The sequence below is a fragment of the Tasmannia lanceolata genome, unplaced genomic scaffold, assembly GCF_043159265.1.
Source record: "Tasmannia lanceolata isolate RefF3 unplaced genomic scaffold, GAP_Taslan_0.1 ptg000006l, whole genome shotgun sequence".
Taxonomy (NCBI): Eukaryota; Viridiplantae; Streptophyta; class Magnoliopsida; order Canellales; family Winteraceae; genus Tasmannia; species Tasmannia lanceolata.
In genome coordinates, this window is record NW_027518683.1 from 18,961,305 (window position 1) to 19,105,483 (window position 144,179).

At 38.6% G+C, this 144,179-nt stretch overlaps 2 protein-coding genes across 3 annotated transcripts; both read right to left on the reverse strand.

Annotated features, from left to right (window-relative positions):
- Positions 1-12,730: 12,730 nt before the first annotated feature.
- On the reverse strand, positions 12,731-19,784 carry LOC143878460 (subtilisin-like protease SBT4.13). Its single transcript, XM_077380749.1, has 9 exons — positions 19,697-19,784; positions 17,072-17,163; positions 16,736-16,982; positions 15,835-16,321; positions 15,441-15,538; positions 15,129-15,353; positions 14,922-15,030; positions 13,830-14,043; positions 12,731-13,366 (listed from the first exon to the last, which is right to left on the reverse strand). Exons 1-9 carry the CDS (start codon positions 19,771-19,773, stop codon positions 12,843-12,845), a joined length of 2,073 nt encoding a protein of 690 aa, XP_077236864.1. The 5' UTR covers positions 19,774-19,784; the 3' UTR covers positions 12,731-12,842.
- A 6,247-nt stretch (positions 19,785-26,031) lies between these two features.
- LOC143880015 (zinc ion binding protein) lies at positions 26,032-90,012 on the reverse strand. Of its 2 annotated transcripts, none has more exons than XM_077382762.1 (24): positions 89,783-90,012; positions 88,967-89,153; positions 85,463-85,675; positions 85,212-85,351; positions 84,985-85,080; positions 82,620-82,687; positions 80,515-80,616; positions 80,136-80,280; positions 79,680-79,823; positions 79,450-79,569; positions 79,174-79,230; positions 76,066-76,125; positions 73,140-73,247; positions 71,957-72,108; positions 69,931-70,009; positions 59,761-59,823; positions 59,395-59,525; positions 49,179-49,284; positions 46,618-46,806; positions 39,634-39,861; positions 38,368-38,523; positions 33,294-33,455; positions 26,675-26,791; positions 26,032-26,550 (listed from the first exon to the last, which is right to left on the reverse strand). In XM_077382762.1, the coding sequence occupies exons 2-24, from the start codon at positions 89,127-89,129 to the stop codon at positions 26,380-26,382; spliced, it is 2,970 nt and encodes a 989-aa protein (XP_077238877.1). In that variant the 5' UTR covers positions 89,130-89,153; positions 89,783-90,012; the 3' UTR covers positions 26,032-26,379. The 2 variants fall into 2 exon arrangements, with proteins under 2 accessions (XP_077238877.1, XP_077238876.1); XM_077382761.1 differs by having other exon boundaries at positions 85,200-85,351.
- Between the last annotated feature and the right edge of the window lie 54,167 nt (positions 90,013-144,179).

Sequence of the window (144,179 nt, forward strand, 5' to 3'; positions counted from 1 at the left end):
GCACATTACTACTATCAAATATGTATGCTCAAACCCTATTTGATTCTGGTGCATCACACTCACTTGTATTTGTAGCTTCTAAATTTGCTAAAGAACATAAATCGGAATGTGAACCTATGAATATAGAGTTGAGTGTCTGTGGGAGGTGCTTTAGTGGCAGATCGGATCTGCAAGACGGGCATGGTAAAGATCAAAGATAGAGAGTTGCCAGTTGATCTGATTGTTATAGACATGAAAGACTTGATATTTTATTAGAGATGGATTGGTTGTCCACGAACTTTGCAAACCTAGACTGTCATAAAAAGTTAGTAAAGTTTTGAATTCCCAAGCAGAAAAAATTATGTTTCGTGGGCAGCACAAACCAAACACCGCCGTGTGTGATATCATCCTTGAAGGTTGGTCGATTGTTGAGAAGCAGGCATCAAGGATATTTAGCTATGGTGGAAGATACAAGTAGAGGGGAACCAAGTTTGGAAGATATCATACTGTGAAAGAGTTTCCTGATGTGTTACCCGATGAGTTGCCTGGTTTACCTCCAAATAGAGACATAGAATTTACCACCGACCTTGTACCAGGTACGAGTCCTATCTCTAAGGCTCCCTACAGGATGGCTCCAGCAGAATTAAAAGAACTAAGTGGACAGTTGCTGGGATTGTTGGATAAAGAATTCATCAAACCGAGTGTCTCGCCTTGTTTCTTGTTCGTAAAGAAGGATGGGAGCATGCGATTATGCATAGATTACCATGAATTAAATAAAGTGACAGTACGAAATAAGTTTGCTTTTTGCACAGGATTGACAATCTTTTTTATCAACTTCAGGCAGCACAAGTATTTTCAAAACTCGATCTCTGCTCAGTTTATCACCAGTTGAACATAAAAGTCGAGGATGTGCCTAAGACAACCTTTAGAACCCGTTATGGACATTATGAATTTCTAGTATTACCATTCGGGTTGACAAGGGCACATGCGGCCTTAATGGATTTAATGAACCGAGTGTTCAAACTTTTCATGTATGTATTTGTAGTGGTATTTATTGATGAAATTTTGGTTTACTAAAAAGGGGAGGGAGAACAGGATGAGCACTTGAGGAACTTCCTTCAAACCTTGAGAGAGTAGAAACTGTATGTAGAATTCAAGAAGTGTGAATCTTGGTTAAAGGAAGTTGCCTTTTAGGGGCATGTAATCTATGAGAAAGGTGTGCCGGTTGACCCGAAAAAAATAAAAGTAGTGGTTGAATGGGGTAGGCCAACAAATGTAACTGAAGTGCGCAGTTTCTTGGGCTTGGCCGGATATTACAGAAAATTTATAGAAGGGTTTGCCAGTCTTGCAGTGCCATTGACGCGGCTGACACATAAACTCAACTCAACTCAACCAAGCCTCTGTCCCAAACTAGTTGGGGTTGGCTACACATAGGGGAACCGAATTCACCTGGACCGATGAATGCGAGCAAAGTTTCCAAGAATTAAAGAATTGATTGTTAATGGTGTCAGTTCTTACTTTACCATCTGAAATTGGAGGATTTGTTATTTATAGTGATGCGTCCAAGAGCGGACTAGGCTGTGTTTTGATGCAGCATGGTAAAGTCATAGTCTGTGCCTCCAGGCAATTCATGCCTTATGAACAGAACTACCCCACCCATGATTTGGAGCTGCTAGCAGCGGTTGTGTTCACACATAAAATTTGGAGACATTACCGTTATGGGGGACAATGCAAAGTATTTAATGACCGCCAGAGTTTAAAGTATCTCTTTACTCATAAGGAATTGAATATGTGACAGAGAAGATGGCTGGAATTGCTAAAGGATTACGATTTAACAATCAACTACCAACCAGGGTAAACAAACATAGTAGTGGATGCGTTGAGCAGAAAGTCGCATTGATCATTGGCAGCAACAATCACAACACAGAAACAGATGCTTGAGGATTTGAGGGCAGATATAGTGGTGAGACAACATGAGCCGGACATATTAATTGTGAACCAAAGGGTTCAACCCACCATAATAGAAAGCAAGGTTTTAAATTTCGGTGTCGGTTGGTTTTGGCCACCACTGAAACCGAAATATTTCGGTTTAGGTTCCGGTCGAAATCATGAAAAAATATGTTAATTGTTTCGTTTTTTTTTTTTTTTAATTTCGACCAAGCATAAAACTTCGGTGATTTCAGTTGAAATTTCGGCTATTTTGGGGGAAATTTCATAAATTTTGGTGGAAATCATAACATATTGATGGACATTTCTAAATTTTCGGTGGAAATTTTGTAAAAAAAAGGCTAAAAAAAATCAACCGAAATTTCGGCTACATTTCATACCAATTTTGGAAATTCGGTGAAATTTCGCCGAAATCCTGTAAAGAAACGACTTCATGTGAATTTCGTTTCGGCCTTGGCCGAAACCAAAATATTTTGGCCTTTTCGTTTCGTTTCGGCTGAAATTTAAAACCATGATAGAAAGGATCAAGACCAGCCAGAGTACCGAAGAGCAATTACAGAAGATCAGAACAAAAGTAGAATCTGGGCCAACAGCAAAACTTTACTTGTTGCAAGTGAAGTTTTTAGAAGAATGGCATTTCCCCTTCCACTTCTTCAAAGGAGGACTGAAACCTTCGTCGTTAAAGCTTTCAGAATCTGGCGAAATTCTTGTGAGAGGCTCGTAAATCTTACTAGGAAACACAGACACTACTCCTTCCATACCTGTAGAAATTATTGTAAATTTATGCTATTGTCACAAGAGTGTTTTTGTGTAAATTTATATTTTTCCACTTTCAGAGAAAAACATTTTTACTGACTAGCAATCTTTATTTGCTATTCTTCTGTTAGCTTGGCTGCGAATCCATTGAAACTCCTATTGTAACTATGTATCAGAGAAGTAGTTGCAGAGATGCACAAACAAAAGATGATTATTTTGTTAATTAAATAGGCTTTGCAGCTGACAGAAAATGTATAAATAGGGTAGATCAAAATAATATTTGGGGTCTCTAAATGTAAATTTTCTATAGATATTAAATATTGTAAATAATAACGAAAAATATTGAGACAAGCAACCAATCTATTTTCTATAGTATACATTACAGGAAAACATGGGTTTCCCCCAGTTTATTCAGAACCTTATAAAATGTGAAGATTTTCATTTCCAATTAAACATGTCACAAATGTAAATTTCTGCATAGATATTAAATATCTTATTCATGTAAGTTTCTATGAGATGTTACAAATGTAAGTTTCTTTATAAATATTTGTACAACAATGACCCATTGGCATCTAAGATGTAAAGATCTCTTGGAACAGAAGTATTATACTGTTAAGCAAATATATTTCTAGTAAAAACATTAAAATTCATAGGAAAGATCAAATCTAGGGCCCACATATTCATTGATCCAAACCATCTATTTACTAGGTCCCACTGCCAGCCCTATCAAAAACATTACCTCTCTTCAAGAAATTCTTTTAGAATATTATGGTGGTGAGATAATGCCATATATTCTCCCTCCAGTAGGGCTCCCATGTACACAGTGTAGACCTGCATTACACATGTGATCCATGGCATGCATACAAATCTTCTAAGTTTAAGAGAAAAAAATAGACTTTTTATGTAGTGTCCAGCATTGCTGGGCATCATCGGGCACCGCCATTGACATTTGATCCAATGGCAGCCGATATTCTCAGAGGCTGTCGTGTTGGAGCAAATATCAAGGGCAGCACGAATGTTGCACCGTCATTACACACAAGAACTCGCAAACACCATGTAATTTCACAAAAAAATATATGATAATGATCCATGTAAAGTACATATATGAGGGAAAAGGAATTTTTTTTTTTTTTTTTTTAGTACATGATTATATATGGTTGCATGTATTTGAGAGAAAGTAGCATGGACAATCATGAAGAACTAAAGTGACTTGTCTTTCGATCTCCATCAAGAGCAACAGAAGGATTGGCAAAGGTGGCTAAGAGACTGATGAAGCTCAGAAGGAATGCAGAATATTTTTTTAAATCTGCCATTGGGTTTAGTTAGAGAAGTCAACAATACAAGCACCAAGGTGAATTGTAATTTATAGGCCAATGGAAATCAACAACAGAAAAATGATTTCAATGAATTTCCATAACGGTTGGGGGATGTATTATCCTTATCTAGATGTGCCAAAACATGTTTCTCGTCCATGTCCATTCCGTAAAACAGGAACCATTTCTAAGAAAGGAAATTGAAGAAAGTACAACCCATTTTCTTTAATGACCATAGCTATCTTTGGTGAAGATGTGATATTGTGATAGATTTTCCAGAATCAAAAAAATTATAGTGTATTGTAAAAAATAGCATTGAATAGTGGGGAGATTAATCTATTTTTTTTCTCTTAAAAAGGTAAGCACTTTTATAGAAGCATTAGATATGTTTTTCAGGCATTTTTTTTTTTCTGAAAGTGAATGACAACCGATGGTGAGGGCCCCAAACGATTATTGGCGCAAATAATCAGTTGGGGCCCTCATCATGGGTTGTCACAATCTGAAATGAACAGGGCATAAGCTATTAGATATTCAACCACTAGTCTTAGCTGGTTGGAAAACCTCCCTAATCATTCCAGACAGAAAAATATAAAATTCAAAGAGATAAATTAGACCCTTCACTCCTTCTAATGGAGTTGAACCCAAACACACATGAAGATGGAGGGCTGGTAAGCTTGCAAATTACAATAAATAATCATGGGTTAGACATCTTAATTCAATTGTAGAAGCCACAAGATTATACATGTAAAATATTCAATCGATGGTGATCTACATGAAATTGGCAGCTAGGGTTCCGGATTAGAGGAGCTTCAAGTACTTGCTGACTGGGGTTTCTTCTTCCGGCCATTTCTTATGCTTAATCATCTCTAATTGTTTGCAGGGTTTTACTGAGATGGAAGTCAGTGGGGTGGAGATTAGAATAAAGAGCTAGGATTTTAGAGAAACGAACGGCTATTTTTCGTTTCATTGTAAGTGTGCGTGGATTGGGACTTTGTGACACATTCAAGGGTAACCGTATGGTATCAAACTCATCAGCTACACCCCTGACTTTTGAATGTGTCCGTCCACAAATCGAAGGGCTACGATGATCCTATGGAGCAGATTTTTCAGGCACGCACCTATCTATGCCGGGGCCCAACAAACGAATGCTCCCGATCATCGAAATAATGTGGACCCACTGTGTTTATGGTCGGCGGACTAGAGAATGTTCTCTAGTCGACCGACTAGAGACGAGATCTTAATTAGCATTGTTAGTGTTTCAAAAGAGAGAGTCTACCTTATATACATTGAAAAGTCGGAGGGTGTAGTTGATGAGTTTGAAACTATAGGGTTATTGTTGAATGTGTCAAAAAGTTTAGGGGGGTGTAACTGTAATTTTCTCTAAAATAAAAAATGATTCTCATAACTTTTGATTTTATGAACTAAACATGTTTTTTTCTGGGGATTTGCTAAGTTCCATCGCAAAAGCGTTTTCGCTGCTGGTCTGTTGCACATCAGACCACTCAACAAACCAGCCGCGAAACCTTTTTGCGATGGATGCTAGCAATTCCCTTTTTTCTTATTCTCATAACTACCTTAGAGACTCGTATACACATAAATAGCTCGTAAATACAGTCTACAAAAATTGTCGTAAATCTTCAACTATTTGCTCAATTTATGATTTCTTGCATTTGTTAGAAAAAAGAAGAAAAAAATCTACAACTTGCTAGTTAACCACTTTTTGAGATTCTTCCAATTTGTTGTCTAAAAATTAGGTTCAAAATCTAGCCATTGCATGAGGTGGGAATGCACACGTATCAAAATTGCATGTTTGTCATCTGCAACTACACAACTTTTGAAGTCCTATAGGTTTAGTATTCATTTGTTACAATTACATCAGATGTTTGTAGGACCCACTAATGAATCAAAAATGCTAGTGTGCATATGTGGTCCCCCTCAACTCAACTAAGCCTTTGTCCCAAACTAGTTGGGGTCGGCTAATGAATCCTTTAGAAAATTTTCATGAAGAAGGTGAAAGAGTCTACCGGGCTCAAATTGACTAAGTTTAATCCTGACACTAGTTGGGTTCGTCTGCATGGATCATTTTCTTCTATTCTCTCCTATCCAAGGTCATGTTCTCTGCTATGTTCCTAGCCATCAAGTCTTTCTTCACTGTTTCTACCCAAGTTATTTTCGGTCTGCCTCTACCTCTTTTACTCTATCAACTTGGCATGAGTCACTTCTTCTCACTGGAGCATCCAAAGGCCTAAGTTGGATATGCCCAAACCATCTTAAGCAGTGTTCTCTTATCTTCTCCTCAATTGGTACCACCCCCACCTTTTTACGGATGTCTTCATTTTTAATTCTATCTAACCTTGTATGGCTGCACATGCATCTGAGCATTCGCATCTCTGCTACACTCATCTTATGCATATGTGGTCCTCTTAATTGATCAAAATACTAGTGTTAATTGTGGCCCCCACTCGCCTTCAAGTTGTTGTATGAATTTGATATTTTTGCTCATTGGTTTTGAAGGCGACGTCAATAAAATAGATTGTGAAGTAAGGGATATTGGTGGATTTGAACCACCAGCTTCTTGAGAAATGTCCGGTTGTACCAAATTTCCCAAGTGCTCTACCATTTCAGCTAAAGATCCACATCTTTACTTCATCTTAAGCATATGAATTTCATGTAAGGAAAAAACATGGGTAAATAAGAAAAACCCAAAAGCAAAAATATCAAATCAAAGAAGTGAAAATGGTTAACAGGAGATTCAAAAGCAAGAGCAAGATTGTACCTCAGGTAAATGTTCCCTACGGCCAACTTCCAAACTAGGCCAATGGGTCCAAAAATGACGTGACAGAAACTTATCAATAAAATGCATCAAAATAGGCCAATAGATCCAAAAAGATGAGAGACTTCCTCCTTAAATCCAAAACAAAAATAAAAACGGCTACATATAGCAAAATCGAGACCAAGTTGATATTGAAGGGAACCTGGTCACGATCACACTTGGCCATCTAGGGAGCTTCTGACTATTAAATTTAAAGTGTATTTTTGGAAATCCATTTGTTTAGGTTACTTTTAATTTTAATTTTATTTTTGAGAGACGTTGTGAGGGTAAAATTGTAATTTTGTGTCTAAGAATATTTTGGTCATTTTGTTGGCCTAGCTTGCACGTGTGAGTCACACATTTTTGTTTTCTCCATTTTTATCCTTTAAACTTTCCTCCTATTTTAAATTCAAGCCCTTTTTTTATACTCTAAACCCCCCGCCACTTTCCTAAGCCATTAAGTCTCCATTTTTTTAATACTCGCTATCACTTACCCAAGCCATTAATTCTCCACTATCTATTGAACAACCTAATCTCCATTTACTCATTTTTGCTATGATTTTTTGTAGGTATTGTCAACTAGGAAGATCTTCATTGAAGCTCTCTATTGTGTGGAAGCTTGTGATGTGAAGAAAAAATGCCAACATTCCTCATTTTCTGTATGTTTTGAATGTTTCTTTTTTATCATTCTCATCCTATAGTGTTGTTCTTCTATTATATATTGGACACATCTTGTTGGTGCTTCTTCTTCTTCTACTTTGGTTGTTTACCATTTGAGAAGCGCATATTTCATCGCCAAATCCGTCTTTCTCAACACTAAAATCCTCGTTCAGTGAAATAAAGGCTTTCATTTGAAAGAAGCCTCTGATTATCTGCTCTAGACTTTCATAGAACTCAATGATCAAGCAATCGAAAGGCAGGTTTGAGCGGTCTTGATTGCCGTAGAATAAGATAAAGGAGCAATGAGAAGAAATCAATGCAAAATGGGGGTAAAATAAATTTTACTCCCATTTTAAGTGGAAATATGGGTGTAGGATTTGTTTTACGCTCATTTTACATATGTTGAAAGAAATATAGCCTTAGGGCAAGTTTTTGGGAAACATGACAATTTATTCCATGAATATTCGTGGGCCCAATGTAAAAGATGACCTGAGGGAAGGAAGAGAATTAACATGCTTGCATATAACAAAACAATAATAATAAAGGTCCCGGAGAGAGTGGGTCGTATGTGTTGAAGTTGCCTTGAATTTTGCAACCGATCACCCAAGTGACGTAAGGTGTTTCTAACACCGTGTGATATAAGCAATTTTAGACTCTTAGGACTCTCATTAAATAAGCCCACCATGCAACGTGTAGAATTCCAATTGAGTTGGGAAAAACTACACCGCAGTTTTGAAAAGTAATCCAAAATCGAAACAGTAGGTTGTGGGTGTTCTTCACAGTTTGGGGAAAAATAAAGACAGCCATATATAGGGCTCTGAGAAGAATGCAAGAATATATCTTCAAGAATTGATTGAAGGGCTTGGGTTTCTTGGATCTCTCTTGGCAAGAAGTAGAAGGAGAAGCACGGATCGATAGGGAGCGAATGCGCTTGGATCCTAGACGGCATAGAGATTATTTCTTTTGTAAATCCAGAGAAAGCTTGGGCTTTTGTAATCCGGTGAGTGCTTCTTGTAACGCACTTATTTTCCACATAGTGAAATCTTTTGAGGTCTTCTCCCGTGGACGTAGCCACACACATCGTGTGATGAACCACGTAAAATCTTGATGTTCTTGTGTGCTTTTGTTTGTGGTTTGGCTTGCACTTTTATTTTTTTGTTCTTTCAAATTTACTTCGAGAGCATTGCGTATTGTTAACACGTAAATCCAGAAATGCTTTTGTGTTCGGATTGTTAACTTGTCACCGCGGAGGGCTGATTTTGAGCCCGAATTCCGCAACAGTATGCTCTTCCAAAAAAGGATTAAAACAAAAGGGTGTGTGATTTTTGAAAAAGCATGTGCCTTGTTATTAAACGTGTGTAGTGTGATTTTAGACATTAAATCACCTTTAACAAGCCTTGTACAATACAGCATACTACCTCTTTTATTTAAAAGATTTTCAAATTTCATGGAGTGGGTTGGGTGGTAATATTGAAATCTCGAACTGTGGTTTTTATTAAAGAACTTATCCTCATCTCCTCCACGTCTACAACGTCACGACGAAGACGGAAAAACCACAATATGATCCCAAAAACTAGTAACCCCAACCGCTTTCAACTCCATAAAATAAACCCATAAATTCTAAACAATATTTTTTGGGCAGCGACCCCCCCTCTTCTAGGATAAAATCCCCCCTTCAACTCAGCAGCCAATACAACACTTCCAAACCTCTCTCTCTCTCTCTCTCTCTCTCTCTCTCTCTCCGTGGGTGGCCCCAACAATTAATTTGTTGAAATATTTGAACAAGTGAGGCCCCACCCATATTTTTCAAAATGAACTGCCCACACCACAGGATGATCCAAACCGTCCATTTGAAGGGTTGCGATCATCCCATGGAAATGATTTTGGGGTGCAACCTATTTGCGTTGTGGCCCATCAAATGGATGGTTTGGATCATCACCAAGCTTAAAAAGTTCACGAGCTTGTCCAAGCAAAACTATACAAAGCTTGAGTTCGTCTCGTTTATTTGACGAGCCTAATTTTTGGGCTCGGGTTTAGCTCGTTTAGTTAACGAACGAGCCCGAGCCGAGCTTTTAATGAGCCGAACCCGAACATGTTTGTGATCCAGCTCAGTTTATTTGCAGCCCTACGTGTAACTAGGTTTATTGGATTCTTTTCGCCACAAGAAGCCCAATAAACCCGACCGCGCGCAATTTGGAGTCCAAACGAAGGAGTTATCAACTTTTAAAGTTTCTGAAAACTCCCGAAACCCTAGAAACTTGATTTCAGGTGCACCGAAGTTATCCACACCACTCCAAAGCACGAAGTTAGGTTCATAGGATCCCTCTTGTCCCGAGAGATCCAACGGATCTGACCAAACATGATTCAGAGTCCAAACGAAGGAGTTACGGCCCATCCAAGCTCCTGAAAATCCCCGAAAATACCCAAAATATCCCCAACCGACCAACAGGTGATACCCAAATTGTGGGGTGTGACCACCAAATCGTAACCTGTGATTTTGTAATCGCACCCTGCGATTCCCACACCAAATCACAACCTGCACTTTTATAATCACAAGTTGCAATTTGGGACCCACTCGAACCTATATATAGGGGGGTAAGTGTAAAAATCATATTTTAACTGAATCAGAAGTTGATTTTCCAGTAAAAAACCTCCGATTCTCTATTTTTCAATCATTTTCAAGCGAACTTTGTCCAAAAATCCTAGTTTCTTTACCCGAGAGAGAAAGTAGAGAAATTCTTAGGGAGCTCACACTGGGCATCGGCATTCTGCCGAATTTCCGAGGACTTGGAGAGACACCATCCAACTAGCACCGTTGTTCTGCCGAATTTGAAACAACTCGGGGCTATCTTATTCAAATAGCGTCGTTGTTCTGCCAAATTTTTGGAGAACCCGAAGCTCCATCATCCGACTAGTGCCATTGTTCTGCCGAATTTTTCGGAGAACTCGAAGTTGCACCATATAACTAGCGCCGTTACGCTACTGAATTTTCGGAAAGCGTCCCAACTCCTTTGGTAAAATTACATTTATTACCCAGCTTTCTGCATTTCAATTATAAAACCAGGTACATGGTAGTTATGGGATCCAAGGCTTTTCTTGCCCCGAGTCATGTAACGTAAATCCCGTACCTCTCTTTGTAAATAGAGTTATGTTCCCTCTTCTTATCCCGCCACTCTGTCTCCCGTCCCACCATAGACAAAAGGGACAAAGACAAGAGCCCTCGTGCTCCAACGGCGTTGGACAAACAGAGGGAATCAGAAACCTATCTTTTTCTTTCCTTTACATCTTGCCATCTCCGTTTATTTTAGTTATCCTGATTGAGGCATTACTGCGAGATCCTCCAGGGACTCAAAATATGCAGTAGATGCCCTCAATCCAGATAACGCCTGAACCGATTCTTCTTTTCTTTTCAAATCCATTTCATTTACGCACAAGAATTAAGCCTAATCGTAATAAAGGATAAAAAGTTAAGCTTTCTGATGAAGTTCTTTAAAACTGGCAAATCAAGTCAAGAGACCGGATTTACCCGGGCATTAGGGGTGCCTAACACCTTCCCCGAATGTAAGCATAACCCTTACTCAGATTTCTGTAAAGACCATTACTTAACAAATAGAGTAAAATTACGGGTTCTAGGCTCCAACCCTAGAGCACAACTTTGGTTACTGCTCTTCAAATGAAACTCGGATCTCTATCCTTGTTTCATCGGAAAAGCAGACACGGATCTTAGGCCCTAACCTAGGTGGTGACTCTAAGACTCTTTTTTGTGAAATTCGGACCCCGATCCTAAGTTCACAGAAAACGCAAACAAACAAACACCCCATTCTCACCCGATGTGGTGATCCCGTGCGCCCTCGAGAAAGTGGCCGGGCGGGAGACAACCGGCTCCCACACCCATCAAATGGACGGTTTGGATCATCCTATGGTGTCGGCCGTATGGTTCATTTTGAAACACATTGGGGGGGGGGGGGGGCACTACGTTGCTCAAAGATTTAAATAAATTAATTGTTGGGTCCACCGGTTTGGAAATGTTGTATCGGCTATACAGTAGGAGGGGGGAGGGGAATATCACCGCCTTATGTTTTTCATGAAAACATGTATAATTTTAATTAGCAAGCATGTGATATCATATGATGAATCATCAAGTATGAAATCGCTCTGATACTAGTTATAAAAATATATAAGGGCGATGATGAATTTGCACCCCCTGTAGGATAATACGCACCCCTTTAAAGGAGGGTATGTGGCAGATTTTAATGCTTTTTGAGGCCAATTCACTTTAAAGGGGTGAATTATCCCATAGGGTGTGCAAATTTATCATCACCCAAATATAATCTTATAAACATCTTGCACACAAGGGTTGAGAGGCTACTAGACTTGCTCCAATCCGATGACGATCTCGAACCGATGCTTGCTTTCATGTACGTCCTTAATCTCATTGTATATCGTAGGAGAGGCTACTAGACTCGCTCCTTTGTCCTTCACGATCACAAGGCCATGAGCCTACGGATGATGGCTCTAGAGAGATTGCTCTTGAGAGAGAAACTAAGGAGATTCAACACTCATTCTGTTATGTATGGAGTGTATATATAGACTACTATCCCATAGAAAATCTAGGAGTCCAGGAATCCAGGACTCACACAGGAATCTAGGAGTCCAAGAGTCGCATGGAGGTAGTCCAAGAGTCTCTCTAGTCAAACATTCTATGTAATCAATGGGGATTAATCCCTTTAGCTGTTGAGGCCAACCAACCGATGTGGGCAGACCTTGGGTTCGAGTCCGGATAACTCAACCCATATTCCAACTCAGATTCATTAAAATAATGGAAGGATAGAGAGAGAGAGAGAGAGAGAGAGAGAGAGAGAGAGAGAGAGAGAGAGAGAGAGAGGATACTGCAAATAAGAAAATCACTGATTGGACTAGAGTGGCACAAGATGATTTTACCATCACTAAGTTGCCTTCTGCTCTTTCAGCTTTCCCTACAATAAGAGAGAGGACGTGTTATTGTTATAGAGCAGCCCTAAACACAGCCATTCTAAATGGCTGTTAAGCCAATTCATTACAATAGTTGGAAAACTGATTTACGGTTACATCTCCAACCCTGCCACTATACGACTGAAGAGTAAAAAAGGCTTTAGAAGAAAGACCAACATAGAGAAAATAGACAATTTTATTGAAGAAGAAAGATAATGAAAGCTATCCAATTATCAACCTACAAAATATCATAGAAAAAAAAGGAATATCAGATCTTTTCAGTAATTTGGAAGGTAATTATGCATTTTTATTGAAACAAAGATGGAAAAAAAAAATGAAAATAAAATGAACCCCAATGAACCAAGATGATTTCACTTCTAGTCCTGATTCGGGGATTTTGTATATTATGTGTACACAACTATAGGGCTTCTCACATTGTGAATACCATCAGACCACTCTAATGAAAGAGAGTACTGGCTTGTTGCCTTTAAACCCTTTCCGGCAACCGTTACGATGAAATGCTGCTTCTCATTCAATGACTTGAAAGATAGAACACTAGGAGTCACAGTGATCGTTAGTTGAGATGGTGCGTAGACTGTTGCTTTGTATGTCGAATTAGCCAAACCAATGTTAGTAACTATCCTCGAGAAATTGGCTTCAAAAGGCCTTCCAGATTCAACTTTAACAGCCATGGAAGGATAATTGAGATCCCTCACGGATAGTGTAGTACCAGAAGGACAACTGCTGTTATCCCCAGAAATGAGCCTAACCTTCTGTGTGGTATAACCTTGGGCACATAGCATTTGAATGTAGTCATCTTTAGAAGCATCATACACCAATCCGGGATCAACAGCCTTAACTGGGTCGATATTGCCGGCACCGTAGCCGAATTCAGCAGTTGCATCATTGCTAGAGTTCATTGGAGAAGCTGGAAAATGAAAAATAAAAGTGGGTGAACATTCGTGTTTATATTTAAGGGTGAGATAAATTTTGTGTTAAGAGTTAAGTACGATGGATAGAGGAAAACATGAGCTATTGTTAAGAAAATATGAAAGTTCTAGATGGTAATATAGTTTAATTATAAGGCTCTCTTTTACTAAAAGTTTCCAAGAAAGATTTCAAGAGTATTAATAATATGCACTGTTGCAATACCTTTCTAAGAACAACGTATGAGTTGTTGAATTATAAATCTCATTATTGAATTAGAGAGATGTGAGAAGGGTAATTTTATATAAAAATTTTAAGAGAAAAATTTTAGATGGAAGTCAACCTTAAGCCACGGAAAGGGGTCAGGAAATGTTTGCACACCAAATTAACAGACGTAACCAAGAGTTTTTCACTTCCATATGATACAGTTTTCATTTCTAGAAGCTGTAGTTAAACAGGATTACCAGTAGTCATTAGAGCAGACTTGATGGCCGAAGGTGACCAATCAGGGTGAAAAGTCATTACATAAGCAGCTGCACCAGTAGCATGGGGGCATGCCATAGAAGTCCCTGCTAGTATGTTGAACTTCACAGATCTCTTATCCACATTGAATTCGGACATTTTTCCTAGAGGCGAAAAGGCAGCTAAGATGTCTACTCCTGGCGCACTTATATCAGGCTGCAAAACATATTGGACAAACGCAACTCATGTGATTTCAAATCAACTGAAGAAGATTAAGATGAAACAGTCGTTGAGTTCTTTTAGAGCATAAGAATCAAAACAAAAGATCGAATGAAAGAGGGAATTGCAGTACATGGATGGAAAGGAACACTCAGACTTTCAAGGAGGAGTCTTCATCTTCACTTATGACAGAGCATGGAAGGTCAAATTCAGCAAGGCAAATTGGGCTGAACAAACTAGTGCCTTTTGGGGTTACTCTATGGATTGCATTTTAAAGAAATGGAAGACGGTTCTGGTGGGTTCTGTAACAAAGGAAATGAGGTTAGCTATTTGGGGACCCTTTACACCTAATGTTTCCAAGCTCAGTATGGATGGTTACTCCCTTGGCAAGCACGGCAAGGTGGGAATCGAAGAGCTGTTTAGAGATAGTGATGGCACCACCATATACGTCTTATCTGGGCTAGCTGGAATAATGGACTCTACTGAAGCAGAGGTTTGTGTTCTTCATTACAGTATGAGATTTCTTAGGGACGAAATGAAAGGCAAGTCGGAGGTAGAAGGGGATTCTTCAAATGTAATTTCTAAGGTTCAAAGCATGAGCATTGGTCCATGGAGATAAGCTAAGTTTTTAGGTGAGATTAGCTCTATGATTAGCGATAGTTTCCTTTCTTTTGCTCATGTCCCTAGGAGTGCCAACGACCTAGCGGATCGACTGGCTAAATCCAGGGCTTTGAGAGATTTAGTTTACTTTGGGTCCTCTCTCCCCATTGATGTGAATCTGTAATCCTTTTTATGCTCTAAATATAGTTAACTTTCGTCAAAAAAAAAAAAAAAAACAGCACAAAAGATCTGTAAGACATGAATCAAATGATCACCTTGAGAATGTCGCTTGTAAAGGAATTGGGTCCTCTAGAAGAGAAAGAAGCAACTTTGGGAGCTTTAGATTTGAATCCCTCACTTTTCAATATGTTTGCTTGAGGATTCCTGTAGAGTTTAGAACAGGTTTGGGTTATATAAGCAGTTGGTTTTGATTTATAACATTTTTTCAAAGACAATAACATTAAATATAATTTAATGATTACTTTGTTTTGTTCATGTATAATTCAACGGCAGCACTACTTTTCGGGCTTAGAAGAGTCGCAGGAATAGGATAAGCGGTAGAATCATCGGAGTAACTCATTTGGCTATCTTCTAAAATCATTCCCAAAGCGCCAGCTGTCAGAGGTCCTTCCCCTTGGGAATGCTGGTCACAGAAAACAATCTTTCCTTTAACTAATTCTTTGTCTAAGCAGCCAAGTTCACAACCCCTGAAACATGATAACAAAAGTTAGTTTATTTTCAATTTTTTCATGAAGAATAAGCAATTCTGAAATCATCTTGATCACGAATTTTACCGGGCAAATTCGATGTCACAACTAGATGATGCAGCATCCCCTCCAGTTATCAAGGGAAACAAAGTCCCGTTCAATTCAAAGGTGTTGATAGCAATTCCCTGACCGTGATACACTAATTAATTAGGCAGCACAATACAAAATTCACTTCAAAACTAAGGCCCTGTTCCTTTCAGATTTTGACAACCGATTGTAAGCTAAAATCCTATTATTGGACTCAAAATTATATTTAAATTTGAGTCCAATAATAGCTTTAGGGCTGACAATTGAAGGAAAATTATAGTCAAAATGGGGAAACATAAGTCTCCAAAGACGAAAGACTTTGGGTTTTCACGGGGCGAATTTGCTTGGATAATGAATTTATGTTAAAAGGAAATTAAAAGATGGTCTTTCTCACCACAAGTGTAACTCCATTTCCAAGCTCAATCTTATTTTCTATGCGGCGATCAGTGCTGGTAGCTGCCACAGTTAACAGCCATGGAGCATTACTACTTAGACTTCCAATGCTCGGGCCACCATTACCTGCGGATTGTGATGTGAGGATTCCTTTGTTCAGGGCATGGAAAGAACCAATGGCAACAGGATCATTTGAGTAGTCTGGTGGAACAGTAGGTCCCAATGAAACAGAAAGGATGTCAACACCATCAGCAATGGCGTCATCAAATGCGGCCAAGATAGTTTCAGAGGTACAGCTAAGCTGATTGCAGACCTGGTACATGGCAATCCTTGAAGAAGGGACTGCTCCCCTTGCATTCCCTTCTGCCAACCCAAAAAGATTTGCCCCCTTCACCTCACGGCCCGCCGCTGTTGAAGAAGTGTGGGTCCCGTGTCCTACGGTGTCAATCGGAGAATCTCCAGTGTAAGATCGAGCTCCAATCAACTTTCTGCCAATTATAAACTTTAATTAGGAGAGACCATAGTCACAAATATCTCGAATTTCTTTTTTATTTGTCATGATATTTTGTGATTTTTTGATAAAACAACGTAACCCCAAAAAACTTCATAAAGTTTGAAAATCATCAAAAAATCTTCACATTTTATTTGTTAAAAATAAAAAACCATGACAAATTCGCGATAAAATCATGTTATTATTCTGTATCCTAATTTTATTCTTAAATTTTTTGTTTCTATATGATTTAGATATTTTATTTCCAGTCTTTCCTTGTATAAATTTGAAACTAACAAAAAAATAATTAAGTATCACAATTAAAACAAATATTTGTGACTATGGTGGAGACCATCTTAGATTTATGGTCAAAGAAAGATTAGGAAAGCAAATGATATAAAGAAAACTTTACTTGTTGCAAGTGAAGTTTTTAGAAGATTGGCACTTCCCCTTCCAATTCTTCGGAGGAGGACTGAAACCTTCGTCGTTAAAGCTTTCGGAGTCTGGCCAGATTCCAGTATCAAGCAACCCAATGATCACATCGCTTTCAACAGTTGGGATTCTTTTCACAGTGTCGGGGAAACCAAGGAAATCCCAAGATCTTGTTGTGAGAGGCTTGTAAATCTTACTAGGAAACACAGATACTATTCCTTCCATACCTGTAGAAATTATTGAAAATTTTTGTCATTGTAACAAGTGTATGATTACATTATTTTCCATTCTTTCAGAGAAGAACATTTTTACTGACTAGCAATCTTTTCTTGCTCTTCTTCTGTTAGCTTGGCCGCGAATCCATTGAAACTCCTATTGTAACTACGTATCAGAGAATCAGCTGCAGAGCTGCACCAACAGAAGATGATTACGTTGTTAATTAAATAGGCTTTGCAACTGACAGAAAATGTATAGATAGGGTAGTTCAAAATAATATTGGGGGTTTCTAAATGTAAATTTTCTATAGATATTAAATATCTTAAATAATAACAAAAAACATTAAAACAAACAAACTATCGATTTTCTACAGGATACATTACAGGAAAACATGCGTATGCCCCAGCTTATTCAAAACCTTATAAAATGTAAAGTTTTTCTTTTACTATTGAACATGTTACAAATGTAAATTCCTTTAGGCCCGTTTGGATACCCCTTGGATTTGGATTTGGATTTGGAGGTGAATTTGGATTTTTAAATCCAAATTAGGAGTTTGGCAAGCCTTTATGACATCTAGATTTGGATTTGAGTGAAATCCACAAGATTTACAAACTCCTCATGCTAGTGTAATTTTTTGGATTTACAAATCCTTTCTCCGAGATTATTTATAAATCTAAATCTGACCTGTAAGGGGTAGGAGTGTCAATGGATCCAGACGGTCCGATGGATCGTCTGAATCCGAATGTTAATGAACGGGATCTAAACATATGAATAGGATCCATGGGCATATTTCAGATCATCAAATCTGGGATCCGAAAAATTTTGGATTGTGTGTGGGCACGCCACCGATGCCCCATTGGATAGTCACGATCCAAAATGGTCTACAAAAATACCCTCCAAATTTTGTTAATGCTAACCATTCTATGAAGGGTATTTTGGTCAAAACCTCTCTTATCACTTAATGAATCGGATGGGAACACGATTTCACTCATTTCAGTCATTTCATTTCATACTTTCACTAAGGAAAAGAGTGAGGGGTTTCGTTCTTTATGCATCATATTCTTTGATAATAGTAATACATTATATTTGTGTATGTAATTTTGATTAGTTTTATTGTTTACAAGAATTATTATACACATAGATTAAACATAGATAAAATTTTAATTTAGTTGAAGAAAATGCATAGAGACACACTAATAGTGAACTCCCATTCTATCTATTTTTTAAAAAATTAATTGTTTACTTAGCTAAATAGGACATAATAGGACACTCCGATAGACGATCCGAATTAAAATGGATCGTGATCATGACGTGGAAAGTAGGATCCGAAGAACAATCTGACTCCGACCCAACCAATAAGGAATTTGAATGGATCGTGACTATGACATAGGTGGATCCGACCCGAAGTGGATCCGTTGACACCCCTAGTGAGGGGTTAAAATGACCAAAATATACCAAAAAGTGGTAAATGACTTAAGTACCAACATGACATTAAAAACTGATCAAAATACATCGTATTAGGTAAAATGACTAGAAAACCCCAAGTCAGGTAAAATGACCGAAATACCCCTATACCAGGTAAAAATGACAAAATACCTTCGAGTCGTGCAAAATGACTAAAATACCCTTATGACATAAAAATGATCAAAATAACCTCATACAGGGTAAAATGACTAGAATACCCCAATATCATGAAAAATTACTAAAATACCCCTAGATCAAGTAAAAATGACCCATGGCTCATAAAAAATGACTAAAATGATTAAAATACCTCATGAGATAAAAATGATAAAAATACGCCATATTAGGTAAAATGACTAGAAATACCCTGTACTGGGTAAAAATGACAAAATACCCCCGAGTCGTGCACAATGATTAAAATACCCTTATAACATAAAAATGATCAAAATAACCTCATATAGGTAAAATGACTAAAATACCCTAAGATCATGAAAAATTATCGAAATACCCCTATATCAAGTAAAAATGACCTATGGCTCATGAAAAATTACTAAAATGACTAAAAATACCCTCATGAGATAAAAATACGCCATATTAGGTAAAATGACTAGAATATCACCGGGTCATGCAAAATGACCAGAATACACCTATACCGGGTGAAAATGACCAAATACCCTGAGTCATGGAAAATCACTAAAACACCCTTACGACATAAAAAATGATCAAAATACCCCCATATAGGGTAAAATGACTTGAATACCCTTGGATCATGGGAAATGGCTGAAATGCCCTTATATCAAGTATTTTAGGGCTTTTTGGTTTTGTTAGATTTCAAATTCAAATCCAAAGAGCATCCAGACAAAAAAAAATTAATTTAGATTTGAAATCCAAATCTATACATGGTCATCCAAACGGCATTATTTATAAATTTGTGAATTTTAAAATTCTTGATTTCAAATCCATGGATTTTGGAATTCCAAATTCACCTCCAAATCCAAATCCAAGGGGTATCCAAACGGGCCCTTTTAGATATTAAATATCTTATTCTGTAAAGCATTGACCCATTGGCATCTAAGATGCATGTAAATATCTTTTGGAACAGAAGTATTAGACTGTTAAGCAAATATTATTATAGTAAAAGAAAAATTAAATATTTTAGGAAAGATCAAATCTAGGGGCTAACATGTTCATCGATCCAAAGTCCAAACTATATATTTACTAGGTCTCACTACCCAAAAAAAATCTCCCCATCAAAAACATTTACCTCTCGGAAAGAACTTCTTGTAGAATACTATGGTGGTGAGATAATGCCATATATTCTCCCTCCGGTAGGGCTCCCATGTACACAATGTAAATCTGCATTAAGTACCACATATGTGATCCATGGCATGCATATAAATCTTTTGTCTAAGTTTTAAAAACAAAAGAGCCTTCCTTGATATTTGATCCAACAGCAGACGACATCTTGATTGGATCAAACATCAAGGACAGCATGTAATTTCATTAAAAATAAATATGATAATGATCCTTGCAAGTACATGTACGAGGAAAAAGAGTTTTTTTTTTTTGAAAGCATGATTATATATGGTTGCAAGTATCTGAGAGAAAGAAGCATGAAAAATCATCAAGAACTAAAGTGACTTGCCCTTCTATCCCCATCAAGAGCAACAGAAGGATTGGCAAAGGTGGCTACGAGACTGAAGAGGGTGAGAAGGAATGCAGAGTAATTTTTCAAATCTGCCATTGGGTTTAGTTTAGAGAAGTTCACAATACAAGCAGCAAGATGAATTGTAATTTATAGGCCTATGGAAATCAACATAAAATGATTTCAATGAATTTCCATAAAAGTAAGGCCTAGATTTCCTTGGATATGTATCTAGCTATGCCTTAACATGTTTCTCGTCCAAGTCCATTCAGTAAAACACAATGCATTTCTAAAAACGGGAAATTGGAGAAAGTACACCCGCTTTTCTTTAATGACCATATCTATATTTGGTGACGATGTAATATTGTGATAGATTTTCCAGAATCAAAAAATGTAATACCCGGCCCCACCCACACACGTTATGAATTTTTCTTTAGAATGGGTGTCTTTGCCAAATTGAACATATGATTAATTTTTTTTGAAATTGGGGTGTCCTAATCAAAATCAGTGTATGATTAATTCTTAGACTGGGGTGTCCTTATAAAGAATCAGATTTTGATTACTTCTAGGAAAAATGGGTGTCCTTGTCAAACTAACCGAGTTAACGATTTATTCCTTGGATGGGTGTCATTAACAAATTTCAATTAGTTTTTAAGTTGCTCTTGAGAGAGAGAGAGAGAGAGAGAGAGAGAGAGAGTGAGAGAGAGTGAGAGTGGGGGAGATCTTTATGCTCTGTTTGGATGCCGGTAATTTGTTGGGGGATCTATATCCCAGCGGTCAAAGGGAGGATTAAAGGGAAGATCTAAAGCAGATCAGTCAACCGGGGGGGGGGGGGTAGGGGTGGAAGAAAGAAACATTGTTTGGTTTGTCTTGCAAATATTGGGGGGATTTGGGATAAGGACAAAAAGATCTCCCCAAGATCATCTCCAAAAATTTCATCGATTTGAAGAAATTTGGAGAGAAGATCTTGAGCATGCCACATCACCCGACCATCGCCCGACAACGCTAGTAGTCCAAGACCTTAAAAGGCAACCAAACAATCTCAAGAAGATCTCAAGAAGATGTTCTCCCCTCAATCTCCTTAAAAATAGGCAACCAAACAAAGCATAAGGGAATCTCCCAACCGAACCCCCACATTCCTCTACATCTATATCCCTTCATAACCATCCCCTCCATCTCACATCTCCATAACCAATCACCCACTTCTTCATCTCCGCCACCCTCTTCCATAAATCCCAACCGAGCACCACAGCCCCTCCTCACCTCTTTCTTCCCTAACAGCAAGGTTTTAAATTTCAGTTTCGGTGTCGGTTTCGGCCACCACCGAAACTGAAATGTTTTGGTTTTGGGCCGAAATTATGTAAAAATATGATTATGATTCCCTTTATTTTTTTAATTTCGACCGAAATGTCAAAAATTTCGGTGTCAATTTCGACAATTTTGGATGAAATTTTGGCTATTTAGGTGGAAATTTCATAAATTTCGGTGTACATTTTTAAAATTTCTTTGGTAATTTTGTAAAAGAAGTCCAAAAATAAAATTTCTGCGAAATTTCGGAATTTCGGTGAAATCTTGTAAAGAAACGACTTCGTGGGAATTTCGTTTCGATTTCTGCCGAAACGAAAATATTTCTAAAACCATGCCTAACAGCACACCTACAAACTCCCTCACCATCTCCATCTCCCTATCCGTCTCCCACAATCCCATAACATCACATCTTCACTTGATCATTTTTTATCCAACTATTTTTTTCATCTTTTTTTTCAAATGACTATAATTTCAGTTAAAGACAAACAAAGAGTGAAAATGCAGTCGTTTAGTCATACAATAACTTTTGCTAAGGAAGAATCTTCAAAATATGGGCTCACATGTCCAATGGGATCCTTAAAGTTAAGAAACCCCAGCACTTAATAGGCTAATACATACCTTCTTTAATGCATACCTTCATTAAAACTTACTAACCAATTCTTCTGGTGTGTCTGTCTTTTGACCACTTTGATTGCATTTTCCAGAAAGGATCAATGCAAATGTCAATTAATTTTCAGCAGTAAGCGAGATTCGTGCAAATGGAACACTAAATTGAGATGATTTTGTGTGATGAAATTGAAATCATTCCTTCCTCTTTCCTTTCACTGTCCTTGTGGAAGGACAATGGAAGGGAAGAAGAAAAAGGGACAACTGTAACTCTAACCAAAACCAAACGTAGGACTTGAAAAAGAAATAGGGAACAACAAAATTAGAAAGACTGAAGGCCAACCATATTAACAAATTCTCAACCCATAAAAAAAAAAAACTTTCCATAAAAGGCAAGAAAATCAATTATGTTACGATAAATAAGTACACCTTAAGCCCAAGTTCCTATGATTATTAGAGCCATCATCCTGAGTGTATTTTCATCTCAAAGGATGGCAAGAGAGGGTGGGAACTAAGAAGTTGCAACTGAAAGAAAAAAGAGAGATAAAAATATCTCTTAGGATACTATAAAAATGATAGGAAGGAATAATATATGAATTTATTTAAATATATGTGTCATGTACCCTACCAAACGTTGTAAGTTCTTGCTATATTTTGGCATGGTAATTTCTTGAGCTTGCATCAAATAAAGCAAGAGAAATCCTAGCACTTGATTGATATGGAAGAGAAATATGGGTCTAACTTTTACTTATGTTAATTAGCAGTTAGCAGTAACATGCAGAACAGAGCAAACTAAACTCAGGAAATTGACTTAAGAAAACAATATGTTTATGATCAATCTTGACCCGAGGAATTATTTCTTAATAACTATCACACTCGAGAACCATTCCCAAGCTGTTTATCAGGAATTTCCAAAGTATAAGAAAGAGAAAAGATTTGGTTGTCTGGACAAGTTTTCCAAGAAAATGGAACCATGCTTCCTTGCAATATGGTAGAGGTGATGTACCTTTTCACAAGAACACTTATTTATGTTAATCAAGCACACTGCTTTTATTGGAGAAGCTAATTGGATTCCACCCAATATGGTGGCCGTGGGGGCTTCAATTTCTGAACTATCAAGAAAAATGATGTGCAAAATAAGCTATCAGAATTATTCCTTATGTGCATAACTTTAAAGAGGACTAAAACCAATCAAGATTGAGCATCAATAGTGATTGTGTGGTATTTCTGAAACTAATAAGAAAGCATCCTGGTGAAATACCCTAAGGGGCAGTTTGGATACGCGGATTTTAGAATCCAGGTTTTAGTTTGAAAATAGTGTAGAAGAGGGTTCATGATCAAGCTGCTCAATGCTGTCCTGACAGCGTTTCTTGGATTTTAAGTAAGAAAATCAGCTTCAAGTGGAGATGAGGGTGAAGGCGCAGCTAAAAATCAAGAAAAAAATCCTGATACTGATACTAGTCTCTTAGATTTGGTAAAAATCCAGAAATAAAAAACTGTACTCAAAATCGGATCCACCTTTTCCAGGTTTTCAGCAACTTCTCACCCGAGGAGACACTAGTTTTGGGATTTTGTTTCTTGATTTTTAGCTGACTTCACCCTCGTCTACACTAAACACGCCGATTTATCTTGAAAAACAATTCCTGGGGGCAAAACATGCACTTAGTTTGAGTGGTGGTAAATTTGCAACCCGAAATTTTCTCCCTTCTACACTCTTTGGCAGTTATTTATGGACCCTTTGTGACTCATGAGATTTTAGTCATAAGAGATTTAAAATGCCGTGTGAACTCTTGTGAAATCTCAATGATTGTTAGGGGACTTGGACTTTGAATACATGACTCTCGATCTACGGGGTCTTCAGCGGGGACTTTTTAGAGTTGCAAGGATAATAAGTCTTCAGCGGTACTTTTTAGAGTTGCAAGATGATGAGATTTGATGCTGTTCGGATCAACGAACTCAATCCTTTGGGTTGTGGAGGAAGAAGAAAAAGTAAAATTCTTGTAAAATAATTAGAAAACCTTTTCTTCTTCAAAATTATCTTTTACATATGGTTGCTACCACTTTAAAGGAGGACTCGTTGAAAAATAATAATTCCAATCTCTTCCACTACAAGCTTAGGGACTCACATACACATAAATAGCTTAGGGACTCATAGGCAAATGACTGACTTAGGAACTCACAAATACAATCTACAAAAATTGTTCTAAACCTACAACTACTTGTCCGATTTATGAGTTCTTACACTAGTTGGAAAATCTGCAACTTCCCAGTTTCCCACTTTTCGATATTCTTCTCAGAGGTTTAGTATTCATTACTTTACTATTACATTAGGTGTTTTAGGACCCACTAGCGAATTAAAAATGCTAGTGTGCATTGTTGGCCCACTAGTTCCTTCTAGTTGTTGTATGGATTTGATATTTTTGCTCTATGATATTGAAGGCGATGTCAATAAAATAGATTGTGAAGTAAGGGATATTGGTGGATTTGAACCACCATCTTCTTGAGAAATTTCCAGTTGTAACCAATTTCCCAAGTGATCTATCATTTTAGCTGAAGATCCACATCTTTCCTTCATCATAAGCAAACGAAATTCAAGAGAGGGAAAATTATGGGTAAAAATAAAACCTCAAAAGCAAAAATATCAAATCCAAGCAGCGAAAATGGTTAACAGGAGATTCAAAAGCAAGATCAGGATTGTATCTTTGGTAAAAGTTCCCTGCACCAAACTTCCAAACTAGGCCAATGGATCCAAAGATGACGTGTAAGAAACTTATCAAGAAAACACATCAAACTAGGCCAATGGATCCATAAAGAGGAGAGACTTCCCCCTTGAATCCAAAACAAAATGCTACATATAGTAAAATCAAGCCCAGACAGGTATTGAAGGTGACCTGGTTATGATAACACCTGGCCATCTAGGGAGCTTATAAATGTTAAATTCCAGGTATATTTTTGGAATCCCATTTTGTTTGGGTTACTTTTAATTTTATTTTTTATTTTTGAGAGATTTAGTGAGGATAAAATTGTAATTTTGTGTCTAATGTTATTTTGGTCATTTTGTTGGCCTAGCTTGCACATGTGTGAGTCACACATTGTTTGCTCCACCTTTTTCCTTTCCACTTCTATTCTATTTTAAATTCAAACTCTTCTTTGAAACTCTAAACCTACCACCACTTCCCTACGCCATTAAGTCTCCATTTTTTAATACCCACTCCCACTTACCCAAGCCATTACTTCTCCATTATTCATCGACCAACCTAATCTCCATTTACTCATTTTTGCTGCGAATTTTTGTAGCTATTGTCAACTTGGAAGACAGACCTCTATCGAAGCTCCATTGTGTGCAAGCTTGTGATATGAAGCAAAGTGCCAACTTCCCCATTTTCTCTTTGTTTTGAATGTTATTTTTATTCTCATTCTTATCTTATAGGGTTGTTCTTGTATCATATATTGGATATGTTTTGTTGGTGTTTCTTCTTCTTCTACTTTGGTTGTGGATCTTGGGCTAGTGGAAACTTTGGTTTTTCCATTTGAGAAACTTTGGTTTTACAGGTAGAGCTCGAGAAATCCCTATAAAACAGTGAAAAATGCTCTTAGCCTCATTCCCATCCTCTCAAGTCTCCCTCTCAGCCCATCTCTCACAATTGGCCTCATCAATATTTTATGGAATATTTTTTCATGGTTAGCCAAAAATGCTCTTAGCCTCCGTCTCTTTTAACGTACAATGAGTTTATAACAAATTTACACCTATTTTAGGTTGTAAGAAAACAGAGCCTTAAGCACGGGTAACTGTTTACTACTTTCTAAAACGGCAAAACAAGGGATCGCATATATACTATTTATGTGACTCATTGGATGGATTTTTGTATGTTCCTCTGCTCATGTGTACTTTCATTTTGTGCATGTTAACTTAGCTTTGGTTGGAGCTATTACCTCGTACTGAGGCCCCTACATACTGCTTCGCTTACTAGCTTTGTCAAGGGCCACTGTCTAGGCTTTGAGCAATGCACCCAAAATTATAGCTATAAGGTCACCTGGTTAAAAAAAAAATTGCCCAGATATTTACAAAATAGTGCAATCTCTTAACATTCTTTGACAGAACAGCATATTCCAATATGTATCTAAAATTTTTGAAAAGTAAACAGGATATCTTCATATTTTCTTTTGGGCGATGATATTTTCAGCACATCTTAAACATTCCAAAATCAACTTTAATAAAGAAAAAAAAAAGATCACTTGAAACCTCTGAAATTTCTGAGCATCTGTACTTTGTCTTTAACCCTCTGTTGCAAGGGAACTCATCCCCAAATCCCTTACCTACACTTTCAAATGGTAATGAAAGTTACCAATGAGAGAAAATAAGACATTGTACATGCTGTAAAACAAACTCAAATAGCTATGGGCAAGCTCCTCTGGTTTCCAAGTTGCTGTTTTATCTCCCATGTGGTAGCCTGCTGTGCTTCCTCAGGGAGGATGAATGGCAAGGAGATCTCCCTTATCATCAGTTCCCCACAAAATGGACATTCACTAGCTATCGCATCGTCCAATTGCGACCGGATCTACCAATCAAATAAATCACAGCCGTCAATATAGCATTTGCTATGAGTTTGCAAATTGATTGATAAACGAGGTACTGTTCAGACATTGAGACAAGTAGCGCAAAGAGATTCATATATTATAAACCTTATCAGCTGGGCTCATGCTGGTAATGGATTCATCCTCTGTATGGACATTCGAATGTGTAGTTGCTCTGTCCCCTAGTAAACTGATCTGCTTCTGTAGATCCAATATGTATTCTGCCTGCAATTATCATATCATCAATTTATAAACTGATGAAAAGCAGTTATTTCTACAACAATGTTTTGGGCAACGAAAAACTAGTTTTAATTTTAATTTGAATGGATGCTGGTTCTATCAGATAATGTAGTCCAAATCTACCCAATTGGTGTCTTGATATGATTGAGGTGGTAGTATCTTAAACCACTCCAGGACATGATGTATAAAGTTCTAGAATCCTTATGTAGCCATTTATTGGTGGTCAGTATTACTGCATTAGTAATCAAAGGAAGCAGTGAAGGTGAAATGTTGCTATTGTTGAATATTTTTATGTGTTTGGTATAATTGAATATGTTTACATCTTCTAGCAAATAAATTTTTGGCAGATGAAGTCTTCTACCAATTCTACAAAATTTAGCTTCAATTTCTCATTAGATGAGTGTGTGTGTGTGTGTGTGTGTGTTTGTGTGTGTGTGAGAGAGAGAGAGAGAGAGAGAGAGAGAGAGAGAGAGAGAGAGAGAGAGAGATGAATAATGCATGCTAATCCAACTTGGAAATAAAAGTGACATTTACAAGGAATGAACTTGATATATTCATTGTTGTAACAGGGGAGGGATCTAGCATGGCACAGGGTAAGACTTTATTCATTATTGATAACAAGAAACTTACATTGAAAAAGATAAGGATCTTAATCAGAAGTTCTAAAGATGCAGCAAAGAGCCTCTTGGGTGGATGATAAGAGTGTAGACTGCCCATTTCAAAAAAAAAAACAAAAAAAGAAAAGAAAAGAAAAGAGTGAAAATATTCCTGAACACTTTCACTAAAGGTCTACATATTATCTACTGTCCATCTCGATTGAAATAGTCCAAACCATAGAAAATAGGTTTGGGACCAAAAGGATTCAAAGTACCAATGTGGCAGCACCAACAGTCCAGCAGCAACTGGTTGGACTGACTTGGGGATGATTTATTGCAAACCAAAAACAGCAAAAATCCAACTCAAAAGTCTGCTTGCGAAGTTGTAGTGAAGACAGTCATGGTTGCAGGTCTCCTCAGCCCGCATGCAAAGAACAAACCTATCAGCTAGGTGAAACTTCTTTCTCAAGTGTTGATTTTTTAATGTGCCACAGTCCAAGATAGACCTTGCCTTTAGGAGGCACACTCTACCTCCAAATCTTCAGCCAACTGAAAGATGGATGGTCTCTTTAACCAAGCAATGAAAAAGGGACCACATCGAAAAGAAACCATTGGGAACCGAACCAAGAATACTCCTATACCCCAATTCGAATAGGAAATGTACACCTCATCGAGGACACCAATAAGGGAGGTGAGTTGTCTAATTTCCTCTTTTGAGGTTATACTTATCTACACCCGGTTTGAAATTCTCTAACGAATGTTTGGAAGCAATTATTTTCATAAAAGATGACGTTTTCAAAGGGGAAGCTACAGGTAGTTATAATCTTTCAAAAAAAGTTACAGGTAGTTATTTTTCAAAGTGAAAGTTACAAGTGGTGGTAGTGGCCTTCACAGGTTACAAGTAGTGGTGTGAAGGTTACAAGTGGTGGGGGTGGCCTTTGGAAGTTACAAGTAGTGGACAAGTGCTCTTCAAATTTCAAAAGTGAAGTTATTGGCGAGAATAACCGCCACAAGAAGTTTGCCATAAGAAGTGAAGGCTGGATCAAGAGAAGGCATCACTCACAACATCAAACAACTATGACTTAATTTACTTTATTTCCTGCTTTATCTTAGTTCGTAATCATGTTAGTTCGTAGTCACTAATTCCAACTGTACAGGGATTTGTAATCGCTCTCTGGTAGCACCAGAATTCTTGTAATCGGTTTTTGGCAGTACCGGAAGCTCGTTTCGGCAGTACCAAGACGTTGAAAGGAACCGAATCATCTTCTAAGGTGAGCTTTTCTTCCAAGTAATGGTGATTGTGTTTGTATTTTTCTGTTATTGTTAAGACCATTCTAATAGTGTATGTAATACCCGGTAAAAATAACAATTATTATGCATAAAAACTATTCACATGTTATTATTCCCCTCAGTTTTTCCTATAAATAGAGCAGCCAGGAAGAGAGAGGAAAAGAAGAAAGAGAAGAGAGGAAAAGGAGAGAAAGAAAATGGAGGAAGAGAGGGAGAAGAAGGAAAAGGCTAGGAGAATCACCTCTCCGTTGTCATCTTCAAGGTCAAGAATCTTCAAATTCTCACTTCTCAGGTTTGTTAAGACAGGTGATAGCTAGACTCGACTGATATCTTTTCTCAATGAAAGTGATGGGGATATGATTATATGTTGTTTTATTCAGATATTTCTTATCTGTTTTACTTCGAATATTCATTGTTTACATTTGGAAAATATCAAATCATATTTGTTTCAAAATGATGAAATGTGTTTCATTCTGGAAAATGAAATGAAATATTGGATTTCATATGCACGAAAAGTTTGAACGAAAATGAGAAATGAAATAAATGGAAGAGGTAAATGTGCGATAGTCTCTCTCGTGTGACGTGTTTGTACCTCTGAGCCGTCGACTTACCCAAAAGCGGAAGCGGGCCAAGTCCAAAGCGGACAATACGAGGGAGAGATGGATCGTTACAGAAAGCTTCAGAAATAGAAACAGTTGGAAACTATTGGGCTTTAAATGGTTTATTTTACTATCTGGTTAAATTGTTTCTATAAAAAATCCTATTAGTATTAGTTTTAAATTCATATTTTGTTCTATACAAAATATTGCATATTGTTATAGAACTGTTTCTTATTATTGATTTCAGCTACTTGTCGAAGCTTCTATATACCTGCTCTCCTAACCCACTTTTTCCCACCAGGATTTGAAAATTTGGATGCGGGAGTATTTGTCAATGAGGAACCTTAGTTATGAGAAGTGTGAAAGCAACTTGAGGAAATACGGAAATGATGAACCTAGACAATCTCCTCAGATGTAAAAAGGTTTTAAATATGTCATACTTGGGATTTTTTGTAAATTCATGATGTACTTTAACCTTCCGTTACGTAATTACAGGAATAAATATGTCTTGTTGCCCGTAGCGATCCGTGCAGTAAAAATCCGAGTCGTTACAGTGTATCAAAGGAATTGGAAGAGCCTAAGGAAGAAGTGTCGTTCCCCTCTACTTCTCAATCGTCAAGTATCCGATCCTAGGGGACGAAAAGGCTCGATTATCCTTTTCTTGACCGAAGCTTGGGAATTACCTTTCCCTAGCATGCCAGAACCGATACCCATTGGATAATCTAAGGCCAAACACAAATTGGCACGCTCGGTGGGACCCCAAAATTTGATACATTATTAGAATGGCTAAAGAGAACCCAAGAAAGGAAATCACCTCTCTGCACAAAAGAGACTTTTCTCCGAAGACAAGATTCTACTCCACAATGGTTCTTAGATATGACCTGATTATCTGACAACGCATTGGCGAACATTCCAATAAGTTGTCGCATATGGTCGCTCAACAAATTTTAGATGTGTCAAGGCCATTTCAATCTTCGATTGATCATTTCTCTAGGCAAGTTGACGAGTTATTCAGTCCTCTCGATGACAGAATAACACCCACGGCACCAGCTCAACCCTTGCCTCGCAGAACACTAGGCCGATCCAGCAGTTCCCCTACGTTGAAATAATAAGTCCCAGTTTTAGTGCTCCCCTAAACAATAATGTAAGATTCGGCCAATTCCAAAGTTTGGCTAGGCCGACATTTTTACGTAGAGGCCAACATATTGACACATCTACTTCAATCCAGAGATAGACAGGCCAAAACCCAGTGCCTAATATAAAACAAACCCAAGACCAACCTCCAATGGCACCATCAAATCCCCATGCCAGTCCTAGTAGTGCGCCATTTAACGAGGCTGGGGGCAACCGATGACTGGGGTGCAACCAGCACAATTCGACCCCAAGATCAGTATTAACGCCGGGGGGCAACCAACGGCATGGTGGCAGTCTCGGCAGCCTCCAAACTTGAGGCGTCAGCCAGGGAGGTAGTGGAGTTTGGCTTTCTCCGTTCTCAGCGCAAAAATTGACAAGAATGGCCCATGAAGGGTAGGCGGCGGTGTATGGAGCCCGGTTAAGCGGAACACCAACACGATCGTCGGCTTAGAATCGAGCATGGGACCCCGAATAGACCATTGAGTAGACCATCCTCTTCTTCTGGTTTAGGACGATCTTTTCTTGCCATTGAAAGTACGCCCTTGGATACATCTGGACATCCACCAGTCAGTAATGCTGGACACCATGACGAATCCACACATCTGGCAATGCTCGCTAATGGATGAGACCGGGAGGGTTGACAAATCAGACACATTTGCTGTTTCCCGTGGATTTGTTTATTGAAACCAAATTTTAGCTCGGAAACAACCTCAAAATCAGACACATTTGCTGTTTCTCGGGATTTTTGATTGAAACCAGATTTTAGATCAGAGAGGACATCCAAAAAGTGGAATGTCACGAAAACCTGTGTTTTTTGTTCAAAGGCCACTTTCACTTTGTAGCGACCGCCCAAAAAGTTGTTTTTTATGACTTTTGGCACTAGGGGAGATGGAAAAATTCAAGTTTGGGAAGTCACTACCAAGTGGAAATGGTCTTGATAGAAAAATCCCAGCTAGAACAAAATCAGGTTGTCAAATCTGGTTGATTAACTTCTATTTGATGCGGCGACCCAATGAATGAATGGTTTCTTGCTCGGCTGCTCCTAGTTAAAGTCCTTTGCCTCCGGCTTTGAATTAAGATCAATAGTCAAGCCTTATAGCTCCTCGTTCGTTACAACAACAACAACAAAAACCCTCAAGAGCACTTAAGTTACTATAAGGAATGGATTGCCACTTAAGTTATGAATTTCATTTCATTCGCCGTTTCATTTCGGACGCCGATTTTTTCGAATTTTGCACTAGAACTGGAAAGTTGACTTTTTATCCTTTTAGAATTGAGTCTTGAAACTCTTTTTAATAAATCCAATTGAGGGATATTCACTAATTTACATGTAAATCTTAAGTAAATGGACATTAAAAATACTAAGAAGAGGAGAGAAAAAAAATTATAATAGGGTATTTTGAACGAAACGGGGCATTTCACCCTGTTTGGGCCGAAACACTAGATTTCATTTGGATTTCATCTGAAAAGGATAAAAGGAAACGTAATCCGGAAAGAACAGTAAATACATCGTTTCCGTTTCAGATTTCAGTACGAAATGTTTTGTTCGCTTCGTGAATTTCATAACTTAGATTGCCACACATTCGAGCTTTAATCAGAACTTGAAGATAATGCTATGAATGAAGAGTTGTTATATGTTGAGAAAATGGATGCTCTTTGCGAAAGCAAGAGGACTTTGATCCAGTAATTAAGGTTTTCTCTGTGGGTACCAGCTTGAGATGCGGATTCATAGCCTAATGCTAGAATTTTGATGAGAATCGGAAAGAAGTCTGCTTGATCATTTCATTGAAATTTATTTGTCCTGTGTTGGTGAGTTGCTATCAATCAAGTCAGATATTGGCCTTGTTTCTTAGTAATAAAATAGCAAAAGTGAATAAAAGTGTAGAGAACTGTGTTTCAAAACATGAATGCGAGCAAAAACGCGCCAACACAAATCCTGGTTGACTCGGTGCAGCTTGACCAAGTACTTGGTCGATGCACTCGAGTACTCAGTCGATGTGATTCCAGCCAAAGCTTCATTCCATTTTCAAAATTGAGCCAGGGCATTGGAAATGAAGTCACCGGTGGCATTGACTTGAATTGGAGCACAAATTTTTCTTGTGGATTTTAGCAATGTTTATAGCATGGGTTATAATAGTTAGGGCATCTAGTTCAAAGCATCCTAAAACAAAATCTAAAAATATCGTAGAATTTAAAAACCCACAATGATGTAGTATTCCATGAAAATATCAAGGCACTCTTATTTACTCTGGACAAGCCTGCAAAAATATTATGTCATTTTCTTGATAAAGGATTGACAAAAGAAAATTTTATCATGGCCATTTCCCACAACACAAGAAGATTTTAAACCATTTCCTAATAATCCAAGTTTTTGGCAAACTTTCTGATACTTCTTTCGAGGTTGATGATACTCTTTCAACCATTTCCTAATGGTGCAAAAACTTCCTTAAAAAGGAAAAAAGGAGAGAGAACACGCCTCGACCGAGGGAGTATCTAGACCGAAGTTGCCACATTTTGGTTTTGGAAAGCTCTCTATGTCTGCAGGAGGGTGTTTTATTTATCTGGCAACTACAACTGAGCTTATTAGAAGTAGGATAAATTTGGGATTTTTGTTGTTGGACATGTTTATGAGCTTTATTGTTTACTTTGGTCATCATAAATTTGGGACTTTTGTTGTTGGACATGTTTATGACCTTTATATTTTACTTTGGTTGCATTGAATGCTTGGTTTACTGCTTCCCATAGATATTCTCCACAGTTGTGTGATCATAAGCAGTTTTTTCGTTATCTAGAAATTTACATTGGCAATCTTTGCAAATGAAGATTGAGAGTAGAAGGTACAAATAAAAGAGGTTACAAGGGACTTACTTGGGTTCGGTTGGTGCACTGTGTAACGTGTGCTATCAGGCATTGTGCATGGAAGGAATGCCCACAAGGAAAGACATAAAAAGGTGCCATTGGTCCAAGTGATGTGTAACCCCTTGCCATCCGACGTGCCCCTTCCACAGTTAAAATTTTGCGTCTACAACCCTGTCAAAACAAAATTGTGGAAAAATCAGATGCTAGTTGTGAAGGCTTCAAATGCAACTCAGCCGACACTCATAGTTCCAGAGAAAAAGCCAACTCATCCACTATACAAAAGTAAATATTACCAAAGAATGCATTTCAAACTACAGAAATTAGAAAAGCATGAGTTTGTACAAGATTTGAGTAGGTTAGCAGAAGTTGTGGATAATCACAACTTCAGTCTTAAGCAAAGTGGCCACAGTTTGAGTTTGAGTCGAGCAAATCAATCTAACTGGAGAACATTACAGTATCTTACAGCACTGATTCTTGAGAATAAACTTTAGAAAATGTGGATAATCACACTTTTTTCTATAAGACAATATCTTCAACCAAGTTGTAAAATATCTAAACGTTGTCTCTCAAGAAAAGTAGTTCTCATCTTTGTCGATTCTTTCTGACGGGGGTATATTTTCTTAAAATGAAATCAGATGCATTTCCTGTTTTTCTTCAATTCAAAGCCTATGTAGAAAAACAGAGTGGTCATAATTTGAAGGTTCCCACTAATAGGGGTCAAATTACCCTAGTACCAACTCAGCCAGATTCTAGAGTATCTGGATTGAGAGTGTCCAGCATACAAAGAAAAATTATATAGAAACAAGTGTGTGACTCGGAAGATTCCAAAGATCAGGGTATGGAATATGGATACATATATAGGTGTTTGCAGGATGGAAATGCCAGTGCTTTTTAATGCTTTGGGGATAAAATAAATTACAAAAGGACAAAAGGTGGGAGGATAAAAAAATTGAAACATTCAAAAAAATAAAAATAATAATAATAATTGAACGCTAAAAAATTGCATGATATTCATCTATTTATTATTTGTACCCATATATCATTATAATATTTTTATGTGCCATATAAATATAAATAAATTGTATTATATGTAGTAAAATATGTAACATGGGATTTCAAACACGACAGTTTATGGCTAAACCATTTCCATGTCATATCAACCTGTTTGTGGCCATATATTCTGGGCACTAGATGTCAGGGCCAATACAAGTATCTGTCATGGTTTTTTACTTCCACCAACATGTGTCGACTTTGGTGGGAACAGAAACCCGAGCTGAAGCCAAAGTCCAGAATGAAGTCCAAACTTTTAATTCCTTGTGGTGCGCCTACATAACGAAAAACTCCCATATATCTAAGAAATATTAATGCCATTCCATTAATAATAAGATGAGTAAGTCGAAAAGTAAAAGAAATTGTGCGATAATCAATTTTAAAAAGCTGTAAAATATCTATGTTTAGAATGAACCATATTGTTCCAGACATGTGCAATGGTGCATGTCATTAAATACTTGATCTTGTTAAACAATTCTAGATGGTTGTCTTGCTTATGTGATGATTTCTCTGTGTATATCTGTGATTTTTCGAGTATTTATGAAGTTTCATTTTAAAATTTCAACACTTTCATGGATATTCATAAAATTTCTGATTTTTACAGTATTTTTATGGACTTCAATAGACTTCCCCAGTTTCATTTTGTTAGAAGTGTGTGTTTGTGTGTAAGATGCATAAGGGCATAGTAGTCGTTGTACTACTCTCTTTTATATAAATACATACGGGGAAGTCTTCCGTAACTCACTCTCTTCTTCCATCATTTCTATCTCAACATGGTATCAGAGCCCTAGGGTTTTGATCCCCTAGGGACCCCATAGAACCTCTCTCCACCCCCACTTCTCTCAGCCCTAACCCTAACCTAACCCTAATCTACCCCACGACGACCACACCCTAATTTACCCCACAACCACCACACCCGCGTGATAAGTTAGCCCCACGGTCAGAGTGCTGTGTCTTTCTGGGATACTCTCGTACCCAGATGGGATATCGTTGCTACAGTCCTCATCTTCAACGATGGTTTGTGTCCGCCAATGTAATCTTCGTTGAGTCCGAGCCATTCTTCGCACAGCCGCATGAGTCTCGACCTCCTGTTCTCGCGCCAACACCTCCCCTTCCCCTTCTGGTTCTACCTGACCCTGTTGTGCAGACTCCTTCGCCTCTGTATGTGTCAGCCGATGCGCCCGTCTCAGCCCCTACATCTACACCCGTTTCTGCGGCAACAAGTCCTGCTACTACACGACACTATCAGCAGCGTCGGCGTGCAGATCCCCTCTCCTCTCGAGGCGTCTTCTCTCCAGCCAGTGATCCCGGCATCTACCTCTCGGGTATCATCTCTTCTTTCTTCTGTCGAGTTATCTGATTCTCATATTGCTTCGCACACCCATTCTCATTCTAATGCGCACCCTATTTCTAACTCTGTCTCTTATGATCATTTAAACCCTCCTTCCGCAGTCTATGGCCTAGGCTCTTGCTCACCCTGGCTGGCGTGCAGCCATGGATCCAGAGATGGGTGCACTTCACACCGATCAGACCTGGGATTTGGTTCCTTCTGATGCTCGTCGTGTGGGATGTCAATGGGTGTTCTCTATTAAGTAGTTGCCATATGGTACTGTTGAGCGTTTGAAGGCACGCTCAGTGGCTAAAGGGTATACTCAGACTTTTGGTGTCGATTACACTGAGACGTTCTCTCCTGTTACGTAGATTCCATCAGTTCGTGTCTTACTCTCTTTGGCCGTTAATCATGGCTGGCCCCTCTATCAATTAGATGTGAAGAATGCATTTCTCCATGGCGACCTCACTGAGGAGGTGTACATGGAGCAACGCCTGGGGTATGTTGCTCAGGAGGAGATGTCCTCCTTTGTGTGTCGCCTGTGGAAATCTCTCTATGGTTTAAAGCAATCTCTGCGAACATGGTTTGGGAGGTTTAGCGAAGCTGTCATGCGTTTTGGCATAAAACAATGCGTCGTGGATCATTCCGTTTTCAGCTATCAGTCTACAGCTGGTCGTATATTGTTGATTGTATATGTTGATGACATTATCATCACTTTCAGCAACTCAGGGGGCATACAAAAATTGAAGAGTTTCTTGCAGAAAGAGTTCTCCACTGAGGAACTAGGTCGCCTAAGGTACTTTCTTGGGATAGAGGTAGCATATTCTTCTCGAGGTCTCTCTATCACAAATAAAGTACATGTTGGATTTATTAGATGGGACAGGGAACTTTGAAGTGAAACCTGCATCTGTACCAATGGGACCTAATGTAAAGCTTATTCCAGAAGAGGCGGAGTTGTTGGATGACCCAGGCAGATATAGGAGACTAGTTGGTTAGCTCATATACCTCACAATCACTCGCCCAGACATCTCAAATACTGTAGGGGTAGTCAGTCAGGACAACGTTACCTGGAACGCGGTTCGTTCCGGTACGTGGTACGGGAACGGGTACGGGGTACGATGGTAGCTCGGTACGCAGTACGATGAGGGTATGCTATGTTGGTTCGCTATTCGGGGTCGCGGTTAGTTTGGAACGCTAATTCGGACTCGCACTCTCTCTCTCTCTCTCTCTACACACATATATATAATTTCATATATTTTTACAAGAATATCATTCCATAGTACACACTACATACATTTAATACACAAAATATAAAAACCTCATTTATGTCATACATTTTTTTTCAAAAAGAAAGTTCCCGTTGGAATATATGAATATCCTTCCATAGTCCATACAACATCCATTTAATAAACAAAATAAAAAAAATCTCATGTATCCCCTACATATTTTTTTCAAAAAGAAAGCTCTAGTTCCAATCCAACCCAAAATATCTAAAATTTGTAGCTCTCTCCATCTCTCCCATAGTCTATTTGCATCTCTCTCTTTCTCTCCCACGGGTCGCTGCGGGTCATTATTTTTGGCGATCCGGGTCGGTAGCAAACCACGTTTGGGATCGTGCGGCCCCAGATCGCGGGTCGGAGGGCGGATGGTGAATCCGGTAACTATGAGTCAGTGTATGAGCTCCTCACGTACCTCTCACTGGGCTACAGTAGTCCAGATTCTCAAGTACTTGAAAGGCGCTTTAGGGAGAGGCCTGTTGTTTAAAAGACATGGTCATATGAAGATTGAAGGTGATTGGGCCAGATTTCCAACAGATAGTAGATCAATCACTGGGTATTGCACCTTTGTAGGAGGTAACTTGGTGTTGGGGAGAAGCAAGAAACAAGATGTCATAGCCAAGTCCAGTGCTGAAGCCGAATATAGGGCCATGGCACACATAAGTACAGAGCTTATCTGGCTGCATTCACTCTTGTTTGAGATTGGTATTGTTCCCTCTTCGCCTTCTCGGTTGTATTGTGATAACAAGGCTGCCATATTGCCACCAATCCGGTCTTCCATGAACGAACGAAACATATTGAGGTATACTGCCATTTTATTCGTCAGAGAATCCAAAAGGGGGAGATATGCAATGTTTTCACTCGATCTGTGGATCAGCTGGCCAATATGTTTACAAAGCCGTTAAGTAAAGCTAAATTAGGCGATATTTGTAACAAGCTAGGAATGTATGATATATACATTCCAGCTTGAGGGGGAGTGCTAGAAGGGTGTGTTTGTGTGTAGATGCTTAAGGGCATATAAATCATTGTACTCTTCTCTCTTTTATATAAATACATAAGTGAGGGGGGGGGTCTTCCCTAACTCACTCTCTTCTTCCATCATTTCTATCTCAACACATTTTAAATTTTGACCGCTTTCATGGATTTTAGACTTTCTGATTTTAACTGGACTTTTATGGACTTCAATAGACTTCCAAGAAGTACTTCCGCTTCCATACCATGGGAACCAAAGTCCACACCGAATCGGACATTGAAACCATGGTATCAGGTAATCAAATTTGTCAACTCCATCTTGCATTTGTCTCTAGTTTCAATAAAAATTACTGTAGTGATCAGAAGCCAAAAGGTGAAAAAGAAAATCCCACAAGTAGAATTATCACTTTATATCTGCCATGCAATGGCAATACACTATTGTGAAAAACAGTACCCCGCATTCTTGGTCACGATCGATAACAGCATATCTATGAGCAAGGGCACTGATATCATTTCTTATGTTGTCTGCACCATGTGTCGCATCATTCATCTCCTGCTTCAATTGCTCAATTTGCTTGTTGTAGTCCTCCAATGATGAGCAGATTGCCTCCTAAACAGCATTACATTAATATGTAATGTCAGAAAAAAAGATTAAATCAAGTACCATATCCATGCCATATATAAACAACTAAGCATCGGCAAGTTGCAAAATGGGACAGGGAGTCATATAATAATATCCAGGAGCGAAAGAGTGAGAACTCGGGCAACTGACAGAATAGACAGCATTTAAACCCGTGTGTGTGTGTGTGTGTGTGACATAAAAATCAAGGATGCTCCAAGTGCAAATGCACTCAGATGAAAGCATAAGCTCTTGGACAACAGCAGAATGCATGCTTGCCTATAAACTGTGATCTACTGCAGAAAGAATAATAGAATCAATAATTCCAATCCAATATTATTACTATATAAGAAAATGGATAAAAGTCGCGCAAAATTCAGAAGGTGCAATATGAAGGAATAGCGTTTGAAAAGTAAATGAAAAGACATTTTGAAGCTCTTCAACATCAGAGAATTGCATAGATGCCCATAAACTATGATCTGCTATACTCCAGAAAGAATTATTGAAACAATAATTGCAACGCTGACATTGTTTTAATAAAATAAAACAGATAAAATCACACACATTCAGAATGTTCCATATGAAGAAATAATGTTTGGCAGCTAAATCAAACTGCATTTCAATAAGAAGAACAAAGTTACCCATGTGAATTCCGTAATTCTAGTTGAACATGACGGTTCTTAATGGTGAAAAGGGATTATATTCCCTATTTGACACTGGGCAATGATTGAGTGTGACTATGTTACCAAGGTACAGCAGGGTACTGCAATATTATGGCATCTACACAAAGGAACCATAGTGTTAAGACATGGGTACAATGCCCATTTTTGAAGTGTTTGGGCAACATACATGTCGGCAAAGAGGATATCAGGGTTCTTAACTTCATGAAAAAAACCAACACATTCAAGTTGTGGGAAAAAAATGATATTTGAGAAGATCATATATTGTTCATGTAATCGAAAGGAAGAAATCGAAATTGTAACAATGTAAATACAGACTAACCCATAAGCTACACCTGCCAGGAATCTGTAATACTGTCAGCAACTGAAATGAGCATGATTATGGTATATTACATTGCTAGAAAAAGCAGTCGAAAATTACTTTGAAATCATCAATGAGGGCAAAGTCGGGGAAGAATGGCAAAATATCCTCAATTTTTAAAAGGCCATCAGTTTCCTTGAGAAACGCAATTGCCTTCCGTATATTCTCCCTTTTAGTGCCCTTCTCTTGTTCAATTACATGCTTTGCAACCATAAGCCATAGCTTCTTCCTCATGTCTTCATCATCTTCAACCTTGTCTGCCTCTGCCATAGCAAGCTCTGGGTCGACCTAGTGCACAGAATGGCTAAGGAATCTTTATATAACCACTATAGAAAGATATCTAGAAGACTAAATTTAGCAGTAGCATTAAAAATAACTGGAATTATCACAATTAAAAATTTGAAACACCTTGATTTTGCTATAAAAGAAGGATTGGTTAGTCTAAAATCTGAAACGCACCAATACTAACAATTATAATTCGATTTGTTATGTGCCTAATCGGCCGTAACGCAAATTAACAAAACAAAAGAGAGAAATAGAGAGAGGCAACCGGACCTCCTAACGGTTCAATTTTCCGTTGCTGTAAATTTTTCTTCCTCCTCCAGTTCATTGAAATACAACTACTTAAATACAAACACAAAGATTTACACATGAGCTACCCATTTTTCCACCTAAAAGACACATAAGCAACAACCAACACCCGCTACCCTAAAACCCACTAAATAAAAACTGCATGCATAACTAAATAAAAACTGCATTCTAACCCACGCCACAAATCAACCTTGTCCTCAAGATTGAATTTGTTGGTGAAAATCTTTATTCCCGTGATCCTAAATCTTAATGGTCACAATCAATTTAACATCACCTTTAAAATTCGCTGCAATCAAACTCAAACAGAAATACGATCTTTCATGACACAGCATCGAAATAATGGAATGATCGAATGGCTGGAAAAAATCATCATTAAGATTCTAGGCAGAATGTTCAACAAAACTATCTCTGTCTCCATCAAATCTTGAACTTTTCTCTACACGAATAATAGCTTTCTCAAGTTTCAACTTTTGATCTTCTTTCCCATTTCCTTAATCTCTTTGCTGATTTCTTCCAAGCCCTCCACAAATCGTTGTTGTCCTTCCATCATTTTCAAAACCAATGCTTTAATTTCCTGCAGATCTTCACGTATTGATTCCCAGACCTCCGAAGGCGCAGCCATGACGCAACATCAAAGGCTCCAATACCACTTGTTACGTGCCTAATCGGCCGTAACACATAAACAAAAAGAAAACAGATAAGAGGGGGAGAGAGGTTTATTCGAGGCAACCGGACCTCCTAGTGGTTCAAATCGAGACGAACCATGACTCTCCTAAACAAAGTTTCCCTTGTTTGATGTAATTTTCTCTTCTTCCCTTTCATTGAAATACATAAACTTAAATACAAGTACAATGAGAATGCCACATCATCAACCCACTTACCACTAACATGATGCATAATAAAAACTAACACCCATGACTCTAAACCACATACCCACCAACCTAAAATGCAAATCCCTACAATAACTACCTTGCAACTACCTCCTATACACCATACATATATGTATCATTCCTCCCCCCTTACAAACGACCTTGTCCTCAAGGTCGAATTATTAAATAAAACACTTAAACCCATGGGGGAAAAATTCAGAATGAAACAAATAGATTCACACATAAGCATGCAAGACACAGCCATACCCACAACCCCTGTAAAGCATAAAATCGCCGTTCAAACATAAATACACAAGGCCAGACATGTAAAACACTGGTTCTACATGAGAATGAAATACAGCCACAAAGAATAATAATACCAATACCAGGTAATCTTACATCATGGTTAACATTCACTAATGTGTATGGAGTTTCTTTGCAAAAATGGACAATGGGGAAATCATCACCACCACAGGATAGCAAATGACCTATATACAAGAAAATGGTGTCATTATTTGCAATCCTTGGGACCAACTAAAATGTCATTTAAATGAAAATATTCAATGATTAGTAGGTTACATGTCGGAAAATATGATTTTGCTTATTTTAATATTCAAATGATCACTTTAATTTTTTTTTATTTAAAACATGCTAGAAAATAGGAAATCATTTACTCCATTCTTCAAAAAAATACTGCAAAAAAAAGGATAACATGATAGATAAATTTGAAAAGAATATTATTTGACATGGTTAAAGATGCTTCAGTGGCAGGTTGAAATCCAATCGCTGTTTATGGTACTAATTCTAATCTAGTGATGTTTTTTTTTTTTTTGGAAAATAGTAGCCAAATATTATAAAGAAAGACAGGGATAGAATAAAAGAGCAACAATAATAGAATACAAATAAAGAGGGTCACAGAGAGAAAATCATAAAAGGCTAGAGAGTCCTTGAAGACTCCTCCTCTAGCTAAGCCATTCGCCATCTGATTAGCGGAACGATGCACGTGAAGAAACACGACCTCCATGGAATCCACCCAGTCGAACAATTCATCGAACCACCTATCAAATCTCCATGGGGGCTTTTGAGATCTTTTGAGCCATCGAATAACATTGGAAGAATCCCCATCAACTACTATATTATTGAGACGGTTTTTCATAAAAAGCTCCAAAACTTGACGCACTGCACACACTTCCGCTTATGTGGAGTCCGACGTCCCGATAGATCCCGTAGAGGCCTAAAGAATCACTCCAAGCTCATTTCTTAGAAAGCCCCTAACTCTAGTGGGACCCGGATTTCCTAAGCTAGAACCATCAAAGTTGAGTTTTAGATAACCTGAAGAAGGGGGCTTCCAATCTTGAACTATTTTCTGATTGATCCTTGCACTATTGCAAACATCTCTCCACCTCTCCCAAAGATCATAGGCTGACACAAAATTGAATAGAGGGAGAGATTTTGCCCATGATATTGATAGAGCAATGACTTTGACATAAGTAGGATGCACTCTTAGATTTACCTTTGAAAACCCTAGCATATCTCTCCTTCCAAATCCCCCACGAAGTAGCTAGGAGGGAGATGTTCCACAAGACTTTTCCTCTTTCTTTCCATGGGTTAACCAACCATCCTTTTAATAGATCTAAAAGAGAAGCTGGAAATACCCTAGAGACTCCAAACCTCCTTAACAATTTACTCCAAACCTCTCTTGCAAACTAACAGTGGATGAACAAATGATTGACTGTTTCCCCCAATACATAGAGAGCAATGGTCTATGATAAGAATCTTCCTTCTTCTGAGAAAATCCACCATCTAGATTCTTTCTCTTAACGCCCGCCCATCCAAGGGTGCAAACTCTAGGAGGAGCATGGATAGTCTATACTCTCGCTACCTTGGAGGACTCTGGGCTAGTCACTAAGTGATGATAAAATGATTTGACGGAGAATTCACCTGATGTATTCCAGATCCAAACTCTTTTATCATCCCCATCATGTTTTATGAACCCCCCTTCAAGCAACTCTAGTAGGCTTACAACTAATGGGAGCTCACGATGAAAGAAGTTTCTTCTGAACTGCAGATTCCAAACTACTTTACCATTCCTCCTTTCCATGTTTTCTTTTACAAAGCAATCCTTGGATAAAACCGTTGAATACAAATTTGTGAACAATTCTTTGAGGGGTCTAGTCGAGCACCAAATATCCTGCCAGAAATGAATTCTCTCCTAGAGTAAACCCTGCATCTTATTCCAGCTACATATAGACTACTAAATTTCATTATATCTCTCCAAATTGATACTCCCGGAGCTTTGAAGGTATCAGCTGATGACCAATTACCTGGAGTGGCACCATATTTACTTTCAATGACTCTAACCCAAAGATGATAGCTTTCCCTAACAAACCTCCACAGCCATTTGCGCAGCAAAGCGATATTAGTATCCTTGATTCTCCTGATCCCCAACCCTCCACCTTTTGTAGTTTTACATACTTCTTCCCACTTTGAATACCCTACTTGGCTTCAGAGCGAACCCCCCCCCCCACAACAAAAAGAAAACGTCTTTGAATTTGCTCAATTCTTTTGACCACACTAACCGGACATTTGAATATCGACATATATTGGAATATTAGCCAACACCGCTTTGATGAGGGGCACTCTTCCTCCCCTAGACACCATATTTCTAAACTAGTGATGTTGTGAGGACTCTTGCTCCAAAATTTCCAAACCCTCTACATCAGTACTTTTAACATTATAATGACAACATTGTGTAAACTTTTAGTCCAGTGACTTTGTCCCAAACTTCTAGAAATTTTGATATCTAGGTTATGCTATAAAGACAATCAACAAAAGTACATAAAACTACGTTGCTATATAAATAATCATCTCATATTTCCTGTTTTCTTTTATGCAGAAATAGTCATAAGGCAATTCAAAAGTAAGGTTTTCTAACCATTTTCAGCAATGGTGTCTAGGCCAATTGATTAAAAATTAGCAACAATTTTTAGAGAGGACGGCACCCATGTTGAAAATCTTTGCGCAGTGTTGAGATAGGAGAGGGACATGAAGGTACATGATCTGAATCTTATATAGCATATGTCCCGCGAAGATTAGGAAGGACGTAATGTCATGGAAAAACCTCAACTAATTCCATCAAGACCAAATTCAGTGAGAGCTCAAGATGCTACAGAGCAATGATTTTAAATTTTCACAGAAATCGACAAAAAACAACCGAGATGTTTTTGTGTCCATCCCTGCCGAAACGCATACCGAAACCAAATTTGTATGCGAATTAGTAGTATACTATACCAATATGTGTTAAATGTTAATATTTATATAAATTGCATGTGAAATATGGTGTATGTATTATATATAAATATTTATTCGAACTACATGTGAAATCTAAAATGTTCTGAATTATTAGACAAGGGCAACAGCGCATGTCACTAAGTTTTAGAGGTTGTTAAATCATTATGGTTTTTTTTTCTCGTGTGGAAACTAGAATGTTCTGAATTATTATTATTATTTTTTAAATAGAGTTCTGAATTATTAGACATGGTGTTTAATGTTCTTAAATCATTAGGGATTTTTTGCTTATGTGATGGTTTTTTATTGTGGATTTGTGTTTATTACAGAACTTCCTGAAGTTTCATCATAAATGTCCATCATTGCGAATTGTCCATCCTTCTTGTTGTAGACCTTTTGTATGTGCCTGCTAGAAATCGTTCTTTGAGCCCAATTGCGCCCAAAAAAAACAAAACAAAACAAAACAAAAAAAAAAAAAAACGTGTTGAGACAGCCTTCCCCAAACTCTTGACATCACTTATGGTTTTCGAATTTACTGTCATATATTGAATAGATAAGCTATGTGTGCACCTGCTTATGTATCTCTCCACCATCTCTTATGCATCATCAGTGATCTTTCCCACAATAGGCAACATTACCATATCAAGAAGATTGCTGGAATTCCACCCATAGACTACCTCGAATGAACTCTTCCCCATTGATCTACAACATGAAAAATTGTATCCGGAGTTCCAGACTGTGTGAGGTACTGCTACATCCCACTATCTTTTCCGACAACCAACAATTCTTCTCAACAGATTTCAAAGGCTATGATTCACAAACGTAGTCTGTTATACCTTTCTTCCACAAAATTATCCAAAAGTGATTGAGAAACTTTGTACCCCTATCTGACGTGATCGTCCACATCACCCATGTAACATTACCACCTCCGTAAAGTAGAGGTTGGCGAGATGTGAACCATATATCGTCTTCTAACATGCAATAAAATGACTCCATCTTAGAGAATCGATAAAAAATAACAAAGACAAAGTTAGTGCTTCATTAAGTTCGTGGAAGACGCAATAAATTGTTGCAAAGCTTGAAACTCCTCTTGATTCACATAATCTAGCTAGTTTGGTAGATTCTATTGTCCTTCCATGGATCGCAAAGGCCACGGCACAAATAGGCACTGATAGCAACCAATTCAAAGTAAGCACCAATCATCAATTCGGTTGAGTGATGCCCTTGGACAAAGGGATACAATCGAATGTGGTTTTACAATTCAAAAGTATGTCACTATATGCGATGTGGTTTTCAGTTTAACCACTAACTCCAAAACGATCCTCTTTCCCAGACAGAATCGAGGTTTTCCATTTAATTCATTTATGTAGCAACTGACATAAGGGAATCCAATCCAAACTCTACTTATCAACCTGAAACAAGATCCAAGAAAAAAATACAACAAACAATGGATCCAAGAAAAAGATCATGTTGTAGGAGAGAGAATAGGATAAACCATAACAATATCAATAGAAGAGAAAACAACACTCAAAAATTTCTTTTTTTATCCCATGTGAATTTTCGCGCATATAAATAACTAAAATTATTGAATTTCCCTGATAAGTTATTTAAAGAAAAATCATAAATTTCAACTATTTGCAGTAAGTTTTGCACCAAATTTTACGCATAAGTAGTTCAATTGATGATTATTTTCCAAAAAAAAATTTCAACTCATATGCTCCAACATGAGGCCAACAGTACTTATCTACAGTTAGGCAATATTTTGGGACTGCAGACATAAATTAACCCCATGTTTCTTCTTTTCCTGGTCATTTTTCTTCTTATTTGATTTCCTTGGCGCATAGGATGTCACATTTGCATCAGTTCCACATGTCTGAATATAAATCTTAGCCTTATAATGCATGTGTAGCGAATTAGAGACATTAATATTGAAAAAGGAAAGTGAAATTAAACAGTGTAATACTGGATATTTCTATTGAAAAAAATTCAGTCACATTTTTTTTTCTTTTTCAGGTTTTGTGAAGGAAATTTTTCATAAGAAGGGTCTTCAATGGAAAATGAAATGGTCTTCTAGAAAAACTTTCCCTACACCCAAATGACCCCTAGGTTTGCATACAGATAATCTATAAAAACCAAAAGATGTGCAAAAGTTAAATTTCCAAGGCTCCAACTGTTTAAAATAAAATTATCTTCAGTATTAGATGGGATCTATGTTATTTTCACTAAAAGCAAGTAAAATGGTAAAAAGGAATGATAAAGATGATGGAGACACAAAAAACAGGTCAATAATTATTACCTGTAATGCAAGAGAGACGGCCTCTTCGTACATGGACATCATGCTGTAGATGTGAACACAAGCACGCATTCGTTTTTCCTTGAGACATAAGCGCAATGCATACTTGGGATCATAAAAGAACTCAGGGCTATTGATACGTCCTTTACCAAACTTGCATTGCAGGAAACGCAGAAGAGCACTATCATCCTCCTGATTAATATTTCACAATACAAGTATTCTAAGATTTTAAGCATCTAATGGCTTTCTGTAGTTGCAACATATTACAAGCATGGTCTTAAATTTTGGCCAAAATACTGAAATTTCGACCAGTCAAAAATATATATATACCGAAATTTCAGATTTCGGCCGGGACCGAAATTTAAAACCGAAACTGGAATTTAAAATTTTTGGTCAAACTATAAGATTTTCACTGAAATTTCCACCGAAACCAAAACTGCCACCGAATTTCCACCGAAATTTTGTTTTCGGCTAAGGCCGAAACCGAAACCAAAATTTCAATCCTTGATTACAAGACAATTCAATGACTAGAAATGCTGTAGGTTAAAAAGAAGTATGGCTGGTGGGGGTCTTTCCCCCAACCCTGATAAGGTACTGTATAAACCTCATTTTTAAGTGACTTGTTTCTCCCATTTTTCCCATGAAGGTGTCCTTGCCTACAGCAAAGTTTTCAGAGTTCACCTAGTCAGTTAAAGCAAATAACTCTCCTCCTTTTTCTTAACTTGATCTCTTCTTTTTCACTGATTTAGAGCCTGAACGTGTTTACTTTTGGCTGGATCCGGATGATGAAAAATTATCAAGTCCACTTTCATTGGGGGAGTATTCTGGAATGGAATGCCTAAACATAACTTCTATGTGAACAAAATGAAATTCCACAAAAAATAGAATCTATGACATACAGTATAATGATTTTATGAGTGCTTAAATTAGGAGCACTAATAAAGACATTTATTATAACCTGCTCACTATATTCTATTATAAGAAATGATATTTCCATCTTTTTTGGCATTTCCAAGCACTTCGTCCATATTTTCAAAAAAATATTGTATCACCATTCTCTTTTGTTTGTCTTTTCCTAAAAAAGTCATTTTCTGGAAACGACAAACAAAAGGTAGGATTGCTAATTGGGGATTGTAGCAGCCAAGTGTAAAATAAAGGAGGATACTAATAACAAAAGGAAGTGTGGATATCGAGTACTTTTATAAGAGATTAAAGAACATTAAAATATTCAACTAGACCATCCAATATCGCATATCTAAATGGAAATGGAATTAGCATGCACTTGTTTCGGTAGCTTTACATATCCACCTCTATATATCTTTATTTAAATGTGTGGATTCCATCTCGTACATAAAAAATATATGTGCTACATAACTACAATTTTGATATAAATTATACCAGTTAATTTGTTGTGTTACCCTTTTGTCCATGTGTTTTCATTCATGTACTTGAAAGGATTAAGTGGAGAATACCATTTTGCATTGCTTTTACGCATATATAAGAGAAAACATGCACTTTATATAAATATCAAGGTATTTTACACATAATATGTATATATATGTATACATATGTATATGTATGTATGTAGATATACATTATTGTATGGGAGTTCTCTTGTTCACTCCCAAATCTGAACAACTTAAATATGACCGTTCCTCCAAAGAGTTGTGTCCTTCCATATGCAAAGATACTCCATTAACCCAATTTGGGTTAGTAGGAAGCTGGTTTAGAGAAGGCACTAATAACTAAATGAAGGGCATGAACAGTACAAGAAGTTTAGGGGGTGAGAATACAATACAATACAACTCAACTCAACTCAACTCAACTAAGCCTTTGTCCCAAACTAGTTGGGGTCGGCTAATGAATCCTTTAGAAAATTTTCATGAAGAAGGGGTGGGAATACAATACAAACAAAATTCAATTATCCCTGATGATTCATTGAACCACGGAGCATCCAATTATCCCTGATGATTGGGATTTTACCAGCAAAATTCAAACATATATCTATAAGGCTAAAAGCACAAGCCTCAAACCCAATACTCGACTAAGATCCCCATCTGACGAGTTTAGTTATTCTTTAAACTCATTTGCGTTTTGAGTGGGACAACACTTGGCACTCAAACTTGAACTAATTTTTTTTTTTTTTTTGCGACCTCAACCAACCTGTACAACTAAATATGAAAATGAATCGGGTGTAATCTTCTAAGATTGAATAACAAAGTCAATGAATGAGGAAATGCATATATCCTGATGAAAAATAAAATAACGTCCTTATGACAGTCCTCGCACCAACCCTCCTTCAATGAGATAAAAGATATTGCTGGCTCTTTGAGTATCTCCTTTCGCCACGGGGATGCGGACAGTATGGCTGGGGCTGTGGCTCAGAAAGAGGATTTTGATATTTCGATTTTCTTCCCCCTTAGTGTGGTCATGCTGTTCCTTTTAGTTTTCTTCTTGTATATTCCCGCTCTCTTTCCTTGTATTGAACCATCTCAGTCTCTTTTAATGAAATTTGATCCTTTTACTATTCAATATATATATATTCTTATGACAGTAACACAAACCTGTTTTGCATAGAGCGAAAGTAGCAAGTTGTGCACACCAGGATCCTCATTAAGTAGACGATGGATACAAAATTCCAAATATTTGATGACTTCGTGTGTTTCATTCCTGCATTCCGTTAATTATATCAGGAAACAATGATCACTACAAAATCACACCAATACATTTCAATAACAAAATAAGTCAAGATTCAAGAATGAAACCAAGAATATGGAGTATTAATCGAAAGAAACTTGTCTATAGTATTAGTTAGATGCTGCAGCTGACGTTGCAAGAAAGTAGATGATCTCAGTTGATAAAAATATGTAACAACTTGCACATGCCATAAAAAAGAGAGGGATGTATACTGAGAAATATAAGACATGGTTTCCACATCCATAGACACAGGGTTAACTACAACCAAAAAGTCAAACAATATGAGTTGGGTAGTATATATCATTCCTTCATTTCATCTTGTTTATCTGATGTAATCATCTCTCTAGACTAGGCAAATGACAATGAATCCAAATGTCCCTTATGGAAACACGGTCACATTTTCAAGGATATTAAAAATAACTCAATATAACATGAGAAACATTTTAGAATTTCTGGGAATGGAGGAATGCAATGGAAGGATAGTATTTTAACTGGAGAAGAGCAACCAACACAGTCCCGTATGATTTCAGCCACTAAGAAGGATAATCAGAAAACCAACAATGTGCAATAGAAACCAAAAAATTCCAACAAAATAGATCCTAACTTTTAACTCCAAGTAATGTGATCCCCATCATGATAATAACTGTATAAGGCATCTAACCTCATATTAACGACAAGATGACAGTAAGGATGCTTGATGCATCGGCACTTCATCTGTTATGAGGCACCTTTGTTGGGTGTACGCCGAATACAATAGTGACAAAGCTGGGTACAGTTTCATATGAATGAATAAGACAGAAGACATGTCTCCAATGTGTCCCTCGTGGATTGAAATAAAGCAATATCCATTACCCTGAGAGATTACATGTACCTAAGTCTGGAGCATGACACACATCAACTTTGTTTATGTATTCTAGTTACTTCTTTTATGTCTTTCACAATTTCCATCATTTTCATATTTTGGGAATAATTATGCGAAGGAAAATTATAACCTCTCTTTTGATAATGACGCCCCACTTTATTATACACTTTTTGACTGAATGTTGATAGCTTTTTGGCAGTTGTAAAAAAGGAGTGTCATTATTAAGACAAATAGTGTGGGTACCATTTCCATTATCTGAATTCCTATCGGAAAATATGGCTTCCCTTTCCTCTAGTGCAATGGATGGACGTACACGATAACTCACTTTTGATAATGACACCCAACTTATTATACACTTTTTAACTGACTGTTGATAGTTTTTAGGGAGTTGTAACAATATGGGTACCATTTCCATTATCTGAATTCCTATCTGGAATTATGGCTGCCCTTTCCTCTGGTGTGATGGATGGACCTACACGATAATATAGGGAGCCGCATCATTCTAAACAATGGGGTAGGAAGATGGTTACGCCCATAGTTGCCAGAAACTCCTTGAGCAGGTGGGAAACCCGTTTCCCCTAAAACGCACTTCTCGCAGGTGAGAAACTCGTTTCCCATAAAACGTGGTAAACGCGTTTCGGAAACGTTTCCGAATTATGATAAAAATAATTGGAGAAATGTTTCCGAAACGCAATAGGAAACATATGAGAAACTTATGTAAATCATGTGTGAAACGTGTGATAAACGTATGCAACACTCGTAGAAAACGCATGTGAAACGTGTAGGAAACATGTGTGTCCTACACGTGTGGAAACGAAAATTATTTTGGAAAAAACAAATCAAAAATTGTGGAAATATATTAAAAGAGAAAATAATAGCATATATTATAATAAAAATAAAAATAAGAAAAATTCAAACATAAATTTGAAATTAACAAAATTTAAATCTACAAAACCACATATTTCGTGTTTTCCTTGTGTTTCATGTGTGTTTTTCTATCGCTTCTGAAACGCTTCTATTGCGTATCGTAAGACAGTTCTCATACGATTTTCTATCGTTTTCTCGTCTCTCGTTTCCCCTATAATTTTTTTCATGCGTTTCCCGTTTCCGTTTCACGTTTCGTTTCTCGAATTCGTTGCCCACCCTGGTAACTATGGCCCATGTACATCACCTGATATCTTGTTCACCTTGACTCTCAACGGCATGAAACACTTGCAGTGTCTAAGACAACAAATGTGAAAGTTGCTAAATACTTTTTTCTTTTAATGGTGTTACTAAATACTCTTCATGCTGAGTACTATGTTATTTTTTTTCAATTTATGAAATATGTGTGATAGTCTGAAGGGAATAATTCTTAGGGTTTGTTTGGTTACACCCCGAAATTATAATCTTACTGAAGTTTCAACTTAGGGTGTGTTTGTTCTCTTATATATGGTTATTCTAGGACATAGCCGGTAGGGGTGGACATGGTTCGGTTCGGTTCGGTTTTGGGGTATACCCAGAACCGAACCATATATAATCGGTTCCCTGAAATTGGAACCAGAACCGAACCATATATGTTTGGAACCGAACCGAACCAGAACCATATATAATCGGTTCGGTTCGGTTCGGTTCTGGGTTTACCCGACCTTCACCAAATCGACGGAATTTATTCACAAGAGTTTCCCTCCTTGTGTTTGAATGTTTGGTTTTTTTTTCTTGAGATAGAATAACTTTCTGTTTCCAGCCTATCATTGATGGGAAAAGCAGAGCACAAAAGTTTGTAATGAGCTGATGAATATGACTTTGTGGAGGCGTTATACATGAGATTTTTAAAACGCGCTTTTGATTGGTAGAATGCTATCTTTCACTTTTTTCTCATTTGTCATCAAGACATGGATTACATGATATTTGACTCTTGATCGAAAGGGGACGACGACTCTCACAATATTTTGCTATTTTTGAAAACCTTTCACTTTCTTCTTACACTTCCAAAAACTTTCAAGTTAATATTAAAAAGAAAAAGGAGATTTCACTTTCCCTTCCCACATCCTCTTTCCTGCCATTAAAATTTTAGGGCTTGTTTGCCAAACATTCTCATTCCCTGCAAGCCACGAACGGTAGAATGAAATTTGCTCAAACGAAATCCTTGTAGCTTTATAAAATCGAGTGAGTGGAATCAGTCCATTCACTTTATTTTTGGGGAAGTGCTGAGATTAAAAAACTTGCTTTTCAGTCTGATTAATCTCATTCCTTCACCAAATCCAAGTAAAAACAGGCATATTTAAGGGTTTTAAGGTGAGGGTCAGTTCTCGGTTCGGTTCTCGGTTCCGGGATCCCAAACCCAGAACCGAACCGAATTTCCATCGGTTCCAGGATATTAGAACCGAAACAACCGAATCGAACCATATGTGCCGGTTCGGTTTCTGTTCCTCGGTTCGAACCGGAACCATGTCCACCCCTAATAGCCGGGTATGGTTTGGGTTAAAGTTGATGGGCTTAAGGGATGGCTAAGTGTGTCTTTTTACCCAACATAAAGTAGGGTTTATTAGTGTTCAAGGCCGACGAATTTTAAGGTTTTTTTTATTTTGGTTTATTTGTGACAAAGACAGAACTTTCTTTTCTTGGTCGTATCTCCCAATTCGTGGATTTCATTGGAGCTTAGGGCTGGATTTCGAGTATTTTTCTTCAAGTGATTTTCCTTTTCTTTTTTCTCTCTTTTTCTGATTAGGGCTCATTTAGAGTTGTTCATGGGCAGCATTTCTTGCTCTGCTCTAAATCTGTCCTTTGGGCTGTTTTGGGATTTTTTTTTTTTTTTTACTGCTTTATTAGTCCCATGTGATTCTAAAGGGTGCTTTGGATTTGTGCGAGTCACCTTGGACTGGTTTCACTGTGTAAAATCCTTCCTGGGACCATCTATTTTCAAGGCCACACTCCTAATAGCCTAGGTCCCATAGTTATAAATTCCGGTCCATTCCGGCATATTTTCTGTTCCGGCCGGAATTCCGGTCCGTTCCGGTCGGAATTCCGGATTCCGGTGGAATTCCGACCGGAATGGGAGGAATTCCTTGTTCCGGCCGGAACGGTCTGGGAATGCGGAAAAAATTCAAAAAAAATACTAAAATGCCATTAAGGCTGTTGGGGAGTGTATTTTACAGATTTGCCCTCGTTTTATGACCGTTTTATAGTTATTGGGAGGGCATTTTTCATCTTTTTCCAAAAAAAATCGAAAAAAAAAAAAAATTCAAAAAATTACATAAATTCATTTATGGCTATTGGGGAGTGTATTTTACACATTTGCCCTCATTTTGTGACCGTTTTATAGTTGTTAGGAGGGCATTTTTTGTCTTTTTGCAAAAAAAATTGAAAAAAATAAAATAAAAATCTCAAAAATTACAGAAATGCCATTATAGCTGTTAGGGACTGTTTTTTACACTTCTACCTTCATTTTATGACCGTTTTATAGCTGTTGGGAGGTCATTTTGCGTTATTTTTCACCCCAAAAGCTATAAATAGCCCTCTAACCATTGTTTTTTCACATTTCTTTTTTCACAACTCATTTCCTCTTCAAATCTTCTCCTACAACTACAACTCTTTTATCTCCTACACTACACTACATACAACTATATCCATTGTTTTGAAAATCTTACGATTTACGGTTCGGTTTACGATTCGATTTACGATTCTTAGGCAAAACGATTTGAATCCCATAATTGAATCATAATTTGTATGAATCTTACGATTCGGTCATAAATCGTACGATTCATACGATTTATGCGATTTATCCAAATTAAGTTTTGTATAAAAGAAAATATATCTTTCTTTCAACAGACCTCATTTCCTTTCTACATTACAAGAAGCCTTTGAGATCCCTCTCATTAGAAGGAAGAAAACAGAGGAGGAATAGGACTTCAAACGAATTGAACCAGTCGAGCACAAAGCATTTGTTGAGGGCATTACTCACATCGAGGTGGTAATCGAGGTGGGAGACTACCATAATAAGTAAAACATCGATTCCCGTCTTTTATGATTGATATTTGTCATTTGATGTTTGAGACTTTGAGAATTGATATGATCTTGTGTCTTTTTTTAAAGATTATTAACCAATATGCATGGGTTTGGATGAGAATTAGATAATTAGTATGTGTCAAGTTTGTCAACAAACAATTCGTATTATGATATTGAATGCTAATCATGGTAGTTTCTATTTGAATTAATGAATTTGGATGAAAATTGAATAATTGGCTATTTTTATTCTTTAATTTATTTATAATTTTTTATTATACATATTTTTTATATTTTGGAATGAATCTTACGATTTACAATCCGATACGATTCGACCCTGATTACCATTTATGATTCGATTCTGATTTTCAAAACATTGAGTATATCTACTTCTCCTACAACAACAAAGATCATCTCAAAGCCTTTTATTATTCCAATTCCACTACAAGCTCAAGAAGATCAAAGGCTTTTTTTATCTCCTACAACAACAAGCTCTACTATACTAAAGACAAGGGCTTCTCTTCTACAACCTAAGGCTTCTTCAACTTATTCTCTCATCCAAAAGGCGTAAGAAAAGTTAAAGCTTTATTTGATTTAATTTCCTTTCATTCCTTATTCTCTTTCTCTCCATTTCAACTTAAAAAATGAGTTCTTCTAGAGGAGCCTCATCTATTGGTTCCGCACCCGCTAGATCGGATGACCCGGCATGGGCTTATGGCCTAGTAATTCCGGGTCAAAAAAACTGTGTTAAATGCACCTTTTGTGAAAAACTCATAAAGGGTGGAGGTATAACCCGGTTTAAAGAACATCTAGCGGGTGTTCCTGGTGATGTAGCGGCATGTAAAAAAGTCAATGCCGATGTAAAATGGAGAATGGCACAAATGTTAGGCGAAATGAGAAAAGAAAGTGCTAGGAAAAGTGTATCAAGGGCAGAGGTGGGTAGTTTTTATGCCGCACCAGAAGAAGAAGATGTGGAGGAGCGGGAGGGGGATGAGGACGACGAACCTATGGGACCTCCTCAGCCTAGGAATAAGGGGAAAGCAGTTGTTGTAAAACCGAGTGGGGCAAAGAGGAAAAAGAAGGGTCTTGTAGGGGGGTTAAGAGATTTCTTTGCACGACGAACAACCCCTGGATCCAGCCAAGCATTAAGAGTGCTTTGGCAACAAAAAGAACACTTGATCGGGCAAATATGGCAGTTGGCATGCTTTGCTATGATGCCAACTTGCCTTTCAATGTTGCTAATTCACCATATTGGCAGCCAATGTTTGATGCCATAAATGCAGTAGGCTTAGGTTATAAGGCGCCTTCTTTTCACGATTTACGGGGGGGGATATTGAAGAAAACTGTAGAATATGTAAACAACTACTTGAGGGAAGTTAAGAATTCATGGAAAACTAGTGGCTGTAGCATTATGGCCGATGGATGGACAGACACCAAATAACGTGCCTTAATTAACTTTTTGGTGTACTATCCTAAAGGAGTAGTTTTCCTTAAATCTGTTAATGCATCTGGCGTAGTGAAGAATGCTGAGGCATTGTTTGCAATTTTTGATGAGATTGTTTTGGAGGTAGGTCCGGAAAATGTGGTGCAGTTTATAACTGATAGTGAGCCAAGTTATAAAGCTGCTGGGAAGAAGTTAGAAATCAAATATGCTACATTCTTCTGGACTCCGTGTGCAGCCCGTTGTTTAGACTTGATTTTAGAGCACTTGGGCAAACCAAATGTGTTTTCTCTCATAGGAAGCACAATTGACAGGGCTCGGAAGATTACGAGGTTTATCTACAACCACCCAGCTCTATTGAACTTGATGAGACATAAATTCACGAGTGGGAGGGACTTGTGGCGTCCTGCGTGGACTAGATTTGCTACCAATTTCATTAGTATACAAAGTCTGGTGATTCATAGGAAAGCCCTAGAACAGATGTTCGTGTCTGATGAGTATGCTGCTAGTAGGTACATTCGACATGGATTGAGTGAAGAGATCGTGAGTACAGTGTTGGATAAACAATTTTGGGACAACTGCAAGCATATTCTAAACATCAGCGAGCCATTGGTGAGGGCGCTGCGTTTGGTAGACCGGCAAGACAAACCAGCAATGGGTTACATATATGAGGCCATGGATAGGACCAAAGAAAACATCGAGGCTAGGCTAAAGAACAAGAAGTCAGATTATGCTCCCATCTGGAGGATTATTGACCAAAGATGGGACAAACAGCTTCACAGTCTCCTCCATGCAGCGGGATACTTTCTTAACCCTGCTCTCTTTTTCAGTCCTACATTCTCCAAGCATCATGAAGTCACCCGAGGTTTGATTGAATGTATTAATCGACTAGTACCTGATGAAGTTACACAGGACACCATCACCAGTCAGATTGAGAACTATCGGGAGTCCATTGGCATGTTTGCAATGAAGATGGCAATCCGCAACCGAGGCAGATTGGGACCAGGTATATTGGTTTGTTCATTTAATTAAGTATATTTCATTTAAATTTTCCACAAGTAAATGCTTAACTATTAATGTTTCCTTTGCAGTTGCATGGTGGAACCAGTTTGGAAATGACGTCCCGGACTTACAGAGTTTCGCCGTCAGAATTCTCAGCCAAACCTGTAGTACTACTGGATTTGAAAGGAACTGGTGCACTTTCAAGCACATCCACTCGGCAGAAAGAAACAGGTTGGAGCACCAGAGGTTGAATGACTTGGTATTTGTCCATTACAACCTCAAGTTTCGAGAAAAGTATGCTACTTAATTGAATTAGAATTAATTTTCTCATATTTCACCACGTGCCTTTAAATTTTAAGTATTACTTATTAATTTATGTTGGACATTCTTTTCAGGGACTTAAACATAAGATCTTCTACCACTAGCGACTCACTGAGTATAGATCACCTAGATGTTATGATGGATTGGATTGCGGAAGATGAAGATGTCATTCTGACACCAAACGACATTGGATGGGAAAATATTGAAGCGCCTTCTAGAGTTGATGCGGCCGACGACGAGGACGCAAACCTTGAGGACACTCCTCCAAGAGGTGGTGGTGACGGCGATGATGAGGGCTACCAGTCGGTTGAGTATGATGATCCTCAACCAGATTCACCACCATTTTGATTTAGATTTAGAGATGATACGAGATGTGGCTGGCACTATGTATTTAGCTTTTGTTCTTCTATGTTCTACTTTTTTATGTCTTAGTTGTATTAAACTTTGGTTTTTAAGTAATAAAGATGTATTTTAGTTCATTTAAGTGTTTCTTATATTTTTCTAACAATTTCTAATTTTTTAGGATTTTTTTCATATTTTTAACTATTTTTTTAGACCGGAACGGAAAGTTTCAACCGGAACGCCGAACGAAACGGCCGAAACACCGGAACGTTCCGTTCCGGTAGCCAAAACGGAACGGCGACCGGAACGGAATTTATAACTAAGCTAGGTCCTAAATTTCTGAATGAAAGGCAACACTTCAATAGATTTTGTTAAATAAAACAGTCCAAACTAGTTAGTCTACTGGGTCATACTCTACTCAGAACATTTTTATTACTATTAAGGCACTAATGCACTGATGATGAATTTAATCAGTACGACTTTCAATATTTCTACAAAACATTAATGCATAAATGTCACACAGGAGTTGGTATCATAAGCCTTTCGAATCACATATGGAAACCAAGGGAGATCTGAAACGATGGAAGTTGTATCAATCACAATAGGGACAGAAATTGAACTATCTTTAACTGAACTGGAGGAAGCAGATTTGGTGCATTTATAGGTTAGAGCCAACCATTTCAACAAATGCTTAGATTTGGCACCACCTAAGAACGAATTCCAAAAATCTAATCTGGACGCTTGATGCCCATTATCATGTGCAGAACTTCTGAGAATCCAATGACCACTCACCTGTATTGATCTTTTAGTGATAGTGCTTTGAAACATTTATTAGTCAAATGCCAATCTTACTGTCAAAGTTGCAGTAAAGTGCTCAGGTCTCCCTACAAGTCATTTCTGTTTTAGGACAAAGAACTCAATAGATCTTTTCAGTATGATGACAAAGAATTCAGTGGATCCATTCAGTATGATGATGATCTCAAACTCCAAATCAAAAGCTCGTACCCATACGGCTTTTAACATATAAGAAAATTTCATCTATAGGGGCCACTTTTGGCTATACCCATCTGAATCAATTTATTATAAACATCGATTTCTAGATTACTCTATAACCAGCTGGGAGATAAAACAATTCAAATACACCAAGAAACAAAAATATGTGCATTTGCACCCCCAGATTTGCAGATACATACTACGCTGTTAACAAAGAACTTATGCCAAGTCAAAGTAGGTTCAATTCAAAAAATCACTAGATCAACAGGGCTGATCAGCAACGAAAATGATACATTTTTGTCAAATTGCATATCTGAAGAACAAAGAAACAGATTTAAGACTCGCAATTAAATTTGTTTGCAATTTAAATGAATTTTTCCAAACAACCCAATAACATAATATTCGAAAATCATTACTTTTTTTTAAATGAAAAATGGATTTTTGCAGTTTTAATAATTGTGTTGTATATAATTTCACACCAATGGAACCCTTCTATATTTCTCTTCTATGTGTTTTGTATTTTATATGAACACTTAATTTGTACCAAGGTTATAGAAATATTAGTATGGTGGTAAGCTTGTCATACACCATATTTTTTTGCAGGACTGATATTCCCATGTAGCAGCCCCATGGAGTACCCATACCAATACCCAACACAAGGAAACATGGAGCTTGTTTATGAGCCAACCGATTACATTCAAGATGTGAACAGAGTTTCTTTTTATACGTCAGCACGAAAGAAAACACATTGAGGCTCTCCGTATACTTTATCAAAACATGAGGCCAACTTGGTCCTCCTTTACCCATATATGGTGTTTTAAGGAATTGAAAATTAATACGTTGGAAGTTTGATCAAGATTGTAGTGCATCCAAAGGGTTTTTTTTTTTTTTTTTTTGAATGTTAAAGTAGTGCATCCAAAGTTGTTAGGTAGTTTAGGAACTTTCAACATAAGTATCTCAATGTGCTGTTGCAATGGCTTTTAAATAGGCACACTGACGAGGTAAGGGGGATATGAAACCTTCCAGGATCACCGAGTTCCATTATATAATGAATTAGTATGAAAACAAAATGGAGATTCGTTAAAAATAGGAACAAATCACTGATTATCTAAGCAATGAAAATGAAAGTATTCATTACTTTGCATGAGGTTCACTTGAATAGCGCATCATTGCAGGAATAAGTCTCCTTGGATTCAGGTTTCTTGAAGCCATCCATGACTCAACAGTCTCATATGCGTCAAGCATGATTAGATCTGGGGCAAATTTGTACTGCAGTAATGCAATATTATCATTTAGTTATACAAAGGGAAGCACAGGAAGAAAATGATAAATCACAAATACATGATCTCTTGTAAAAAGCAATAAATAAATGGAAATGATATTCCCACGCTCTTGTTTCAATGTTCCTACTCTACTCTTTACTTGACACTTTTTAAATTGGTTCTAAGAACCTTTAAAAGCTAATTAGAAATAAAACCCAGATTCAATGAGCATAATTTTGTACCTGAAGATCTATTGGGACGGTAGGCTTCTGAAGCACTTCCAATGCTTTCTTTGCTTCTCCTTGCTAAATCCAGAATGCAGTATTAGATTGGATTCCGAGAAAATATATCTTACACCAATAATTTGCTTTTTTAACTAGAGAATGCTGGACCAATTATCACCAACTGTAATTCATGTTAAATAAAGTCTAATGTAATCAACATGTCATTTGTTAGTTTTTACATCTCACATAAAATGAAAGCAACACATAAGTTTTAAATAAGATATTGCATTCATTATTAGCAACTTCTGTTATGATAAATATTAACAAGGGCCTCTTCCGTAAATTGTAACTTCCAAAAAAATATTAAAACATGGTCATGATCATTATTTAGAACCTGGGACACCAACGAGATTTTGCTAATGTAAAAACGAGGCAATTTGTGCGCTATGTTACATGGATTCTTCTAAATGGGCGACGAATCCATGTCAAACACGTCTCGGATTCCAATACTTCAGGATTCACAGAGACACTTCTAGGTCTCGTTTAATTGTTTTGTTTCTGACTACTGCTACCACAACCATACAAGTACTCCATGTTTTAAGTTGTATCCATCCTAATAGTAAGTTTTTCATATTTTTTATATGAAATAAAATATTATATTTACTAAACCTACTAAAAAACTTTAATATATTTACTAAACCTACTAAAAAACTTTAATATACTATTTATTGTAATTAAAATTTCAGAATTAATTAAAATATTTTGGAGAATCCACTAATCTTTCTTTTTTGAGGTCTGCCGAATCCAACACTCAATACCTGTGTCGGATTCCAACACTCGTGCCCGTACTGATGCAACATAGCTTGTGCGAGTCAATGGTAGACGTGAACAACACAATTAACTCAGGAAAGTTAAAGGAATTTTTTATTAACTCGATAGGGAAAAAACTCAGACTTGGATGAGCTCAGCCAATGTGAAGGTGAGTCGACTTGGCAAGTATGATTGACTCGGAGTTTTCAAACCGTGGTCATGATATTCGTGCTACGAAACATTATAACTACAGCATAGAAGTTGTGGTTTCTGCGCTCCTTTAACGAATCAGAATGTCACAGATGCCAGCCAAATTTTCAATGAAACATTTACACAACAGTAATTTACAGCGTGCGCAGAATCAAAGAAATATGAACATGTTATTGGAAGTAACCAAAGGAGATAATAATCTTTTACACAGGCTTTTAGAATGTGTTTCAATTAGGGAAAAAAAAGATGCTGAAATAGAATACTACGAGAGCTTAACATGTGCTGACAATACTCCCCTTGAGCTTGTTATTGTTGAGTCAGTCAAAGTATACGAAGAATATTATTACTCTCGCTCGTCTCACAGACAGTAAGACTGTAGATACTCTTCTTGATCACATTTGATGCTTAAGCCGATGCAAATTGGGCTTCCTGCCCAGATACTCGTCACTCAACCATTGGGTGGTGTATGTTTTAGGCAATTCTTTTATCTCATGGAAATGTAAGAAGTGGGATGCGGTTTCAAATTCATCTACAAAAGCCGAGTTTTGGTCTTTGACTTCTGCAATGAGCGGCAAGATTGTATGGCCCTGCCACCTTCTAACGGATTTGGGTCTACATCTTATAAATTCCATGCCTCATTATGCCGACAAGTATCATACTAGTTGTTACAAATCCAGTTTTCCATGAGCTGACCAAGGATGTCGAGGTGGACTGTCACTTTATATATTAGTATTTCTCCCATGGACTGATCACCTTGCCTAATCTCCCAACATAGTATCAACTGGTAGATTTGTTCAGTAAAACTATGCCTTGAACAAGCCATGACTTCCTCTCTGGAAAATTGATGCTTTTTATCCTATGCATCAGTTTGAAGGGGAGTGTTGAAGACAAAATAGTATTAACTGTTTTATTATTATTTTTTTGCTTAAATGGTATTCTATATTTATTTAGGATAGGAAGCATCTCATTAATGGCATTTCTTTAGCAATATTGATAAGTGATTTAATATTCTGAAGGAACAACTCGTTTCATGGGCTATACTCATGCTCTCTTTACCCCAAACACCCTCTCCCTTGTCCTACTCCTATCTCCCTTCTGCTCATTCTATATTCTATCTTCTCTCTTCTCTACACCATTCAAGGCACATCCAACGTTACTTTGACACCTACCTCCCCAACCCCCCACTCTCTCTCTCATTTTCTTGAAGAGGTAAATCTTATTAATAAAAGGAGAAATGCAATACATGCAGGGAACCCAAAAAGTGGAGAATATCCAATTTAAAAAGAAGGCATATCTTGCCACACAATTACATCCATACAAGATACTTTGTGATTTGTTAAAATATCAACATTATTATTTCCTTTATGGGGAATATCAGTAAGAAAAACCTTTGAGAATCTAACCAACCACTTCCTAATATTGTTAAATAAACCTCTAAATCTCTAAAAGTGTGGCTCACCTCTTTCATCCACGAGATGGTAACACCAAAATGATGGGGACCATCCTTTGGGTCTTTAAATTCTTTCGAATGCCATTATCATTGAGAAGGTTCCATAATTAGAGGGTGTCGTTATCATGCTAAAGTGTCAATAGACTCATTATCAATTCTGAAGTATTATAAAAAAGGGTGCCAGTATCACTATTAAGTGGGAACCAATAAAGACTTTTATGACAAGGTGACATCATGACACTTGAGCGACAAAGAGGGCACACTTAAAATTTTGTGGGCTTAGAATATAAGTTAAGTTTTATGTTGAGTGTCCAAGTTATGGAGTCCTAGTACTAAAGTGTCCTTCGACCGTGTCCTATATTAGCTACAAGGTTTAGATAAGTGATGCCATGTGGCATGTTCCTCTTGGATTTTATTTTTTTAATAATGCAGAGGGATTAGGAGTCCTACTTCCACCTCAGGATTTTCATCGGGTTACAATGTGTAAAGAAAGAGCCGGCCCCACACGGACCTAGAAAATTAATAACCTTAATTAAATCTGGACCGTAGATCCCTAGACCAAAAATTATAGTGTATTTTCGTTTTTTTTAGTATAACCAATTTTTGGGGCATCAGATCTTGTCCGTTCGACATGATTTTGGTCCCGGTAGATGGGTATTTCGAATACCTATCCAACGGACCCAAGATTTAGCGATTTGAACGTGATTTGAGTAAGTTATGATCTTTTTCTATTAGGGTTAGGCATAGTTACGAGTTTTGTTTTATTAGGCAATTTTTTTTTAGTGCCAATATTAAAATTTAGTATTTTCCTTTTTAATTAAGTTAAGTAATAAGATAAAAAGTAAAGAGACCTAGAGAGACTAGGAAACTTACTAATTATTAGTAATTGATTAGGAAACAACTCTAAACAAAAAGGAAAACTAGGATTTATAAAAAAACCCTTCATGTGGTTCTCCCCTCTCACGCACACCCAAACCGTAGAGAGAGAGTGAGAAAAGCGAGAAAGAGAAAAAAGAGAAGAAGAGATCCTTGAGGGCTTTTCAAACACTTTGCTCCATGTAAGTTTTTGTGATTTTAATGATCTAGGGTTTGTTTTCTTTTAAAGATTAAAACCTAATGAGAAAGGATCTTAAAGATTGATAGAGATAAATGAAACCTTAATCCCTTTCTTTCTAATAAACCATAGAAATAACTATTTTCTTTCGAATCTAAATCTAGAATACGATATATGTTACGAACGTAATTTTTCCTTTCGAATTGAAATTCCTAGATGATCTTTATAATAAAGAGGATGGTTTTCTTTTAGATAATTTATTGAGTGATGTGTAATATGGATAATATCATTTTTTTTAAGACCAACCCACGTGTGTGGAATCTAAAAGCCCTAAGTGGCTGATTTTTTGCATGTTTATACTAGTATCAATTTTATATCTTCCTTATAAAAGAAAATCAGATTTATATGTTTATGATAAGTACTATCAAAGACCTTAATTTTTTTCAAGAAATTCATCACGCATGCTTACTATATATATATATACAATGTTTTGAAAATCGGAATCGAATCGTAATCGAGGTCGAATCGTATATGATCGTAAATCGTATCGTAAATCGTAAGATCCATTCAAAAATATATAAAAAATATGTATAATAAAAAATTATAAATAAATTAAAGAATAAAAATAGCTAATTATTCATTTTTCATCCAAATTCATTGATTCAAACAGAAACTACCATGATTAGTATTCAATATCGTAATACGAATTGTTTGCTGACAAACTTGACACATACTAATCATCTAATTCTCATCCAAACCCATGCATCTTGGTTAATAATCTTTAAAAAATGACACAAGATCATATCAATTCTCAAAGTCTCAAACATCAAATGACAAATATCAATCATAAAAGACGGGAATCGATGTTGTCCTTATTATGGTAGTCTCCCACCTCGATGTGAGTAATGCCCTCAACAAATGCTTTGTGCTCGACTGGTTTGATTCGTTCAAAGTCCTACTCCTCCTCTGTCTTCTTCCTTCTAATGAGAGGGCTTTCAAAGGCTTCTTGTAATGTAGAAAGGAAATGAGGTCTTTTGAAAGAAAGATATATTTTCTTTTCTATGAAACTTAATTTGGATAAATCGCATAAATCGTATGAATCGTACGATTTACGATCGAATTGTAAGATTCAATCATGGGATTCAAATCGTTTTGCCTAAGAATCGTAAATCGAACCGTAAATCGTAAGATTTTCAAAACTATATATATATATATATATATATATATATATATATATATATATTAGATCTATATTCTTAGATAAACAACCATATGTGTAAAACTTATAGGAAATATCAGCTGTTTTGATAAAATATCCCACATGTGTAACTTTTTCCAATGCTTTAAGTATGTGGTTTAAAAAAAACAGCCCTCACGGGTAAACATTGTAAAAATCAGCCCTCAAAGAAAATAATTAAAGAGTTATTAATGGATTTTTTTATTTTACAAAACAGCCCCTAAACTATTGATATCACCCAAAGGTAAATTATAAACAAAGATAATTAAGAATAATAAAAGGATATAGTCTCACATAAGCCTTAGGTGTGTGTGTGTGTCACTAGGAAATATGGATTGCGGAAACTTAGAATTTGGTATATCATTGTGTTTCATATTCGATAGCAATCCCTACTCAGACATAAAGGATTTCTTACTCTCTCACACCACAAGTAATTAAGGTAGGTGACGGTGTCCTAAACTTGTACTCTTAAGCAATGATTGATTTATATGCATGCAATGAAAATTCTTAGTAGACATAGAATTGTTTATGCTAATGAGGTAGTTAAGATGATTGTTTCTTATTAATATGCATCTCGCTCTCGTGGTTGGTTATATTAATAGCATGCAAATGTTGAAAAGTGATGCTATGCCAGTAGCTTGCAAAAGATGAAATGTTATGATTCCTTGTTAAAGGAAAAAGAAAAATATGGGATGCAATAAAATTGCTAAAAATGTCTTTAATATATTGGAAAGAAGAAAAAAAAATGATATGGATGATATGCCAGGAAAATTGATAAGAGACAAAGACATTGGGAAAATAATTTGGTGGATTGGGCGGATGTATGAGTCGTCCAGGAATAATGAAATTCCGAGCCGGCCTTGGGTTTTAAAGCTCCCCCTTGGCGGTAAATGCATCATCTTAGACCATGATGTCAGGAGGCGGTGTGGCTATTAAACACGTCGTAAAAAGTCCCTCATGCCCACTACCTGTAGACGAGCGTAGTGGAACGTATTGATGGTGGGACAACAAGCTAAGGGAGCTTGATTGTCTTGGGTGAGTCGTCTCATGCATTAATAATTATAATAATAAAAATATAAATTTCTCACTTGTAAAACGTTGTTGTGTTGCTAGAATAGTAGTTTTAAATTGATTTATGCCATAGCATGTCCCCTATTACCGTTCATGATTTCTTTAGAAATAAATTATGTTACATGTTCTCCTATAGAATTAAGTTGTATGCCTTTAAATTCAAGAGTTGTTTAATTGTATTTGCTTAGGTACCGAATGAATCTACATAGTTCTTTGAACTAACACCAAAAATCCCCACAGGTTTTGCTAAAATTGATGACATTGAGACAAATGCTAATGAAGAAATTGAGAATAAAAAGGGGTGTGCAAGAGAGAGGATAGAGTAATTGGTGTGGCCATTTGGCCTTGGGGCTATTCGTCTTATTCTTAGTTTGTTTGTGTCTTTGGTAATTATGTCAAATACCCTTTAGTAAGCTTTTAAATGAGTTTTCAAATTTGTAAAAAAATAAAAAAAAATTGTTGCTTTTTGTTAACGGTCTGGGTTTAGAGTTCTCTGAAAATCCGGGTCGTTACACAATGTCTATAAATTGTCAGACATATGGCCTGTTTAGATCACTTGAATGATATTGAATCATGTTATTTTCTAAAGCTTCTGTGATGCCGCTTTGAGGGCGAGCCTTGGCGCAACGGTAAGGCTGCTCCATTGTGACCTGGTGGTCACGGGTTCGAGTCACGGAAACAGCCTCTCTGCAAAGCAGGAGTAAGACTGCGTACATCTAGCTCCCGACCCCACAATGACGGGAGCCTCATGCACTGGGTCGCCCTTTTTAGTGTGATGCCTCTTTCCCCCCAACATACGATGCCATAGAAGCCTGGTGTGACTCCAGGTTAGCTCTCTTCCCTTCTTTTTACTTTCATTACTTCTTGTTGTCCTTCTCCCCTTCTCTTTAGTTTCTTCATTTCCTAAACATTCACCCATTACCAGTATCGACTGCCTAAGCCCACTGCCATTACCTCTACCATTCCCTCCACCCACAGCCCCAACTTTAAACCCTTGTACCCAAATACCCAAACCAGTCAACTCTAGTCCCATTACGTAGCTATGAACTGTTCAGGAACCTCTCCCCTTTCACTCGACAGTCCACCAAAAGTCTTTAAATCCATAAGCTCTCGGTCTGTTATCAATTTCCAGACCAGTCTTATAATTTTCCCTAAAATCCAAAACCTTTACACATCCTTTTCAGCATCGCATCACCTTACACCCAACCATAAACCCTAGAAACACCCAAACTGCCCAGATCTGGCCTCCACTCAATTTTAGGTCCAGAATCGGATCCAATACTCCCCTTTTTCCAAACTGTTACATCTCCAAGCTTTACCTACAACCTTATACGCCTTAATCCTCAACCCAGATCCATTTCTCTACAATTTTACATCAATAAATGACCAAGACTTCAACAAGAACCTGATCCTGTTGAATTTACAGCCCTAAGTTTCCTTTAAAACCCTTCCTGGACTAAACCTTGCGGTCTCCTTAAAACTCCGGTTTTGCACCAAATCTGTAATTGAAACTGGGCACTGACAGTTCACTTCTTGGACAACTAGACCCTTGATAACCTCATCAGTCCAACAATACCCTATCCTAAGTCCATCGTGAGCCTTAAACTGTACCCCAAACCCATTGGCAATTTTTCCTATTGATTGTCATGACCTTTCAGTCCTTTAACTCTGAAAGAGTCCACTTCATAACCTGCGCCAGTCCTATGCCAACATATTCTTAACCTGAGATTCCTATCCTTTGTACTTGTCACTCCGAAGCTCACCCAGAATTAAATTCTGCCCAGATCTACCACTGTCTTTTGACACCTGTCAGTTATCTATTGACACCTGCCAGTTGTCGCTCGGCACCATCAACAGCCATGACACCTGTCACAGGCCTTAACACCTGTTAGCAGATACCCTAGAAATCCATCAACAAATTCTAAAGCAAGCAGTCAACTCTCCGACCAACAGTCCACTCACAGTCAACAATCTTTCACTAGTCCTAACTCCTAATCTACAACCAGTTTATCTCAGATCTGTCACCTCCATTTAACCCTTTCATAACAGTCCTGAATTACTATCCTTCAATTTATCTACGTCCGCCTCCTTAACCCTTACCCATTTCCTTCACCTATTTTATCCAAATCTGAACATAGAGAACCTAGGGAGATTGCTTTCAGTTGGCTGTCCTACATCAATTGGTTCAAAGGTCACAATACCTACTCTCCCTTTTCTGTTATGTATCATAGAATCACCCTCAATTGAATCCAGACAACTTCGGGATACCATTACAAACAGCCTTTACTTCTGAATCTATCACCAGGAAATAATGCGCGAACCTCCATAAGCGAACGATACCATACCAATAGAATCCGAGAGAGAGAGAGAGAGAGAGAGAGAGAGAGAGAGAGAGAGAGAGAGAGTGACCCTAAAACCATCCAAACAGGAATCAATTCACAGAAGTGACTTTCTTGCTCCCGTCAGAGTTGAGTTTGATCCACCCACTTAGAGGAGCAGTAGAAGCATCCAGGAGGCTTTAGGGGCAAACATAGTCCTCACTAGCAGCAAACCAATCAGTAACAATATCCGGAAATGGAATAACACGGATTTAAGATGCCCTTTAATGTCAAAAGATTTTAAATGTCCTTTTAGCAACATCAACAATAATTTTATTTAGGACTACCCCTACACTATTGACTTTTCCTGAAAATAATGTTGTCTTTGTTGATCATAAATTGTCCAAATAGAAAAGAGCCTTATGTTTTCAGTTAATGCAGATTTTAAATGTCCTTTTAGCAACATCAACAATAATTTTATTTATGACTACCCCTACACTAATGATTTTTCCTAAAAATAATGTTGTCAGTTGATCATAAATTGTCTAAATAGAAAAGAGCCTTATGTTTTCAGTTAATGCGGAAAAAGAACAAGGTTTCTTAGATTTTTGAAGTAATAAAGCACATCCAAATATTGGAGGACCAATCACAGTGGAATAAAGTATGCACAGGATTTTCAATGAAGCCACAAAAATCGCAATTCATTTTATCACAAATTTTCATTTTGGCTAATTGATCACCGATGATAATCTTACCATTCAAAGCACATCAGAGAGAAGCAGTAGGTTTTGGGGATGGATTGTTCCAAATATTTGGACAGTTTCTTTATGAGAACACATGAAAGGGAGTAAAACTATTTAACTAAGTACACCCCATTTTATTCGGGTTTTATATAATTCCCTCCTCATCTCCCCTGGCAAGTATGAGGCAAAAAATAACCCTGACAGATAGATCCAATAACTCTACAAGGCACAAATGGAAAGCCCATCACAGACAATTGGAGTATTAGTCAAATTATTGCCAACAAAAGACAATTTGCAATCACTGCCCTGAAGTACACAACTCTCATAATGGGTTTGGGTAGTTATCAGCCAATATGAATATGAGCTCATCACACCATCTGTCCAGCCAGATAAAAGTGTTCTCCTTGTTTCGTACACCGCAGATGATATTTACTTTCAACACTTAAATTCCTTAATCCATGACTTTGAAATATGAGACCCCAACTGACCCCATTCCCCAAATCAGTGATTCGAATTAGAACCTTGGTATTTCACTTTTATTATTATCGCCCATGGGTTGCTTTGTTGTTGAATAATCCACAATACAATTTTGCTAACAATTCTCTATTCAGTGACCCAATGTTCTTCACACCAATATCACCCTCTCTATTAGAAAGGAGAATTCGGTTCTAATTGATTCAAGTGTGCCATTTTGGAAAGAGTTGTACCAGTCCTGAGGAAAGACCCTCCGCATGGTGGAACTAGAATACTTATTGTAGTTCCATCAGAATTCAGGTCACCCGAGAGACCGATGTCGAAATCAGAAAAGTCAAGTCCAGGACCGAACTTAAAGATATGAACTGAGTGCCATTTCATAAGTCACTAAGAACAAGGTAGAGGGATATGGAAAGGATGAAGTAATGAAAGAGTAAGTCATTGCTAGTAGTAACGACTTGGCACGATCTCTCTCTCTTCTCTCTCTCTCTCTCTCTCTCTCTCTCTCTCTCTCTCTCTCTCTCTCTCTCTCTCTCTCTCATGTCTGTGTAAAGTGGGACACTAGGAAGAAGTTTTACAGGAGAATTTTTACGACAAAATTTTGCAAAATGGCCAGATGGCTTTATTATAGGACTTGTTTGTGAGCTTTGAACATTGCTTTGATCAATAGATTAGCGTATGCATTGGTTTTTGCTGTTTTTCTATGCTATTGATGATCCTATACTATATTATTCATTGCATGACCAAAGAAGAAAAATGCAATGTTAAAATGAACCTTGATTGTACGATTGTACGAATATCACACAAAAGGAAACGCATACCTGAATGTAATGGTGAACCACAAGCTCATAGTGCTCCTTTAGGCTAGCAAAGTAGACAAGTTCATCAACCCTACCGTAACTGCAAGAATTTTAAAATTGAAGATAATGAAAATGTGTACTCTAGGACATTTTCTTAAACACATAATCTACAATAAAGAAAAGTAAATGGACATACTAAAACATGTGTATTTATTACTCAATGTTAATGTTTCTATGCCTCATGAATAGGATAGGGATGTGTCCATTTCAAAAAAAGAAAAAAGAAAAAAAGAAATGCCCCCATATAATCGTAGAAACTCGGATACTTGTGTAGGCCCATCGTACATGGCAGACACATTATGATAGTGGTACTCATACACAAATACTTCATGGATATGTCTGTTTATCAAAATAATTATAATGTTTGAAACATGTCACTCTCCTCGAATTAACTATAATGCTTTCTGCTTGCTAGGGTCGCATATTTGAAATTATATTTTTTTTTAAAAGATACCAATTTTATAATAAAAGAAAGGAGTACAAGTGCACTTCGGTGGGTAATGATTGCACCGTATAAGTCGCTAGTTGCTCCTGGTTTGGCCAGACAATCGGCTAAATCATTGGAGCTTCCAGGAATGAGAGAAAAGAGAGAGAGTATTATGCAAACAAAGATCTTTAATCTCATAGATGAGATTGTCTAGACTCCGCGGCCCGACACAAATCCCTTAGACAACAAAATTGTGTTAGAAGAACCGCTTTCCACTTCCAAACTGCCCTCCATCTGGGTTATGAATATAGTCAATCATTGGTGAAGAGCAAGGACATCGGTTTTGTGGTGTCAGTTATGCCAATAGGGCCCGAAAAAGGAGTAGATGATGTCGCCCGAAGAATTCCGAAAAATGCCTCCAATACCCTTCCTTGGCTGGGTTGCAAAGAGTCCAAGCACCGACATTGAGTTAGATGGTGTTTCTAGGAGGAGGATTCCATCTTGCTACCACTTTAGTTTGGGAACACCACCTTTCAAAATTGTGTTTCAATGTAATCCATGACATATTTGCAATTATAATTTTGGACAAGTGAGACTCATAGATGCATTTTCAAATTTACTATTAGTTCCATCTCAATATCATTTCTTCTTTCAAAAGCTAAAGAAAGAGGGATAAAATCTAGAAGAACGGAATATCTTTTTGAGAAAACCCCTTATTCTTGCATTCTTTACCTATACATTGTTTCCACCTTTTCCCTTCTCAATCAATCATTTTGTCAATTCCCATTTTTAATCTACCAGTGCCTGTTTTTGTGTCACATGATGATGAATGGCAACCTATGTAGATTGCAATAAGCTATCAACACAGTCTGGCTTTGTTACCATTTCATTCAATAGTATTAAATGGTGCTTCCATGTTAAGAACCCCCCCCCCCCCCCTCTCCCCTCTGTTTCTGTCAATTTTTACAAAAATCAGTCAGAAAATATTGTTTCTTGGAAACTTTTTATAAAAAATAACAGATCTTCAACAACAAATGAACCAGATGTGAAGAAAATGGGCAAAAATCTGAGCCCTAATCATGGAATCTGGTGATTGGTACTCCAATTTCTGCTCGTAATGAAGTTTATTAGAATTAAAGTTATCGCTAATAAATGTATCTCCATCTTTTAACTGTTTTCAATGTCATCTTTGTGATTAACTTCTCAGGGTTATGGCTAGGGTTTGTGCATAGAGAGAGAGGGGAGGGGGAGTTCCCCTAGAAGAGAAAGGAGACAAAGCGCATGAGAAGGGGTGTAATGTGGGGTCGATGAAAGCCGTTTCAAAGCTGCCAAAACCCCGAAGAGAAGAGAAGAAAGTGAGATTGAATGGCCAGTTCTGTCATTAATCCAATGTTATTCCACTAACATGGACTAGAAACAATGCAATAAAATCAGAAATACTTCACAAATACAGAAATGCAACTATGGGATAGGAAGATAAGTACATCTGCAAACATCAGTACTGTAACCAGTTAAAAATAAGATTAGACCTTATAAGAAAAAACTACAATAAAAGAATACCTTTCCAATAGCCTCATTGTTGTTGCCTCATCCAATACATCCTTGCAGTCACTGAGGAAGGCTCGAAATTCTTTAATCGTAGATTGGTACTCATTTTCAGAGGCTATATTACCGACAATTTCCTTGTCTTCCTCCAACAATAATCGATTGATCTACAAAAATCAAATATGCAATCCAAAGCCATTACAATGCCACCCAAGATATACCTGCCATTTAATGTATAATATCCTCCAGGGTGAACTTCAGCACACAAAAGTAGAGTAAGAATGAAGAGTCCATCTGTGTAACCCATAATATTCGAGACAAGAACACAAAAGTAGAGTAAGAATGAAGGACCCATCTGTGTAACCCATAATATTCGAGACAAGCATTTCGTATCTTAGTGCAACTCTTCTCTTCTCCGGGTGACTGGATCGCCCCAGAGTTGGTGTTTTCACTCCCCACTCTCCACCATAACAATTTGATTACAGCATATCTCAAACAAGCATTTCCATATCAAGATGGACACATTCATCAATACTGTAAACATATAAAGGACAAAAAAAGGATAAAGAAACATCCTACATCACCCTTGGCGAAGGCGAAGGAATCCATAACTGACTCCCCAACAAGAAGAATCTCTAACATGTCAGGGACTGAAGGCAACCATGCACCAACCAGTTGGGCAAATGATAATAGTGTTGTTCTTACATATATACAGGAAGGCAAACCAAAGTGTGATGAAACATAACTTCTACAATATTATATATACAAAAAATATAAAGAACAGAAGAATAATACAGTATAAATTTAAATTCTCAACATATGCAAACTTTGAATAGATGTGTCTCGTCACGGTCCACCATCCCTCTCATTCCAATTGGCATTAATGACTGATGAGAGGTTTTCATGAAATGAAATGCCAAGTTATACTCAGTAGTTCAATATGCTATATACCATACTGATTGAACTGCATATAGTCACCGGTGATATAGAAATCACAATTAACTAATCTGAAAAAAGTTCATAGATGTTGCATTTTAACTTGTTTATACATCTCAAGTCCTGTTAAAAAGATCAACTAGGCAATTTTTTTTTAAAGTTCTTATGGAATGGTACACAGCTTTAGTCATGCAGAAGATAAGAAAGCAAGTTACGAATCAATTTAACTAACACAAGTGCTGAATAATTTCAGAAGTAAAACCTTGTCTAAGTACAACTCCGTGGCCCATGTGGAAATCATAGTTATTTGGCACTTATCATCCTTTGCAAGATTATCAAGCTTCCGCAATAAGAATGTTCTTAGAGCATCCTGTACGGAGGACAAAAAAACAAACTTTTAATTGAAATTAAAAAAGTTTGAACTTCAAAACAAAGGAAAGAATAAAGTCATGTTATGAATCATCTATAGCATGAAAATGAAGACGACGCAAGTAATTTCATAGTCCTAAATCTAATAAAGTAGGTCTCTTAAATCAAGATGCTTGTGGCCCACTCTTCAAATCAGAGATTAATAGGATTGCTAGATTTATAAATTGTCAGATTTAAAGGATATAAATTGCTTATTATCAAAACTGAGCATGAATGAAGGAAAAAAAATTACGGCAATTTAATCTTAGAACTTCAACATAAGAAAAATGATTAGAAGAAAACCTCTCAAAATAATATGTACATCACAGGAAATATGATGCTAGATGAGACATAAGAAACCATGTGGGAGTGTTTTAGAATATTCAAATCTGAAAACTGGTCCCTCTCAAGAAAAAATAGGCTAACGCTAGAGGAGCAGAGTTTTGCCTCATAAATCATAATACATTTGATGCCTCAACAACCTGCTGCTTCGGGAACACTTGTTACAAGTTACTTAGAATAACTTTTCTGAGTGGAGGCTCATCATTCCAAGGGAAATTCCTTGAATCCTTTCGAGCTTTTTGGACAAAGGATTTCAGAAGGATGATCCTTCCAGGAAACACAATGTATCTACCCTCTAATTGTCAATCCCTGCTTCCATTCTTTCCCCCAACAGATCAAACTCATGGATGCCAAGTAGTTATTAGTCCGTGATGAAAACAAAAAGACGTGTGTACCCATAACAGACTAAAATTTCAATAGATGTAGCTTATGAACTAACAATAAAATCAAAAATTATATTTTTCTACAACCTAGGGAAATTAAACAAACATCCAGATTTCTCTCTGCATCATTTCCTTACTTCTGTCCTCCCTTCACCATGTTTTGTAGGCTTGTTGGAGAAAATGCCTAGTCAAGGCAATAGATGTATTCATAGAAAAACTGAAAATCAATGAATGCTAGTTTTTTTTTTTTTTTTTTTTTGAATGGTGTGAATGTTAAGCAATAGAAGAAAGATCCAAAAGTTGTGTGCTACTAATCAATATTACTAACTCTATTTATAACGTATAGACATTGCTTAGTCTTGAGTTTCTCCCATAGTTACCAGGGTGGGAAAGGAATTCGGGAAACGAAACGTGAAACGGAAACGGGAAACGCATGAAAAAAAATACGGGGGAAACGAGAAATGAGAAACAATAGAAAATCATAAGAGAAACGTCTTAGGATGATGTGTTTTTTCCAAATTGATTTTCGTAAGTTCCACACATGTTTCCTACACGTTTCATATGCACTTTCTACGAGTGTTACATACGTTGATCACGTGTTTACACATTATTTACATAAGTTTTCCATATGTTTCCCATGTGTTTCAGAAACATTTCTCCAATTTTGTATCATATTTTGGAAACGTTTCCGAAACGTGTTTCCCTCATTTTAGGGGAAACGAGTTCCCCAACCGCGAGAAACGCGTTTTATGGGAAACGGGTTTCCCACCCGCCCAAGAAGTTTCCGGCAACTATGGTTTCTCCATATGAAACTATAATGAAAAGCTTTAAATAATAATAATTTCACGCAACCAAAACTTGAGCCAACATCAGACTCCAAACCACCAATAAGGAATTCCCTACTAAATATACATCAGCATATGCAGCAGTGAGGAAGAAAGCAAGGGATACCACAACCAAGACTTGAACTGATCTAACAAACATATGCATATGAAATTCTCAAATGGAAAACTGTAGATTTGTACTGGCCTTTAGATAATTCTCTTTCATAAAAGGAGTGCAATGATTAAAGACTGGAAGAATTTTTATTTTTTTTAACCATCAATCAATACCATTCTCCTAAAAATTAATGCAAATAACTGTACAAAAAAGGAAAGTAAACGAACTAAAAAAAAAAAAACACTGTCATTGACTCATTGTCATTCTTTGATCTTGATCGGTGTCGTTAGCAGAAAAGAATAAATCCCCATAATCTCAAATTCCCAAATCTTCTCATCGAAATTTCATTATTCAACCTTCGGCAAAGGATTTAGAGGCATTGAACGGGTCATCATATTCTTAAATTCTTCAATATTGATGAGCCCATCTCCATCAGAATCCATGCCACTAATCATTCTCTTACATTCCGCCAGAGAAATCTCGTCTCCCAAACCCCTCAAAGCCTTCTGTAATTCCCCAGCCGAAATCGATCCATTCCCATCGATATCAAAAATCAAGAAAGCATGTTTCAAATCCTCCAAAATTGTTTCAGGAATTCGGGTTCAGCTTTTTAACTTAAAATCGGGTCGGGTTCGGGTTGTTTCCAATTCATTTTACAGCAAAAGCTCAACCCGACCCGACCCAAGTTGCACCACTACTTAAAAGGTTCAATTCCCAGAAAACGAAATTTTAGAATATATTCAAAATAGAAAATTGGCTAATGCATTCCATTCATCTAGTGATTTGTAGGAAAGCAACAAGACAGCACATATGCATCAAGATAGAATTGAAGAAAAATGCAGGGGTATCTCCAAGAGACTAGCATTATGGTCTGCAAATAATGAATGTGAGTGACATGAGGACCATTTTCTTAAGCCACAACATATATCTTAAGGACAGCATATATAAATACATACATACATATATGATAGCTAGTGACTCTAGTCTTCAAAAAAACACTTCAGTAGGTTTCCAATATTCTAGCTGTAAGAGGTGATGCTTTTGATATTCATATATATATAGATCAATTGTTTAGCAGAGTTCAGTGTTTAAAACAGGAAGGAACCCCCTACGCACCTGCTCACTCACACCAATAAACTTCAGAGTGATCTCTTCAAATGATAATATATAGTTCATCTGCAGAAAATGAATGAAGACTGTTACCAGAATGTCCTCTAAATTAGTCTATGGTACTCCATAGAAATGACTTCATAGCTCCTATATGGTATAAGAAGCAACAATATCCAAGAGCACAGTTTCAACATCCTTGCACAAGGTATCATAATTTGTATTACAAAAAGATTTGAACGGTAATGTATTCAACCAATATAGTTTTAATAAATTTGTTATTTCAAAAAGATTTGAACATTTATGTATTCAACCAATATAGTTTTAATAAATTTGAGGCAAATGTTTCAAGACCTGCCAAAGAAGTTATTTTGTAGTTCCATGGGGATGACTTCGATCACAAGAAGTGCACCAATGTAGCCCAAGAGAAATGGTAATTATTGAACACTGAAATAGTTAGACAAGATACGACTAGTATATTGGGAAGGCAGCCTAACTCTTTTCAAAAGGTTTGCATGAATAATATGCTGAAGCAAACTCCATTTCAAAAAACAAAAAATATGCTGAAGCAATATGAGAAATCCAGTGCAGCATCCAAATGTAAGAAATAATATGGACACCAATGATCCTTCAATATAATATATAAAATTAACATAAGAACGGAATAATTAAATAAATAAAAACTACATAGACATCCCAAATCATCTCACAAACATGAAATATAAGCACGTTTCTTTTGAAATATGTTTATACCAGTCAAGAAACAGTGAAGATATGAATGTACTGATAAACAGATGACTACTCTGCTCTCACGGCTTCACTATCCAGAGCTCAAGATAAAAGTTCACCACACATGCAATTGTGTGCAGTACAAAACATGATGAAGAACTTTTGGGTTTCCACAAAAAATTTCAACAGTTTCTTACGAGACACTGATTTCAGAAGTTTCTGTCTCCAAGTGTGTAACCAGAGGGTCACAATTGATAAGGGTACTATCACTCCTCCTTGGGAGTGTTACCCTAAATACGACTCCTGGAATGCCAAGGATCAATTGATCATTCGTGAGAATGGGCAACGATCATGGGGCAGAATGAATTTTGTTTATATCAGGCATGAGGGTAAGGATAAGCATAATTGGAAATGGTGCTCTAAGGGATACATCTCGACGAGATCATTTTCTTTCAACTGGACAGCTTGTCTGGATAAGATTTTAACAGCGAATCATCTCATCCATCATAGTTGGTTCATCACCAACTGGTGCATTATGTGCTTCCCTGCTGAAGAATCAATTTGTCATCTATTGATCAATTCTTGATTTACTAACCATTCCTGCCTGATCAAGTTAAGAGTTTCATCTTCTCTCTATTTTCATTTCATGGGTAATTAGATCGATTGCAATTCCCAACCCCCGAAAAAAAAAACCCACCCCACGCCGGTCACGTAGGGGTGTACTATATGACACTTTTCCTCCCTTGTCTGCATAGATCATAAAAATTTTACCAATCTAGTTAGTTATGTGTTGATTGAAAATCCGATTTCCCATTGAAGTCCCCGTCCCAATAAAGCCACTAAGCAAAATATTGATGGTTATAGCATCGACAACCTTGGGCCGGCTGGCAAAGGATGTGGCAATGGCATTAGGGACCATAATGGCATTGTCAGGTTGTCTTTCTTCAGGCCGGTGGTGTTCAAAGGTTCTAGTGAAGCGGAGATTTTGGCACTGAAGTGTACTATTAATGTCTTGACTTCATCATTCTTGAGCCTTAGATCAGGGAGGTCAGTCCTTTCATGTGATTCTATGGCTGCAATCTAACAAGGAGTTCCATTGAAGATGTGCTTGATTGTATTGAAAATTGTTGGATTTCCTGCCATTCAAAAAAAAAAAATTTGTCGGATTTCCTCACTACCACACCCAGAGAGTGGCTAATTCAGAATATGACCCTTTAGCCCGTGTTGGCATCTTTAGGCCCAGTTTTGCAGTTAGAGATTCTTTTGCAATTATGGATGCCCCATTATGATCAGCCCCATTATGATCTTTGCGGTATTTTTTTCTTTTGCGCTTTTGTTGTGACCATCTCAATCACTTTCTACCTTCACTTTTAATAGAATTCATTTTACCATTCAAAAATAGGAAATCTATTGAGGAAAATTGGGAAAGGATAGGCAAGTTAATGTTGTTGTGCAGATGTCTTGTATTATCGCATTATACACGACTCCAACGGACCATTGAGAGCAACACACACACAGGTTGAGCTACATGGTCAGCTAGCTGAGGGTGCAAGGGGCAATCTGCCCTGTAGGGGTTTCCGGGGCAGCGCCCCAGAAGAAAATTTATTTTTTGTGTTTGACTAAAGGGGTATTTCGATTAATTTTATTTTTTGTGTTTTACTAAAGGGGTATTTCGGTAAATTTCTTCATTTGGTGGCATTGATATGTAAGTCACATGTTAGAGTTAAGGGATTGTGAGATTTTCTTTGTCCTTTCTTGGCGAAGAGGAGAGTCAGTGACCCTAAGACCAAAATAGTAAAAACTCTTCTCCCGTGGACGCAGGCACACTCCCGAACCATGTAAATCCTTTTTCCTTTTTTTGGTAGGTAAGCTGGAAACCAAGTAAATCTTGTTTTTTCTTGCGTGATTGTGTTTCGTTGCATCATTTCTTAACATTTGATGCAAATCGTGCCGTATTCGAGATGGTATTTCTCAGCTTTTCTACAAATGCTTTACCAGGAAAATTTTGGTTAGCGTGGACGAGTCAGACAAGTTTTGGTTGACTCGGGCTGAAACAAAGCAGACATGTTAATCAATGACAAACCCTATGTGGTTTTAAACGTTGTTCTTGGGAAGTGATTTGCATTACTAAGAATGAGAGAACAAAGAAAGATACTTGACTAGTAGAGCAGCAAGTTGAACAAAGTATGACCATGTTAATGCAATAGAAATTACAACCAAGATGACAACATGTAAAAGTAATACAGGAGGGAAAATTCAAACACATACATACAATTTATATCAGAAGGTTTCACATTCCAATGTTTATGAAATAAGGAAACAATTTATATCAGAAGGTTTCACACTCCAATGTGAGAACACAGATAAATCCAGAAAAATATATCTCACCTTTGCGTAAAATGATGCTGCTCTAACAAAATCTTTTGCAGAGAAGGCAGCTTCAGCCTGTAACACTAACACAATTGTTTTAATCATATGCTGCTAAAAAAGAACTAAGGTATTTACAAAAGAACACCTAACATTAATTGTTGAATTTTGACTTTTCATGAGGGAATCAGCAAAAGATTTTTCAAGATCGAAAAAGTGTGGAATTTAATAGATCGCAATTGAAGATATGGAATGGCGGGAATACATGCAACTATACACAAAAACAGTAACTCTTACCTGTACTAAATATACTTGGTCTCTCTGGAAAGGATAACGACAATGCGCTAAAGCGGCAGCATATTCTTTCATGTCCAGATACACTTGCCACATATCTCGGCCTTCATCATGAACAGATACCTGAAACATGGTTAACATCAACAAGTTCAAATTTTATGAAGGTTAAACACAATAAAAAACTAATATATATATATATATATATATATATATATATAACCAGATGAGGTAACCTGAAAGATTGAGTTATGATCGTAAGCATAAAACAATCCTGCGGTGGCATCACTACACAATCCAATGATCCCTCTTGAAATTGGATCCGGAACGTGGTCAAATTGAAGTTCCTCGATGATCTGTTGGCTAATTCTATTGACGACCTGCAAAACATTGCAAGGTCTCCGTAAAACAATTCCAAAGGGCTTATCTAAAATTGTGCTCTGGTACACGTCCAAGAGAATCAATAGGTGATGGCATACTCGTCAGATAATAAGCACAGAAACATCAATAACAAATATATAATCACCAATTCACTGCTCTAAATTGAAAATTTTGTGCACTTCACGAAGATGAGAAACTAAAGGCTTGCTTGGAAGGCCTAAGTCTCATTGTCGGCAAAGAATCGGAGTGTATAATGACTGTGTCCCAGTCAAAAAGTAAAAATAAGAAACGAACAGTTTTAATGTCCGTACCTTAACATTATCTCCAATAAGAAGGAGAAAATGAAATTCGGACACTGCAAGAGATCTTGGTTTAATTGCTTCCCCACCTTCACTCAATTTTGAATAGTCTAACAGGGCCTTGTTCTCCACAAAATTTTCATCTCCATTGGTTGAACTAATTGAGAAATTTCCAAAAACAAATGGAAATAAGTAGTGCTCATCACAAAACAGTGATCAATACTAGACTAAAAGCAAACAAATTATGAATATCAAGTATAAACGGATAACAGGTTTCTCTTGCCGCTATACACTACCATAACAATAATCAGCAGTACTTACAAGAGTACACACATTTATGAAAATTGCGATCTGAGTAGGGGGAAAAAAAGGGTAGAAGATAATGTTCTACCTATGCTGTGCTCCAAAATTAAGGTTCCCATGATAGATACCAGCCCCAGAAAGCCAGGCAAAATGTTCAGCTCTTCTTTGCTTGATAAAGAAATGAAGTTCACTGCAAGGAAAATAAGAGCGAAGGTGAGAGACGTCAAGTTTAATTAATAGCAAGTAATAGCAGGTGTATCCATCCTTTGAGAAGAAAGGAAGCAGATAAATGGGTGATAGAACATCATGAAACATCCAGCAAGAACAAACAGAACCAATAGATGAAAAATATCTTCCATAAACTCTTATCATCTACCAGAATTGTCAAGTCATTTCAATGGTAGAGGATACCAGATAAGACTGACCAACACTAGTTTCAGATAAGTACTCCTGACCTGACAAGAAAATTTTGGAAGACAGTCACAACTAACAACCAAGGAGAAAATATAATCATGGAAGCACGTTGGTAAGTCTCACAGTAATTGGTTCCTCTAAATTAATGAAGATTTAATCAAGTATCAATCTCATCATTTTTTTATTTTTATTTTTTATTTTTTTGAAAAGCAATTTCAGAGATTCATTGGGTCAGAATTTATTTTGAGGATAGGATTGAAAGAAGGGCATTGAAACCTAGGCCTTATATATTACAGTCAGAAATTAATATAAAAATTTGTAAAATTGCAAACAACCTTCATAAATTATTTATAATTTTGAGATAGAAAATCAAACCATCTGAAGGAGGAAATGCTATGTTACATGGCTATGGGTACAAATGTCTAAATCTTAGACGGGTACCAAGGGTCAAACTCAGCAAACTTCGAATATTAATATATATATAAGGTAATATTAACAACTTTAGTAGGTTTGTAAATCTAAATTTATTTTTTTTCAACATAAATTAATATTAGGAAGGACAAAATTTAAAACCTGTGGTAACAGTAAATGTGTTAGTGGTATTCAAAAATTTAGATAAAAGACATCAAGTAGTGTCACACCGAATCTAGAAGGGTCAGAATCTGATACTTGTCTGACAAGGGTACTTCGCCCAGTCAGAAGTATCTTGTAGCATATGGGAAATTAATTTAATCCACAAGAAAGTAAATAAATAACAAGAATTAAGTAAAACGAGAGACAGCACCCATGCAACTTAAGAGCATTGTGCTATACTCCAATGGACACCTCAAATTCAGAAGTTTCCCAACAATTACCTTTCACAAATCTCAAAACAAGTATATGTACTCTCTAAATCAACCTCAAAACCTATTTACAATCACAAAATTGATCTATTCTAATCCTGCCCATGGTTAGAACCAAACTTATCTTAAAGTTATACAACTTTCCAAAAAATTTAAAAAGAAAAAAAAAATTATTACACAACTTCTCAAAACTTGTAGGAAGAATCATCTTTCAAAAACCGTCTAAACAATCCCTTACCAAGAATTATTAGGACTCCCCAACAAAGAAACAGTAGAACCATGGCTTTGCTATATAAAAAGCTATCAAAACACACATTATCAAGAAGAAGAAAAACAATTAACGTGATGTGACTTGGATAGGGCCCAAAAACTACATTAACATGATATATACAGGAATTGAACTGCTTCCCATTCTCATGCAAACAAAATGAAATCTTAAAAAGATTAGCAGATGAAATAGCATAGAAAAGCTCTTTTTCAAATGGGGATGTTGTGATTGATTCTGTAATATGGCTTCACCCTGCTTTAAAAATCTCATAAGCAAGTGAAGCAGTTCTGTAAGCTGAAGCTATTCATCATTATTTTTAATATACATAACGGATAAAGATAGAAACTTTCAGACACATTACTGAATATCTAGCGTTACTCAAAGCACAATCTAAATCCTACAAAAGTATCCCTCTTTCTAATCGACATTCAGAATTGTTTCATAAACCACAATCCAAGGCCCATATTGGCAAGCCTTGTCTTAATTGCCTAATTTACTGCAATTTATTCTTCTTGAGCAATAGAATGGACTATGATGACTTATTTCCATTTCAAGCACACTACAACTTGAAATACGCCATACAAACAACATGATAAATCAAAAAAACATATTAAAATCCTTTTCCGTTTTGTTTACACAACTTCAAATATAAGCATGAAAAGCACTTGCCTATTTGGTATCTCTCCTGGAAGCTCCATAAAGTGCACCACACGATCTGAGTAGCTAGCAAACACAGTCTACAAAAACTTGCCAACATCAATACCATAACACATTCAAAACAAGGATCCGGCACCATTATGACTACAGCATATACAGCCACAAGTAGTTAACTGAGTATTTTCTGGACGCTAGCATCAAGTCAAGAGAAACATTGACAAACAGATTTCTAGGTTCCAAGCTATGAATTTAAATGGAAGTTCAAGAAGAAGCAACTCTATCACAATGTGTAAGTTTATATGCAAGCTACCATGTTGTAACTAAAGGAAGTTTATGCATCATTCAATTTTTCTCCATCTATTTTCTGCACAACACAAATGTGAATTGATGCTGTCTGTTCAAAAAAAGAAGAACAAGTGTTTTAAAAAAATTTCTTTTTTCCTAGTTTCATGTTTCTTGGACAATAACAATAATAACAAACAAATAAAAAATCTCTCCCCTCATTTAAATTTGTGTCTGCCTACAACCTTTGGGAAAGGTTGAAGGATATTTGTGCTAGTGGGGGGAGGAAACAAAAGGCGATCCAAGAATGGATGCCCCCTCCACTGGGTTCCTTAAAGCCTAATTTTGATGGCTCTAGCTTGGGGAACCCCGGTCCAGCAGAAGTTGGGGATGTTCTCAAAGACGAGCATGGAGCGGTTCTATGCGCCTATGCAGGCCCTATTGGGACAGCTGACACCTCTGAGGCGGAGGTGCGCCCTGCTTATCAAGGTTTGGAGCTGGTTAAGAAAAAGAACCTTGATAATATAGTGGTAGAAGGAGATTCATCAAATGTTATCAGTTGGCTTAAAGGTACTCACAAACCTCCCTGGAGATTTGACAAGATGTTTGATGAGATGTTTGATTCGGGTCAAAGCCATGGAGATAGAGTTTAATTATGTTTGGCTAATCAGATTACGGATAGTTTAGCTAGAGAAGGAGTTCTCAAGGATTCTCTAGCTCTCTTTAATTCTCTCCCGCCGTGATATTTTCTTTGTAGTCTTCTTTATGATGATGTATCCTCGTTCTCTCTCTGTATTTTAACCATCTCGGTCCTTTCTTTTAATATTATTGACTACCATTTTCAAAAAAAAAATTAATAAACAAATAAAAATGTGACGTTATATCCCGCCTCCTGGGAGGGCTGAACACAACTGGCAACCACCTTTAACCCTTAAAACACTGGTGCATTGTGTAAGTGTTCCCTACATCACTTCCAATCCGTGTAGGGACACTACCAAAATATATTGACACCAATCTTTTTAAAGGTAAAATGTGAATGCATGATCTTTAGCCCTCTGCTGGCAAGCGAGGTATAAGCCTCACAATTTTTATTTTTATTTTTATTTTTTGAAAAAAAGCTTAACTATAAAAAAATACTCTAGAAAAAATATTATATTGACACCAATCTTTTTAAAGGTGAAATGTGAATGCATGATCTTTAGCCCTCTGCTGGCAAGCGAGGTATAAGCCTCACAATTTTTCTTTTTCTTTTTCTTTTTGGAAAAAGCATAACTATAAAAAAATACTCAAGAAAAAATATGCTTCATTTTCAAGCATAAAACAAACGATTAATAATAAGAGAATGCAAAAACTAAATGGTAAATGCAAAAACTAAATGGCAACCGTTGAATGATATATAGACAGACTTGACTTATAAACATGGCAGCTTCATCATATCTTAACTTGCAAGTTGGAATATTAGATAATTTTCTGCCCTATACGAGTGTCGGCCTTAGAAGCCAGAAGAGGAGGCAAAAGCAAGGATTGGGATGGGAGCAACGAGGAGCTGAAGGTAGTCTTAAGTGATTCAATTTTGGGAGCGGTCTCAGAAATTCCTAAAAGTGGGTGACCAAGCTTCTAAGATCTGGTAATACCTCTTTATGATAACATCCACATGCAAATGTCCCATCAATGCCTCTACCAAGAAGATTCAGTAGTATAACCTAAGGACATGTGGAGAGGCAGTGAGGAAGGGTCCCCAGTCGTCACTCATTACTAAGTCAAGTCCAACAGTGAGAGAGGAGGGGCAATTAGGAATAAGGGTCCTCACTCATTACTAAGTCCAGTCAAGCAGTGACAGTAATCGTTTTTTCCTTTTGTCTAGTGGTACTTTTCTTTGTTTTCTTTTCTTTTTCAATTTGTACAAATATCAAATAATCATATCAAATTTATGTAACCTAAATGTACCACCATAAAAATTATGAATATTCCTAATCTAATTCGTCATATATGAACTGCAAATGCATAAAATCAACAAAATAGAGATGGCGCAGCAATCAAGGCCAAGTTAGCAACAGCCCATCTAGGGACCTAGTATAAGATCAGCTACACTTACCTCCAACAAGCCAATACCAGTGAAAGAGTAAAGTCGCGTAGGAGTAACAGCCATTACATAATACCGTGATGTATCACCGATACTAGCCGTTTCCATCTGTACAATAGGTAAGGAATATCAGTATAAACACTAGCAATTGGATCTAAATAAAAATAAATTCGGTACCCATTCAAAAAAATGAAAATAATTTTGTGCGATGAAACAAAAAGCATGACTTTGGTTAATACTTGCAAACCCATAAAGGCTTCTGGAAGCTCAGTTAGTTCGAATAGCAATTTTAGATACTTCTCTTTTTTATCCTTTTCATCAACAGCAATCTCATAAAGTTGGCCATTATCTGTACCGAGAATGACCTCCCGTGTAGAAGCTGGGATTGGATCAATCAGATAAAACAGAAATGAGAGTCAATATACGAAATCTTCCTCCCCCTGCCGACATTTAAAAGAAGAGCTAAAACATCATCAACAATTGTAGTGACCTTCCGTGATTTGTTGTCTGTTCCAGGCAACTGCATTTACAACAAGACCTTTTAATCTGTTCAAAATACGAGGCTTGCCCCACTTTGCATGTGTGTAATATGTTTCGGCACCTCCGCTACTAAGAACGGTAGCTATGCAATGGCTCCCTCCTGGATCAACAAAGACTCTATGCACAGGTTGGTCCCCTGCTCTAGCAGCAGAGAGGTCAAGATCTGCAATGAAAAGAACAAGGAGAGATTGATCAGTGACTTCTGTGAAGAATTTTTATTTTTATTTTTTTTTGAAGGATTCCTGTGAAGATTAATGTGCATAGAACATTAATCCTGTGAAGATTAATGCTCTATGCAGAATATAGAAGGATATAAAAAGTCCCCGGAACTAGAAAAGATGGAGCAGAAAATAAGCAGGTGTAGCACGTCTCTAGTAACGTTCCATCGTCAGGACCAGAATAAAATTAAAGGTAAATGATACCTATGTCACAAATGTCGTTTTCGGGAATTTCTCGGCAAGGGAAAATCGCAGGATATATTAATTTTTATTAATTTTTTCAGGTTTATACCGGGAAATAAACGGTAAAAATAATTTATTTTAAAAATATATATAAATATTAAATTTAAAGAAAAAATATAAAATAAAAATATCATAAAAATATTGGGATAATATCGGGATATTATCGGAATATTTTATGATAAAAACGAAAATATCGCTATATTTTTTAAATCTCGGGATAGTTTGGGATTTTGTCGTTTTATCAAAATCTCGTGATAAAAGCGCTATATTTTGAAAATATTGGAGATATTTGTGACATAGAATGATACCCACACCCCCATTGCTTTAACAATGGCATTCCTCCCCTTATTTTACACTTCTGATTAGTTGTTAAAAACTGTTACAATTCTCAAAAAACCGTCCACAGTAAAATGATGTCGCAGAGAGGAAACCAGTGTTTAAAAAGGCGGATGCGGTGCAGAACGCGGCAGAAGAAAATCCTAGTCGAGTCGGCACAACACAGTCGAGTACTCGGTTGACGCGGCCAAGTACTCGGTTGATGTGGTCATAATTCGAGAGAGTCAAAGGAGTTTTTATTGATTCTGTAGGGAAAAACGCAGAACACGGCGGTAAAACGCGGAACGCGGCCAAGGTATAAGGAAGCCGACAAGAAGGAGTCCACAATGACGCGGGGGAGTTTTATAACTATGGCGGAAACACCGCCATTTGAGTCGCTCGTGCCCTTCTGACCGAGATGCGAGTACCTAAACGATATTGGTGTGATCATAGTTACGAGGGTGGGAAACGGAAACGGAAACGGGAAACGAAATGTGAAACAGAAATGGGAAACGCATGGAAAAAAATACAGGGGAAACGAGAAACGAGAAACAAGAAACGATAGAAAATCATACGAGAAATGTCTTAGGAAATGATGTGTTTTTTCCAAAATGATTTTCGTAAGTTCCACACATGTTTCCTACACGTTTCATATGCGTTTTCTACGAGTGTTGCATACGTTTATTACGCAATTACACATTATTTACATAAGTTTTCCATATGTTTCCCATGTGTTTCTGAAATATTTCTCCAATTTTGTATTATTTTGGAAACGTTTCCGAAACGTGTTTCCCTCATTTTAGGGGAAACGAGTTTCCCAACCGCCAGAAACGCATTTTAGGGGAAACGGGTTTCCCACCCGCCCAAGGAGTTTCTGGCAACTATGGGTGTGATACTATCCTCACTACATACTATTTGATTAATTATTTGCCCTCTTCTGTGTTAAAGTATAAATCTCCAATTACTTGTCTTGTTGTAGGACGTTCAACTTCTAGTATCGCTCTTCGTGTTTGGTTTTGTGTGTTTTGTCCAAAACCTTGATCCAACAGGACATAAGTGGTTTCCTAGATTGATTATGTTTTTGCGGGATACTATCTTTCACAAAAACGGTACAAGTGTCTCGAACCTATCACTAAGAATCAGTATGTCTCCATGAATGTTACATTCATTGAAGATAGACCATATTTTTCCAGTGAAGGTAAGACCATTCCCAACTATCCTCCAATGGAGTGTAGAAAAAGAAAAGATAATATTGTTCATGCTATTATCCAAGAGGAGAGAGTCCATGTCACTAAGTACAACAAGTACAGGGACTGTTAAGACCTTTGCTCATGTTGCCAAGTTAAACTGTGTGAGTAATTATCTCAGGAGTAGTAGAATAGAAGTGGTCTCTATATCAGTTGAATGTGAAGAATGTATTTATTCATGGGAGTGGAAGGAAGAAGTCTACATGAGTCCTTCATATGATTTATTCCTCAAAGGGGAGAAATGGATGGCGTATAGACTGAAAAAGCCCATTTATGAACTGAAACAATCATCTAGAACTTGGTAACAAAAATTCATTAGTGGCCTTCTAGGAATTGAGATGAGCTTTGCTGATCATACATTGTTTGTGAAGAGGGAAAAAAGTATTACATTTCCTATAGTCTATGTTGATGACAATGTTCTAAGTTCTAACCATGGATTTAAATTTCAGTTTCGGTTTCTTATATAGGCAAACCGAAATTTTGGCAAAAATTCGGTAAAAATCAAAGCAAATTTCATTAATGTACCAAAATTTCGGCCGAAATTTTGGAAATTTTGTAAACAAACTTAAAAAAATCACATTTTTCTGAAATTTTGGCCAAAATTACCAAAATGTAGGCCGAAATTTGGTACTCTGGCTAAAATTTCGGGTTTGGGTGACTTCGGTTTCGGTCCCAACTGAAATACAAAATTTCGGTATTTCGGCCAAAATTTATAACCATGGTTCTAACATGTGATGACATGGCCTTCTAGAAATTACTTTTCCAAATTTTGTAGATTGTTTTGCAAATGTAACATAGAAATGACTGGAATGTTCCAATCCTAGTGAAAACAGAACAGTCAGTAGAACGGAATTGACAATTTAGAAGCAAACGTATTCATATATAGTACACATCTTACTCATGTTACACACATACATCCATACACAGATAAGTATCTGTGTGCATAATTCATATTCGGGTATATAATATACCTGTTACAAATTTTAAAATGTATGTGTGTATCACTATAAGCCATTGTCGTGTGTGCAATTTTTGCAAAGTACATTTTATAATGTGTATGAAATCTTTATCTTTTTTCTTTTTTTTCTTTTTTTTTTTTTGAATGGTCATGTGAACAAACTCTTCTAAAACCCATATTTGGGATTTTTGGTCTCACACCCAATGTTTTGATCCACCAATCTCTGCCAATCTCTGCCTCTGTAGATGACTATCAATATTATGACATCCAACTATAGTATCAATAGCCACTGTTATGCTTTACAAACATAGACATGAAGAATATTGAGGCAGTGCAATACTTTGTGGGTCTTCATATTGATGTTCCTTTAATGGCAATTCTTAGATGTGTTACCTGACCAAATAACTAGTCACACAAAAATGATAAGACCTTTAAGAAAGAATCAAGTAAAGGAGATAGGAAGTAAAGCATACCAAAAGAATCGCCAACTCCAAAGTCGTGTCTAATAACCCATCCTTTACTCGTTCCCAATACAATGACATCATTTCCAGAAGCCATGCATGTAATAAGTCCATGGCCCTTTGCCGCATACCTCTCAAGGAGGTCAACTGTAAATACATGTCTACCAGCATCCATCTTCACTTTCAAAAAGTCTCAACTCTAGAAAGTTCCCAAAAATAAAATAAAATAATTCCAAATTGAGATGATATCAATGTATAGGCTAAAATAGGAACCTAGAACATATGAAATTAGCAGAAATCCAGAATTCAATACAGAAACAAGAGAAAATGTATAAACCCAACCAATACATTCAGATTTATGTAAAAAAAATGTAATGGGTGCCTTCAGTTGTACACACAAATTGCAATTTAGTGAATTCAGGGTTTTAAGAACACAAATATAATTATAGAAACCCCCAAATTGCACCTCCAGTACATCTGAATACCTATCTTAAGATCCCAAAGCAGTTACTAATAGATTATTCAATGTGAAAAGAATATTTGCATACAGGAATGTTTAAAAACCAAAATCAACCCAGAAATCACTCAGCTGAATTTCGCCTTTGACGCGAAATGGTTGATTGAAATCACAGACCTAGTGACTTAAAAAATCGGTAGAAATCATCAAACAAATGGTGAAAAAAAAAAGAAAAAAAATTAGAAACCTAGGGCATAAAAGTGATCCTAGTGTCTTAGGATCACAACAACTATTATTGCAATTCGTTGATACAATTCTCAAGGAATAATACTTAGTTGCTCTCTTGATTTTAGCTTGGTTTAAAGGCTTACGTGTCGAAAGCAGCACATCTACGGAACAAAATCGAAACAGAGCATGATCGTCGAAACTCTAGGTGGTGGGGAGAGGATTATTCGAGCCTATTTAGAACTGAAGATTGTGAAGAAGATGCTGCGGATTAAAAACCGCAAGGAAAACGCAAGATCAAAGGAGCTACAGCAAGCTTTTGATGTATGAAACAGGTATGGGACTTGGCTGGGACCCTGTTGGGTACGGTATGTTTTGAAAGGGATTTGGCCGAATAAGGCCTCATTGAGTCCGAGAGGTGCAACTCGGGTCGGTTTGAACCCATTTTTTGCAAACCATAATAACCTTTGAACACTATTCAAATTATAAAAGACAAGATGAATTAGTGCAATTATCAAAATATTTTAAGGCCAATATGAGTAGCCGTCTGCAACTTGGGTTGTGGACCCAAATATAACACGGGGGTTTAGAAAACATGAGTCTTGAGTAGGGTAGGGTTTTACATTTAAAACCCGACTCAATCTTGGACTCAAGCTTGGTTTAAAGGCATATACATGGTTTAAAAAAAACCCCGAAACCCGACCCGACTCTTATAGGTGTACTGTGACTTTCTTAAATACTTCTTGAATAACATGACAAATTATTTTTTTTAATAAATTGATATAATTGTTTTCGTTGGGCTGATCTTGTTTGTGATGTGAAAAAATAGTTTCTTTTTAAATTTATACACTTGATGATATAGATCTAGAGATTTTTTATGTGGAAATTTATCATTTTTTATCTTGGGTAGGGTTGGGTCGGGTTTATGAACCTAGGGTTTTCTCAAAGAAAACCCAACCCGAGTTAATTTCTCGCATAGGGTAGGGTTCGAGAAAACCCGACCCGCCCGACCGAGTTGCAGCCCTAGCCTTTGCAATCAGTCCTGAAAATGTTCAAAGTAAATCTTTTTTAAAATCTTTTAGAAAGTTCTATATTAGCCACAAAATACTCTACCCAAGATATAATTGATTTTTTTCCTAGTTTTTTCAGCCACGTCCCATCCTCTACTACTTAGTGCCCTCTCAACACTCTCCTCCCATCCTCACTACTCCTCTGTCACCACTTGAGAAACTAATTTATCACGAAAAAAAAATTATAGTTACCAAAGATGGCCTTTAACGTTTTACATCCTCCCTCTCTTCTCCCATGTGTTCACATATGTTTAATTTGCTCTGTCTTTCTGAAATTTGTAGAGCACATTCAAACTAAACCACTTTTCTACCTCTATGATTATTGATGGGGTCCAAAATCTGCAACCAATCGGCTGTTGACACGTGGCCCTCACAGGGACCACTGCAAAGCCAACACCTGCCCCTGCTAGGTATGACACCTGGACCAATCGGGGACTTCCACCTGTCCCTCTTAGGGATGACACCTGGTCCACACAGGGGCTACCACCTGTCCTGGTAGGTGGCTCAGGATCACTATAAATAGCCTTCACTTGCTCAAAGGTGTGGGTGAACAAAAATCACCACTCAAGGCACTTACCTGGTCCTCTGCTGTTCGGACTTATGACCCCTGCTCATACTGACTTGAGTGTCGAAGGGTCCGTCCGGAGCAACCGCCCCGGTTCGGCCTTCTGACCTTATGTGTCTTGTGCAGGATAGGAAAGCGCCTTGCTCGCCAGCTGTGGCGTGCCAGATCAGCCCTTCCGGCCCTACCATAACCTGTTACCAATTTTAGACCTAACAGATTTGGCGCCATCCGTGGGACCTCGGAACAAAAAGCTGTTCGGAACCTCACTCAAGCAATGGTAGGGAAAAACGGAAAGTATGTGCCAACCTCCCGGACGACCCGGGCTACGGCCCTCCGCGAAGGAAGAAGCGAGCGACTGGCCTCGCAGATAGAGGCCGGGGCGGTCGGGGAGCAAAGTCCGACTCGCTCGGACCGGTCAGACCCTACCCCGACCCCAAGGGAGATGCTGGCCCTTTTCCAAGAAATGACAGCTGTGATTACGCAGTTCAAGAATCCGGCCCCCGCACTCCAGCAGCACCCAGTCGAGGCTTCTCAGCCCACCCAGAGAAGGGGAAGCTCCCGCAGAGAGCACACGCCCCTGCCCCGGGATCAGACTCGTCACTCCACAAGACGAGATCACCTCTCCCGGGACAAGCATGTGCGCCCCGAGCCTCGCCTACATCACCGGTCACGATCTCCTTCCGTACAAAAGCATGGTAGCAGGGGAGACCCCGCGCACGGAGAAGGATCGCGGCACCGGGGAAGGAGTCCGGCCAGTTAGTCTGGCTCTGCTATGAGCTCGCCGGCAAGAAGAGAGAGGCCCGTCCACCGGGCAGAGAAGAGAGACGACCCGATGTTACTAAGGATCCAGCAGATGGACCACCGGATTGAAGAGATCGCCAGAGAGCAGGGCCGGCCTGCCTCCCGGATCTTCACAAGCACTCTTCCATTTTCGGACAGAGTGCTCAGCGCGGCAGCCCCCGCGGGCTGGAAGATGCCGCAGATTTCGCAGTATGACGGGACCACCGACCCCGTGGACCACTTGGAGACTTTCAGGACTACAATGCTCCTCCACGGGGCGTCGGATGGATTCCTTTGCCGGGCATTCCCCACCACATTGACCGGAGCCGCGAGGGACTGGTACTCGCGGCTCAAACCCAGGTCCGTGGACAATTTCGATGACTTTGGGGACGACCTGGCCCGTCACTTCATGAGCAGCAGAAGACCCAAGAAGACGACGGCTTCGCTGATGGCCCTCAGGCAGGGAGATGATGAGGCCTTGAAAGTGTTCGTTGGTCGCTTTAATAGGGAAGCCCTTCAGGTTCCCAACCTGGATCCCTCCGCGGCCACGAATGCCCTTCTGGCCGGCGCCCGATCAACTGACTTCAGACGAGCAGTGGCCCGGCGCAATCCGCAGTCCCTCGCAGACCTGATGGCCGAGGCGGAGGAGTACATCTCGGTGGAGGAAACTCTCGCCGCCCTGGACTCTGCTAGCAAGAGAAGGCCTGAGGAGAAGAACCCTACCAAGCAGCGTAGGGATGATAAATCTCAGAAGAAGGAGAGAAGCCCTTCCCGCAGGGAGAGAAGCCCTTCCCGAAAGGGGAGAAGCCCCCACCCGAGAGAGCATTACACGCGGCTGACCGCGTCCAGAGCACAGATCCTGGCAGCCATTCGGGAAGAGGATTTCATCCGGTGGCCGGAGAGGCAAACCTCGACGGGGAAAAGAAACATGTCCCAGTACTGCAGGTTCCACAAGGACCACGGCCATGACACCAATGCGTGCCTTCATTTGAAGGAGGAGATCGAGCAGCTGATCAGCAGAGGGTACCTCGGAAGGTACTTAAAAAATAATGACAACAGAAGAGAGCGCAAGGACAAGCCGAGGAACAGAGGCAGAAGCCCCCGGGGCGCTCAACCTCTGGACGACCGCATCCAAGCTCCTGCCCCGGCCAGCCCCCCTCCTCAGGTACCTCAACCTCAACCTCATGGTGTTATTGGTACCATTTCAGGAGGGCCGACAGCAGGAGGAACCTCTTCATCAGCCCGCAGGACTTATGCCCGGCAGGTCAACGCCGTCCATACCTGCAGCAAGAAGGCCAGGCTAGAGAACGAGATATCCTTTTCAGATGCAGATCTCGACGGCCTGATCCTCCCGCATGATGATGCCCTGGTCATCACCATGCTGGTGGCGAACTGGGAAATGAAGAAGATCTTGGTCGACAACGGGAGCTCCGCAGACATCCTCTATTATCACGCCTTCGAGCAGATGCTGATCGGAACTAACCGTCTGAAGCCGGTCAACTCTGACCTGTTCGGGTTTTCCGGAGAAGTTGTCAAAGTTGAAGGGCAGATCGAGCTTCCAGTTCTTATCGGGGAGCCGCCCTGCCAGTCCTTCGCCATGGTGAACTTCTTGGTGGTAAGGGCCAAGTCGGCCTACAATGCTATCCTGGGACGCCCCGGCCAGAATCTCCTCCTAGCTGTTCCCTCCGCCTATCATCAGAAGATGAAGTTCACTACACCAGGAGGTATAGGGGTTCTCAGAGGGGATCAGCCCCAGTCGAGGCGGTGCTATGTAGCGGCACTGAAAGGGAAGAATGCGTCCCTTTGTACAGCGATGACTACCTGAGGGTTGTCCAGATCGGCTCTGCCCTGTCAGAGGCCGCACAGCAAGATCTTGCTCAGTTCCTCAGAGCCAATGCTTGAAGGCCTGTAAAGAATCTCTGTAATTAAATTTCAAAGAGAAATAAAGTGGAGTTGTCACTAAACAGTGTCCCTCATTTTTGAGTCACTAATATATGCCAGCTCCTCCAATCAAAGACTCTAAGTGTTTGCAGACTTAGCTCTCAGCCTAAGTGTTTGCAGACTTAAAGAACGGCAGTGGTGCACTCCGGCGCGTCCAATTTGGTGTGAAGATCAGTTCCAACCATGGACCCGCCCTAGTGAAAACCACCTCAAAGACATGCCCGGCCTGGCCGTCCATAGCCTAAGCCGGACAGGATATGGCGCAATCGCTAGACGCCAAAAGACCTGCCCGGCCTGGCTGTCCAGCGCCTTAGCCGGACAGGATATGACGCAATCGCTAGACGCCAAAAGACTCTAAGTGTTTGCAGACTTAGCTCTCAGCCTAAGTGTTTGCAGACTTAGAGAGCGGCAGTGGTTGTGGACCCCGATCCGAGATAGGCGGCGAGGGAACGGGTCCCTAACACCATCTGGATCATCCACGTGTGTGAGAGCTCTACCAAGGAACTCTCGAAACGGATGCCACCCTCATAGCATAGCACGAGTGGCGATATAAAAGAAAGAGATATGTCTCGATCCGGAACCGAGGTTCGAAACCGAGACATACCTGAAATAAACTCAGAGTCGCCATCCATGGATATGCCATGGAACCCTAAAATCAAATCCTCTGTGCAATGGATAACCAGAAATATATATGGGTTCGTGCCTGGTTACGAATGGGGAAGGTCTGAGAGCACCCCCGATTCGTCCGAGTGCAAGCACTTGGTCTCTTATGCCATTTATTATTAACTCCAAAGAAGTTTGGGTAAAAATCATCTGAAATGAGAACAATCCTCAGGAATCGTCTACCTAAGCATGCATTTCCTGAGGATAAAGATAATAAACACACATAAAATGAGATGAAAGATGTGTTACCTAAGCGTAGCTAGGTTATGAGTGGCATGCCTAATGGGTGTCTAAATTCTGATGTGCAAACACATGCAAGCTACAGCAAAAGGTATAGGATCAGTACGAGAAAGTAAGAAAACACATCAAACATATAATAACAACATAATAAATCCTAAGACTCTAAATTATTAGCCCGAGTCCTCGGATGGTCTGGTATTCATCCAAAGAAGCCTACGTATCCCCGCCTCCACGAGAATCAAGGCAACGTAGTTCTTCGCGCCTATTCTAAGCTATGATGCCTAAGACACCTAGCCCTCTATCCTAGACTCGATCTAAAAGACCGGACCATTTATTAAAGTTTATTGTACGATTATTTAAATTCCAGTAAATTGTGAATTTTTAGGACATCCTATATGCCCTAACTAAATGCATGTTAGCCCTAGGCTAATACAGGCGGTTCCTACAACCTATGTGCAACTAGGCTGTATTTCCTAAGGAAAACCAAAGGTGGACTACCATATCCTACTCTAGTCATCATTCGGCGATGTGGATCGCCGACTGACCGGACGGAGGCGCTCCTATAACTCTAGGACAGACCCCTAACTCTAAAACAAACACAAACACACAAACAACAATCAAGCAACCTAGCAAAAGAAAAACCTAACTCTAAAACTCTCTATCTAGGAAAAACACCTAACTCTAGAGGAAGATCTTTTGAAAACAAGATTAGAAAGGTTGCTTATTCAAAGAAAAAGATTTTAAAATGTTATTTACAAAAAGTTTGGCTGGACTTGGGATATAAATCCCGAGCTGCGCTACGTACCTCGTGGGAGAGGATCAAGCCAACGTAGTTCGAAACGAACTCTCTACCTATCAAACACTTACAACAAATCAACCATTTTTTATGTTTTAAGTTTCTAATGTTTTTGAGATTTTTAATGATTTCAATGTTTATGAATTTTAAAATTTCTGATGCTTTCACCCTTTTGGCCAAAGACCGGAGGGAATATACAAAACAACATCCTAGGGACAAACCCTAGGGTGTACAGGGGAAACTATGCTCTAATAATACTATTATAAGAGCAAATGAGTCAAAGACTCCCTAATGACAGTAACTGAAGAATAAATGAGTCAAAGACTCTCTAGTAAAAGCGACTAAAGGATAAACGAGTCAAAGACTCTCTAATAGGAGCAAAAGAGGGATACAAGAGTCAAAGACTCTTCAAACAGAGTAACTGAGAGATACAAGAGTCAAAGATTCTTCAAAAAGAGTAAATGAGGGATATAAGAGTCAAAGACTCTTCAAAAAGAGTAAATGAGGGATATAAGAGTCAAAGACTCTTCAAAAGAGATGCAAACACGAGTCAAAGACTCTACTGACAACAACACAAGCCAAAGACTCCACTGATAACAACATCACACAAACAAATGAGTCAAAGACTCTCTAAAAGAGAATGAAACACGAGTCAAAAACTCCACTAATACCAACTAAAGGGCAGATGAGTCAAAGACTCTCTAAAAGAGAAGGAAACACGAGTCAAAGACTCCACTAACACCAACTAAAGGATGGATGAGTCAAAGACTCTTTAATAACACCATCTAAAAGATGAATGAGTCAAAGACTCTCTAATAATACCATCTAAAAGATGAATGAGTCAAAGACTCTCTAATCAAGGGCTGACTCCTATGCTAATAGACTATCAAATAAGGAGAAGCTCACAAGCGAAAGGAATAAGAGACCTTGTGCATATTTGGCAAAGGTAAAACATCCAACCGGGCCGGACAGCTACCTAGCCCTCAGGGTGCAACAAATGTGCAACCCAATACCCATAAGGGTAGGGGTATGAAGCCAAGCCGAGTAGGGTGTTCTTCCAAAACCAAACGGCGCACAAAGAGGAGGTTTAGCAAGAGAAATGAGACCGGGCGGGTCTAAAAGGAAATAAGAGACTTCATGCATATTTGGCAGAGGTAAAAACATCCAGCCGGGCCGGACAGCTACCTAGCCCTCAGGGTGTAACAAATGTGCAACCCAATACCCATAAGGGTAGGGGTATGAAGCCAAGCCGAGTAGGGTGTTCTTCCAAAACCAAACGGCGCACAAAGAGGATTAACGAGAGAATGAGACCGGACGGGTCTCCCAAACACACAAAGATGGGCTCTAAGCAACCTTATCATTGCCCTTGCAAAGGGAGAAGCAAGGCTAAGACAACTAATTGACCAAATTGGTCTCTAATTAACAAAGGAACAAACTGAAGTACAACCTCAGAGAGGATTCTACAAATGAGGCTTGCCTCCAAAGGAGGATTACCTAACAAGACAGAGTATGTCTCTTAGTACAGGCTCTATCATCTAAAGAAATCTAGAAGACTACGCTAGTCTATCCAAAGAGAGAAGAAAAAGGTTACTAAGTAAACTCAAATTTCATTCAATTATTATAAAAACAAATCAAATATCCGCAAAGTAAGGTCTACAACTAAAGAGTACACAACATGTAATAATAGCAATCATAGCATGTAGCCCAATGAAGTAAAAACAATATCAAACACTCAAACACTTCAAAGCCAACCACAAACCCCGATACGGGGACTCCACTGAAATCAGATGATGCCAAAGTAATCATCTGATATCAAATACACATGATAATATTTCTACAAACCGCCTTGAAATCAGACAGTACTCATGTCGATAATATCGAATAAAGTAGTCATCTGATTTCCTCCTTCAATTAAACAATGTATTTAAAATGAAATTAATTAGCCCAGACCAGCCGCTGGGTAGCCTACAAACTTAACTAAATTACAATTACAAAGACTATAAACTTGCAGGACAGTAATTATGCATTGATGGATAATAGATATGCATTTTAGCTTAACCCAAAAATCATCATTACAAAAATAATGAAAGTATGGAACAACAGCTATGGCGATAATGGCAGCAAATATGTGCGTTTTAATTCACCCAAGATCACGATTACCAGCTTAGAAACATAAGACAACAGCTATATATTGATGGCAGAAGATATGTGTATTTTTAATCCATCCAAAACCACAATTATAAAGCGTAAAACCAAAGGACTGCAGCTATGCTACAATAGGCAGCAGGTATGTGTATTTTTAATTCATCCAAAATCACAATTATAAAGTGTAAAACCTAAGGACAGCAGCTATGCTACAATGGGCAGCAGGTATGTGTATTTTTAATTCACCCAAAATCACAATTATAAAGTGTAAAACCAAAGGACAGCAGCTATGCTACAATGGGCAGCAGGTATGTGTATTTTTAATTCATCCAAAATCACAATTATAAAGTGTAAAACCAAAGGACAGCAGCTATGCTACAATGGGCAGCAGGTATGTGTATTTTTAATTCACCCAAAATCACAATTATAAAGTGTAAAACCAAAGGACAGCAGCTATACTACAATGGGCAGCAGGTATGGACAGCAACTATGCAGAAAATGAGCTAAACTTGTGTCCAGAACAGGGCAGAACTGCTGTCCTATGCAAACCATATAAAATCTGTGTGACGCATACCTTGAATCATTATGGTATTGTTATCATTTTCAAATGTACAGATGTATTTTTTTTTTAATATATGCATTTCAGAGATAGGACACATCATTATTTGAAATCTAAGAATTCTATCTGAATAGCAAGATCTCAAATAATCCAAATTCTAAAGCTAATCATGAAGGAGAGAATATTTTGACATTTATCACTCGAAATCCTATTATGATTGCAACAGTGATTATGCTATAACTGTGAAGTAACAGCCCTGTGCTCTTGACCCATACTAAAATAACAACTATCAAATATATAAGCTTATAGTACAGTAGCCATCTTGGAACCATTACCATTACTAGAATTCCCTGTTTTAGAAACAATAGGCATATTTGAGCAATTTGAATAGCTGTTATGTTCAGATACCTCATTAACAACCTTATTAACTGGCTTGCAATAGAACCCATAAAACTTCTAGCAAAATTACATTCTGGATCACCATGACTAACCCACTATTTAATATACAGAGGACAGCAGAATGCACAGAATTATATCTAAATTGGGGCTAAACTATGGACCGAACTGGCTGACCTGGGTTTGCCAAACAGGGGCTGAGATTAAGCCATAACAAGAATTATCGCCATGTATAAAATTGGGCTAAAACATGAAGCATAACCCTGGGTTAAAATGAGCTAGCAGGGAGCATATTCATGGGACAAATTAAATCTAATAAGTCAAATATGCACAGCATTCAATTGATTCAACTAAAATTCTGGAGTTTAAATGACATAATTGTCCCATAAATTTCAACCAACAATCTCAGCTATGAAGCTTCACATATATAGCCATGAAATCCCATTGATATCCCCATCAATACACAGACATATGTATGCTTATACGTACAGCACACATGAAGGTAATCACACAGGTGAGATAAAATTCTTCATGTATGAATAGAAGTATATTATTTCCAAAATATAACACTATTGATTTCCAGATCCAAGAAATTTCGGTCATTAGATGACAGAATAAACTCAAATTGAACAATAAATATAAATAGTAATAAAATATATGTAATAAAAAATAAAAATCAATAGAATCACAAGCTTTTTATAATATAGTAATAATAGATTAACACTGTCTCCTCCATCGAGGAATAAAACAATCAACATTTCAACACAAAGCTTAGTATCATATGAAGAATGAACAGATTCTAAGTAGGAAATACTAGATCTATAATTTAGAACAAAGATCTACTGTAATAGAGACTCTTAGCCTAGACAATAAAAAAAAAAAAATATGATGACGGTACTTACCTCTAGAATTTGAGCTATCTTATGAATTTCTCCACTCCCCTTTTGCAGATGATGAACACTCCTTCAGAATTTTTCCAAAAATTGAATTAAATGACTTAGAGTCATCGGATTAGAGCTCTTAGATCCAGATCCACTATCTCTCCCTTAATCTCTCTTCTTGCAAGTCTCGGATATTCTCCCAACACTCCAGATCTCTTCTTCTATCGAGCTATTGGATCAACGGTTGAAAACTCAGATCTGAGCCACGAATTTACAGATTTTGAACTTTAAAAAGCAAATAACAGATCAGGTAACAAGTTGCTGAGATTGGGGTTTAGAAACCTTCATAGGAACGAGGAAGCTCAAATCTAAAGCTTTGAAGTTTTGGATCTGAAGTTTTGGAGTTTGAGCTAGGTTTTCAAATCTGAAAAATGAAGATTCTAGGGTTTTTAAGCTCAAAATTTATGGATCAAGGTTTGAAAACTCAGATCTATGACTCAAAGCTAGCTAGGAGGAAGATGAAGGAGAAATAACAATCTTGCAGCAAATTTGAAAAGAGAAAATGTGCCGATCGGAACTTAAATTCCGACCAATAGATCTGCCGGAGAAGATCGGAGATCTTACCAGAAAAAATGAAAAGAGGAGTAAAGGTTTAGGTTTAGGGAAAAGATATAGAAGATCTAAGATCTAAAGTTTATGCAGAGATCAACGACACGAAGAGAAGAAGAGATAAAAACAGAAACTAACCGGAAAATGATCGGAACGGAATTGCGATCGGAGAAGATGATCACCGACGGAGGGAAGAAAACAAATTTGGGTTCCGGATCGGGCTTTCTCTCTTCTCTCCCTCTCCATCTCTCTGCTTTCTTAAGAGGATGAAGATCTTTCTCCCCTTTTCTGCTTCTCACAACCTCGGATCGGAGGTAAGGTTCCGACGAACGATCGGATCGGAAGAAGACGAAAAGAAAAACCTCCAATCTCTCACTCTCTCGCTCTCTTTCTCTTTAAAAAAAACAAAGATGAACAGTGCTCTTCTCTCTGTTGATTTTTTTTTTATATTAAAACCACTGTGTTGATAACCGCACTCCCACTTGATGGGCGCACAAATCTGGATGAGTCGCGCTCGCCATTTTTGTCTTATTTGGCCTGGGCGCGACCATTGCAGGATAATTCGCCCCTCTTATACACGAAAATGATATATTTACCTCCTTTTCTTCCCTGGACAGCCCCCTTTTCAGATTAATCACCCTCCTTTTGATTTATGCTGCGCACCTTCTCTCGGCTCGTCTTATTTGACAAATCGGCTCGGAAATTGATGAAATTTTACGGGGATCTCAGGGGGACCATAAGCTGCTTCCGGGCTCAATTCGGGACCCCGACTCACCAATTTGACAAGGTTTCGCACAGGCACTACGAACCTGGGTCCAGTCAAAATGGGGTGTCTACAGATGCCCCTCTTTGGCAGAGCGTGTGTAACACGCGAATGGCAAAGCTGAACAGACGACACATTTTGACTGACCCGAAAGCAAAGCAAATTTTTGGGTTTTCAGTTTTAAAATGATATTCACAAAGATAAAACTCTACCAACAAAAAGGGAGATAGCCTCTCACCGACTCTTAACTCGGCAACTAAAACATCTCAAAGAGATAGTCTCTCCCTAATACTCATGACTCAACTATCTAAACTAGTTAACAAAGATGAACTAACAATTGTAAAACACAAACACACACATTTTTTTTTTTTTTTTCGGGCTAAGCCAAAGTAAACATAACAATTGCTCAAAGAGCACCAACCAAACAAACAAACAAATTATTTCAATTACTCAAAGAGCTTTCATTTTTTTTTTTTAGAAACCATGTTGCAATTTGTCTAAGACAAGCACAAACTTAAACACTCAAAGAGGTTTTCTTTTTTAGAAACCTGCCAAAATAGGCCAAAGACCAATGTATTGAAACTCGTCCAAAACGAGTTCAAAACTAAACACTTAAAGAGTTTTTTTTTTTTTTTCATTTTGTTATAAATCTTTTGAAACTTGTTTAAAACAAGTACAAAAGCAAACACTCAAAGAGTTTTTCCTTTTTAGAAACCTTTAAAAATAGGCCAAAGACTAATGTATTGAAACTCATCCAAGACAAGTTCAAAACCAAACACTCAAAGAGTTTTTTTTTTTTTTTTTTTTTTTTTTTTTTTTTTTTATATGCGGATCAGTCTAAGACTTGACCAATTAATAGGGTACTCGAATATTTGAGCTAAACTCAAATTTCTAATACCGAGGCGAGACTAAGTCTCAAGCCAGGCGATAGATATACAGACCATTGCTGAAAATAAATCTGTTTAACTATCCAAGTAACTCTGACTCCTCTCTTTCAAGGTAGCGAATCACTCCAGATTACACGGTTCTGCTAAACAGTTCCACGTAAATCCAAATTCATATGTCCTGCTAAACAGTCCCATACAAACCTCTTCGCAGATACACATGACTCCTAACACGTTAGGAAGCTGCACATTGCGGAACGATGATCAGGCAAGTCATTACGTGACATTGCAATACTAATCATCGGGGTACTAAATACCCGGGAGAAAGAAGAAAAGACCAATCCGTGCAACACAGGATCGGAAATATTTCCTTATTAAAATTTTTCAAAAAGACCAAACCGTGTAACACAGGTTCGGTAATTTCCGATTCTATTAAATTTTTTTTTAAAACGACCAAACCGTGTAACACAGGTTCAGTGATTTCAAACTCTGTTAAAATCTTTCAAAAAGACCAAACCGCGTAACGCAAGTTCGGTAATTTCCATTTCTGTTAAAAATCTCTTTCAAAAAGACCAAACCGTGTAACACAGGTTCGGTAAATTCCATTTCTATTAAAAATCTTTTTCAAAAAGACCAAACCGTGTAACACAGGTTCAGTAACCTCCATTATCTAAAACCTCTCAAAAATGACCAAACCGTGTAACACAAGTTCGGTAATTTTTGTTTTTTTTTTTTTTTTGTAAATTTTTTTTTAAAACAGATTGAAGGAACAATCAGATAGTGCAACACTAAATCCGATAATTTCTTATTCTATTAAAACACTCTTCAAAACACTTGAAGAAAAGACCAGATCGTGTAACACATATTCTGGTAATTTCTATCTTTATTAAGAAAAACTTCAAGACACCAGGAAGTTGAGAAACTCACAATGACTGAAAGAAAAGATCAACTCTTAATGATTTCATTGATAAACCAGGCATCTCTTCGCAAAGAGTAACTAAGATGCATGATTTTTATCAAAGACCGGACTCAAGTAACTTTACACAATTTTTGGAGGTCAAACCTTTTTCAAAGACGCAAAGCATTCTATTGAAGTTTAAAAATCGCTGGAGTAAATTCTAAACTCCTCTGAGACAAAGATTTTTCCAGGAATTTTAACTCCAAAGGAGAATAACCCGACTAAAAAGCTCAATACAAAGAGTGTTCGAACTTCTCTAGTCTCTATTTTATAAAGATATTTATCTCAAGTATCAATGATTATTCGATATCTTTTATGACATAAGTCATAAAAGATGCCCTTAGTATGATTACTTCCACGACAAAATTCATTAGAGAGCAACAAAAAGGGAATGGGTCAAAGGCTTTTATTACTGAATATTTGAGATTACAACAAATTTTCTGATAAACACTTGGGTTTACAAGGTTTTTCAATAGGTACAAGAAACTTGTTCTATTCAAAATTTTCTTATCTCTGCCATATGCTGATACCGGAACTGAGCTGAAAGCTTGTCGACATCTGAAAACTGCTCTGCTTTACGTCATTCACAGGAATCGCAAATTCCCTGCTTCTCTGAGCCTCTGAGTCTTTATCACCCCGGCTTTGGGAAGAATACTGACTAAACAGGACTCTGGAAATTGACTTTGACTTGACAACAGACTGACTTTGACAGATAATGACCAAAGACTTTGACGAGTTTTAAACAAGACTCCAAAAGAGACTGAATCTGCTTCTTAAATTGATAAACATTTTAAAAGGGTCAAAGGTTCATCACTCTTAGAGTCTTTTAAATACCATGTTTTAAGATGTTTCAACCTCTTTTCAAGATCTCCGTCATGGTTATTATCCCTTCAGATTGTTTAGTTTCAATTTCCTAACTCAAAGAGTAGCAAAAGAAGCTCTGATGGTACTTACTCAGACACTAAAGAAGATCCAAAAAGAAAAATAGAAGTTCAACCGGCTTTCAGAAAGCTCCGTCCTTCGTGAAGTCTTGCCATGACTAAATCGCCCTTTTGGGTTTTCGATTTAGCGGACCGCGTGCCTTAATTTTTGCCTGGACTGTCTGCCCTTGCAAATTTTCCATCCAGCAGGCCCAATGCCCTGATTTTTGCCTAAACTGCCCTTTCGGGTTTTCAGCTTAGCGGGTCTAAGACTCTATCATTTTTTCTTTTTCTGTTTCTCTACAAACCTGGGCCTAAATACACCAGAAGGACTTTCAGGTAGGCTTAGGTTAAAAAAAGGCTAAACCCTAATGTATTTGCATGTTACTGGACCGAATCTGGACCCTCCAGACTTCCTACGTATCCCTGAAGAAATGGGAATCAGATCCGCGTAGTTCGCCCCATTTGGCTTTGCAAAAGAAGTGACCGAACCCGAGTTAATCAGGCTACCTACGTACCCTTAAAAAGGGATCAGGTCATAACGTAGTTCAAACTACTTTTTTTTTTTTTTTTTTATATATATATTTAAAAAAATGCCCCTAGTTTGGGTTCATCAAAGAAACAAATTGTTTTATAGGCCCAAAGGGTTTGCAAAACGGTTTAAAACATTTAGGCTGTTGATTCAAAGCTCAGGTCGATCAAAGACGGCCTCCTGGTGTATTTAAGCATAATACTTTTTTAACTGATCCAGGTTTGTAGGTTCATTTAATTTTTCTCCATTTTCATTGAGGAGTCTTACGGCTTTTCCAGGCAAGACTTCATCAACGATGTAAGGACCAGACCAGTTTGGCCTGAATTTACCTCTCGGGTCAAATACCGGTGCCCTGTAGGACTTCAAAACTAGATCTCCGGGCTTCAAATCTCGAACACGAACTTTCTTATTAAAAGCTCTCTCGATTCGCCTCTGATATCCCTGAATATGGTACAAGGCTCTCAACCTCTTCTCGTCTATCATATGCAGCTCATCATGTCTGGCTCTGGCCCAATCAGACTCTGGCAAGTCAGCTTCCATCATCACTCTCAAAGAGGGAATCCTTACCTCAACGGGGAGGACTGCTTCCATTCCGTACACCAAAGAATATGGAGTTACACCTGTTGAAGATCTGATCGATGTCCGATAAGCCCATAAGGCATATGGAAGCTTATTCGACCAGTCCTTATAAGTCTCAGTCATCTTGCTAATAATGACTTTAACATTCTTATTTGCCGCCTCTACAGCCCCGTTTGTTTGAGGTCTGTAAGGAGATGACTTGTGATGTCTTATTTTAAATTCTTCACACAGGTGTAACACCTCTTTCTTGAAATGCGACCCATTATCTGAAATCAGCTCGTGAGGCACTCCATATCTGCAAATAATGTTGGCACGGATGAACTTCGCAACTGTGTTTGACGTTATGGAAGCATACGAAGCGGCTTCAATCCATTTCGTAAAGTAATCAATTGCGACCAGAATATACTCATGCCCGCTCGAAGATTTCGGATAAACCTTCCCAATTATATCAATTCCCCAGACTGAAAATGGCCATGGAGAAGTCATAGAGTGCAACTCCGAAGGAGGAACATGAATAAGATTTGCATAGACTTGACACTTATGGCATTTCTTCACAAATGCGAAGCAGTCTGCTTCCATTGTGGGCCAATAGAATCCAAGCCTCAAAATCTTTCTAGACAACATCTTGCCATTCATATGAGGTCCACAAACTCCCTCATGGGTCTGCTCAATAAGCTCTGCGGCTTTGTCTTCATCAACACAGAGAAGCTGTATGCCATCAAATGACCTTCTGTACAGCTCTTCACCACAAATAACGAAGTTGGCAGCTAACTTCTGAAGAGTCTTCCTCTCTTTACTTGAAGCTTCTGGAGGATGCCCTTTACCAGCAATAAAATTCTTGATATCTATATACCATGGCTTCCCATCTGGACACCTGGCTAAAATCTCTATTGCATTCACATGCGAAGGGGCCCACTGAAGTCTGACAACTAGCGGCTGAACCTCCATTGATATAGAAATGTCTAACATCGAGGCCAAAGTAGCCAAAGCATCAGCAAAATGATTTCTGGTCCTTGACAAGTGAGTGAACGTAATGTTCTTGAACTTTCTGACCAAAGATTCCAAATAAGTGTTATAAGGGATCAATTTATCTTCTCGAGTTTTCCATTGCCCATTAATCTGGCAAATGATCAAGATAGAATCCCCAAACACATCAATATCTTGAATTTCCAAAGCTAAGGCTGCCTCTAACCCGGCGATGCAAGCTTCATACTCGGCCATATTGTTCGTACATTCAAACTGTAGCTTGATAGAAACAGGAATATACTCTTTCCGAGGGGATATAAGCACAGCTCCTACTCCTTGTCCTCGACTGTTGACAGCTCCATCAAAATACATAAGCCACTTAGTACTTGAAGCTTCTTCTTCAATATCCATGATCTCTTCGTCCGGAAATTCTGCCTTCAGAAAAGCATTTTCTTCAACGGGTGCATCGGCCAACTGTTCAGCAACAACACGCCCTTTAATTGATTTCTGAGTGACATAAGTGATGTCAAACTCAGACAATAACAACAACCATCTTGCGGTTCTTCCTGTAAGGGCCGGCTTTTCAAACAAATATTTTAACGGATCCATCCGCGAAAGCAAAAAGATCTTGCTCGAAAGCAAATAATGTCTAAGCCTCTGGGTAGCCCAAACTAATGCTAGACATGTCTTTTCTAACACCGTGTACTTTAACTCGTACTCCAGCATCTTCTTACTGATATAGTAAATGGGCTTCTCCCTTTTAGACTCTGAATCTTGCTGAGCAAGCATGCAACCCATGGCTGTATCTGTGATAGACAAGTACAACAATAACGGCTGACCTGGAATGACAGGTGATAGAACAGGGGGCAAGGATAGACACTGCTTAACCTTTTCAAAAGCCTCCTGACACTCTTCATTCCATTTCTTCGAGGAATTCTTCTTCAGAAGCTTGAAAATAGGTTCACATGTCATCGTCAGATGTGATATGAACCGTCTCAGATATTGAACTTTGCCAAGGAAACCTCGGATCTGCCTCTCTGTCTTTGGCGGCTGCATTTCTTGAATCGCCTTAATCTTTTGCGGGTCTACTTCGATCCCTCTTTCACTGACCATAAACCCTAAGAGCTTTCCTGATGTAACACCAAAGACGCACTTATTCGGATTTAGGCGGAGCTGATATTTCCTGATTCGCTCAAAGAACTTTCTCAGGGCGACAGTATGCTCAGGTCGAGTCTTGCCTTTCACAATCATGTCATCGACATATACTTCGACCTCTTTATGGATCATATCATGTAAAAGAGTTGTAGCAGCCCTCTGATATGTAGCACCAGCATTTTTCAGACCAAACGGCATCACCCTGTAGCAGTAGGTACCCCACTGAGTAATGAACGCTGTCTTCATCATGTCCTCGGGTGCCATCTTAATCTGATTGTATCCTGAGAATCCATCCATAAAGGATAGAAGAGCATGACCAGCTGTATTATCAACCAGGAGATCAATGTTTGGAAGAGGGAAGTCATCTTTAGGACTTGCCTTGTTCAAGTCCCGAAAATCGACACACATTCGAACTTTCCCGTCCTTTTTGGGCACCGGTACGATGTTCGCAAGCCATTCTGGGTATTCAACCACTTGAATGAATTTTACTTCTAACAGTTTCTTTACTTCTTCATAAACCTTCAACTCCCATTCAGTTTTGAGTTTTCGGAGTTTTTGCTTTTTTGGCTTAATACCAGGGATTAAGGGTAAGCGATGCTGAACAATTTCCTCACTTAATCCTGGCATGTCATCATATGACCAAGCAAAAACTTCCTTGAACTCTTTAAGTAAGGCGATTAATTCCTCGCGTTCTTCAGGAGATAAAGTTTTGCCAATTCGAATTTCCCGAATCAAGGTTTCGTCACCTATATTCACGGTTTCAATTTCCTCTTCGAGTGGTTTTGCTCGGCGACTCTCATCCTGTTGAATCATGTATTTGATTTCAGGAGGAGTGTCGTCGGCATCCTCATCAGAGGGGGAGTCTTGATTGTTATTATTAAGTTTATCAGATTCTGAAGCAGAAACATTAGAAGTAAAAGTAGAGGCAGGAATGTACACAGAAGAAGAATGCTGTATTTCATTAAATGTTGAATCAAGTACATCGAATGAAGAATTACCCACATCGGGCTTTACAATGGACTCTTGAAACAAATTTACAGACTCAACGTATAGATTGACATTTGTGTCAATTAACTCTGAACTATGCATTAAAAGAATATCTGACTCAGCATCTGATTCAACCTCATTAGAAGAAGGAGAATCAACATCGACCTCGGAAGACTCGACCTTTATAGTACCTGCATGAAAAGAATCGTTAGAATAAACAGACTCTGAATCAGACTTAAAGACTGACATGGACTTACGGACAACCGACTTTTTTGAAGGGACACGACTGTTTAAGTAAGTAACCTGAGGTATGACCTGAAAGGTCCAGTTAGTCAACGGTTCCTCTGCCGGGGTGATTAAATGAGTAGGATTCAGAATTACAGCCCTTCGATCAATTACGGCAATAATCTGCGAATCTTCAAGGAACATTGAATTCAGCAGGCTCGGCTCTATATGCTCTGCCCAATCAGCTTCTGACTCAGCTTCTGTCTGCACACCGATCTGCTTGTCCTCTAACTGCAAATCGAAGAAAATTTCAAAACCTGGCAACCTCTGTCCTGAATTCTCATCCAACCAAGTTTCGGCAAAACCACAGAAAGGGACATCAGCACCCTCTTGTCTAAACCGGCCATTCATTGTCAAATTAATTGGCGCCATTGGTAATTCTAACCCTCTTCGGCGACATTCAGCCCATTTCCGCATCAGCTGCTTCATCTCTTTAACCTCTTTCTTTGAGGGCTTGTATCCCAGCCCAAATAGACCGCTGAAGGATTCGAACTCAGGAAATTCGGTCAAACCCTGATGGTATTTCCCCAGCCCTGCACCTGGCATGTATCCCTGTCGACGAACCATTCGAACGACATTCGAGTTTGTACTGGTCAGAAAACAAATTTCATCCTTTATAGCTTCCTTGAAGGTGATGGCAGTTACTTCTAGCGAGAACCTAGTTAAACTAATATCCTCAGCCTTCTCCACAGTCAGGTCCTGAGTAATCAGCCCTATTTCAAGATCTGGGTCTCCCTTTACAGTTACCACTCCGTTTTTGCGAAGAAACTTCAGCTTTTGATGAAGAGAAGATGGAACAACCCCAAACTTGTGCAGCCAAGGGCGGCCCAGCAATAACAGAAATGAAGCTTTGATGTCCAGAACTTGAAACTCTATTTCAAAGTCTTCTCCTCCGATCTGTATTTCGGTGACCAGAGTTCCGATCACATCTCGGCGAGTACCATCGTACGCCAGAATACCCTGTTCAGATGGGATGAAGTCTGCGGGACCAAATCCAAGAGTTGTAGCAGTACTCAGTGGGCAGACATTCAAAGCAGAGCCGTTGTCAACCAACACCTCTGGTACCCTCTTTTTATTGCAAACCACTGTGATTTTCAAAGATTTTGTGTGGTCTCGGCCTTCAGCAGGCAAATCATCATCAGTGAAAGACAAAGTCTTAGACACTCTTGTCATGGCAACCAAGCTCACCAATTCATCAGGAGTAGTGTCAACTGAAATCTGTGCTGAATTAAGCTCTTGAAGGACTAACTTTCTGTGCTTAGATGAGGCCATGAGTAAACCCCATACTGAGATATTAGCTTGAGTCTTTTTCAGCTGTTTCAACAAGCTCTCTTCTTCTTCATCGGCGCTGGCCTTACTGACTTTATTCTGTCTTTGGTTTTCAGCATTTCGCGCAACCTCTGCAGGATTTTCTACACTCAGCTCTGGAGGTTTGAATACACGCCCGCCTCGGGTCATATGACGCATTTCGTCACAAAAGTCATCTAGCGACAACAGTTCATCTTCTTCAAAGTCCTCAGCCCGTAGGACATATGGAGCTCTTCTCATATTTCTGACATTGTCAGTCTGAAATACACAAGATTGAGATGATGATGACTCAGCAACTTCGTCATCATCGAAGGAAATCACGTAACGCTCTCTCCTTTCTGCCCCTTCCAGCTCCCTATCATCAAACTTCATGACATAGGTTTTTTCTGTGGTAATGGCACAAATAATGGTTGATGGATCAAGCAGAGGCTCACTAGCAAAAATTGCATTGATAGTAGGAGGAGGCATGGCATGATGGTTGGGAAGTGGGTTTTGAGTGACGTTTGGTCTCTCCACTGCCAATTCATTTTTGTCAATCAGATTTTGAATGGCATGCTTCAAGGCCAAACAGTTTTCAGTCAAATGCCCTGGACCTCTATGGTATTCACAATATTGGTCCATCTTCCAGAATGCGGGCAAAGGATTGGGTGGAGGTTTGATATCTGGGAGCCGGATCTTTCTATCTTTCATGAGCCTCTTGAATATCATTATTATGGGATATGGAAGAGGATCAAATTTCCTGTCAAATGTACCTCTCCTGGGTGCTCTGGCAGCTTCTGTAACAACCTTGGCCACAGGCCTGGTGTAACTGACAGCATGAACTTCTTTGGGCTGGACCATAGGTCTTTTCCCATCTCGGATCTCTGTAGAAACCTTTGCTCTCAGACCCTTTGCTATAGCATCTTCCGTCTGAGTACCCGTCTTGATTAAGTGATCAAAACTCGGGTAATGCTGAGGAGCGAGAAAATGAAAGTATTGGGGAGACAAACTCTTCAGAACCAGCTTTATCTGCTCTGATTCAGTCATTCTCTGGCTTAGCTGGGCAGATTTGCGTCTCCAGCGCCTAATAAAGAAAGTGAAGGTCTCTTGAGGACCTTGCTTCAGCTGTTTTAGGTCCCTCTTCGTGACCTCTATGCCTTCTTCCATCGAGAATTGTTCTATCAATTTCTCAGAAATGTCTTCTAAAGTTCTCACTTCTTCGGGCTTCAACCTCAAGAACCATTTCTTAGCGATTCCTGTCAGAGAGATCGGAAACAACTGCGCCATCTGCTCACGGCTCAGACCGTACTGCTGGGACAAAATGATAAACCACCTCATGTGGTTACGCGGACACCCGGTTCCGTCATATTTGTCATAATCAGGAGCTTTGAAGTTAGGTGGCAGAGATACTGTCGAAGACAGTATCAGTTCAGAGACATCAAACTTCTTAGGCCCCTGGACCTTCATCTGCTCCATATCATGAGCCATCCTGCTAAATTTTTCGGACATTTCTTTCTCAAATTTTTCAAATTTCTCTTTTTCTTTATCAGCCCCCGGAGCACAATACTCTGCAGCATATTGGGCGTCATCTATATCAACCTCAAAGGGCGAGATATCAGGCCTACGCGCTTCCGGAGATGCAGCGCGAGTATTCTGAAGTATCGGTCTAGAGGTGGAAGTCTTATCACTTATCTGGGTCTTCATATTGGCCATTTCTTCTTTCATACCCGCCATGTCCCGAGTAAGGTTTTTCATCATCTCTTGCATACTGAGCAGAAGGTCAGTCGAGTCAGTCATTTGGTTCACTTCAAAGGAACCGGAAGACTCTGGTGAAGGAGGTAAATGTACTGCGGATGACACAGGAGAATCAAAGTGACGAACAAGTCTAGACACTGAAGTAGGTCTAGACCAGGCAGGTTTAGCTTGGGAGTCCTTTTTGGGAGCGATGGTTGCTATCTTTCAGAATCCTGATTGGAAGTTAACAAATTAGATTAAATGATTGACAAATGAAATAAGATAATTTGCACCAATAGAGAGGAAAGAAAAACAAACATCCTTTGTATTGATCATATTGACAGGTTACAACGCCAATGATTGGTTACAATATAAAATGCTGAAACCCTGAATCACTGACTATCTATAACATGCATCAAGTAAAAAAAAAATTTTTTAAAAAAAAAACTTTCATCTATAACGAGATCAGATTTACAATTTGCGACTCTGACTATATTCAAGTAAAACAAATGAAGACAATAAAAGAAATGATGGTTTCAAGCTGAAGATCCTCAAGATTCTGTAATCCGAGCTCTCTTGGCCTCAAGCTTTCCGGGTAACTCTCCACGTCGGACCTTAGATGTTAAAGCAAACCTCTCTTTCATGACCTTATTTCTCCAAGCAGCTATGATGGACTGAATGAGATCAGGAGACAATTTTTCACACAAAGGAGGTGTTACAGCTCCAGGGGGACAAGGGCGCCCTGTGATCTGATGAAGAAGACGGATTGGTGCATAAAAGCTTGACTTTTCTAACCCCATAAGATATACAAAGGGATATGGGTAAGTGCTAGTGATAACTCGCAAGCAAGAATGACTCACACAACAAAATTGGGTTTCCTCCACATGCTGCAACCAATTACGCCACTCATCAATGGATTGTGGTCGGTTGGCCATTGGTTGCCAAGATGAGAAATCTTTCAAGGTGTACTTGTTGTGGCTTATCCTCTGGAGGATAGTGAGTTTTTCACAAAGCCATACGTACAAGAGTTTGACACACCCAAAAAAATTGTCATGAACCTCCTGACGAGCAATAAGATCCAGTCCGGAGAAAGATTCTGCGAGTATGGTGGGAACAGGATTCCTCCCTTCATTAATTTGATCCACCACAGCTAACAGGGCCAAAGGAGCATTATAAGAATCACTACGAAGCACGTAACGTGCGAAGACACCAAAGATTAAGGCATTACGCCGACAATTCTGAAAGCGGGAGTCGGTAGGGTTGACATTTGTAGAAAAAAGTTTGATTAAGTCCTGGACTCGCACGCTTGTGTCTGTGAGGCATGACAGAGCATCAACCGTGGAATTTTTAAACAATTTGCAGAAAAGATAATGAGGGTCATCTGGATTCAAAGGTTGGACCCAAAGTCCCTCCAATGGGAGCTCTAATAGGACACACCAATCTTCAAAGATGGGACAAAATTCAAAGGAACCGAATCTAAAGACATGAAGATCAGGATCCCAAAGATTGGCAGCTGCTTGGAGAAATTTCCAGTCTACACCGAGTATGCTCAGATGATTGAAGGTACTGATAAACTTTTCGGCCATACTCCTTTCTGAATGCTCACGAGGAAGAGTTTTAAGAGTCTCCTTTATCCAATTCTTCAACACATTATTGGCCATGATCAAACCTAATCATCCAGACAAGACAAAATTATGAGAAAAAGGAGATACCCATAAACAAATGAAAGGGATAAATTTGCTGATCAATTACAGGAGAAGGATACAATCTGAGACATTTGAATTTTTCATCAAAGATGAGAGATAATCAAGAGATCAGACAATAGACCACGGCCATAAAATGACAAAGTAGGTCGCTAACCGGATCCAAATCTGGCGATGAATATCATCAACTGTGCGATCAAGAGGATCAAAATGATAGACCATGGTCATAGAGACAACGGACAAGCCATCAACCAGATCTAAGACATAACAAGTAGACAGACAAATAAGGATCTAATCCTACTGAATGATGTATACATGGGAATCCAGATAAGGTAGACCGACTCCAAAGGATAGCAACCATGCTTAACATGTTTTTGGATAAAATCCAGCAGCATAACGGCTATACGAGGAGGTCAAGGTCCAAACTAAGTAAACTGACTCTAAAGAGTAGCAGTCATGCTCAAAATGTTCTGCGAAAAATTCGACAGCATAACGGCTAAACAAGAAAGTCAAGAAAAGGTAAACTCACGGTTTTCCTAACTCTAAGAAATAGCGATTATGCTCAAAACATTTTGCGAAAAATTCGGCAGCATAACGACGCTAGACAAGGAAGTCAAGAAAAGGCAAACTCACGGTTTTCCTAACTCTAAGGAAATAGCGGTTATGCTCAAAATATTCTGCGAAAAATTCGGCAGCATAACGACGCTAGACAAGGAAGTCAAGAAAAGGCAAACTCACGGTTTTCCTAACTCTAAGGAAATAGCGGTTATGCTCAAAATATTCTGCGAAAAATTCGGCAGCATAACGACGCTAGACAAGGAAGTCAAGAAAAGGTAAACTCACGGTTTTCCTAACTCTAAGGAAATAGCGGTTATGCTCAAAATATTCTGCGAAAAATTCGGCAGCATAACGACGCTAGACAAGGAAGTCAAGAAAAGGCAAACTCACGGTTTTCCTAACTCTAAGAAATAGCGGTTATGCTCAAAATATTCTGCGAAAAAATTCGGCAGCATAACGACGCTAGACAAGGGATCCCCATAACTTAACCAAAGGTATATGAACAATGGTTACCAGAAAGAGGTAATCAACTGATGGACTGAGCAACGGTGAAAATATACTACAACGGGTCAAAACCCTATAATCAACAGATCAGGGACTAAACCTGGCCAAGGTAATGGCGATCAAAAGTCACTGGCTAGATCTAGATCTGAATAACGAAGGGATATAACCAATTGAAATGAATAAGGAACTCTAACTAAGAGGAGAACCCTAATATACATATAATCAGTATATATAAGCATATATATATGCACACAAATCCTAACCAGGGGCACCAACCCTAATTCTAATCTAGCTGAGTCAAGAAAATCTCGACTTAAGACAGACTGATAGTGTATTAGGACCGTGCTGTAGCTATGTAAAATGAGCTACCCTAGTCTACAAATGGGGCAAAGCTCCTAACTCTAAGCTCCACATGTGTAAGCAACACACGTTCGACCCTATATGAATGCAATATACTTATATAAACACGGGTACTTCCTAGTTGGATTTCACTAGGTCAGTAAGTATATACATAATATATAAAACAAAGGAGAGCTCCGGACTCAATCTACTGGGTACTATGCGTATGAAACATACCTAATATGTATAACACAAGTACACCTAGTGTTATACATAGTATGTTTCATTGCTCATCGGCTGCTGTAAACACAAGTACACCTAGTGTTTACGGCTGCAGCGCTGGCGCATAGCTTGGAAATAGATTCAACAGTACCATCAGGGTGAAGACATCCCAGTCGGGTACGCATTGAATCTATCCCGTGGAGCCAAGAAGGAAAAACAATGAAAGAAATAACAAATATGATAATGCATGATGTGTAGTGTGTGAATCCCTTGTTTTAATTACGCACCTATCTGGTGCCCCTGGATTCTAAGCGAAAAGGTTCCCATCTTAAAATAATTTTAACCCAAATTTTCCCAAAGTTAGTAAAAATGGCATTTTAACAGAGTTAGGCAATGTTTCAAGAAATCCCCAGCAGAGTCGCCAGCCTGTGGACCCCGATCCGAGATAGGCGGCGAGGGAACGGGTCCCTAACACCATCTGGATCATCCACGTGTGTGAGAGCTCTACCAAGGAACTCTCGAAACGGATGCCACCCTCATAGCATAGCACGAGTGGCGATATAAAAGAAAGAGATATGTCTCGATCCGGAACCGAGGTTCGAAACCGAGACATACCTGAAATAAACTCAGAGTCGCCATCCATGGATATGCCATGGAACCCTAAAATCAAATCCTCTGTGCAATGGATAACCAGAAATATATATGGGTTCGTGCCTGGTTACGAATGGGGAAGGTCTGAGAGCACCCCCGATTCGTCCGAGTGCAAGCACTTGGTCTCTTATGCCATTTATTATTAACTCCAAAGAAGTTTGGGTAAAAATCATCTGAAATGAGAACAATCCTCAGGAATCGTCTACCTAAGCATGCATTTCCTGAGGATAAAGATAATAAACACACATAAAATGAGATGAAAGATGTGTTACCTAAGCGTAGCTAGGTTATGAGTGACATGCCTAATGGGTGTCTAAATTCTGATGTGCAAACACATGCAAGCTACAGCAAAAGGTATAGGATCAGTACGAGAAAGTAAGAAAACACATCAAACATATAATAACAACATAATAAATCCTAAGACTCTAAATTATTAGCCCGAGTCCTCGGATGGTCTGGTATTCATCCAAAGAAGCCTACGTATCCCCGCCTCCACGAGAATCAAGGCAACGTAGTTCTTCGCGCCTATTCTAAGCTATGATGCCTAAGACACCTAGCCCTCTATCCTAGACTCGATCTAAAAGACCGGACCATTTATTAAAGTTTATTGTACGATTATTTAAATTCCAGTAAATTGTGAATTTTTAGGACATCCTATATGCCCTAACTAAATGCATGTTAGCCCTAGGCTAATGCAGGCGGTTCCTACAACCTATGTGCAACTAGGCTGTATTTCCTAAGGAAAACCAAAGGTGGACTACCGTATCCTACTCTAGTCATCATTCGGCGATGTGGATCGCCGACTGACCGGACAGAGGCGCTCCTATAACTCTAGGACAGACCCCTAACTCTAAAACAAACACAAACACACAAACAACAATCAAGCAACCTAGCAAAAGAAAAACCTAACTCTAAAACTCTCTATCTAGGAAAAACACCTAACTCTAGAGGAAGATCTTTTGAAAACAAGATTAGAAAGGTTGCTTATTCAAAGAAAAAGATTTTAAAATGTTATTTACAAAAAGTTTGGCTGGACTTGGGATATAAATCCCGAGCTGCGCTACGTACCTCGTGGGAGAGGATCAAGCCAACGTAGTTCGAAACGAACTCTCTACCTATCAAACACTTACAACAAATCAACCATTTTTTATGTTTTAAGTTTCTAATGTTTTTGAGATTTTTAATGATTTCAATGTTTATGAATTTTAAAATTTCTGATGCTTTCACCCTTTTGGCCAAAGACCGGAGGGAATATACAAAACAACATCCTAGGGACAAACCCTAGGGTGTACAGGGGAAACTATGCTCTAATAATACTATTATAAGAGCAAATGAGTCAAAGACTCCCTAATGACAGTAACTGAAGAATAAATGAGTCAAAGACTCTCTAGTAAAAGCGACTAAAGGATAAACGAGTCAAAGACTCTCTAATAGGAGCAAAAGAGGGATACAAGAGTCAAAGACTCTTCAAACAGAGTAACTGAGAGATACAAGAGTCAAAGATTCTTCAAAAAGAGTAAATGAGGGATATAAGAGTCAAAGACTCTTCAAAAAGAGTAAATGAGGGATATAAGAGTCAAAGACTCTTCAAAAGAGATGCAAACACGAGTCAAAGACTCTACTGACAACAACACAAGCCAAAGACTCCACTGATAACAACATCACACAAACAAATGAGTCAAAGACTCTCTAAAAGAGAATGAAACACGAGTCAAAAACTCCACTAATACCAACTAAAGGGCAGATGAGTCAAAGACTCTCTAAAAGAGAAGGAAACACGAGTCAAAGACTCCACTAACACCAACTAAAGGATGGATGAGTCAAAGACTCTTTAATAACACCATCTAAAAGATGAATGAGTCAAAGACTCTCTAATAATACCATCTAAAAGATGAATGAGTCAAAGACTCTCTAATCAAGGGCTGACTCCTATGCTAATAGACTATCAAATAAGGAGAAGCTCACAAGCGAAAGGAATAAGAGACCTTGTGCATATTTGGCAAAGGTAAAACATCCAACCGGGCCGGACAGCTACCTAGCCCTCAGGGTGCAACAAATGTGCAACCCAATACCCATAAGGGTAGGGGTATGAAGCCAAGCCGAGTAGGGTGTTCTTCCAAAACCAAACGGCGCACAAAGAGGAGGTTTAGCAAGAGAAATGAGACCGGGCGGGTCTAAAAGGAAATAAGAGACTTCATGCATATTTGGCAGAGGTAAAAACATCCAGCCGGGCCGGACAGCTACCTAGCCCTCAGGGTGTAACAAATGTGCAACCCAATACCCATAAGGGTAGGGGTATGAAGCCAAGCCGAGTAGGGTGTTCTTCCAAAACCAAACGGCGCACAAAGAGGATTAACGAGAGAATGAGACCGGACGGGTCTCCCAAAGACACAAAGATGGGCTCTAAGCAACCTTATCATTGCCCTTGCAAAGGGAGAAGCAAGGCTAAGACAACTAATTGACCAAATTGGTCTCTAATTAACAAAGGAACAAACTGAAGTACAACCTCAGAGAGGATTCTACAAATGAGGCTTGCCTCCAAAGGAGGATTACCTAACAAGACAGAGTATGTCTCTTAGTACAGGCTCTATCATCTAAAGAAATCTAGAAGACTACGCTAGTCTATCCAAAGAGAGAAGAAAAAGGTTACTAAGTAAACTCAAATTTCATTCAATTATTATAAAAACAAATCAAATATCCGCAAAGTAAGGTCTACAACTAAAGAGTACACAACATGTAATAATAGCAATCATAGCATGTAGCCCAATGAAGTAAAAACAATATCAAACACTCAAACACTTCAAAGCCAACCACAAACCCCGATACGGGGACTCCACTGAAATCAGATGATGCCAAAGTAATCATCTGATATCAAATACACATGATAATATTTCTACAAACCGCCTTGAAATCAGACAGTACTCATGTCGATAATATCGAATAAAGTAGTCATCTGATTTCCTCCTTCAATTAAACAATGTATTTAAAATGAAATTAATTAGCCCAGACCAGCCGCTGGGTAGCCTACAAACTTAACTAAATTACAATTACAAAGACTATAAACTTGCAGGACAGTAATTATGCATTGATGGATAATAGATATGCATTTTAGCTTAACCCAAAAATCATCATTACAAAAATAATGAAAGTATGGAACAACAGCTATGGCGATAATGGCAGCAAATATGTGCGTTTTAATTCACCCAAGATCACGATTACCAGCTTAGAAACATAAGACAACAGCTATATATTGATGGCAGAAGATATGTGTATTTTTAATCCATCCAAAACCACAATTATAAAGCGTAAAACCAAAGGACTGCAGCTATGCTACAATAGGCAGCAGGTATGTGTATTTTTAATTCATCCAAAATCACAATTATAAAGTGTAAAACCTAAGGACAGCAGCTATGCTACAATGGGCAGCAGGTATGTGTATTTTTAATTCACCCAAAATCACAATTATAAAGTGTAAAACCAAAGGACAGCAGCTATGCTACAATGGGCAGCAGGTATGTGTATTTTTAATTCATCCAAAATCACAATTATAAAGTGTAAAACCAAAGGACAGCAGCTATGCTACAATGGGCAGCAGGTATGTGTATTTTTAATTCACCCAAAATCACAATTATAAAGTGTAAAACCAAAGGACAGCAGCTATACTACAATGGGCAGCAGGTATGGACAGCAACTATGCAGAAAATGAGCTAAACTTGTGTCCAGAACAGGGCAGAACTGCTGTCCTATGCAAACCATATAAAATCTGTGTGACGCATACCTTGAATCATTATGGTATTGTTATCATTTTCAAATGTACAGATGTATTTTTTTTTAATATATGCATTTCAGAGATAGGACACATCATTATTTGAAATCTAAGAATTCTATCTGAATAGCAAGATCTCAAATAATCCAAATTCTAAAGCTAATCATGAAGGAGAGAATATTTTGACATTTATCACTCGAAATCCCATTATGATTGCAACAGTGATTATGCTATAACTGTGAAGTAACAGCCCTGTGCTCTTGACCCATACTAAAATAACAACTATCAAATATATAAGCTTATAGTACAGTAGCCATCTTGGAACCATTACCATTACTAGAATTCCCTGTTTTAGAAACAATAGGCATATTTGAGCAATTTGAATAGCTGTTATGTTCAGATACCTCATTAACAACCTTATTAACTGGCTTGCAATAGAACCCATAAAACTTCTAGCAAAATTACATTCTGGATCACCATGACTAACCCACTATTTAATATACAGAGGACAGCAGAATGCACAGAATTATATCTAAATTGGGGCTAAACTATGGACCGAACTGGCTGACCTGGGTTTGCCAAACAGGGGCTGAGATTAAGCCATAACAAGAATTATCGCCATGTATAAAATTGGGCTAAAACATGAAGCATAACCCTGGGTTAAAATGAGCTAGCAGGGAGCATATTCATGGGACAAATTAAATCTAATAAGTCAAATATGCACAGCATTCAATTGATTCAACTAAAATTCTGGAGTTTAAATGACATAATTGTCCCATAAATTTCAACCAACAATCTCAGCTATGAAGCTTCACATATATAGCCATGAAATCCCATTGATATCCCCATCAATACACAGACATATGTATGCTTATACGTACAGCACACATGAAGGTAATCACACAGGTGAGATAAAATTCTTCATGTATGAATAGAAGTATATTATTTCCAAAATATAACACTATTGATTTCCAGATCCAAGAAATTTCGGTCATTAGATGACAGAATAAACTCAAATTGAACAATAAATATAAATAGTAATAAAATATATGTAATAAAAAATAAAAATCAATAGAATCACAAGCTTTTTATAATATAGTAATAATAGATTAACACTGTCTCCTCCATCGAGGAATAAAACAATCAACATTTCAACACAAAGCTTAGTATCATATGAAGAATGAACAGATTCTAAGTAGGAAATACTAGATCTATAATTTAGAACAAAGATCTACTGTAATAGAGACTCTTAGCCTAGACAATAAAAAAAAAATAATATGATGACGGTACTTACCTCTAGAATTTGAGCTATCTTATGAATTTCTCCACTCCCCTTTTGCAGATGATGAACACTCCTTCAGAATTTTTCCAAAAATTGAATTAAATGACTTAGAGTCATCGGATTAGAGCTCTTAGATCCAGATCCACTATCTCTCCCTTAATCTCTCTTCTTGCAAGTCTCGGATATTCTCCCAACACTCCAGATCTCTTCTTCTATCGAGCTATTGGATCAACGGTTGAAAACTCAGATCTGAGCCACGAATTTACAGATTTTGAACTTTAAAAAGCAAATAACAGATCAGGTAACAAGTTGCTGAGATTGGGGTTTAGAAACCTTCATAGGAACGAGGAAGCTCAAATCTAAAGCTTTGAAGTTTTGGATCTGAAGTTTTGGAGTTTGAGCTAGGTTTTCAAATCTGAAAAATGAAGATTCTAGGGTTTTTAAGCTCAAAATTTATGGATCAAGGTTTGAAAACTCAGATCTATGACTCAAAGCTAGCTAGGAGGAAGATGAAGGAGAAATAACAATCTTGCAGCAAATTTGAAAAGAGAAAATGTGCCGATCGGAACTTAAATTCCGACCAATAGATCTGCCGGAGAAGATCGGAGATCTTACCAGAAAAAATGAAAAGAGGAGTAAAGGTTTAGGTTTAGGGAAAAGATATAGAAGATCTAAGATCTAAAGTTTATGCAGAGATCAACGACACGAAGAGAAGAAGAGATAAAAACAGAAACTAACCGGAAAATGATCGGAACGGAATTGCGATCGGAGAAGATGATCACCGACGGAGGGAAGAAAACAAATTTGGGTTCCGGATCGGGCTTTCTCTCTTCTCTCCCTCTCCATCTCTCTGCTTTCTTAAGAGGATGAAGATCTTTCTCCCCTTTTCTGCTTCTCACAACCTCGGATCGGAGGTAAGGTTCCGACGAACGATCGGATCGGAAGAAGACGAAAAGAAAAACCTCCAATCTCTCACTCTCTCGCTCTCTTTCTCTTTAAAAAAAACGAAGATGAACAGTGCTCTTCTCTCTGTTGATTTTTTTTTTATATTAAAACCACTGTGTTGATAACCGCACTCCCACTTGATGGGCGCACAAATCTGGATGAGTCGCGCCCGCCATTTTTGTCTTATTTGGCCTGGGCGCGACCATCGCAGGATAATTCGCCCCTCTTATACACGAAAATGATATATTTACCTCCTTTTCTTCCCTGGACAGCCCCCTTTTCAGATTAATCACCCTCCTTTTGATTTATGCTGCGCACCTTCTCTCGGCTCGTCTTATTTGACAAATCGGCTCGGAAATTGATGAAATTTTACGGGGATCTCAGGGGGACCATAAGCTGCTTCCGGGCTCAATTCGGGACCCCGACTCACCAATTTGACAAGGTTTCGCACAGGCACTACGAACCTGGGTCCAGTCAAAATGGGGTGTCTACAGATGCCCCTCTTTGGCAGAGCGTGTGTAACACGCGAATGGCAAAGCTGAACAGACAACACATTTTGACTGACCCGAAAGCAAAGCAAATTTTTGGGTTTTCAGTTTTAAAATGATATTCACAAAGATAAAACTCTACCAACAAAAAGGGAGATAGCCTCTCACCGACTCTTAACTCGGCAACTAAAACATCTCAAAGAGATAGTCTCTCCCTAATACTCATGACTCAACTATCTAAACTAGTTAACAAAGATGAACTAACAATTGTAAAACACAAACACACACATTTTTTTTTTTTTTTTTCGGGCTAAGCCAAAGTAAACATAACAATTGCTCAAAGAGCACCAACCAAACAAACAAACAAATTATTTCAATTACTCAAAGAGCTTTCATTTTTTTTTTTTTAGAAACCATGTTGCAATTTGTCTAAGACAAGCACAAACTTAAACACTCAAAGAGGTTTTCTTTTTTAGAAACCTGCCAAAATAGGCCAAAGACCAATGTATTGAAACTCGTCCAAAACGAGTTCAAAACTAAACACTTAAAGAGTTTTTTTTTTTTTTTTTCATTTTGTTATAAATCTTTTGAAACTTGTTTAAAACAAGTACAAAAGCAAACACTCAAAGAGTTTTTCCTTTTTAGAAACCTTTAAAAATAGGCCAAAGACTAATGTATTGAAACTCATCCAAGACAAGTTCAAAACCAAACACTCAAAGAGTTTTTTTTTTTTTTTTTTTTTTTTTTTTTTTTTTTTTTATATGCGGATCAGTCTAAGACTTGACCAATTAATAGGGTACTCGAATATTTGAGCTAAACTCAAATTTCTAATACCGAGGCGAGACTAAGTCTCAAGCCAGGCGATAGATATACAGACCATTGCTGAAAATAAATCTGTTTAACTATCCAAGTAACTCTGACTCCTCTCTTTCAAGGTAGCGAATCACTCCAGATTACACGGTTCTGCTAAACAGTTCCACGTAAATCCAAATTCATATGTCCTGCTAAACAGTCCCATACAAACCTCTTCGCAGATACACATGACTCCTAACACGTTAGGAAGCTGCACATTGCGGAACGATGATCAGGCAAGTCATTACGTGACATTGCAATACTAATCATCGGGGTACTAAATACCCGGGAGAAAGAAGAAAAGACCAATCCGTGCAACACAGGATCGGAAATATTTCCTTATTAAAATTTTTCAAAAAGACCAAACCGTGTAACACAGGTTCGGTAATTTCCGATTCTATTAAATTTTTTTTAAAACGACCAAACCGTGTAACACAGGTTCAGTGATTTCAAACTCTGTTAAAATCTTTCAAAAAGACCAAACCGCGTAACGCAAGTTCGGTAATTTCCATTTCTGTTAAAAATCTCTTTCAAAAAGACCAAACCGTGTAACACAGGTTCGGTAAATTCCATTTCTATTAAAAATCTTTTTCAAAAAGACCAAACCGTGTAACACAGGTTCAGTAACCTCCATTATCTAAAACCTCTCAAAAATGACCAAACCGTGTAACACAAGTTCGGTAATTTTTGTTTTTTTTTTTTTTTTGTAAAATTTTTTTTAAAACAGATTGAAGGAACAATCAGATAGTGCAACACTAAATCCGATAATTTCTTATTCTATTAAAACACTCTTCAAAACACTTGAAGAAAAGACCAGATCGTGTAACACATATTCTGGTAATTTCTATCTTTATTAAGAAAAACTTCAAGACAGCAGGAAGTTGAGAAACTCACAATGACTGAAAGAAAAGATCAACTCTTAATGATTTCATTGATAAACCAGGCATCTCTTCGCAAAGAGTAACTAAGATGCATGATTTTTATCAAAGACCGGACTCAAGTAACTTTACACAATTTTTGGAGGTCAAACCTTTTTCAAAGACGCAAAGCATTCTATTGAAGTTTAAAAATCGCTGGAGTAAATTCTAAACTCCTCTGAGACAAAGATTTTTCCAGGAATTTTAACTCCAAAGGAGAATAACCCGACTAAAAAGCTCAATACAAAGAGTGTTCGAACTTCTCTAGTCTCTATTTTATAAAGATATTTATCTCAAGTATCAATGATTATTCGATATCTTTTATGACATAAGTCATAAAAGATGCCCTTAGTATGATTACTTCCACGACAAAATTCATTAGAGAGCAACAAAAAGGGAATGGGTCAAAGGCTTTTATTACTGAATATTTGAGATTACAACAAATTTTCTGATAAACACTTGGGTTTACAAGGTTTTTCAATAGGTACAAGAAACTTGTTCTATTCAAAATTTTCTTATCTCTGCCATATGCTGATACCGGAACTGAGCTGAAAGCTTGTCGACATCTGAAAACTGCTCTGCTTTACGTCATTCACAGGAATCGCAAATTCCCTGCTTCTCTGAGCCTCTGAGTCTTTATCACCCCGGCTTTGGGAAGAATACTGACTAAACAGGACTCTGGAAATTGACTTTGACTTGACAACAGACTGACTTTGACAGATAATGACCAAAGACTTTGACGAGTTTTAAACAAGACTCCAAAAGAGACTGAATCTGCTTCTTAAATTGATAAACATTTTAAAAGGGTCAAAGGTTCATCACTCTTAGAGTCTTTTAAATACCATGTTTTAAGATGTTTCAACCTCTTTTCAAGATCTCCGTCATGGTTATTATCCCTTCAGATTGTTTAGTTTCAATTTCCTAACTCAAAGAGTAGCAAAAGAAGCTCTGATGGTACTTACTCAGACACTAAAGAAGATCCAAAAAGAAAAATAGAAGTTCAACCGGCTTTCAGAAAGCTCCGTCCTTCGTGAAGTCTTGCCATGACTAAATCGCCCTTTTGGGTTTTCGATTTAGCGGACCGCGTGCCTTAATTTTTGCCTGGACTGTCTGCCCTTGCAAATTTTCCATCCAGCAGGCCCAATGCCCTGATTTTTGCCTAAACTGCCCTTTCGGGTTTTCAGCTTAGCGGGTCTAAGACTCTATCATTTTTTCTTTTTCTGTTTCTCTACAAACCTGGGCCTAAATACACCAGAAGGACTTTCAGGTAGGCTTAGGTTCAAAAAAGGCTAAACCCTAATGTATTTGCATGTTACTGGACCGAATCTGGACCCTCCAGACTTCCTACGTATCCCTGAAGAAATGGGAATCAGATCCGCGTAGTTCGCCCCATTTGGCTTTGCAAAAGAAGTGACCGAACCCGAGTTAATCAGGCTACCTACGTACCCTTAAAAAGGGATCAGGTCATAACGTAGTTCAAACTACTTTTTTTTTTTTTTTTATATATATATATTAAAAAAAATGCCCCTAGTTTGGGTTCATCAAAGAAACAAATTGTTTTATAGGCCCAAAGGGTTTGCAAAACGGTTTAAAACATTTAGGCTGTTGATTCAAAGCTCAGGTCGATCAAAGACGGCCTCCTGGTGTATTTAAGCATAATACTTTTTTAACTGATCCAGGTTTGTAGGTTCATTTAATTTTTCTCCATTTTCATTGAGGAGTCTTACGGCTTTTCCAGGCAAGACTTCATCAACGATGTAAGGACCAGACCAGTTTGGCCTGAATTTACCTCTCGGGTCAAATACCGGTGCCCTGTAGGACTTCAAAACTAGATCTCCGGGCTTCAAATCTCGAACACGAACTTTCTTATTAAAAGCTCTCTCGATTCGCCTCTGATATCCCTGAATATGGTACAAGGCTCTCAACCTCTTCTCGTCTATCATATGCAGCTCATCATGTCTGGCTCTGGCCCAATCAGACTCTGGCAAGTCAGCTTCCATCATCACTCTCAAAGAGGGAATCCTTACCTCAACGGGGAGGACTGCTTCCATTCCGTACACCAAAGAATATGGAGTTACACCTGTTGAAGATCTGATCGATGTCCGATAAGCCCATAAGGCATATGGAAGCTTATTCGACCAGTCCTTATAAGTCTCAGTCATCTTGCTAATAATGACTTTAACATTCTTATTTGCCGCCTCTACAGCCCCGTTTGTTTGAGGTCTGTAAGGAGATGACTTGTGATGTCTTATTTTAAATTCTTCACACAGGTGTAACACCTCTTTCTTGAAATGCGACCCATTATCTGAAATCAGCTCGTGAGGCACTCCATATCTGCAAATAATGTTGGCACGGATGAACTTCGCAACTGTGTTTGACGTTATGGAAGCATACGAAGCGGCTTCAATCCATTTCGTAAAGTAATCAATTGCGACCAGAATATACTCATGCCCGCTCGAAGATTTCGGATAAACCTTCCCAATTATATCAATTCCCCAGACTGAAAATGGCCATGGAGAAGTCATAGAGTGCAACTCCGAAGGAGGAACATGAATAAGATTTGCATAGACTTGACACTTATGGCATTTCTTCACAAATGCGAAGCAGTCTGCTTCCATTGTGGGCCAATAGAATCCAAGCCTCAAAATCTTTCTAGACAACATCTTGCCATTCATATGAGGTCCACAAACTCCCTCATGGGTCTGCTCAATAAGCTCTGCGGCTTTGTCTTCATCAACACAGAGAAGCTGTATGCCATCAAATGACCTTCTGTACAGCTCTTCACCACAAATAACGAAGTTGGCAGCTAACTTCTGAAGAGTCTTCCTCTCTTTACTTGAAGCTTCTGGAGGATGCCCTTTACCAGCAATAAAATTCTTGATATCTATATACCATGGCTTCCCATCTGGACACCTGGCTAAAATCTCTATTGCATTCACATGCGAAGGGGCCCACTGAAGTCTGACAACTAGCGGCTGAACCTCCATTGATATAGAAATGTCTAACATCGAGGCCAAAGTAGCCAAAGCATCAGCAAAATGATTTCTGGTCCTTGACAAGTGAGTGAACGTAATGTTCTTGAACTTTCTGACCAAAGATTCCAAATAAGTGTTATAAGGGATCAATTTATCTTCTCGAGTTTTCCATTGCCCATTAATCTGGCAAATGATCAAGATAGAATCCCCAAACACATCAATATCTTGAATTTCCAAAGCTAAGGCTGCCTCTAACCCGGCGATGCAAGCTTCATACTCGGCCATATTGTTCGTACATTCAAACTGTAGCTTGATAGAAACAGGAATATACTCTTTCCGAGGGGATATAAGCACAGCTCCTACTCCTTGTCCTCGACTGTTGACAGCTCCATCAAAATACATAAGCCACTTAGTACTTGAAGCTTCTTCTTCAATATCCATGATCTCTTCGTCCGGAAATTCTGCCTTCAGAAAAGCATTTTCTTCAACGGGTGCATCGGCCAACTGTTCAGCAACAACACGCCCTTTAATTGATTTCTGAGTGACATAAGTGATGTCAAACTCAGACAATAACAACAACCATCTTGCGGTTCTTCCTGTAAGGGCCGGCTTTTCAAACAAATATTTTAACGGATCCATCCGCGAAAGCAAAAAGATCTTGCTCGAAAGCAAATAATGTCTAAGCCTCTGGGTAGCCCAAACTAATGCTAGACATGTCTTTTCTAACACCGTGTACTTTAACTCGTACTCCAGCATCTTCTTACTGATATAGTAAATGGGCTTCTCCCTTTTAGACTCTGAATCTTGCTGAGCAAGCATGCAACCCATGGCTGTATCTGTGATAGACAAGTACAACAATAACGGCTGACCTGGAATGACAGGTGATAGAACAGGGGGCAAGGATAGACACTGCTTAACCTTTTCAAAAGCCTCCTGACACTCTTCATTCCATTTCTTCGAGGAATTCTTCTTCAGAAGCTTGAAAATAGGTTCACATGTCATCGTCAGATGTGATATGAACCGTCTCAGATATTGAACTTTGCCAAGGAAACCTCGGATCTGCCTCTCTGTCTTTGGCGGCTGCATTTCTTGAATCGCCTTAATCTTTTGCGGGTCTACTTCGATCCCTCTTTCACTGACCATAAACCCTAAGAGCTTTCCTGATGTAACACCAAAGACGCACTTATTCGGATTTAGGCGGAGCTGATATTTCCTGATTCGCTCAAAGAACTTTCTCAGGGCGACAGTATGCTCAGGTCGAGTCTTGCCTTTCACAATCATGTCATCGACATATACTTCGACCTCTTTATGGATCATATCATGTAAAAGAGTTGTAGCAGCCCTCTGATATGTAGCACCAGCATTTTTCAGACCAAACGGCATCACCCTGTAGCAGTAGGTACCCCACTGAGTAATGAACGCTGTCTTCATCATGTCCTCGGGTGCCATCTTAATCTGATTGTATCCTGAGAATCCATCCATAAAGGATAGAAGAGCATGACCAGCTGTATTATCAACCAGGAGATCAATGTTTGGAAGAGGGAAGTCATCTTTAGGACTTGCCTTGTTCAAGTCCCGAAAATCGACACACATTCGAACTTTCCCGTCCTTTTTGGGCACCGGTACGATGTTCGCAAGCCATTCTGGGTATTCAACCACTTGAATGAATTTTACTTCTAACAGTTTCTTTACTTCTTCATAAACCTTCAACTCCCATTCAGTTTTGAGTTTTCGGAGTTTTTGCTTTTTTGGCTTAATACCAGGGATTAAGGGTAAGCGATGCTGAACAATTTCCTCACTTAATCCTGGCATGTCATCATATGACCAAGCAAAAACTTCCTTGAACTCTTTAAGTAAGGCGATTAATTCCTCGCGTTCTTCAGGAGATAAAGTTTTGCCAATTCGAATTTCCCGAATCAAGGTTTCGTCACCTATATTCACGGTTTCAATTTCCTCTTCGAGTGGTTTTGCTCGGCGACTCTCATCCTGTTGAATCATGTATTTGATTTCAGGAGGAGTGTCGTCGGCATCCTCATCAGAGGGGGAGTCTTGATTGTTATTATTAAGTTTATCAGATTCTGAAGCAGAAACATTAGAAGTAAAAGTAGAGGCAGGAATGTACACAGAAGAAGAATGCTGTATTTCATTAAATGTTGAATCAAGTACATCGAATGAAGAATTACCCACATCGGGCTTTACAATGGACTCTTGAAACAAATTTACAGACTCAACGTATAGATTGACATTTGTGTCAATTAACTCTGAACTATGCATTAAAAGAATATCTGACTCAGCATCTGATTCAACCTCATTAGAAGAAGGAGAATCAACATCGACCTCGGAAGACTCGACCTTTATAGTACCTGCATCAAAAGAATCGTTAGAATAAACAGACTCTGAATCAGACTTAAAGACTGACATGGACTTACGGACAACCGACTTTTTTGAAGGGACACGACTGTTTAAGTAAGTAACCTGAGGTATGACCTGAAAGGTCCAGTTAGTCAACGGTTCCTCTGCCGGGGTGATTAAATGAGTAGGATTCAGAATTACAGCCCTTCGATCAATTACGGCAATAATCTGCGAATCTTCAAGGAACATTGAATTCAGCAGGCTCGGCTCTATATGCTCTGCCCAATCAGCTTCTGACTCAGCTTCTGTCTGCACACCGATCTGCTTGTCCTCTAACTGCAAATCGAAGAAAATTTCAAAACCTGGCAACCTCTGTCCTGAATTCTCATCCAACCAAGTTTCGGCAAAACCACAGAAAGGGACATCAGCACCCTCTTGTCTAAACCGGCCATTCATTGTCAAATTAATTGGCGCCATTGGTAATTCTAACCCTCTTCGGCGACATTCAGCCCATTTCCGCATCAGCTGCTTCATCTCTTTAACCTCTTTCTTTGAGGGCTTGTATCCCAGCCCAAATAGACCGCTGAAGGATTCGAACTCAGGAAATTCGGTCAAACCCTGATGGTATTTCCCCAGCCCTGCACCTGGCATGTATCCCTGTCGACGAACCATTCGAACGACATTCGAGTTTGTACTGGTCAGAAAACAAATTTCCTCCTTTATAGCTTCCTTGAAGGTGATGGCAGTTACTTCTAGCGAGAACCCAGTTAAACTAATATCCTCAGCCTTCTCCACAGTCAGGTCCTGAGTAATCAGCCCTATTTCAAGATCTGGGTCTCCCTTTACAGTTACCACTCCGTTTTTGCGAAGAAACTTCAGCTTTTGATGAAGAGAAGATGGAACAACCCCAAACTTGTGCAGCCAAGGGCGGCCCAGCAATAACAGAAATGAAGCTTTGATGTCCAGAACTTGAAACTCTATTTCAAAGTCTTCTCCTCCGATCTGTATTTCGGTGACCAGAGTTCCGATCACATCTCGGCGAGTACCATCGTACGCCAGAATACCCTGTTCAGATGGGATGAAGTCTGCGGGACCAAATCCAAGAGTTGTAGCAGTACTCAGTGGGCAGACATTCAAAGCAGAGCCGTTGTCAACCAACACCTCTGGTACCCTCTTTTTATTGCAAACCACTGTGATTTTCAAAGATTTTGTGTGGTCTCGGCCTTCAGCAGGCAAATCATCATCAGTGAAAGACAAAGTCTTAGACACTCTTGTCATGGCAACCAAGCTCACCAATTCATCAGGAGTAGTGTCAACTGAAATCTGTGCTGAATTAAGCTCTTGAAGGACTAACTTTCTGTGCTTAGATGAGGCCATGAGTAAACCCCATACTGAGATATTAGCTTGAGTCTTTTTCAGCTGTTTCAACAAGCTCTCTTCTTCTTCATCGGCGCTGGCCTTACTGACTTTATTCTGTCTTTGGTTTTCAGCATTTCGCGCAACCTCTGCAGGATTTTCTACACTCAGCTCTGGAGGTTTGAATACACGCCCGCCTCGGGTCATATGACGCATTTCGTCACAAAAGTCATCTAGCGACAACAGTTCATCTTCTTCAAAGTCCTCAGCCCGTAGGACATATGGAGCTCTTCTCATATTTCTGACATTGTCAGTCTGAAATACACAAGATTGAGATGATGATGACTCAGCAACTTCGTCATCATCGAAGGAAATCACGTAACGCTCTCTCCTTTCTGCCCCTTCCAGCTCCCTATCATCAAACTTCATGACATAGGTTTTTTCTGTGGTAATGGCACAAATAATGGTTGATGGATCAAGCAGAGGCTCACTAGCAAAAATTGCATTGATAGTAGGAGGAGGCATGGCATGATGGTTGGGAAGTGGGTTTTGAGTGACGTTTGGTCTCTCCACTGCCAATTCATTTTTGTCAATCAGATTTTGAATGGCATGCTTCAAGGCCAAACAGTTTTCAGTCAAATGCCCTGGACCTCTATGGTATTCACAATATTGGTCCATCTTCCAGAATGCGGGCAAAGGATTGGGTGGAGGTTTGATATCTGGGAGCCGGATCTTTCTATCTTTCATGAGCCTCTTGAATATCATTATTATGGGATATGGAAGAGGATCAAATTTCCTGTCAAATGTACCTCTCCTGGGTGCTCTGGCAGCTTCTGTAACAACCTTGGCCACAGGCCTGGTGTAACTGACAGCATGAACTTCTTTGGGCTGGACCATAGGTCTTTTCCCATCTCGGATCTCTGTAGAAACCTTTGCTCTCAGACCCTTTGCTATAGCATCTTCCGTCTGAGTACCCGTCTTGATTAAGTGATCAAAACTCGGGTAATGCTGAGGAGCGAGAAAATGAAAGTATTGGGGAGACAAACTCTTCAGAACCAGCTTTATCTGCTCTGATTCAGTCATTCTCTGGCTTAGCTGGGCAGATTTGCGTCTCCAGCGCCTAATAAAGAAAGTGAAGGTCTCTTGAGGACCTTGCTTCAGCTGTTTTAGGTCCCTCTTCGTGACCTCTATGCCTTCTTCCATCGAGAATTGTTCTATCAATTTCTCAGAAATGTCTTCTAAAGTTCTCACTTCTTCGGGCTTCAACCTCAAGAACCATTTCTTAGCGATTCCTGTCAGAGAGATCGGAAACAACTGCGCCATCTGCTCACGGCTCAGACCGTACTGCTGGGACAAAATGATAAACCACCTCATGTGGTTACGCGGACACCCGGTTCCGTCATATTTGTCATAATCAGGAGCTTTGAAGTTAGGTGGCAGAGATACTGTCGAAGACAGTATCAGTTCAGAGACATCAAACTTCTTAGGCCCCTGGACCTTCATCTGCTCCATATCATGAGCCATCCTGCTAAATTTTTCGGACATTTCTTTCTCAAATTTTTCAAATTTCTCTTTTTCTTTATCAGCCCCCGGAGCACAATACTCTGCAGCATATTGGGCGTCATCTATATCAACCTCAAAGGGCGAGATATCAGGCCTACGCGCTTCCGGAGATGCAGCGCGAGTATTCTGAAGTATCGGTCTAGAGGTGGAAGTCTTATCACTTATCTGGGTCTTCATATTGGCCATTTCTTCTTTCATACCCGCCATGTCCCGAGTAAGGTTTTTCATCATCTCTTGCATACTGAGCAGAAGGTCAGTCGAGTCAGTCATTTGGTTCACTTCAAAGGAACCGGAAGACTCTGGTGAAGGAGGTAAATGTACTGCGGATGACACAGGAGAATCAAAGTGACGAACAAGTCTAGACACTGAAGTAGGTCTAGACCAGGCAGGTTTAGCTTGGGAGTCCTTTTTGGGAGCGATGGTTGCTATCTTTCAGAATCCTGATTGGAAGTTAACAAATTAGATTAAATGATTGACAAATGAAATAAGATAATTTGCACCAATAGAGAGGAAAGAAAAACAAACATCCTTTGTATTGATCATATTGACAGGTTACAACGCCAATGATTGGTTACAATATAAAATGCTGAAACCCTGAATCACTGACTATCTATAACATGCATCAAGTAAAAAAAAAAAATTTTTAAAAAAAAACTTTCATCTATAACGAGATCAGATTTACAATTTGCGACTCTGACTATATTCAAGTAAAACAAATGAAGACAATAAAAGAAATGATGGTTTCAAGCTGAAGATCCTCAAGATTCTGTAATCCGAGCTCTCTTGGCCTCAAGCTTTCCGGGTAACTCTCCACGTCGGACCTTAGATGTTAAAGCAAACCTCTCTTTCATGACCTTATTTCTCCAAGCAGCTATGATGGACTGAATGAGATCAGGAGACAATTTTTCACACAAAGGAGGTGTTACAGCTCCAGGGGGACAAGGGCGCCCTGTGATCTGATGAAGAAGACGGATTGGTGCATAAAAGCTTGACTTTTCTAACCCCATAAGATATACAAAGGGATATGGGTAAGTGCTAGTGATAACTCGCAAGCAAGAATGACTCACACAACAAAATTGGGTTTCCTCCACATGCTGCAACCAATTACGCCACTCATCAATGGATTGTGGTCGGTTGGCCATTGGTTGCCAAGATGAGAAATCTTTCAAGGTGTACTTGTTGTGGCTTATCCTCTGGAGGATAGTGAGTTTTTCACAAAGCCATACGTACAAGAGTTTGACACACCCAAAAAAATTGTCATGAACCTCCTGACGAGCAATAAGATCCAGTCCGGAGAAAGATTCTGCGAGTATGGTGGGAACAGGATTCCTCCCTTCATTAATTTGATCCACCACAGCTAACAGGGCCAAAGGAGCATTATAAGAATCACTACGAAGCACGTAACGTGCGAAGACACCAAAGATTAAGGCATTACGCCGACAATTCTGAAAGCGGGAGTCGGTAGGGTTGACATTTGTAGAAAAAAGTTTGATTAAGTCCTGGACTCGCACGCTTGTGTCTGTGAGGCATGACAGAGCATCAACCGTGGAATTTTTAAACAATTTGCAGAAAAGATAATGAGGGTCATCTGGATTCAAAGGTTGGACCCAAAGTCCCTCCAATGGGAGCTCTAATAGGACACACCAATCTTCAAAGATGGGACAAAATTCAAAGGAACCGAATCTAAAGACATGAAGATCAGGATCCCAAAGATTGGCAGCTGCTTGGAGAAATTTCCAGTCTACACCGAGTATGCTCAGATGATTGAAGGTACTGATAAACTTTTCGGCCATACTCCTTTCTGAATGCTCACGAGGAAGAGTTTTAAGAGTCTCCTTTATCCAATTCTTCAACACATTATTGGCCATGATCAAACCTAATCATCCAGACAAGACAAAATTATGAGAAAAAGGAGATACCCATAAACAAATGAAAGGGATAAATTTGCTGATCAATTACAGGAGAAGGATACAATCTGAGACATTTGAATTTTTCATCAAAGATGAGAGATAATCAAGAGATCAGACAATAGACCACGGCCATAAAATGACAAAGTAGGTCGCTAACCGGATCCAAATCTGGCGATGAATATCATCAACTGTGCGATCAAGAGGATCAAAATGATAGACCATGGTCATAGAGACAACGGACAAGCCATCAACCAGATCTAAGACATAACAAGTAGACAGACAAATAAGGATCTAATCCTACTGAATGATGTATACATGGGAATCCAGATAAGGTAGACCGACTCCAAAGGATAGCAACCATGCTTAACATGTTTTTGGATAAAATCCAGCAGCATAACGGCTATACGAGGAGGTCAAGGTCCAAACTAAGTAAACTGACTCTAAAGAGTAGCAGTCATGCTCAAAATGTTCTGCGAAAAATTCGACAGCATAACGGCTAAACAAGAAAGTCAAGAAAAGGTAAACTCACGGTTTTCCTAACTCTAAGAAATAGCGATTATGCTCAAAACATTTTGCGAAAAATTCGGCAGCATAACGACGCTAGACAAGGAAGTCAAGAAAAGGCAAACTCACGGTTTTCCTAACTCTAAGGAAATAGCGGTTATGCTCAAAATATTCTGCGAAAAATTCGGCAGCATAACGACGCTAGACAAGGAAGTCAAGAAAAGGCAAACTCACGGTTTTCCTAACTCTAAGGAAATAGCGGTTATGCTCAAAATATTCTGCGAAAAATTCGGCAGCATAACGACGCTAGACAAGGAAGTCAAGAAAAGGTAAACTCACGGTTTTCCTAACTCTAAGGAAATAGCGGTTATGCTCAAAATATTCTGCGAAAAATTCGGCAGCATAACGACGCTAGACAAGGAAGTCAAGAAAAGGCAAACTCACGGTTTTCCTAACTCTAAGAAATAGCGGTTATGCTCAAAATATTCTGCGAAAAAATTCGGCAGCATAACGACGCTAGACAAGGGATCCCCATAACTTAACCAAAGGTATATGAACAATGGTTACCAGAAAGAGGTAATCAACTGATGGACTGAGCAACGGTGAAAATATACTACAACGGGTCAAAACCCTATAATCAACAGATCAGGGACTAAACCTGGCCAAGGTAATGGCGATCAAAAGTCACTGGCTAGATCTAGATCTGAATAACGAAGGGATATAACCAATTGAAATGAATAAGGAACTCTAACTAAGAGGAGAACCCTAATATACATATAATCAGTATATATAAGCATATATATATGCACACAAATCCTAACCAGGGGCACCAACCCTAATTCTAATCTAGCTGAGTCAAGAAAATCTCGACTTAAGACAGACTGATAGTGTATTAGGACCGTGCTGTAGCTATGTAAAATGAGCTACCCTAGTCTACAAATGGGGCAAAGCTCCTAACTCTAAGCTCCACATGTGTAAGCAACACACGTTCGACCCTATATGAATGCAATATACTTATATAAACACGGGTACTTCCTAGTTGGATTTCACTAGGTCAGTAAGTATATACATAATATATAAAACAAAGGAGAGCTCCGGACTCAATCTACTGGGTACTATGCGTATGAAACATACCTAATATGTATAACACAAGTACACCTAGTGTTATACATAGTATGTTTCATTGCTCATCGGCTGCTGTAAACACAAGTACACCTAGTGTTTACGGCTGCAGCGCTGGCGCATAGCTTGGAAATAGATTCAACAGTACCATCAGGGTGAAGACATCCCAGTCGGGTACGCATTGAATCTATCCCGTGGAGCCAAGAAGGAAAAACAATGAAAGAAATAACAAATATGATAATGCATGATGTGTAGTGTGTGAATCCCTTGTTTTAATTACGCACCTATCTGGTGCCCCTGGATTCTAAGCGAAAAGGTTCCCATCTTAAAATAATTTTAACCCAAATTTTCCCAAAGTTAGTAAAAATGGCATTTTAACAGAGTTAGGCAATGTTTCAAGAAATCCCCAGCAGAGTCGCCAGCCTGTGGACCCCGATCCGAGATAGGCGGCGAGGGAACGGGTCCCTAACACCATCTGGATCATCCACGTGTGTGAGAGCTCTACCAAGGAACTCTCGAAACGGATGCCACCCTCATAGCATAGCACGAGTGGCGATATAAAAGAAAGAGATATGTCTCGATCCGGAACCGAGGTTCGAAACCGAGACATACCTGAAATAAACTCAGAGTCGCCATCCATGGATATGCCATGGAACCCTAAAATCAAATCCTCTGTGCAATGGATAACCAGAAATATATATGGGTTCGTGCCTGGTTACGAATGGGGAAGGTCTGAGAGCACCCCCGATTCGTCCGAGTGCAAGCACTTGGTCTCTTATGCCATTTATTATTAACTCCAAAGAAGTTTGGGTAAAAATCATCTGAAATGAGAACAATCCTCAGGAATCGTCTACCTAAGCATGCATTTCCTGAGGATAAAGATAATAAACACACATAAAATGAGATGAAAGATGTGTTACCTAAGCGTAGCTAGGTTATGAGTGACATGCCTAATGGGTGTCTAAATTCTGATGTGCAAACACATGCAAGCTACAGCAAAAGGTATAGGATCAGTACGAGAAAGTAAGAAAACACATCAAACATATAATAACAACATAATAAATCCTAAGACTCTAAATTATTAGCCCGAGTCCTCGGATGGTCTGGTATTCATCCAAAGAAGCCTACGTATCCCCGCCTCCACGAGAATCAAGGCAACGTAGTTCTTCGCGCCTATTCTAAGCTATGATGCCTAAGACACCTAGCCCTCTATCCTAGACTCGATCTAAAAGACCGGACCATTTATTAAAGTTTATTGTACGATTATTTAAATTCCAGTAAATTGTGAATTTTTAGGACATCCTATATGCCCTAACTAAATGCATGTTAGCCCTAGGCTAATGCAGGCGGTTCCTACAACCTATGTGCAACTAGGCTGTATTTCCTAAGGAAAACCAAAGGTGGACTACCGTATCCTACTCTAGTCATCATTCGGCGATGTGGATCGCCGACTGACCGGACAGAGGCGCTCCTATAACTCTAGGACAGACCCCTAACTCTAAAACAAACACAAACACACAAACAACAATCAAGCAACCTAGCAAAAGAAAAACCTAACTCTAAAACTCTCTATCTAGGAAAAACACCTAACTCTAGAGGAAGATCTTTTGAAAACAAGATTAGAAAGGTTGCTTATTCAAAGAAAAAGATTTTAAAATGTTATTTACAAAAAGTTTGGCTGGACTTGGGATATAAATCCCGAGCTGCGCTACGTACCTCGTGGGAGAGGATCAAGCCAACGTAGTTCGAAACGAACTCTCTACCTATCAAACACTTACAACAAATCAACCATTTTTTATGTTTTAAGTTTCTAATGTTTTTGAGATTTTTAATGATTTCAATGTTTATGAATTTTAAAATTTCTGATGCTTTCACCCTTTTGGCCAAAGACCGGAGGGAATATACAAAACAACATCCTAGGGACAAACCCTAGGGTGTACAGGGGAAACTATGCTCTAATAATACTATTATAAGAGCAAATGAGTCAAAGACTCCCTAATGACAGTAACTGAAGAATAAATGAGTCAAAGACTCTCTAATAAAAGCGACTAAAGGATAAACGAGTCAAAGACTCTCTAATAGGAGCAAAAGAGGGATACAAGAGTCAAAGACTCTTCAAACAGAGTAACTGAGAGATACAAGAGTCAAAGATTCTTCAAAAAGAGTAAATGAGGGATATAAGAGTCAAAGACTCTTCAAAAAGAGTAAATGAGGGATATAAGAGTCAAAGACTCTTCAAAAGAGATGCAAACACGAGTCAAAGACTCTACTGACAACAACACAAGCCAAAGACTCCACTGATAACAACATCACACAAACAAATGAGTCAAAGACTCTCTAAAAGAGAATGAAACACGAGTCAAAAACTCCACTAATACCAACTAAAGGGCAGATGAGTCAAAGACTCTCTAAAAGAGAAGGAAACACGAGTCAAAGACTCCACTAACACCAACTAAAGGATGGATGAGTCAAAGACTCTCTAATAACACCATCTAAAAGATGAATGAGTCAAAGACTCTCTAATAATACCATCTAAAAGATGAATGAGTCAAAGACTCTCTAATCAAGGGCTGACTCCTATGCTAATAGACTATCAAATAAGGAGAAGCTCACAAGCGAAAGGAATAAGAGACCTTGTGCATATTTGGCAAAGGTAAAACATCCAACCGGGCCGGACAGCTACCTAGCCCTCAGGGTGCAACAAATGTGCAACCCAATACCCATAAGGGTAGGGGTATGAAGCCAAGCCGAGTAGGGTGTTCTTCCAAAACCAAACGGCGCACAAAGAGGAGGTTTAGCAAGAGAAATGAGACCGGGCGGGTCTAAAAGGAAATAAGAGACTTCATGCATATTTGGCAGAGGTAAAAACATCCAGCCGGGCCGGACAGCTACCTAGCCCTCAGGGTGTAACAAATGTGCAACCCAATACCCATAAGGGTAGGGGTATGAAGCCAAGCCGAGTAGGGTGTTCTTCCAAAACCAAACGGCGCACAAAGAGGATTAACGAGAGAATGAGACCGGACGGGTCTCCCAAACACACAAAGATGGGCTCTAAGCAACCTTATCATTGCCCTTGCAAAGGGAGAAGCAAGGCTAAGACAACTAATTGACCAAATTGGTCTCTAATTAACAAAGGAACAAACTGAAGTACAACCTCAGAGAGGATTCTACAAATGAGGCTTGCCTCCAAAGGAGGATTACCTAACAAGACAGAGTATGTCTCTTAGTACAGGCTCTATCATCTAAAGAAATCTAGAAGACTACGCTAGTCTATCCAAAGAGAGAAGAAAAAGGTTACTAAGTAAACTCAAATTTCATTCAATTATTATAAAAACAAATCAAATATCCGCAAAGTAAGGTCTACAACTAAAGAGTACACAACATGTAATAATAGCAATCATAGCATGTAGCCCAATGAAGTAAAAACAATATCAAACACTCAAACACTTCAAAGCCAACCACAAACCCCGATACGGGGACTCCACTGAAATCAGATGATGCCAAAGTAATCATCTGATATCAAATACACATGATAATATTTCTACAAACCGCCTTGAAATCAGACAGTACTCATGTCGATAATATCGAATAAAGTAGTCATCTGATTTCCTCCTTCAATTAAACAATGTATTTAAAATGAAATTAATTAGCCCAGACCAGCCGCTGGGTAGCCTACAAACTTAACTAAATTACAATTACAAAGACTATAAACTTGCAGGACAGTAATTATGCATTGATGGATAATAGATATGCATTTTAGCTTAACCCAAAAATCATCATTACAAAAATAATGAAAGTATGGAACAACAGCTATGGCGATAATGGCAGCAAATATGTGCGTTTTAATTCACCCAAGATCACGATTACCAGCTTAGAAACATAAGACAACAGCTATATATTGATGGCAGAAGATATGTGTATTTTTAATCCATCCAAAACCACAATTATAAAGCGTAAAACCAAAGGACTGCAGCTATGCTACAATAGGCAGCAGGTATGTGTATTTTTAATTCATCCAAAATCACAATTATAAAGTGTAAAACCTAAGGACAGCAGCTATGCTACAATGGGCAGCAGGTATGTGTATTTTTAATTCACCCAAAATCACAATTATAAAGTGTAAAACCAAAGGACAGCAACTATGCTACAATGGGCAGCAGGTATGTGTATTTTTAATTCATCCAAAATCACAATTATAAAGTGTAAAACCAAAGGACAGCAGCTATGCTACAATGGGCAGCAGGTATGTGTATTTTTAATTCACCCAAAATCACAATTATAAAGTGTAAAACCAAAGGACAGCAGCTATACTACAATGGGCAGCAGGTATGGACAGCAACTATGCAGAAAATGAGCTAAACTTGTGTCCAGAACAGGGCAGAACTGCTGTCCTATGCAAACCATATAAAATCTGTGTGACGCATACCTTGAATCATTATGGTATTGTTATCATTTTCAAATGTACAGATGTATTTTTTTTTTAATATATGCATTTCAGAGATAGGACACATCATTATTTGAAATCTAAGAATTCTATCTGAATAGCAAGATCTCAAATAATCCAAATTCTAAAGCTAATCATGAAGGAGAGAATATTTTGACATTTATCACTCGAAATCCCATTATGATTGCAACAGTGATTATGCTATAACTGTGAAGTAACAGCCCTGTGCTCTTGACCCATACTAAAATAACAACTATCAAATATATAAGCTTATAGTACAGTAGCCATCTTGGAACCATTACCATTACTAGAATTCCCTGTTTTAGAAACAATAGGCATATTTGAGCAATTTGAATAGCTGTTATGTTCAGATACCTCATTAACAACCTTATTAACTGGCTTGCAATAGAACCCATAAAACTTCTAGCAAAATTACATTCTGGATCACCATGACTAACCCACTATTTAATATACAGAGGACAGCAGAATGCACAGAATTATATCTAAATTGGGGCTAAACTATGGACCGAACTGGCTGACCTGGGTTTGCCAAACAGGGGCTGAGATTAAGCCATAACAAGAATTATCGCCATGTATAAAATTGGGCTAAAACATGAAGCATAACCCTGGGTTAAAATGAGCTAGCAGGGAGCATATTCATGGGACAAATTAAATCTAATAAGTCAAATATGCACAGCATTCAATTGATTCAACTAAAATTCTGGAGTTTAAATGACATAATTGTCCCATAAATTTCAACCAACAATCTCAGCTATGAAGCTTCACATATATAGCCATGAAATCCCATTGATATCCCCATCAATACACAGACATATGTATGCTTATACGTACAGCACACATGAAGGTAATCACACAGGTGAGATAAAATTCTTCATGTATGAATAGAAGTATATTATTTCCAAAATATAACACTATTGATTTCCAGATCCAAGAAATTTCGGTCATTAGATGACAGAATAAACTCAAATTGAACAATAAATATAAATAGTAATAAAATATATGTAATAAAAAATAAAAATCAATAGAATCACAAGCTTTTTATAATATAGTAATAATAGATTAACACTGTCTCCTCCATCGAGGAATAAAACAATCAACATTTCAACACAAAGCTTAGTATCATATGAAGAATGAACAGATTCTAAGTAGGAAATACTAGATCTATAATTTAGAACAAAGATCTACTGTAATAGAGACTCTTAGCCTAGACAATAAAAAAAAAAAAATATGATGACGGTACTTACCTCTAGAATTTGAGCTATCTTATGAATTTCTCCACTCCCCTTTTGCAGATGATGAACACTCCTTCAGAATTTTTCCAAAAATTGAATTAAATGACTTAGAGTCATCGGATTAGAGCTCTTAGATCCAGATCCACTATCTCTCCCTTAATCTCTCTTCTTGCAAGTCTCGGATATTCTCCCAACACTCCAGATCTCTTCTTCTATCGAGCTATTGGATCAACGGTTGAAAACTCAGATCTGAGCCACGAATTTACAGATTTTGAACTTTAAAAAGCAAATAACAGATCAGGTAACAAGTTGCTGAGATTGGGGTTTAGAAACCTTCATAGGAACGAGGAAGCTCAAATCTAAAGCTTTGAAGTTTTGGATCTGAAGTTTTGGAGTTTGAGCTAGGTTTTCAAATCTGAAAAATGAAGATTCTAGGGTTTTTAAGCTCAAAATTTATGGATCAAGGTTTGAAAACTCAGATCTATGACTCAAAGCTAGCTAGGAGGAAGATGAAGGAGAAATAACAATCTTGCAGCAAATTTGAAAAGAGAAAATGTGCCGATCGGAACTTAAATTCCGACCAATAGATCTGCCGGAGAAGATCGGAGATCTTACCAGAAAAAATGAAAAGAGGAGTAAAGGTTTAGGTTTAGGGAAAAGATATAGAAGATCTAAGATCTAAAGTTTATGCAGAGATCAACGACACGAAGAGAAGAAGAGATAAAAACAGAAACTAATCGGAAAATGATCGGAACGGAATTGCGATCGGAGAAGATGATCACCGACGGAGGGAAGAAAACAAATTTGGGTTCCGGATCGGGCTTTCTCTCTTCTCTCCCTCTCCATCTCTCTGCTTTCTTAAGAGGATGAAGATCTTTCTCCCCTTTTCTGCTTCTCACAACCTCGGATCGGAGGTAAGGTTCCGACGAACGATCGGATCGGAAGAAGACGAAAAGAAAAACCTCCAATCTCTCACTCTCTCGCTCTCTTTCTCTTTAAAAAAAACGAAGATGAACAGTGCTCTTCTCTCTGTTGATTTTTTTTTTATATTAAAACCACTGTGTTGATAACCGCACTCCCACTTGATGGGCGCACAAATCTGGATGAGTCGCGCCCGCCATTTTTGTCTTATTTGGCCTGGGCGCGACCATCGCAGGATAATTCGCCCCTCTTATACACGAAAATGATATATTTACCTCCTTTTCTTCCCTGGACAGCCCCCTTTTCAGATTAATCACCCTCCTTTTGATTTATGCTGCGCACCTTCTCTCGGCTCGTCTTATTTGACAAATCGGCTCGGAAATTGATGAAATTTTACGGGGATCTCAGGGGGACCATAAGCTGCTTCCGGGCTCAATTCGGGACCCCGACTCACCAATTTGACAAGGTTTCGCACAGGCACTACGAACCTGGGTCCAGTCAAAATGGGGTGTCTACAGTGGTGCACTCTGGCGCGTCCAATTTGGTGTGGAGATCAGTTCCAACCATGGACCCGCCCTAGTGGAAAACCACCTTGAAGATTCTAAGTGTTTGCAGACTTAGCTCTCAGTCTAAGTGTTTGCAGACTTAGACCTCCTCAGCTCAGCTCTAAGTGTTTGCAGTGTTTGCAGACTTAAACCTCTGCAGCTCAGCGGTGGTACACTCCGGCACGTCCGCAATGGCTTGGAGATCAGTTCCAACCAAGGACCCGCCCCAGTGGAAAACCACCTTGAAGATTCTAAGTGTTTGCAGACTTAGTTCTCAGCCTAAGTGTTTGCAGACTTAGAGAGCGGCAGTGGTGCACTCCGGCGCGTCCAATTTGGTGTGGAGATCAGTTCCAACTGTGGACCTGCCCTAGTGGAAAACCACCTCAAAGACTCTAAGTGTTTGCAGACTTAGAGAGCGGCAGTGGTGCACTCCGGTGCGTCCAATTTGGTGTGGAGATCAGTTCCAACCGTGGACCTGCCCTAGTGGAAAACCACCTCAAAGACGCTAAGTGTTTGCAGACTTAGCTCTCAGCCTAAGTGTTTGCAGACTTAGAGAGCGGCAGTGGTGCACTCCGGCGCGTCCAATTTGGTGTGGAGATCAGTTCCAACCATTGACCCGCCCTAGTGGAAAACCACCTCAAAGACCTGCTCGGCCTGGCCGTCCACAGCCTAAGCCGGACAGGATATGGCGCAATCGCTAGACGCCAAAGACCTGCCCGGCCTGGCCGTCCAGCGCCTTAGCTGGACAGGATATGGCGCAATCGCTAGACGCCAAAAGACTCTAAGTGTTTGCAGACTTAGCTCTCAGCCTAAGTGTTTGCAGACTTAGAGAGCGGCAGTGGTGCACTCCGGCGCGTCCAATTTGGTGTGGAGATCAGTTCCAACCGTGGACCTGCCCTAGTGGAAAACCACCTCAAAGACTCTAAGTGTTTGCAGACTTAGCTATCAGCCTAAGTGTTTGCAGACTTAGAGAGCGGCAGTGGTGCACTCCGGCGCGTCCAATTTGGTGTGGAGATCAGTTCCAACCATTGACCCGCCCTAGTGGAAAACCACCTCAAAGACCTGCCCGGCCTGGCCGTCCACAGCCTAAGCCGGACAGGATATGGCGCAATCGCTAGACGCCAAAGACCTGCCCGGTCTGGCCGTCCAGCGCCTTAGCCGGACAGGATATGGCGCAATCGCTAGACGCCAAAAGACTCTAAGTGTTTGCAGACTTAGCTCTCAGCCTAAGTGTTTGCAGACTTAGAGAGCGGCAGTGGTGCACTCCGGCGCGTCCAATTTGGTGTGGAGATCAGTTCCAACCGTGGACCTGCCCTAGTGGAAAACCACCTCAAAGACGCTAAGTGTTTGCAGACTTAGCTCTCAGCCTAAGTGTTTGCAGACTTAGAGAGCGGCAGTGGTGCACTCCGGCGCGTCCAATTTGGTGTGGAGATCAGTTCCAACCATTGACCCGCCCTAGTGGAAAACCACCTCAAAGACCTGCCCGGCCTGGCCGTCCACAGCCTAAGCCGGACATGATATGGCGCAATCGCTAGACGCCAAAGACCTGCCCGGCCTGGCCGTCCAGCGCCTTAGCCGGACAGGATATGGCGCAATCGCTAGACGCCAAAAGACTCTAAGTGTTTGCAGACTTAGCTCTCAGCCTAAGTGTTTGCAGACTTAGAGAGCGGCAGTGG

Coding starts and splice junctions, on each gene's coding strand:
- LOC143880015 (XM_077382761.1), bottom strand. CDS start 89,129: ATGGATGCTGGTAGACATGTATTTACAGTTGACCTCCTTGAGAGGTAT. Junction 85,352..85,462: donor CAGACAACAAATCACGGAAG/GTCACTACAATT, acceptor ATCCAATCCCAG/CTTCTACACGGGAGGTCATT. Junction 85,081..85,199: donor GTTTGCAAGTATTAACCAAA/GTCATGCTTTTT, acceptor CCTATTGTACAG/ATGGAAACGGCTAGTATCGG.
- LOC143878460 (XM_077380749.1), bottom strand. CDS start 19,773: ATGGGAGCCCTACCGGAGGGAGAATATATGGCATTATCTCACCACCAT. Junction 17,164..19,696: donor CAAGAAGTTCTTTCCGAGAG/GTAAATGTTTTT, acceptor CTGTTGGTGCAG/CTCTGCAGCTGATTCTCTGA. Junction 15,354..15,440: donor TGTGACATCGAATTTGCCCG/GTAAAATTCGTG, acceptor ATCATGTTTCAG/GGGTTGTGAACTTGGCTGCT.